This window comes from Saccopteryx bilineata, chromosome 6, assembly GCF_036850765.1.
Source record: "Saccopteryx bilineata isolate mSacBil1 chromosome 6, mSacBil1_pri_phased_curated, whole genome shotgun sequence".
In the NCBI taxonomy this organism is placed as follows: domain Eukaryota; kingdom Metazoa; phylum Chordata; class Mammalia; order Chiroptera; family Emballonuridae; genus Saccopteryx; species Saccopteryx bilineata.
Genome location: NC_089495.1, coordinates 21139291 through 21283469, shown reverse-complemented (window position 1 = coordinate 21283469; position 144179 = coordinate 21139291). Strand labels below are relative to the sequence as shown.

The window sequence follows — 144179 nt, the reverse complement described above, 5'->3', positions numbered from 1 at the left end:
ACAATCATGGTCTTAGAAACTGAAAATTGAACTGAAAGTCAAGGATCTGAGTTCTAAGAGCACCTGCTACCTAAAAACTAGGAGACCTCTAGTGATTCGCTGAGCCTCCCTGGGCCATCGTACGACTGAGCCAGTGGGCTCTGTGCCCCCCTTCCCTTCTCTGTCAGAGCCCCCACTCTCCTGTCTCTTTGCTTCTTATAAGGTCATTGTGAGGACAGACAAGATAATGTTTGCAAAATGCCTTAAAATCTCACAAAGGAGATTCATGAATTCAAAATAGCATTGCTTTTTGAGATCTTATTTTTAGTGCCCTGCTAACTCTCTTCACATATCTTTGTAGGTGAAGAGTTCTGGAAACGATGGTGGTGGCAAGAACCCAACAATGTGAATGAATACACTCAGTGCACTGACTGTACACTTCATCTCGGTTACCATGGTAAACTCCACTTATGAGGATTTTACCACAATTTTCAAAATAAATATATAAATAGTCAATGACAACAAACGTTTAGATTATTTAACTGTTTGGGGAGCTGCTTCCCGGCCTCTGTCCCCTCTGTGCTGTTTCCCCTGTCGGTCTGTCCTTCCTCTGGTCTGCTGTAGCCATCTCACAGGGAGTGGGAGGGGGCAGAGCCCAAAGGGCTGGGAAGACCGGTGGCCTGCCCCGCCCCTCCCTCCCTCTTTACAGATGAGGAATGGTGCCCGCTTGAACAAAAGGGTCAATTCCAATTTAAACTCCCTAATTCCAAGTCGGTTGTTTTTTTCTTATAGGAGAGTAGCACATCATGCTATGTATTATTAGTAGCAGTAGCCACAGTATTAATAACTATCGTAATAAAAAGCTGGAGGAAAACCCTCTACCCACCCACCCACCCTGCCGGCCCTGGGAGGAGGCCTGCAGAGTTGAGCCTGGGACCTGAGGCAGCTGCCATCTCCCTGGCTCTTCCAGGAAGGACATCCCCTCAGGCTGCTGCTCTAGGGCTGAGGACAAGGAGGGGAGGAGCATGTTCCAGAGTGTGTCTGATTTCAAGGCTCCTCGCCATCAGGTGTTAGGGGACCAGCTTTCAAGTCCTGTCACAGGCAATTGCTGACAAGGTAGCTGGAGGTTGTGTCAACCTCTCTGAGCCTCTTGATGGCACTTTATAACCCAGCTGTAAAATGTCCATTCTGTGGTGAAACTTACCTTGGCTGAGTGGAGCCATGATAATTCAACCTGGACCTTGGGGAAGTGCTTTTCCTGGAAACAGGTCTGCTGAATACAGGACGTGATTGCCAGACCAGGCTGAGTCCCAGGAAAGGGACACGGATAGCTGCATGCTCTCGGGCAGACGTTTTGAAAATGAGTGTGGGAAGGGACCTTAGCCATCTGGTCAAGGCCCCTGGTTTCGTGATAAGAAGCTGAGGACTGAGACACAAGGTGGCATAGGACCAGCAACCTGACTAAGGTCACCTGACCACTCAGCAGCCTCTAGGAGTCAAAGTCAGGCCATTTACCAACCAGGGGACCGGTGCTCTTTCTGCCACACTAGTCTACCTGCGGCCAGGGTGGCAGAGAGAGGGTGGCAGGTGGCAGAGCGTAAACTTCAGAGCCAGGGGCGGGTTGAGCTCAATGACGTGCATGAAGTGCCAGCACAGTCTCTGGCTGCGTGCCCGCCATCGGTAGCTGTGATTTATCACCATTACTTGGGCCACTACGGTTCTCTGAGCATAATGACTCCAAATGCACTGTGTGGCCTGTCTGTTGGATTAGGGCAGGTCCAGGGCACAGCGGGAGGGCTCCAGGTTGGAAAGGAGAGGTGCATGGAAGAAAGGCTGATCAAGCTAGCTGTCGTTCTAGTAGGTCTGAAGGACTCCGTGCAGCTGGCTAGCCTCTCTATCCTCGGGGTCCTGAGTTCCTTGGGATCACCTGACATCCACTATGGTAAACGATGACTCCCCCAAAATCAACAGGAACAGTAAAGAATAAAACCTTTACACTTCCAGGCTAGAAAAGGAGAGGCTGCCTTGAGACAGTGGGTAAGTTCACTTGGGAGGTGTCCCCCAAGCACAGGTAAATGAGGGTCCACAGAGCTTTGTCTCAGCCCTGGGGGGGAGGGGTACACAAGGAATGCTGAGCGGTTTAATTGGCTCAGGAGATGGTAGCCTGGGATTCACCCTGACCAATGGTCCTCAGAAGGCGGTCCCCACACCAGCTTTGTCAGTGTCACCTGGGAGCTCATTAGAAAGACAGAACTGGGCCCCTTCCTGACCTACTGAGCCAGAATCTCTGAGGACGCGCTTCAGGAAGGTTGACCAAGGACTCCAGGCGATTCTTAGGCACATACAACTTGAGACCCACGGACCTAGGCCATTCCTCCTGGTTCCCTGACGGAAAGCACAGTGGCTGTCATTCTTGGCTGCACAGAAGCTGCCCAGCGCCAAAGCTACAGCCCAAAGCAATTAAATCAGAATCTCTGGGATTGGACCCAGACAACAGCCTTTTAAAAGCTCCCCAGGTAATTTCAATGTGCAGCCAAGCTTGAGAGCCACTGGTTAGGAGCAAGAATTTGAACAAATCAGTAAGTCACTCATACTCCATGCAGGGGAGAGGCAGCGGCAGTCAGCTCAGAGTGCTGGGCGTTCCCGCTGTGTCCTTTGCTCAGGGCTTCTGTTTGTTTTTCCCACCGGGACTTCCTCAATTGTCCCCTGCCGGGTCTGTATCCCCAGGAGAAGTTCTGCACGCACTTGTCTCCTCCTCCCTTCCACCCACCCTACCACCACTATGAACAGTTCACATCACCACCCTGATGAATAGGGAACACTATTGATTTCACTGACTCGTGCTAAGAAATATCCAAGAGGAGGCTCCATTCACTCCAGGCCCTTAGGATCCAATGAAAAATTTCAAATTAAAGGCAATTATGTGTTCATCATATGTGTCTCTTTGGCAGATTCAGTCTACAGTGTTCTTATGTTATGCATTTTATTCAGCAGGCTAATAAGGCCTCGCCTGGTTTATGATCTCTGTGGCCTTGGAAACATGCAGACATCTTACCTGGTATGTATTTAACATTGGAAACAGTGGATGGTCCTCACCACAGTGTTCCCTCAGGTGGGGGAGGCGGGGCTGGGAAAGAGTCTGTTTACCATACTGCAGGAGAGCTGGTAAGTAGCCTTAAATGACACCTTCAGGCTTTGCCACAAATGCTATGTTTAAGAATGGGACAATAGTAGAATATATCCTAAAGCCTAGACTTACTTCTGCTTTTAACTTCCCATCAATTACTTGGAAGTTATAAAAACCTTGTAGGGAGCCCAATTTAGAAAGGTGTACAGTTAGTGGAGTGAACAAGTTTTGGTCTGCCGAGGTAAGTCAAATGCTCCTTCTCAGGGGATTCCCTCTAGGGCACTATCTTACACAAAGTCTCCAGGAGCTCCGAAACTACTCCATTTAGGGAGAAATGGGTGTTGAATAGACTTGGCCATGTGTCTCCACATTATTAGGGTGACCACTCATCCTGATCTCCCTGACACTTTCTCATTTTAGTACAGATAATGATTGACTTACGACCTATGCAACTTACAACCATTCGACTTTACGACCACAATCACTAGCCACGACTGCTCTGCGTCTGGCAGCGCAAGTGTTGCCCAGCTGGGTGTTAGACAATGCGGACCAGCTTCCGGCAGCACTATCATCTCCACGTGCACTATTTCAACTGTTATCTCAGACTCGGTATAGCAATTTGTGTTTTATGTCTTGGATATTTTTCATCAAACCTCTCCCAAGATGTCTATCAAGAGGAAATTGTCTTTGTCTATGCCTCAGCCTGCCAAGAAGGAAAGAAAGGCCATCAATCTTGACATTAAAATGAGCACAGGCTCATCCAACTTGAGCGTGGGTTCACCAGCTTGAGTGTGCAGGGGCGCTGGCTTGAGCGTGGGATCATAGACATGACCCCATGGTCGCTGGTTTGAGCCCAAGGTCACTGGCTTGAGCAAGGGGCCACTCACTCTGCTGTAACCCCCTGGTCAAGGCACATATGAGAAAGCAGTCAATGAACAAGTACGAAGGAAGAAAGAAAGTGAATGTGATCGCACATGTTTATGAAAAAACCAACTCCGGTAACCCCAACTGCTGCCTCAGATGACGACATCAATGATCCGCAGCTAAGCTCCAGCAGCCAATAAAATGTTTTGTACATGTTTATATATTTTGATATGTTTTGCAATTGGGAAAATGTTTCCTATGGTATTTTTTACACCTGTATTTTGTATTTTTGTATGCACCCGTATTTTGTAATTTTTTATGTTTTGCAAATATTAAACCAGTTGTACTGGTAATGCAGTATTTTACTTAAACCTGACGAATGTAAAAATAAAAAACCAAAATGGTGTAGAGATGATACAAATGGCATAAAATGAACAAAGAAAATTATGATATATAACAATAATGAAAGAAAATTATGATAAAATATGACTTAAAGATTTTTATAACATCATTTCACAGTACTGTACATATGGCCTACTCAACTTACAACCAAATTGTGTTATGACTGGTCTGTTGGAACCAATCGTGGTCATAAGTCGAGCACTAGCTGTACTCAAAGTCCCACGTCCACTTTCCATCCTGGACAAACTGGGAGAGTTAGTCATCCCATAGACTGTTCTGATCTTCTTGTGTACCATCTCTTTATAACCCCTGCTCTCTGACTCATGCACGACCTCATCTCAAACAGCCAGCACTTTTGTTCAGAGAACACACACACACACACACACCCTAAACACCCCCAGTTCCTTCCTTATAAGGCTAATGCAAATCATTCTTTTATTTTTCTTGAATTTCTACTTCTCACTTTTCTCATCGCCATCACCACCCTATCTCTCCAGAGGAATGATTCCAAAAACATCTTGTTCTGCCAGAACAAACGTGGAGAAGAAAGAAAAGTGATTCCTGTGTTTCAGAGCTGAAACAAGATGAAAGAGTCCATCATAAAAGTTAGAGTGCCTTTTTATTCAGTGAAATAAATCTTTATTGACTATCCCTTACATGCTGGATACCGTGCTGCACTGCATCCCTACTAAGACAAGTCTCTGATGTCAAGCTAAGACACGAGAGCAATGTGCTCCCTTAACTCAGTAGGGCCCACCAGCACCCTGGAGTCCCTGTTCCTTGACTTTCTATCTGGGCTGGGCAAATGCAGCTCTGGTTTTATACATTCCTTATCTTGGGCTGCTACCAGCTATTGATTGAGTCCACTGCCAATTTACGCTTCCTGACCTCAGAGCCGCTCCAAAGTTATTACAATAAACTTAATCAATTTCCGGTAGCAATTGCCAGTTCTTTCCACCCTAAGTTCCTTCACCCACCCATTGTGTGGCACATGGGCTTGTCATCGACCTTCTGCGTTCACCGTCACTCGACGGGGTTTCAGCTAGCTAGCCTCTCCTGCGTTACCTTTTCCCAGGCTCATCCTGGTCATTTTCTGTCTCCCTACTGTCTCAAATAAGAAAGCAAGCTTTCTCCTCTCCGGGCCTTCATCCATTATTCTGTTACTTCTTCTTTTCACTTGCTTCCTCAATCCTTACCCACCTGCTGCATTCTTGTTCTGCCTTTTGACTTCTCTTCAACATACAAAGGTGCTTGAGTCCCAATTTCTCTTAAGAAAAAAAGAAGTGATTTCATTCCACTGAAACTGTGGAATCCCCAACCCGTTTCCTCTTTTCATGGCTGCCCTTCCCTCTGCCCCAAGCCCACTTTTCTCACCCATTTCTGCCATTCGTTTCTGAGCCCTGTGCAGCCTGGGGTTGGCTCCTGCCAAACGGACATTTTCTCACAGAGGTTATTAGTAAACTACTTGTAAAATGGAATGCTTTTTCTAAGTTCTCGCCCAACCAAGCCTTTTTGCATCATTTGAAAGTGTCATTAGAATTATTATCTTTTGACCTTTCTTATGTTATATGTCCTGAGTCTCCTTGTCCTTCTCTCAGGGGCCACGTCGCCTCCTGTTGCCTGATTCTCTTCCTGCCCCTCCTTTGCCCCCTCCCACTCTAGGCCTCTGCCAACGTCATGGGCTTCAGCTGCAGATCCACGCTCTTGACTCCCATATCCATCACATCCGCGTCCTCACTGCAGAACTCTCTCCTGAGTCTTCTGTGCACATTTTCAAACGCCTGATGGCCAGCTTCCCACGGAAAAATCCAAAGTGCTTCAAACTCCACAAATTCCCAGTTAAGCTCATTATCTTCATCTCTTACTTGCCTCCCATGTTTTCTGTCTCAGTGACTGAATCCACTCTGCTAGGGACTCCTGCGTCACGCGCTTACCCTTTTCTCTTCTGCACACCTAGGCGTTTGGCAAATAGCATCATCATGTTATCATTATTGTTAGAACTTTTCATCACAGATGACAGAATCCCAACTCAAATTAGATGAAACAAATAAACATAAAATAAGGCATGTACTGGCTTACAGAACCAGACCACGGAAAGTATGGCTTTGCATGAAGGGAACTAGATTTCTCACTTCGTCTTTCATCACAGCTTTGGTTTTGTTTGCTCTTGCGTGTTCAGGCTCCTTCGTACGGAGGGGACCATGGCCCCTACCAGTTCTGAAGATACCCTGAGACAGCAACGAGAGGAGTCGGTTAGTATGGGCCAGGTGCGTCATAGTCTAGACCACGCAGGCAAGGAAAAGAAGAAAATACATTCTCCACTTCAAATTTAGAAAATCCATAGATGAAGTTTAAATTGGATCAGTGCGGGTCATGCTCCTACCTGAGGTAACAGTGTAGAGCCAGACGTGGATCACCCGCCCACCTCTGGACCTGGGTGTTTCCGTGGGAGGGGTCTAGTGAACCATAGCAGGTGAGAGCACGCAGGATTAGACGTTGCGGCAAGAAACGGGAATGCAGGAACTCGATGGTGCTGATCAAAGTTCCCAGGTGTTTGCATCATCTTACCAAAATGAAGGAGCCCAACAGGGAATTATATCTGAAGAGATGCCCCATTCTCTCTCTCTCTCTCTCTCTCTCTCTCTCTCTCTCTCTCACACACACACACACACACACACACACACACACATAAATACAGAAGAAAACCAAGACTTTGCTTAGAAAATAGCTTTTTGGTATACACTAAATCACAAATAAAGGAATCATCAGAGCCTCAAATTTTATGCCAATAGCTCCTAGCCGCTGAAAGTATAGACCCCCCTTTTCAAAATGAAAAAGAAAACAAAAGTTTTGGACTTCTAAACGGAGTAGTTGCAATGATACAACGCATAAAAACAAGACCCGAAGACAAGCCTTTCCATAACGTGGCCTCTCGGCGGGCAAGTGGTCTTCAGTGCGCTGGCGCTGGTGCGTTGCGGGGCTCCCGCACAGACTCCGGGGACCCACGGAGGTCTACTGTCAGGGGTGAGAGTTAGCTCTCTTTTCTCGTAGAACTTTGAAGGACTTCCACCTGGAAAACTTTCAGAAAGGGTATGTACCAGAAGGATGTCTGTTTCTCAACAATTTAACTTCCCGGTGTCCCCTTCTCAGATAAGCAGCTGCCAATTTCACCGGTAGGTGACTGACTGCTCAAGGAAGCCTGACGCGGGCCGTTGTCCTGGACGCAGAATGCTGCTCACTGACTGTTAGGGAGGCTGGAGGCGATTTTTTTGTTCTGTTTTCCTATCTATAGTCCCTGTAATCATTGACTTCTCATTCTTCAGAAGATTTGTAAACATAATGAAGCTTAAATGAAGCCTAATGGATATGAATTCCATGATATGTGTAAGTTAAGTCTCTCTTTGAAATTTGAAGGAGATATTTCTCCCAGGAGCAAATTCTGCCAACTGCCAGGTACCTTATGCAATGCTATTCTCATCTCCTTTGTCTAGGATTTAGGGTGTAACTGGAAACATTATGGGGCTAAGGCTTGGGGAATTGCCTCAAATCCTTGTTGGAAAAACCCTATTTCTATTATCATGCTCAGTGAGACTTGGGAATGAATTAAAGGAAATGTTCAAGACTGTTCTGTTTCCATGATAAGTGATATCATCTGTTATCTTTTCCTCTGATACTTAAATGTGAATAAAAGAGCTTCCAAAATGAAATTGCAGCCTTGTATGAAATCAAATTAATCTTTTATTTATAATTTATTAGAATTTATTTGTCCTAGTATTATTAGGCTGCAAAGCTATTCTACTTATATTTTTTAAAGGTTAAAAAAAAGGGGCCTGGTCAGATGGCTCAGTGGATAAAGCATGCACCCAGTGCACTGAGGTCATGGGTTTGATCCCTGGTCAGGGCACACATGAGAAGCAATCAATGAGTGCACAGCTAAATGGAACAGCTAAGTGGAACAACGGGTGGATGCTTCTCTCTCTGAATGGGAAAATTTTTATTAAAGAAAAGAAAAAGAAATAGCCACTTGAAGTCTGACGTTAAAAAGAGAAAGCTAAGCCATGTGTTCTGCATTGCAATTCTATAGGCTGTCAATAAACTGGATTTTTTTATCTATAAAGAAAGACTGGTATCCTTTCGCTTGGTTTCTCCACATCGATGCTCACTTTACCATCTCCAGGAGCTTCGTTCAGTCGAATGTGTATGAAGTCCAAAGCTTTCTAAGAAGCACCCTGCCCCAGCCAGGATCAAAGGGAAGCTTCTGAATGGAAGATCAGCAGCTCCCTTTCTTAACTGTTTTCACTGCACATTTTTTTATGGTTAGCAATGGCTGCGTTTCAGAAACAAAGCCACCTGCTATCAAATACTAATGAAGGAAGGCTGAGTCTTTGTGTGCTTGTGTATGTGTTTCCTAGTAGAAGCAGTTATTTACCTGTCTAACCTCTCTTCACACTGTTACAAAATATTCAGCAGGCTGGAACTGACTTCCGGGGGTGGTGTTAGGAGGCAACCGCCCAGTCACCTCTTGCAGGAAGGGTCAGGAGTCACGCCAGGCAGGCAATGGTGCTGACAGGCGTCTGGCTTAGCAGAGCAGGTACCGGCCTGGGGACAGGCAGGAGACCCTGGCCTTGCTTAGCTGTAAAAGTGGGGGCATGTGACATTAACTTTAGGGGCCTCTGTTTTCTAATGCATAAAATGAAAAGTCTGGACTGAGTCAGGGGTCTCCACCTCGGCCGCACAGCCAACTCACTTCATTTTCTTTTCTGTTGAGAAAAGAAATGCAAGGACCTTACCCCAGACCAGTTAAATTAAACTTCCCGGGCAGAACCCAGTCACACATATTCATTTCAAAAGCTCCCAGCTGGGTTAGGTGACCTCCAGGGTCTCACCAGCACCAGCACCAGCACCGCTGGACCTGCTCCTGTCCCGTCAGGGCCCACTGGGTCAGCTCTGTGGTCCTGAGGACACTGCCCAGCCCTTCGTTCCAAGTGCCTGAGTCAGTAGGGACACAGCATCCACACAAGATCTGCCAAAATAATCCACGCAATTAACTGGACTATCCATCCTAACAATGAAGGAGGGAGGGATGGGCCTATTGTTTAAAAGGAATCGTGGTTTCTAAGAAAATTTCAGGCAGCAAGAAAGCTGGCTCTCTTTTCTGTGGGAACTTTGCTCGGAGAGCGCAGGCCTCCTTTGCAGCCCAGGGCTGCGCTGCCGAGATAAAAGAAACTAATCAATAGCGAGAGCTGCATTTTGCTTTTGCAATCATGTCACATAATTTCCTTTTCCAGGGCAACTCCACACTTCTCTCCACCCAGTTCCCTTGTCTCTCGGAGCTTGTTTTGCTCTTCTTCCTTTTCCACCTATCCACCCTGGCTCGTGTCCCACTGTCCCCTCTCCCGCAGATCTGCCCGCTGCCATGCGCCTCCACCACCCTCGGCAGGATCAGCCTGTGGGAGTTCCCATCCCCTGCCCTTTGTACGCGCTCTCTCCCTTCCTCCAGGCCCTTCGTTTCCCAGCCGGTGTCGCTGGGCCACCGATGTCTGTGAGGATGTGAAAATCTGAGCCACGGAATGAATAATGAGTCAGGAGAGCCAGACTGAAGCCGGTGGGAACTGAGAAGACTCTTTGAGAAACGCAGCCAAATGGTTTAACAGGAGGCAGTATCAAGTTCCCGTAATCCCCAGAAGCCCAGACACACTGTTAATTATGAAAATACAGCTCTGACCGAGGAGGAGTCTGCCCTCATCCAACGGCAGGCTGAGGCTTCTCCCGCGGCTCGGCGCTGAAGCTGGGAGCTCGAGAAGGTGCAGAGACACCTGCCCGCCTGACCCCGTCGCCGGAACCAAATAGGGCAAGGCTGGCTGGATGCCTGCTTGCTTAGTCCAAGAAGATCGCTGCCACACCAGATGGACGCAACTGGACAGGGACAGTAGAGGGACTGTAAGTGGAAACTCACTCCACACAGCAGCAGGGCAGAGAGAAAGAAGTGGGGAAGGTTAGATCTTCAGGACACCAGATGGGTTACAGGCAAGAGGCCTGGAAGCCCAGGAGGATTGTCCGCTGCTCTTCTCGGTCGTTGGAAGCCAGCCTAAGTGCCAGCCCTCGGCGCAGATGTTTCTGATCTTAGACTACTCCCATTTTGGATTTCTTTTCACAAGCAAGACTTGTTAGATGGGTGTGGAAGCCCACGGTCCGATCTGGGGACTTGCTGAACTGGCTGGTGAATGAGAGGATGGCAGGACACTTGCTACCCGTTGAGTCTTCTCCCATTTGTCCCCCAAATGCTGCCAGACACATCTTTGTAATATATACACGTGGCCATGCCACTGTCTTGCCACAAACCTGTCAGTAGCTACCCCTAAGTTCCAGAATAGACACTAAATTTCTAATCATAGCATTCCAGGTCCTCTGTGACGTGGCCCAGACTTCCACCTCTCTCTCCATGTGACGACTTGGCCCGACGATCCAGAGATGCTGCATGCTTTGTTCTCTGTGCTCTCTCTCTGCATATCTTTGCTTAGGCTGTGTCCTCTGCCAGAAACTGCTTTCCCACCCATCTCTATCTGCTGAATGTGCACCTATTCATCCTCCGAACCCAGCCTAGAAGCTCTCTTTTCTAGGAATCGCTCAAGAGCCCTCTTATTGGAAAACTCTCCTTTCTTTGCACCCCTATCCTGTCTACTGCCCACTTGACACTGAAGGACATCTTTGTACACCTGGGAGGAACACTCTCGGGTCAGGGACCACATCCCATTTACCCAGTAATGTTCCCAGCATTCAAAACAATTTCTGGAATATAGAAGTCATCAAGTAATGCTTGTGTAGAGAATACTGGCTAGAACAGCAGAGGAATTCCAATCTGACAGGCATGGGTATTACCACAGTTCCTGCCTGGAACGGAAGTGCAGCGATCTGAGCATGCTCCCTTTCCGCATCCGTCCCATAGAGAGCTCCTCAGTACTTGCTCACAATCCCCTCCCCCATCACGATGAGCTTTGACGGAGGTCTCCTGGTGTCAGTGGCTCCCAAGATCCCAGTTTCTCCTCTTCTCTGTGGGGCCTTGAACGGCAAAGAAGACACGCCCTGGTGACTCATCAATTGCCAGTGGTGTACCGAACCTCTCAAGTCAAGACTAACCTAATTTTCCCCAAATGAGGGTGATGTCTGAGTCACGGAGAAAACAGGCAGAGCAGGTGTAAATCTGTCTGCAAATTCGAATGTGCAAAAATATGTATCTTGATTTTTTTCATCATTAAAAATAATTTCTATTTCAAGTCCCATTTCTTTCTAGGGTGGCAGAGTCAGCTTTCCCACCTCTCCCTTTTCCTGGTGGTGTCATCTGAGTGCTGGAGGCGTCTCTGTGGTGTCCGCTGGGGGCAGACCTAGTCTCCATCCTCAGGGTCCTCTGTTCATCCTGGCTCCTGCTGGGAGGTGCCACCACATCTAACATCTTCGTCCACTCAAGTGGTTGCTGAGACAGCCTCATTCCCATCCTCCCTGCCACCCTGAGGGTCATGAAACCATGTTGGGGCCATGAAGGGGTCTGGGGAACTCTGTAGGCTGGCTGACACCACATCTGCCAATTCACATGGTACAATCACTGATTGCTACTTCCCCAGAACCTTCAAGAAATAAGGCATGGATTCACTCTACTCTCATATCCTCTGAACTTATATGTGAGGGGTTTTTCATTGGTTGGTTGGTTGGTTTTTATTTGGTTGATTTTAGGGTACAGCATCCCTAACACTTAATGTAGAAGCCAGGGCTCATGGCTTCTTTTCTCAGAAACCTACCAGTGTCTCCACACTCAAAACTCTCAGGTAATCCTCTCCCCTTCCAGTCTGTGACACCCTGTTCTAGCCCGTGGGGGGGGGGGGGTGAGTGAGGGGTGGCTTTCTGCAGCTCATCTGACCTTTTACCTATCTATTATCTCCATCCTGTTTTAATTTATTCAGTCTTCTCTTTCGAAACTCAAAGTTCACTCACTCTTTTTTTCTTCTGGTCTTTCTTGTCACATCCCTTCCCTGTGTCAGTGACCACCTACTGCAGTCTTGTTATCGAATAGAGAGAAGGGGTCCAATGTAAGAGGGAACCGGAGGGGAAGTGCCCTTAGGAATGTTAGCAAACTCTAATGCAGCATTTACCGTGAATCAAGCCCTGTGCTAGGACTTGACATATGTTAGCTCATTAAATCACAGGGAGGCAGATACTGTTAATAATCCCTTTTTTTTAGCAGGAGGATATGAAGGTAGAGACAAATTGGAGGAGCCAAGACTTGAACCTCGGCAGTCTTGTTCCAGAGTCTGTGCTCATCGCCACTAACATGACAGCTTCCCACTAATCAGTGCCCTGTCACACATGTTAGTGTAGGAAAAAGAAAGTCTAAAATATTATGTTAAAGCTTTCTCTTTCTATTCAAAGTGCTGTGCCGGGGTTTTTTAGTATTTGATTTTTATGAGAAATCTATCACTCATTTATGTGAATGTTTAAAAAGAACAGAAGAACCTGGAGATCTTTGACAATAGACTCTCCCGCCGCCACCCCCACCAAGGCCGCTGCCTCCACCCTACTGGAAGGGCCTCATCGAGCCCTTCCGCCGCAGGCAGGGGTGGGCGGGCCTGACTTCTGAAAGGGGCGTGGATTCCACACACGTCATCCTCTGTGCTCTTGGTGCCTCCATCCAATCATAAGAAGTAACATCCTTTTTGATGAAAGGATTCCCAAGCCAAAACACTCGTGGGCTTCTAATTCCTCTAGAATAGTCATTCTTAGCATCTTGGGGAAGAGTCATGGGTCTTTATACTGTACTTCCCAAGGAGAAGCAGACACATGGATCCGCATGCGCGTACAATTTGACATGGAATTTGAGGCAGAGTACTGAGCCCTGAACTGTGTGTGAATTCTTCCTGGAAGGGAAGTGGCTCTGTTCATTTCTGCCCCTTCAGCACCTAGCAGAGAGTAGGCTGTGTTGGGCCCACCCGGCTCCCACTGTTTCCGAATCCCTGGTGTCTCTCCGTGGTACCACAGGAGAAAGAACATCCTCTCTTTCCCTCTCCCCAGGGCAGAGTCTCTGCAAACACCCAGCGTCAACGAGGACTTGGTTCTGCAGGCATCATGGGCCTGAGCATTTGCACTGAGCGACAAGCAGTTTGTGGGAACTGGGTAGAAGTGGCCACTCTGACTTCTGGACAATTTGGGGGCAGCTCCTAAAACTCTATGGGCCTCATGGGAGCCAGGTAGCAAAGCCTGAGGATCTCTTTATAAGCCCGTAGAGAACTACTTCCCACTCTTTGCTGAAGGGCAGCCCTGACTGGTTTTTCCCTTTTCAGAAGAAGATTGAACACATGAACTGTAAAATACCTTCTGGAAGAAAGCGATTCATTGGGGCTTCCCGCATTGGGGCATGTCATGGGAGTGCAGGCAGCTCAGCTTCTCAGTTCTCCCACCAAGCAGCAGAGAGAATGTTTGGGTCAAGGCCAGACATTATTCTCTCAGTGGAGGAAACACAGGAATGGTACAGGATAAACTCTGAGCAACTCAGAGCCCTCTGCAAGCAGTCACTGCACCCGACAAGTGCCAGCACTGGCATGGGGATCATTTGTGGTTAGTTGGAGTCATGCCACCAAGTTGATGATTAAGACTAAGTAGGGCAAACAAAGCCGACAGCTTAGAAATATTGTGAAATAATAACCGTCCCTTCCTCGTTCTCTCTTTTCTTTCCCCCTATTGTTGCAGTCGCATGGTTTGTCCTTCTCATTCCTTTCATCAACGTTTTCTTTTTCTTTGATGATTTGTTTTGTGAGCTACTCTTGCTATCAGGTTTTAGGATCTTAAGTGTGTTCATGAATTTCTGTACCATGAAAAAGGCCACCTTTGTTTCCTACAAGTGATCTCTCAGCCTTTTTGACGGCACAGCCTTCAGTAACCACTCCAGACATGTTCGCCTCTCTGTGCACTTATGACTATTGCGTGCCTGTAAAACTGTACTAATACCTTCCATATCTTTTTAAAACACCACAAAAATAAATAGCAAAAGCATGAGATAGGAGAATTATAACTAGGGCTGTAATATTTAGTATCTCTTCCAATAAATCGTCCATTCTCCGTTGGGATTTAAGCATCCTGCTTTGAGTCACAGGCCTAGTATGAATTCCGGCCAGTAAACATCAGAACAAAGCTCTCCCAAAGGTTTAAAACCGGCTGTCCCTGCCTCGAGTTGTAACCTGCAATACTCCCCTAGCATCTTGCATTTGTAGAAATGAATTCATAAGAGACTCTTCCTGTTATGAACTGAAAGGCTTTGTTTACCCCCTCCCCAATTTACATGTTAAAACCCTAGCCCCAGGGTGGCTATAGGTGGAGATGGGGCCTCAAAGACAGTAGCTGAGGGTAAATGAGGTCACAACAGTGGGGCGCTGATCCAATTGGATTAGATACATTTAGGGTCTTTATAAGAAGAAACTCAAGAAAAATCATGCTCTCTCTCTCTTAAGTGCATGCATAGAGGAAAGACCACAGGCACACATGCCAAGATGGTGGCCATTTGCAAGCTGGGAAGACAGCTGCCCTTAGGAACCAGCCCTGCCGGACTTCGATCTGGGACTTCCAGTCTCTGGGCCTGTAAGAAAGTAATTTTCTGTTGTTCGAGTCTGTGGTATTTTGATATGGCAGACAAAGCAGACAAAATACACTCTCTGAAAACTCACTAGATTATTCTTGCACCCTAAACTCGTGTGTGTGTGTGTGTGTGTGTAGAAAGAGAGAGAGAGAGAATTTGTTAAAAAAATTATAGATAGTATTCTATTAATAGAATTCAGATAATAGAATGCTATAAAGCCATTTAAAAATGCAGAAGCTATACATACATTTCTTTGAAATAACCTTCAAGGTAAAATAAATTATGCTTGTATTTTCATAGACTATCTCTGAAAGATATCCAGGAAATTAACAACAGTAATTGACTCTGGATTAAATTTTGAATTTTTTAGTGAATATGTATTAAAAATGAAGATTTTTAAAAACCCATAACATTTAATCGAAGGAAAAATGTACACAGAACCAAATACCCAGAGGAAGGCAGACAGACAGACAGACACACACACACACACACACACACACAAATACATGCAGGAACCCATAATAACTGTAACATCATTAAACAGTAAACCTCACTTTAATAAAAGTAAAGCACCTAGAAAAGCATTCTGACTTTCCCTTCTCTCGCATGTAATGACAAAGCACTAGTCCTTGAATTTGCTATAGGGTGTAATGTGAATATAACTCCTCTCCTTTATATCTTATTCAATTGTGTAAATATTTCTTAATGTTTAAAAACTATTATTTTATTTTATTTTTTATTGATTTCTTTTTTGAGAAAGAAGGAGAGAGAGAAAGTGAGAAAGAAAGGGACAGGCAGGAAGAGAGATAAGAAGCATAAATTCTTTGTTGCAGAACTTCAGTTGTTCATTGATTGCTTTATCATATGTGCCTTGACTTGGGGAGGGCTCCAGTCAAGCCAGTGACCCTTTGCTCAAGCCAAAGACCTTGGGCTCAAGCCAGCAACCATGAGGTCATGTCTATGATCCAACACTCAATTCAGAGACCCCATGCTCAAGCTGGTGAGCCCTTGCTTAAGCTGGATGAGTTTACCTCAAGCTTATGACCTTGGGGTTTTGAACCTGGGTCCTCTGCATCCCAGTCTAATGCATTATCCACTGTGCCACTGCCTGGTCAGGCTCATTGGTTGATTCTTGTATGTTCCCTGACCGAGGATCAATCCCACAACCTTGGCATATTGAGGCAACGCTTTAACCAACTAAGCTACCCAGCCAAGACTATTTGCTAAATGTGACACAATAGGAAAGACTTCCTTCAGGCATTTAGGAAAGCAAAATACCACAATACAAAATTCTCTTACAAACAACCATATTAACATGTTCTTAATGTCTCCGTTCCCTGTGACTTCAGCATATGGAATGCATCTTTGATTATGTTTGTATATGTCACATTCTCACACTTTGTCTGAAAAATAGAAACTCTTGGGCTGAAGTCCAGACTTGAGTACTGGATGTAAGATAAGGTCCTGGGTGTGCACCTGGAGGTAGAGTATTAACCCAGAAACCCCAGCCAACACTCACGGGGTGAGGGGGCCTGTCTTCAGGGCCCCTTGGGTTGTACGAATCAGTTGCAGCTGGAAATGTGAAATTGTGTCCTTGAGATAAATGAAGTAAATGGTTTGCTAAGTCCTGAAATTATCTGGACAAAATCACTTTCCTATGCATTCGTTTGTATTCTGCCCAGAAAGAGATCACCAGTGAGGATAAGCATGAAAAGGTCACTTTGGGATGTTTACGCTGGAGTAATTGTCTTGCTCTCTCTCTTTTTTTTCTTCCCACAGAGTTGTTTCTCCAAATGAAAGTTTAAGGGAGATTCCAATATGTAAAATAGAGGAATGTGGAATGGGTGCAGGGCCACCCCAGAATCCCAACTTCAAACTTATATCTATGACCATCTAGCCAGCAGAGGTCCTCAAACTTTCATGTGTGTAGGAAACACCTGAGAGTGTATTAAAAAAGTACAGGTTATTGGGTCCAACCCCTGGAGATCTGATCAGAAGAGCAGGTAGGATCTGAGAGTCTAAGTTTGAACAAGCGCCCCAGTAGCTGTGGAGGCTGTGGCCCATCCCATCACCTCACGATCTGTTGCCCTGTGTGGCGATGCTCAGCACAGCCCAGTGTGAAAACTACCATCAGAACAGTCCAAAGGGCTGGGTTACTCATAAAGAGACAGAGGTCTGTCCCAGCAGAGCCTGAGCTCTACGTGGATCAGGCGTCCCTGATTCGACTTCCCTGCACGGTGGGACACTCCTGCTGATCAGCAGGCTGGTAGCCTCTTCGAGACTACTTTTGAGGCAACTATGAGGATTCTACTTAACAGTGCCGAGACCGACTGCTACCGGAGGAAAGACACAATTGACACAGAAGTTAGCTGCAAGAATCACACAGGCAGTTTATTACTCACAAATCCTATTGGCATGCCTGGGTACAGCTTAAGGGGGCCCCATTGGCGGACTCCTCTTGGCTGTCCTTGGTCAGAGCAGCATAAAGACAGTCCACGTTCAACGTTGGAATCTGGGTGACTACCTCAGCAAGGGGCCCTTAGCTTTGGTACCTTTTCTGGCCAATACCTTCTAACAAGTGTCAAGCTACAAGATCATCAGCTCAAACCACCTTTTGGGGAGTTCCTCAAAGGGAGCCCTTTTATGTTAATTTACCGAAATGTCACATCAAGCCACTTTTAAGGTGTTTTTAGGGAAGCTTCTTGTTTATGTTAACCTACAGAGTTATGACATCAAGCCACTTCCTATCTATATATAACTTGGGGAGGGCTCCAGTCAAGCCAGTGACCCCTTGCTCAAGCCAGAGACCTATAACTTCACACACACACACTAACTGGGCCCTGTGCAAAAGGCAGAGTCTGTTTATCACATCTGTACACACTAGATTAATTCCTATCCAGACAGCATAACTTTATTTACTTTCCTTAATTGCTTTTGATATCATATCCTAATTATTTCTACAATATATATCTTCCATATTTTTCTATATTTTTCTATATTTAATTACTATAACATTATATTACTGCAACAGGCCCAAGATTCTCAACTCTCTCTAGTTGATTATCCCATCATTTCCTAAGCCCACCAATCCTGAGGCAACGACTAAGTTTTACCAGGCTGGTGGAAAGAATTCTAAGAACTTGTTTACAGTATTTAAAGCAGCAAATAATGAAAGGTACAGACTAAAATTCCATCCAACACTCATTTCCCAAATTATTTCAATAGAAGGAAGTGCAGCAATGTTTTAGATCATTCTAAGAACGCTAAGGACGCCAGCTGGAGCCCTAAAAATAGCTGGTCGTGTTCCGAGCCCAATCAGGGAATTCCTTCCTGACACTTGACTTCAGTGGATTGCCATGCATGCGCAGCTGCCTGGGTGATGCTCACGGTGTGGAAACAAAGGGGCTGTGATTTTAGACACGCGGGTCATTAGTGACCCTACATTGGACTGGCTGTTTACTTGTCTAAAAGATTGACATTGGATGTCCAGAGCAGGGCAGTCATGCAGAGCAGCAGGAAGAGCCTTTCTGTTTCTGTTTTGGGCGTGGTTATACATCAAATCTGGGTGCCCGCTGGCCTCTCAGATTAGACAGTAGAAAAATTACAGGGCAGGAACCAGCATATGTGTCTTTCTTTATCCAGATTCTATCACAGTGTTTGTTTATGGCTCTTGATAACACCAGGTGACTCTGTCTGGGCAGGAAAAGCCTGGGGAGATGGTTCCGAGATCCATTTTCTTTCAAGTCACGAGCACACTTAAATATGTATTGGAATCACAGTTTTATAAAGGTAACATTTGAGACTATATTTGAAAAACACCAACAATGAAGAACAACTAAACTGTGGTAAATTACATTTGGTATTTCTTTAGGATCCGAGTACCCACGTAAAGAGATAATATGTAACTTTACTCTTTTTTCATAAAGATTGTGGGAAGTTTCAGTCTAAAATTCACACAGCCCGCAACCTTTGGAACATCTGGATAAGCATCAATCTAATTTTTAAGTGAAAATACTAAACCTTTCATATTAAAATAAACATTAACCTTCAAAATAGTCACCCTAGAAGACTGTACCTATATTTTAATCTAGCCCTTACGTCTCAAAATATTTTTGGAGTCTTACCGTATTTCCCCATGTATAAGATGCTCCCATGTATAAGACGCACCTTAATTTTGGGGCCTAAGTTTTGAAAATAAATTCATTACATAAAGTTATTGAACTCAAGTTTTGTTCATCATAAAACTCATACAATACCTCATCACGGTCAAAACTCTCATCCATTAGCTTGTCCTCATCTGTGTCTGATGACGAATTACTGTCTTCAACGAGCACAGAAACAAGCTCGAAAAAGTGGGAAATGCAATTAAAAACATCTACAACCACTGTATAAGACACACCCAGTTTTTAAACCCCAAAATTTTCAAAAAGAGGTGTATCTTATACATCAGGAAATACGGTATTTGCCAACTGCTTTTAAAGTCAGGTTAGGAGCCACACACACACACAAAAAGCTTATTACAAAAATATTTTTAACCTTTTAAAACTCATACACTTTTTTGAAATGTGAAAAAAAAATTTTAAAGACCCTCAGCTGTCCTGTCCTGTACTCACATCCCTGATTAATCAAGGAAGTTTAAATTTAAAGATGAAATTTATCTTTTGTTGTTTATGTAAGGAAATCAAAACTTCCTTTCTCTATTTTCAACCTACATCACCACCTCTCTATTCCCAGAATTTTACTTGTCATGTTACCCCTGCATTATATTTTAGTAAAAGCCGGGGTTTTTTTTTAAGGTAAAATTAATTCTCAGCTTGATTATTTGATTATTTTCTTAATTCATTCTGCCTCTGAGGGAGGCTCTTTTCAAAAATCAAATCCTTTTTGAATGGAGAGAGTTTGCCACCATAAAATAAGGAGGTCACAGACTTTGAGTATAGTTTCAGATGGATTCTTAGACTTTTTATATTGATACTAAGAAAAGGGTGATATTTGTTTGTGTGCTCGAAACCCAATAGGTTGACTAAGAAAATTAATCTTAATAGCCACATCTGCTAGTAACAGTTTTTAGCCATAGGAATTGTTCTTATAACACAGGCCATTATGGACTGTAGTAATGTAGAGAGCAAAGTCTGCTCTCCGGCTCCATTAGTCATGCCATGTATTAATCTAGGGCCGTGAGAGATGAACAATGAGAGGAGACATTCGCATTTATGTAACATAACTCCATAAGCCAGAGCCAAGTGTTATTATAGAAACAAATGGTGTGTATGTTTTGGGAGGTGGAAGGGGAGGAAATGAGTTGAAGAAAGTATTATATATACTGAAACTTACTTCAAAGACTTTTGTTGAAAGCTGACCAGTTCCAAATCAACAATGAGAAGAATTTGACTGATCAAAGAGAGAAGTTTGTAAACTACCTTTGCCATTAATGCAACTTGGATATTTGTTTTTACTTACTAAAACTCCATGTCCTATCAGAGCCATGCTTAAGATACTTGAAGTTTGAGCAGGCGTGAGTAAGTATGGGATATAACCTTTTAGTGAAAGGAAAATCATAAAGGTGACATTCATACGAGGAACAGAAGGCTATACCTGTATTGTCCTAAGGAAACCTTCTGCTGAGGGTGGTGATGGTGACGACGCTGACGGTGGCGCTGCTGGTGATGTTGGCGGTGGCGATGGTGGTGTGGGCGGGGCGATGGTGGTGTGGGCGGGGCGATGGTGGTGTGGGCAGCGATAGCTGTGGTAGTTGAACTTTGGGGAGTGGGAGTGAAAGTTCAAATTTTTACTGCACCTTTTGTCCAGTCAGTTCCACAGAAATGCACACTGTGGTTTCCTGAAGTGTCATATTATATCAGAAGCAAAAATATAGATAACAGAGTGCTTATGTTTTAAAGAGTAGAAGAAAATGAACTAAAGTGAGAGGACATTATCTTTTCAGAATTAATACTATTAGTCTATAGTGAACCTGGGGCCAGACCTTAATTTCCGGACATGGCACCCAGCCCTATAAACTCGCTGTGACACTCCATGGAGTACTTATGCTTTATTTTTCTCTGGTAAAGAGCACAAAATGCGCATTTGAAGTGCTACTGTGGGCTTCTCATGAAACACATTTATTAGCAGCGATAGGATTTACAGGACCCTCCCAGAAGTCAAACAGATAAATCAGCGACAACATGGTGCTACAGAATTAAAATCTGGGGAATTTGGTTCCAACCCCAGCTTGCCCAGTTTTGTGTTGTGTGAAGTTGAACAAGTTACCCTCTCTGAGCCTCTATAAACTATTTTTACTCATAACACTGTGACACCAAATGCCAAGCAATTTATTCCCTAACTCCCTGGACACCAACTGGCGTTCTGCAGTTCAATTCGATTCTGACAGCAGCTGCCTGGAGTTTGCACCAGGCCTCACAGTGTAAGGGATCGGTCTCACAAAACTGTCTCCGCCTCAGGTGCCAATTGCCAGTCCCTGGTCTCCATACTTCTGACCAACTAGCCACAAACCAGGGATTCCCAAGACCCTTTCCTTGGGTTTCATAATTTGCTACAAGGCTCACAAAACTCAGGAAGGCACTTTACTGCCTATTTCCAGCATTATACACTATAATTTAATTTTATGTACAACTCAGGACAGACAAATGGAAGAGATGCATAGGGCAAGGTACATGGGAAGGGGCTATGGACTTCCAGGCCTTCTCCCAGCCCTTTGATGTCTTCACCAACCAGGGAACTCTGTGACCATCTCCACCCCTCCCCCTATCCCAACAGTTTAGGGATTTCTTTCATGGAGGCTTCATTATGTAGATCTGATTGACTAAATCATGGCCATTGGCGATTCCCTCCATCTCTCTCCAGGGAAGTCAGGGGTGAGACTAAAAGTCCAATCCCCTACTCACACCTGGGTCTTTCTGATGAACGGCCCCCAACTTGAAGCTGTTCAGAGGACCCTGGCCACCAGTCATCTCATTACCATACAGAAATACATTCTGATCATTCCAGAATCCCAAGGGTCTCAGCAGAGAAAGATCTGTGTCAGGGACCAGGGACTAACACCAAATATTTTAACAACAGCTGCTTTAATGACTCTCATCACAGAAAAGTAGGTTTTAGGAGCTCAGTTCCAGGAACCGAGGACAAACACCAAACAAATATTTCTTTATTACAACATCAGTTTCTTTATCTATGGAATAGTATTATAGTCAATACATCACATGGTTTTAAAAGGATTTAATCTGTCACTTGAACCACACCTGGCAAGGATGGGTTCCTTTTGTGGCAATTACCTTTTATTCCCTGTTTTGAACAAGCACATGGTAACCCCGTCCTCTGTGCCAATCTCGGAGCTGGGCCCTGTGGGAGAGGCAGAGAACGGTACAGGCCGGGGCCGGTCTGCCGGACACCTCAGCAGGTCTGCGCGGGCCCCTGAAGGGAACAGTTCTTTGCTGCAGGAGAAACTCCGTCCGCAGAGCAGCTGGGCATTTATTGTTTAAGTGTGTCAAGTAGCAGAGTGTCTCGAATGTCAATGATTAGCTAACTTCCATCCAGAGTTGAGAGACCCACTTCACGTATTTGTTTAGAGATCAAGGCTTGTGATACCAAAAAAGGAAATTGAACATAGTTCTCCCATGTGCTAAATCTAGAAAGCCTAGTCAGAGCTAATATCTGCCTGGTCTTTAAAACTGTTGTATAGATCTTTTGTTTTAAAAGAAAAGAGAAAAAGAAAGGAACTTACCTTGCGATACTGGCAAGAAAGTGTTATTCAAATGAGATCGAGTGTTTTTAAAGGGCTTTATGAATGATATGGTACCGACTTTGCAAATGTTTGGCAAGCTTCCACCTACGCATTTTATTACCTTTGTTATTTTAGCGTGGGCTATAATCAAAGGTTTTAAGATTGTAAGAACATAAGTCCGTCACCGCACTGGGGATGTTTGGGAGAGAACAGTGAATATACACCCGTGAACACGCATCAGAGAGGGTGTGTGACGAGAGGAGGGGCTGCTAGCTCCTAGAGACTGCCATTAGCATCAAATGTTTGAAAGACTATTCTATTTTTAAATGCTAGCTCTTTTTTTTTTTCAAATTAGGCACTGAGTTTGTTTTTGATGTGCAATAGAGCACTTCTCAGGATAGAAAATTTATAGAAAAGTGTTAAGAAGCTACAGAAAACTAAGTGTCACTTTGGTGCCCCTGGCATTCCAAACTGTGACCTTGAACTGGAATTAAGTTACTGTCTTTGTACCCCAAGAGATTAATGCATGAGTCCTTCCTGGTTTGGTCCTTGAGTGTGACCCCACCCCCAACAGCGACGTATACCCTTATCCTATGGCTCCCAACTGACCTGAGGGTTCTCCAGGTGTCACGATCTGCGCTTGCAGGGACAGATGTTGGGTTTGCTTATTTCTTGCTTTCTGTCCTGCAGCCTTTGCTGTTGCTGCCCCTGTAAGAGCGCAGCTCTCCGGGGTCAGGCATCGCTGTCATACGCATCTCTTTTTCCAGTTTCTGAGAAGACCCCGGTTCTTCTGAAAGAACCTCCCGCCATGTGCTCGCCCCCCCCCACACACACACACTGTATATCTACGCACAGTACATAGTTATATCTGACATCAGGCTTTTAGTAAGACTTGACAGAAGACTTGGTCCTAAGCGTAGTGAAATTCACAACTGCTTCTAGAATTGTCTGCTATTAAAATTTCAGGCTCCAACCCAACCTCTGCACATGGTCTGGGTTCCACAGGACTCCCCACACATCAGAGTCTAAGCCCAACTTAGCTCCCAGAAGAGAGAGATAAACCTTCCCTTCCTGGTCCTAAACTCAGCTTCTCTCCTCTCTCGGGACATGTGGTCCCATGCCCTCCCTTCAGGTGAAAGCTCGCCCTTCTCCCAAGCAGGTCGAGTCTGCTCCCTAGAGCGTGGGCGTGGCAATCACAGGAGTCAGGAGAACTCTCCCAATGCCTGGCATCTTCCAGCTGAAATAACCACTCGTAAGAGCAATGACAGCAGTCCAGGGGGCATGGTCCCAGCCCAGCCACTCCTTGTCTCATTTCTTCCTCCAGCCTGAAGGAAACAGCAGTTCAAGTAAGCTCGTCCTTCCTAACAGAACTGGCTCGTTCTGCCATGTTTTCAAAAGCGAATGTTTGGACAACAAAATACACATACTTTCAATGGACAAAAATAATATTCTGGAAAGTTTTAGAGAAAACCATTATCTATCTCTTTAGACATAGTTATGATACCTAATCAGCATTGCTAATTACCTGACATCTCAGCCTGAATCATCTGCTCCTGGATTCTTTCTCTGGGTTCCAAGTTTCCCTTCTACAAGAGGCGGTCAACTGTCTAGTAGCTAACATGCTAGAAAGTTCCACCAAATAGCCCTTCCTACTACAGGGGAAGCTCTACATAAATAATGCTTGCATACCCTGATGTGGCAGTGTGTGGCCCATCAAAATACACAGTTCAGTGTTGTGCTATATAAACGTTAAGATTTTAAGCATATTTTTCTTAAACTTTTCAACTCAATCACACAACTCCAGAACCCTGTGGCTACCAGGTCCTCAATCTGTATGGCAGCTATAGAAATAAATATTCTCCATTGGGGACAATCTCACACCACCATGGGTAAGTGGTCATCTGGGAGTTGTACAAGATGAAGCTGGAAAGACTTATAAAGCATGAGTATCCTTAAGGTCCACAACCTAATTGTTAAATTGTTAATTTGCTAATGCCAGTGAGTCCTCCCCCCACCCCACTGCCAGTGTTAAGAGCAATAATGATAGCCTTTTCTTCCTTATTGGCATAATTTTACATGTGTGATTTCATTGGCTGTTTAGATGATGTGATTGGTAAAACAAATAAAGCCCATAAGAAACAATACAGCAGATCCCTTGCAAGTGTGGAGCAACTTGATTGTTGTTTTCAGCAAATGCAGATTGACAAAGGGGATTATAACTTAAGTCATGCTGAAGGCATCTCTGGTAGACAATAGCTAGTACTGACTTTAGTAGTTATTATTCTCCCCTGCAGTTTTAAGTTACTTTATTATTAAGAGCAAAAGAGCAGTAAGGGGGAAAAAATTCTAACCTTATGTAAATGCAGTTCTCCAAATAGATTATTTTGCAGATTTGCCAACCACTGAGGGAGATGTGATTACATAAATGTAAAGAATCTTAGAGTTTCAAAAATGTGGCCATAAATATCCCAATCCAGTTCCTTAGCCAATGCTTAGTCAGTACATCCTACACTGCCCTGGTCACTCAGGGATATGCTGGGGATATTCCAAGGAAACTACAGTTGAAACCTTCACAGTGACAACGTGACAGGGCTTGACACAGGTAGGCACTCAGGAAATATCTGTTGAACTGCTAAATCTCTGTGATTTATTAGTTTTGCCAGATATAAACTAATTTAAAACATTATTTTAATATTCAAGCAAACCTGCACCTAGCATAAACCTATGTTCTGTTTATACAAAACAATATGTGCATCCAAATTTCAAAATATCATCTAGGGGCCCGGGAATTGCAAGAGTGGAATGCAGAATGTAATAAAATAATCTAACTTTATTGTAAATGTAAGATGCAACCTCACTGGAGGGGGCAGGAATGGTGCTGACGGTGCTTAGTAACTTTGGAAATGATTGGAATCTGTAAGACCAAAGGTTCTAGTTCATAAAGGTATTTCTCATGGGAGTACAGGTTAACAATTCAGACACTGCTATACATATATACTGGGAATAAGCAGTCACATGAAATATACAGCCAGTGGTGAGAGCCAGATATTTCACTGCTGGAATGAGACTTTACAGATAAACAGAGAGAGAAGGCTAGAACAATCCATGAGTTAACGGATTTACTTTGGGACATTATATGAACTAATGTTTAGCTTAATATAGGTATAAACTTATTTGTATGTACTTTGATTACATACAGAAACTTTTATAAACATGTGACTCTATATAAGTTAGTACATACATCCTTATACATACCTTGCTGTGTCAGCTGAGAGGATCTAGAATCAAGGGCACCAACACACTGAGCACTCAGACTTGGTTTCTTTTTTTTTTTTTTTTTTTTTTGTATTTTTCTGAAGCTGGAAACGGGATCCACCCGGCACGCCCACCAGGGGCGATGCTCTGCCCACCAGGAGGCGATGCTCTGCCTCTCCGGGGCGTCGCTCTGCCACTACCAGAGACACTCTAGTGCCTGGGGCAGAGGCCAAGGAGCCATCCCCAGCACCCGGGCCATCTTTGCTCCAATGGAGCCTTGGCTGCGGGAGGGGAAGAGAGAGACAGAGAGGAAGGGGGGGGGTGGAGAAGCAAATGGGCGCTTCTCCTACGTGCCCTGGCCGGGAATTGAACCTGGGTCCCCCGCACGCCAGGCCGACACTCTACCACTGAGCCAACCAGCCAGGGCCCAGACTTGGTTTCTAATACCATTCTCCAACAAAAGAAACAAGGACTCCTTGGAGATATGGCTGAGTCTAGCGCTGGTGTTGGGCAGATAAAATATATTATGCTCACTTTGTTAAAGATTTCACTGCCCATGTGGAAGCCCGTCGCCCAGGTGATATCACTTGCCCTTCTTGCTTGGGATGAGCGTGATTATATTAATGTGTGTTGGGAGAGGGTTTTCACACCAAAAGATTTTAAAAGGAGAGATCACATTGTTCTGGGGGAAGAGTGATTATGTTCTAGGAGGAGCCCATGCTGTAGGAGAGCAGAGTAAGGCCACATGAAGGAGGCTAGGAGAGGCAGCCAAGATGGTGGAGTGCTGAGGGAGAAGCCAGTTTGTGCAGTTTGTACAGAGAGAAGGAGATGGGGAACAGAGGTGAATAAGGCTAGTGAGCTAGAAACCTTTGATTCTAGGAAACTCGGGTAAGTCAGTAGCTTTGTGAGTGCTGAATGAGTGGGTTTTGGAGCCCAGTGTGTGTTTTTACTTGCCTGCTGGGTACAAGCTAGGATTAAAGGTAATGGCCCACCAGTTCTTGGCTCCATTGTTTCATTACCGTCTGTCCAAATCAAATGCAAACCTGCATTGACCAGGTGGCTGTGATGGTGGCTGTGGCTACTGGCTTTACAGCTGGGGTAGGAAACACACTAGATGAGCCTAGAGCCTGACGAGGCAGTGATGCAGTGGATGGAGTGTAAGACTGGGACATGAAGGACTCAGGTTCGAAACCTTGAGGTTGCTGGCTTGAGCGAAGACTCATCTGGTTTGAGAGCAAGACTTAACAGGCTGAGCCCAAGGTCGCTGGGTTGAGCAAGGGGTCACTCGGTCTGTGGCCCCCTGGTCAAGGCACATATGAGAAAGCAATCAATGACTAAGGTGCTGCAATGAAGAATTGATGCTTCTCATCTCTCTCCCTTCCTGTCTGTCTGTCCATATCTGTCCTTGTCACATGCACACACACACAAAATATATGAGCCTAGAGTATTCAGAAGTGCTGGAGAGTAAGAAAGTGCTCAACAAACCACCACAACAAACAATGATAGGGGTGTGTCAAAGGGGCACCAGAACCAACTCAAAGAGCCACAAATGGCCAGAACAACTTAAGCAACAACAACAAATAGAATTGGATTATAACCTAAAGCAAAAGTAAAAATAAATACTCATGAACTTATGTTAATATAAATAAATGATTGAATAAATAAATAAACAGGGAAGAAGAGATATATCTCTTGCACAGAAAATTATTTCTATACTCCGCCCTCCAGGATGTTGAGCATAGCCATCCACTTTTTAAGTGTGGGTTTGTGTTTAGTCACTGCCTTCCAAAGAAAGGGCGGGGGAGAGAGTAACTGCCCAGGAGGAAACTGACAAACACTACCTCAGCCAGGAGATCAAGGTCAACATCAACAGTGGTAAGTCACTTCGATACTATGTTCTCTTGATATGATGTGATGAGAAGTGTCCTTACCTTCCTCCTAAAACCCATAATCCCAGTTTAATCATAAGAAAAGCATCAGAGAAACTCAACCAAAGGCCAATTCTACAAATACCCTACCCCTAGTCCTCACACCTGTCAAAATCATCAATGACAAGGACAGTCCAAGTCGCTGTCACAACCAAGGGGAGCCTAAGAACATTTGACAACTAAACACAACATGGTATCTGGGGCTGGATTCCTGGAAGAGAAAAGGAATATTAAGAAAAAGTAAGGTAATCTGAATAAACTATGGCTTGAGTTAATAATAATGTAACAACCTTGGTTCATTCATTGAAACAAATGTACCATACTAATGTAAAATGTTAATAGTACGGGAAATTAGGTACAGGGTGTGTGGGAACGCTCCGTACTATAGTTGCAATTTTTCATAAATACAAAACTGTTCTAAATAAAAAGTTTAATTTTAAAAAATCTAAATAGATCATGGGTAAAAGACCAAGTATTGATGAATCTTTAAAGAAATGGTTTGAAGGCAGGTTGAGTAGAGACTACCCCAGAAGGTCATGGCGTGCTTTGACTCTTCTCCGCAGTCAGAGGTACCTTGGTAGCATGGTTTATGGTTACAGAACACTACATTAAACTTTGGACTTTACCTAAGATAATGCTAAGGAAACTTCAAGGATTTACAATCTTCTTGTTTAAGAAGTGGAACAAAGAGGAAAACTGGCAGTCCTCTAATGATTAACCAATATACTTACATTATGCAGGTTAAAAAAAAGAAAGAAAGAAATTCATTACAAAGAATTAAATTAACCCCTTATCAGTAAGACATACTAAAATATTTTGTTTTCATAAGTAAAGCTGCTTATTTTAGCAGTGTTTTCTTGCTCATTTTTAAAATCCTTTGGAAGCTTATATTGGTACTGTATTTATGCAAATAATTCATTTGAACTCATTTCAACAATTTTCCTTTTTTTGATTTTTATTCCTTGCAAATCTTATATCTCAAGAAATCCTTGGGGATGAAAAATCTCATCAGTTTATTTTTTAGAAAGCCTTTTAAAATATATCGTGCTTATTTTTTTATTATATAAGGCCTATAGTAACTGATAATTATAACTTGTGTTTTAATCCTAAGTAAACCATACTTGGTTATTAATGAAATGACTCCTCAAGCTAACTTCTTTGTTCAACAGCTTTGTAGGCATTGTAAAAGTAAATATTCCTTCCTTCCTTCCTTCCTTCCTTCCTTCCTTCTTTCCTCTCTCCTTTCCTTCCTTGCAAAATGCTTATTGAGCCTCTAGTCTAGCCGGGATTTAGAAATGCAATATAAATAGCATATGGTTGGTATCAAGGAGCTCACAGTCTGGTCGGAGAAGCAGATAAATGGGCAGATCATTAAACCTTATTATATGAATATTAAGCTAAAGATGTGCAGAGGATGCCTACGATGGGCACACAGGACAGAGGCCGCGACTCAGACAGAGGGGATCCTGTCTGTGCAGTCCCTTCCTTCACGCAGCATGTGGCTATCACTTTCAGAGTGCTTCCTCTGTCCTGAGGTCCATTCTGAAATCCGATCATTTTGACCAACTGACAAATGCATTAGATCTAATGGAACCAGCCAAGACTTCTTTCTTATCATGTTCTACCTTCCCTTTGTAATGACTCCTGCAAGTAAAAAAAAAAAACAAGGTGTTTGTGATAAATCTTGGAAGGAGCAGGGAAGTTTTTTCTGTCCCCTGGCCCTTTCCACACTAAATACACAAAACAGAAAGGGTTTAGAAGAGTGATTAGATTTAACTGCTTTGCATATTGTTTAACCAAATATTTGACTGGAAAGCCAGATTTCTTTAAGGGTTTAGAAAGTTAATAAAACATTTTTAAATTTTTATTTATTTGTTTGTTCATTTTAGAGAGGAAAGGCAGAGAGAGATACAGAGAGAAAGAGAGAAGGGGGGAGGAGCAGGAAGCACCAACTCCCATATGTGCCTTGACCAGGCAAGCCCAGGGTTTCAAACTGGCGACCTCAGCATTCCAGGTCGATGCTTTATCCACTGCGCCACCACAGGTCAGGCCTAAAATATTTTTTTAAATTTTCTCTGTAACTTTCTTCTCTGATAACATTGTCATTTTCTTTCTTTCTTTCTTTCTTTTTTTTTTTCCTTCCAGTTGTGAGTGGGGATGACTGGTTTTTACATCAACACAAAGTGACAATTAGCTATTAAGCCATAAGCTGATAGTGCTGGTCTCAATGGCCGTCTTAGGCAAAGAATGTCCCCATTGTGAGCCTGCAAGGGGCAAAGTGAAAGCCTGTCAGAAGGGTCTTAGTATCATACTTTTGCTCCAAAATGTGCTGAATAACATGGGCTCCTGTCATATTACTATGTGAGGTAGGGCCCATGTCACTAGACAAGGGCCACCAAATTTTAACACTGACGCTTGAGCTCTGAGACTATTAATCATCAATGTCTCCCAACAATCAAACGTAACAGTAGACTTTCTAAAGTTCTTATTCAAAGAGTGTTTAATTAAAATGCTTATCTTACTATTTAATTCAGACAAAAGAGATTTCTAAGTTTGTGAGCAGTAGCGGGAAAAATGATAAACATGTACATTATACGTGCCCACTGTACTTTATCACATGCAGTATTAAATGGGATCCTGCTTAGGCTCTGCTAACTCTGAATCTTAATCGGACATGTTTACGAAACTACCAGAGTGACAGCTGAGCTCTCCTTGCCCAAGCCAGCGATTCTGGAAAGAAAGAAGCTGTTGCGCTTACCGTGCACCGAGTACATTACCTGACTTGAATAAACTGTGGGTGCGATTCTGCATAGGCAGTCTGCGTTTGACAACAACAGTCTCTTCAAATAAGGAAAGTCCCGAAGGCAGTTCTTTGATTGAACTCCAGATCAGGCCTCTAATCTCACTCTGATAAAGAGAGTTCTGTGGAGCAGCTATAACCTGCCCCACCCAGGGCGAGCCCAACCTGGGAGGCTGCTGGGGGAGGAAGCCAAGGGGGTGTTAGACCTGCTACCAGCAACAGAAACAGAAATTCGGACTAAGCAGAGCTCAGAGGTCAGAAGGCACTTCCTCAAACAAAAGGATGGCTTCATTCGTGTCCTCCTAACAGCGTCTACAGTGTGGCAGCGGGGCAACATTGGGCAGCGGAGTGAGGCGGGCATTCAATCAAGGGAATCTTATCCAGAGCCAATGACCAAGTTCCTACCAAGGACTCCTGAGCCCTTGCACCCTCCTGCCTGAACCCATCCCTCCCCTTCCTTGCTGTTCCCCTCCACTGTCCTGAGAATAACCATTACTCAACCTTTAAGATTCTAATCAGACACCACCCCAACCGGGAAACATCCCTGGGGCAGGGTAATGAAGTGCCCCATCTTCATCTCCACGCTCCTATCACATCTTGTAGCACATACACCCTTGGATGGATGGGCGGCCCCGAATCTTCTTTGTAGTGTCATTGCTCTAGCAGTGCGTGACTGTCCCCGTCACTGCTGGAGCATTTGTTCGGGAAATAAATTTATAGGGAAGTGAGAATGGAGATTGTGAGCAGTGATGGGAACGTGCTGGGCAGGAGGGTAATTTGCAAGACTGAATGCAAACTGCTCTGAAATCACTGGTGTAGATTTCAACACGAGAGGGGTAAAGGTCTTTGATCTTAGGTCGGAAGGAAAGAAGAACACAGAGAAGACAAAGCTTATTCCGTTTCTCAGAAGCAACTGAGGAATGATAAAATAAATCTCAACAGGGAGAAGATTAGAGTGCCTAAAATGTGTGTGTGTGTGTGTGTGTGTGTGTGTACATATGTGTGGATACATAGCTATGCATACAGCCTGTAGACTGTTTTGTAAATGAGTGTACAGCCGCCGTAGACATGTTTCCTTTTGCTTTTGAAAGAAATTTTCTTGGCATGCCACGACTGGCACTAATTCAAAAGAGATCATTGCAGCAGAATCATCTATCTGGTCATTCTCAAACCCAGATAATGCTCCAAGTTTTCAAGTAATTAATTTCTATCTTTCTCTCAAAGATGGTTAGGCCATATTACTAATTCTCAAACTAATAAAAAACGAGATCTTTGAGAAGTCTGCTGCTCACAGAATTGGCACTTTTAATAAATTCAAAAGGACACTACTCAGGAATGCATTAGGATGACTAATTTCTGCTCACACATGAAGAGCTGGGTCACAGAGACCTAGAAAGATTGTCTAATGAGTCTAAAATCTTTTGAATCTAACACAGAGAGACCACTTCAAGATAGATATGGAAGAATATGGTTCTTGATTAAAAAGAACATTATCTAGTCAAATAATTTGTGAAGTATTGTTGATATATTTTGCTATAGCATAGTTCAGCGGTCAACAAACCTTTTCTAGAATGGCCAAATAGTAAATATTTCCAGTTTTACAGGCCATACCATCTCTGTCACAGCTACTCAGCTCTGTGATTGAGGCATAAAATAGCCATAGAAAAATATGTAAACAAATAGGCATGTTTTCATGCTCGTGGCTATGTCAATGAAACTTTATTTACAAAAACAGGCAAAAGATTTGCTCACCCCTGTAAATAGTGGATGACATAGCAGAAGTATAAGAGAAAGTGTATAACTCTGAGTTTTCAGATGCCTCTTATGCTTTTTCTTGGGGGGAGGGGGCATGCAATAATCTATAGTAGGTATAGGATTTTGTTCTGGATCAGACCTGGATTTGAATTTTTGTTTTGACCCTATGTCCCTGATGACACTAGCTAGAGTTTGAAGAATTGAAGTATGGCTCCCCGTTGCCTGTGGGTAGGTGTGGAAACCCATTCACAGGTGATTGTTTGCCTCACAGCCTTATTGCCAAAGGGACTGCTGGATCTCAGGCAGCTCCAGCCGCTGCCTTCTCGGTCCCTTCAGCCAGCAGCTTCTTTGCCTGTGCAGACATAGGTAAGAAGCGGTATTCCGTTCTCCATGTGGAAAATCACAAGCCTAGGATGGCAAGTGCAGAAAGAAGACTACCTATCGTCACATCTGTGACAAGTTCCCATGACCACACTGTCCTGGTAATGATCATATTTCAGAACAACTGCATCAGCTGAAAAGGCAAAGGAAACTGCTTAATATCAAGTCAAACTAAAAATAAAATTGCTAAATTGGTACATAACTAAGTTATGGTAAATTGCTAAAAAAACAAGGTGGACTTAATTTACAGAACAACCCTTTTAAGGTGAATTTTTATTCAAAATCACCAAAAACCAGAAACAAATTAAATGGTCAGCATTTGGTGAATGGGCAAACAAACTGTGGTATGTCCATATAATGGAATACGACTTAGCAATAAAAAAGAACAAGTTACTACTATGTGGAACAACTTGGATAAATTTCAGACGCATTATGCTAAGTGCAGGAAGTCAGACTGAGAATGCTACTTACTGTAGGAGTCTACTGATATGATTTTCTGGAAAGGGCAAAGCTACAGGGGCGAAAATCAGACAAGTGATTGCCAGGGACTAGAAATGGCAGCCAGGGCTTATGGACCTTGTCTATATCTTGATTGTGGTGGTGGTTATGTGACTGTATATGCTTGTTAAAATTCATAGAACTGTAACAACTAAAAAAGGTGAATTTGCTGCATATAAATTATGCCTCAATAAATACGACTTCTAAAGAAAGATGTGCAATAATGCAAATGTCAGGAGAGAGAGAGAGAGAGAGAAGGACAATGATTCCTGCGAAATGTTTTCAGAGGAAAAGCAACGGGAATTATGGAAGTCTTCCTGAGATTGCAGGCTCTGCCCGAGCTCAGCTCAGCAGCGAGGTAAGCGCGCCAGGCAAGAGCTCAGGGAGGTGAGCAGCAGACTGCAAATCATTTCCTACCCAGCTCTAAATATTTCTGTGTCAGCATTCCTGTCTATTTATTGCACACATCCACTACGTGTTTGAAGGCTGAACACGTGCAGTCATTCCAGCTCCCATTCCAGCTAGTATCATCTCCCAGAGGGCACTAAACGCATGCCAACCGAATTGGTCCCTTTTTCTTTTTCTGGGCTGCCCCTCAGGAAGGTCTAGTACCAGTGAAACAACAACAACAACAAAAAGACAAGTTTTTTAATTTGTTTTAAAGAGTTAAAAAAAAACAACACCCAAGTCAGGGAGAGAGGGTTGCCAGAAGAAGTTATCAAAGGAGATTCAGGTCAGAGATGCGTCACTCGGAGTGCCAGCCAGAGTTGCATTTGGATTCGAGGCAGGGACTCTCAGCAGAAACAGTATGATGAAATCCTAACAGTCGCAAGAAGACGAGGAGTAGTGAAGTAGGAGGCTTGACACGAGGCTTGCTGGGCGTGAAAAAGAGGAGTTGAAAAGAAAAAAGATAAGAGCAACTAGGTCTTTCTGGATGGAAGGAAACACTCCCAGTTGCATCAGTGGTGGTTAGAGCATCTGAACGACTTCCAAAGTCTAACTTAAAGATCTTCTTTCTTAGTGCCAAGCGTGCCCCTGATTGGTGGGGTTTTACTTCTGTGGGGTTTTTTTCCTCTCTACAGATCATTAATTCATGCCCTGATTACTCCTACAGGGAAGTCATTCTGGCAGCCCCGGCGCACTGCTAACTGGCACTGGCAGCGCAGTCTCTACCTGGCTCAGAGACCCGCAGACAAATACGAAGGGTCGTTACTACCAAGGCTATTTATCAGCTCAGTCTGCATTGTGTCTAAGTTGCTGATTCTGGCCTTTCCCAAGCTGTGTGTTCTTTTCTTCCCAGAGCCAGACCATTCGCTGGGCTCCCCTCTCACGCTGTGAAGCAGGCGGTGGGCATCTGAGCACTGGGCTAGGTGGGTGTTGGGCAAATGAATTGTAAAATCCGTATTTTCTGATTTTGCTCACTCTTATTGTTAAAGATGGCACTGCCCACATGAAGGGCTGTTACCTAGGCGATAATATTAATTACCTTCATGCTTGGGAAGGGGCTTGGTTATGCTAATGTGTGCTGGAGGAAGGAAGGTGTTGTCCCCCTGAAAAGTTTTAAAAGGAGGACCTAGGAAGACATTTTGGGAGGAGAGACCACGTTGTTGTAGAGAGGAGGAGACCGTGTTGTAGCCTGGCGGGGAGGCCACGTGGAAGAGCCAGCCAAAATGGAGGCATGCAGAGGGGACCGAGGGAGGCCTTTGAGTCTAGCAAAAACCAGAGAAAGTCAGTGGCTTTGGGAGCCCTGAATGGAAAGGGAAGTGTTTTCCCATTCTGTGTATTTCTTGCCTGACTGGTGCAAGCAGGAATAAAGGAAAATGGCCCACCAGTTCTTGACTCTGTTGTTTCTCTACGATCGATCCAAATTAACTGCGAACCGAAACCTACACGGGCCAGGCGGCTGTGATGGCGGCCGCGGCTACTGGCTTTACAGTGAGAAAGACAGAAAGACTACCAGAACCAGCTGCAGAGAGTAACTTTTTACAAAGACATCAATGGGAGCCAGTAAGAGTGCCAGTTACCGGCGAGTCCAGCTTCCAAGGGGCGGTCTGTTTGCCTTGCTTTTCTCTTCTACGGTGCATCCTTATTCCTTGGCTTTTCACTGATTTCATTTTCTATTAAAACTATCCCTTTGAGGAAGGTACCATCAGCACTTCCATTTGTCAGATAAGGATACAGAGACCTAAAGATGGTAATAAACTTGCTGAAGGAAACTCAGCAAATAGAGGGCAGAACCCGTCCGTGCCAGTGCGTTGCGAAAGCCGAGTTCCTACCGATTAAGAAAAAACTGCTTCATCCTTGTAAAATCAAGCCGTTTCTTTCCAAAGTAACAGGCATCTCTAAACAATGCCTTTTATGTTTCAGAAATACACATGTATATGATTAGAGCTGGCCACGGCACTCTGTGCAAAGGGCGGCGGCAGCACACGGACCCAGATTCAAGTACAAGCTCTACAACTTGACGGCTGTGTGAACCTGAGTGAGTTGCTTGCTCTCTCCAACTCTGTCAACTCTAATATTGGAACGTTAGTGCTCATTTCGTAGAATTATTTTAGCTATCAAATGTATGTTCGAAAATTACTCAATAAATGATACTTTTTCTCCAACTAATAACTCCCACAAAGTCTAATTATTTGCTACTTCTAGCCATTGCAAATTGACATAAAAGGAAAGCTGGACATGTTTATTTATTTATTTATTTATTTATTCATTTATTTGTATTTTTCTGAAGCTGGAAAGGGGAGGCAGTCAGACAGACTCCTGCATGCGCCCGACCGGGATCCACCCGGCACGCCCACGGGGGGGGGGGGGGGGGGGAGGGTGCTCTGCCCATCCGGGGCATCGCTATGTTGTGACCAGAGCCATTCCAGCGCCTGGGGCAGAGGCCAAGGAGCCATCCCCAGTGCCCGGGCCATCTTTGCTCCAATGGAGCCTCGGCTGCGGGAGGGGAAGAAAGAGACAGAGAGGAAGGAAAGGGGGAAGGGTGGAGAAGCAGATGGGCGCTTCTCCTGTGTGCCCTGGCCGGGAATCGAACCCGGGACTTCTGCACGCCAGGCCGACGCTCTACCACTGAGCCAACTGGCCAGGGCGAAAGCTGGACATGTTTAGAGCAACCAATCATTATTTTTCAAATCTCTAAATGCCTAACATGCTGGTGTGTGTATTGAATTGTACCCTGGACATGAAGGAGGGGACAGAATCAGCATTGCCTTCTGAATGACCACTATGTTTTTCAGAAAGGCCCGCGAGAACAAAGACATCAAGACTGCTTTGAACAACCTTTCTTTTCTTACACACCCTCTCTCCAAATCCTGCCCTTGCATAACATCTTGATTCATCTCTGTCTGAAGCTGGAATCCTATTTGTTTACGGGTACTACATCTCAGGAATAGCATAAGTGAATTGGAGAGCATCATAGATTAAAAGAACCTTGGAGTTACAGTGATTTGTGTATATCATTAGAGAGCAACTATTTTTAGTTTCATGCCACGCAGGAATCTCTTCCGTAGTATTATGATTAATTATCTGAATTCAAGTCCTTAACATCTTACCAGTGTTGGGAGTGTATTCATCACATGACAATGCAACTCCTTCCATTTTTAAACCTGTTGAACGTCCCTGTAATTTAACCTCACTAGTCCTAGCATTCCTACAAACAACGTTCCACTTCCTCATTACCTCCGACCTAACCCAGGGAGATGAAACTATGAACCCGCTGTTCCCTCCCTCTCTGCATCAAATTCTCTCTTCTGGGTGATTCAGCTTCCAGCCTCTTACTGCTTCTTATCAAGTGTCCGGACTATAACCTCTGCTTAGCCTTCAGCTCTGCTCAGGATGTCATCACCCTACATGGCCATGAGGCTAAGATCGTATTGACATTTTTTTGGTAATCTATCACCTTGTTAAGTTAACAATGAGTTTGTCAGGAGAGTAATTGCATAAGGAACAGATGAGGTCCCTGGCTCAAAAAGTGGTAATGAGAACTGGGATTGTGTTATAGGTTTGACCAGGGCAGAGGAACAAGATTCTATCAACACTCCGAAACACAGTCATGCTGTCTGTGGCAGGAGAAGCCGATGGGACCGACACAGTATATACAATTCAGAAGGCCAGTACATTCATTTAGAATGAATAATAACTGCTTTTGGATCCAGAAATGGCTTAAGTTCAACACAATTGATTTTTTTTTCTTCTTTCACAGGAAAATATCATGAAATTCTTAGTCAAATGCCTCCATGGGATCTGTAAATGCTACGGTGCGGTCTTCATCTCCCAGGATAATAACCCATTGAATCTCCTTTCTGATTCTTCAAATTGGAATAACCAGCTTTCCCAGTTATTTCGGGTGTTCTTGCATGCGTACATGACAACAAGAGTGATCCAGGTGGAGAATAAACTTGGCAAGAGATCAGTCTTAGAATAAAATAGTATCTTGACAAAGATTGACAAGGAAACCATCAAAGACTCCAAAGCATAGCATGTGCCTCCTCTTATCATCAAAGCTCACTCTTTCAGGTTCAGAGGAGTGTGAGTCAAGGTATCTGTCCTTTGGGCTCTTCCTGTCAAAGCAAGAGAAGAGAAAAACCTGTGAAATGGGTAAGAACAAGGAGAGCTAGCAAGCACAGAAGTAACCTAAAATGACCGATTTCAATGGTGTAGGAGTTCAGAGTGGATTGGACTAAGAGGGGAGAGACATGGTTAGGGAGGGTGGAGAATGACCTAGAGATGAACTTGGCAGATGAATAAAATTTAGATCGGGGAGGTGAGTTTTACAGGTAGGACTGATTAAATAGAAAACATGAAAGGAAACACTCCGTGGTAGGGTAAGTGCAGTCCGTCAATGATGACAGATGCAAGGAGGCATGTCTAGGATGAACTTGTGCGTTGAAAATTAGGGGAAGGCCAGGAGAGATTTGAGGAAAAGCTGCAGGTGTGGTGCAAGAATATGAACTGCTTCCCTGGAGCCCAAAGGGGAAGTGGGATTAACCTCTGGATATAGAAAATGATAACATTTGGAAAAGGTAAAACAAAGTACTGTGTTACTTTGCAAAGTATTTAAAAATTTAAAGAACATGTTAACCTTAAAAGATACTGACTATTATATACACTGCTTACAAAAATAAGGGGGTTGGGGAACGTGCAGTTACTCCAGTACTTTCAGCCTTTTGTACAGTGCATTTTCACCAATGAAATAAAAGTTGGTTTTGCATCTCATTTGCATAATCAACTTTCTCTGACTTGGCTTTTTCTTTCTGAAGTTCTTTTTATTTGTGGCAGAGACAGAGAGAGTCAGAGAGAGGAACAGATAGGGACAGACAGACAGGAATGGAGAGAGATGAGAAACATCAATTCTTTGTTGCGGCTCTTTAGTTGTTCATTGATTGATTTCTCATATGTGCTCTGACAGGGGGGGGGGGATACAGCAGACCGAGTGACCCCTTGCTCGAGCCAGCGACCTTGGGCTCAAGCTGGTGAGCCTTGCTCAAACCAGATGAGCCTGCGCTCAAACTGGCGACCTCGGGGTCTCGAACCTGGGTCCTCCACATCCCAGTCCAACGCTCTATCCACTGCACCGCCACCTGGTCAGGCCTGATGTTCTTGTTTAATAAAAAATCAAATGCTTCCTTTTTGTTACCACTTTGCATTCATTTTGAAATATCCCCTAGTTTTTGTGAGCAGTATATATAGTTAAAAGTGTGAATACAAATGCATAGTTCACATACACATCATGGATTGTTAAGAGAAACTAGACATCTGTCTGTATCCTGAACTGCCAATATCTTTTTTAAAGTAAATGGGGTTATTCTCTAATGATGAGACCCAATATATCCAGTGTTGAATTATATATGAGATGAGGGATTCCATGACACACAGATGACATTTTTTAATAGAAATGTTTTCTAATGGCTTAGGCCCCCCAAATAGGATCCCTTGCTCCTTAAAAAGTGTTCAGCTTTTTTTGAAGTAGTTCATGTGCTAATAAGAACTACTGACCTCATAATTCCACTGCACTTTCTGATCTGTTCGTGTCTAGGTATTCCCGTGGCACTCGAAAAGTCTTCAACGATGGAATTTGGGCTAAGTGTTGAGAAGATCTTTCTGTTTTCCTTTAACTTTGGTTAAAAATAGGTCTGCTACTAATGTGCTGTTTTTACAGATGATTTCTTTCTGAATATAGCGTCACAGAGAGTCATAAATTTAGTTCCTAGCTCTCTCTTTCCACACCAGAGAGCCCAGGAGCTATCGCTATTGTTAAGTTTTGATGTCATGCCTGAGTACTTTGCAGAAAAAGGAGATTCTATTTTTTTTTGTTTTTAACATTTGCTTTACAAAATAAGGAGACTTTTGGTGAGGAAGAGGTATGCATCTCTTACCGTTTTATTTTTAAAATATTTAAATTCCATTAGAACCGCAAAGCACTATGTATTTGTATATTTCCTTTCCTCTAATAGAGAAACAGAAATAAACACCTTGGGGCCTTTGATGTTATATTTAACTGGCAGCACATTTAAAGTTTTGACAAAAGTGTAAACAGAAAAAGTGTGTGTGCGTACCAGAGGAGGGTAGAGAGCAGACGTTGGCATGAAGAACCGTGTTTTTGGTCACTGTGGCTTCGAGAAGGAGGAAATGCTGAAAGGCATCGAAAACAAGCACATTCGCCTTCTACCCGGAGCAGCCAAAAAGGAAGTTTGGCTCTAGTGATAAAAAGACGAGGCATTGCCTCGACTCCAGACACTGATTCCAGCCAGGCGATCTCACCTGATGTCTCTTCTGGATGCAAAGTACATGGTTTCTCTGCTGTGTGCTATCTCTAATTTCTGAACCTATTGGCTCCAAACCATAGCCTGGAAGTGGTTAAGAGAACGAAGCTCAGCAGAGACCTCCAGCTTGGCTGCCTTCAGAGCTACGGAGGATATTATAGGAGCTGATGACTCACAACGGTTTTGAACTCTCTGAGGGATTCATGTCTCCACACCTTGCCCTGCGCTTGGCACAGTTAGTCAGGCATTGGCTGGAATCGCCATCATGATAACGCGTGGAGAAGTTCCGTATCTCTCCTAGTGACTGCCCTCACAGAGGCATGAGGCAGCACTCGCTTGGTGATCGCACTGGTGTGGATTTTGATGCTTCTAAACTGAACATATTCCAAAGTTCAAAAGTCATAGGTACAATTTAAGATAATTTTCTTTCTCTCCTTTTCTTTATTTCTGTCTCTCTGTATCTTTGTCTCTCTCCTTCCTTCCTTCCTTCTTTCCTTCCTTCCTTCCTTCCTTCCTTCCTTCCTTCCTTCCTTCCTTCCTTCCTTCTTCCCTCCCTCCCTTCCTCCCTCCTTTATTTATTTATGTTTATTTATGTTTTTCAAGGAAGCCCCATAGGGATCTTTCATAATATTGAACTTTAGACCTGGAAGGAACATTATCGGTTATTTTCTCAAATCTTTTATTTGTAGCATGGAATAAAAAGGCCTGGGATTTAGTAAGTCCCACCTCCTACTAGGTGTGTGTCTTGATTAAACACCATCCTTCTGAGCGCTCATGTTCCCCTCTGTGAAGGGAGACAGCCCCCAGGGACAGGATGCCGTTCTCCCGCCGTCAGCCCGGTGCTCCCTGTGTTTGCTCCAGGAGCCCGGTGGCACCTTCCCATTTGCCTCCAGAGTCCTCCCCCAGGTGTCCTGCTGCGGACCCTGGACCTCCCCCCGCCCTGTATCATCCGCATCCCCTGCAGACCCATCACTGTGATGCCAGAAGATAGCTACTCATGTGCCAAGAACCCCCCAAAACCACTAGAATTTAGTTCTTCTAAGTTAGCAGCAATAAATTTCCTGATTCTCCAATAGGTATTACACCAGAATAGATATCTTTCTCACTTCCTGCTCTGTCTCAGGTCCCACCTCCAAGTGGTCAACCCTTATCCTTGCAATGTCTGCAACCATGTCTGGTCATAGGGGAGACTTCTTTGAGCCCTTACATGATCGGGGAGTCCCTACTCTATGACCTTACAGAGCATTATTCCTTCAGGGGACCTTGCACAATGGCCATCAGAAATGCGTGGTCTTTTCTGGCCCTGTCACTGACACACATCCTTTTTTTATAGTGCCTGATTCAGAAAGTCAGAACATATCTCTGTTTGACTCATCACTGTATCATCAGGACATTGCTTCGAGTCTGTTTTCTATATAAAAATGTGTTGAATGAGTGAGTGAATGGATTGAACTTTCAATTTTTTGTTTTGTTTTTTTACGGAGACAGAGAGAGAGGGATAGATAGGGACAGACAGACAGAAATGGAGAGATGAGAAGCATCAATCATCAGCTTTTCGTTGTGACACCTTAGTTGTTCATTGATTGCTTTCTCATATGTGCCTTGACAGTGAGCCTTCAGCAGACTGAGTAACCCCTTGCTCAAGACAGCGGCCTTGGGTCCAAGCTGGTGAGCTTTGCTCAAACCAGATGAGCCTGCGCTCAAGCTGGCGACCTTGGACTGATGAATGTTTTAACAACACTCATCATCTATTGAGAGCATGGTCTGTGTCAGAGCTATAGATTGATTGTTTGGGTCCCCCCCAAATTTAAATATTGTAACCTAATCCCCAAGTGATGGTATTAGGATGTAGGGGGCGGGTCTTTGGGTGATTAAGTCAAGACTGTGGAGCCCCCAAGAATGGGACTGGTGCCTTTATAAAGGAATCCCACAGAGCGTCCTCGCTCCTTCCACCATGTGAGGACATAGCACAAAGACAGCCTTCTGTGAACCAGGAAGCTTACTCTGACCAGATACTGACTCTGCCAGTGTCTTGATCTTGGATTTTCTTTGCTCCTGAGCTCTGAGAAATAAATGTTTGCTGTTGATAAGCTGCCAGTCTACAGTATTTGAGTATAACAGCCAAAAGGGACTAAGGCACCTGGTTTTAAACTAGGCATTTTACATAACTTAGCTTACCCAATTTTCAAAACAACCTTCTGAAGAAGGAATCACTAGCTGTGTTTTATAGCCAAGGACATTAAAGCCAGTGAAAGCACCAAGAATGGACATTCAACTCAACTTCCAGAGTCATGAAAGGTCTTCCAAAAGGTGACAATGATGACACCCCTCTTAATTCTTTCCAAGTCCTGCTATTAATAAATTTAAGTGGCTGAAATTATCTGGCAATTTAGCATCTCAACCGGGAGCAATCACAGATAGATATCTCACATGTACGATTGCATAACTGATGTTTAGCAAGGTTCTGTTAGCTATGGGAGATACCAGTAAATATGAGGCATAACCATCTGCAGACAGACCCGGGGTAAACTGATTAACTATGGAGGGTGTGGGGATTTTTTCTTTTGCTCTCCCTTCTCTAAGCCACAAATATAACCCCTTTTAAATCAAGAACTGTCCCCTTCTGGCTCTCTTAAGCTACTAAGGCCAATCTGCCAAGCACAGTTTCAGCTGTGTTACAACCCCAAAGATGTGGGTCTCTTTATTATCTCTTCCGTCATACCACAGCATTGTGAGGCCCGTTCTTTCGCTGAATCACACACAAAGCGACACTATGCCCTGATATGAAAAGTCACATTTATCCTCATTCCGGATGCTAGCTCTGTGGGATTATGTAAGTGAATGCCGCTGTCATCCCCACTCGGGCTTAGTCAGCTGAGTTAGAAGGGATTTGTATTTGTTTTATTTTTTATTTTATTTTCCTTTTAAAGAAAAGAGATTAGTGACTATATGCCTGTTTGAAAGCAAATTCCTTTTTGAGCAAAACACCGGCTCTCTCATCATCCTGTGAGCCCCTGACCAAGGGATGAGAATACTAGATAAGAAAAGATTTATTTAATGAAGAATCAGAGATAAAACTCTACAATTCCCTCCTGTCACAAATGCACATTTTTCTTCTTCTTTCATGCTCTTGTGTTACATCTTTTTGGAAGCTGTTTTCTCATTCAAACAACCCCTACTGGGCAAGCCTGTCTGGAAGAGCTGCAGGTGTCCCCGGTCTGCTGCATACAAAGCCTACTTGTTAATCAGCCCCATCACGTGTCTTTTGACCCCCTTCCCACCCTGCACTCTCCACGGCTGTCCCAGCCAACCACCACTGCTACTTCTAAAAGCGAAAAAGCTGAACAGCCAGTTCAAAGAGCTATTATCCTAAAGACTCCTTAACAGGCCCGAGGCTTTCCAGTAAATTATTTCAAGCTCTTGCTCCCATCCCCCTTTCTAGACATGGTGCCCTTTTCCCCCATTCATTAGTCGCTACAAAGCTTGCTGACTGCTACATTCTGTGATCACTGGACAGTCTATCAAGTGTCTCTCTGCGAGCGTCTGAGCCACCACCACTGTATGTCAGAACCAGTCAGGAATGTAAACCCACAGGCAGACCACCCTGACTCCAGCAAGGGCGGCCCTGGCCAGACTGTGCACAACACCCTCTGGGAGTTTACACAGAGGGTCTGGGAGACGGATTCATCTTCTTCCCCCTCCAATCTTTTCTACTTGATTATCAACTGGCTGGACTATGCAGATCACTTTATTGAGATTTACAAGGAGGATATTAATGCTCATGACATTATAGGCTTGGGGAGAAGTCATTTGCTAAGAAAGGTCGGTGTTTGTAGAAGGCTCTGGGCTTGGCATAGATAGGTTATAGATGATCTCTGTCAATTGTGTACTGTGGACCTGAAAGTGAAGGAAGGCTGCCCGTATCTGCAGGCCCTCGATGGGAAGGTTTGTTCGTTCCCATCAGCACCCTGCCCCAACCCATGGAGAAATCAGGCGACATCTGCCCCATGGGGTCATGCTCTCAGAAACCTGAAAGGAGGAAGCAGGTTACAGTTTTTGTGGTTGTTATTTTGGGGGGTTTCAGGGGAGGGTCAGGAGGGCTTACCATGTGGTATATGTGGAGAGAAAGAAGACATTTCCCCAGAGTTACGTATGCTGTATCAAAATGGAATGTTACTCCTGGCAAGAGCCAATGCTGATTATTAGTAAAATGCTTTAAGTGTCCAAAGAGTGTCTTGAGATCCTTTCATGGTATATTTCCTTTGAGAACTGCAATAAAAATAAGCAAAAGAAAAAAAAAACCCCACCTCACTTCAAGGATGAGTAAGCAAGGGAAACACTTTGTTTTTCAACAGGTTTATAAAACTTTACAACAGATGGCCAATGACATGTTCTTTTTTTTAGATAAATAGAAACCTTTCTTTTTTTCCAGCCATTGAAGAGTCCTCAGTAAAACTTGATTTAGAACCCTGGTTTACCTTTGTGAGTAAAAGCCCCTCAGATATGGTCCATGTAATGACATTCACATGGCTGGGTTTTGGCATACGCTAACTAGGTCTCAGAGGTAACATTACTCAGAAGGCTTCCAGGAGAAGTCAACAAAACAACACAAAGGTCAGGACTCTCGGAAGCCTACTGACCTAGTAAAACCGAAACCACATTTGCTTTGAAGAAGAGGAAGGGAAAGCAACGGGACTGTTGAGCACAGCAAAGCATGTGATGTTCTCCATCCGTAATTGATCAGGCAGCAAGAGGCCTGGGGTTTCTGTGATTTTTATAGAAGTATGGATCGATGTACTTCTTACGGGGTTTAATTACGAACGGCCTTTGGAATGACTACGGCTCATTGACCCAAAGAGAACATGAGATTTCTCAGACCCGTTTTGTCTTTCAAAATAGGGGCACTTCACTTACAGAAACATAGGTGGTTTCTCTCTCTGTTTCAGTCGTGAACAAATATGTATATAACATAAAGCTACCTCTTGAAGGTTTTAAGCATATAGCTCTGTGGCACTGAGCCGCTGCGATCTTCATTCTTCTCGGAAACTTTCTTTCCAAGCTGACTCTCGGCCATTGAACACTAACTAACTCCCCATTCCCTCCTCCCCTGGGCCTTGACAACCACCATTCTACTTTCTGTCCCTATAAATTTGATTAGTTTAGGTATCTTATTTAAGAGGCATTCTACAGTATTTGTCCTTTTGTGATCGACTTATTTCTCTCAGTATAATGCCATCAACGTTCGCCTGTGTTGTAGCATGTGTCGGAATTCCTTTCCTTTTCCAGGCTGAATAGTACTCTATTTTTTAACGGACAACTTTATTGAGGCATAATTTACATTCCGTAAAGGTCAACTATTTTAAGTGTACAAGTCAATAATTTTTAGTAAATTTGTCGAGTTGCTCAATCATTGTCACAATCCAATTTTAGAACATTTTTATCATCTCAAAAAGCTCTCTTATGCTTAGTTGCAGTTCATCTTGTTCCCATACCCCGTACCCCCTCAGACCTAGGCAACCACCAGTCTACTCTCTGTCTCTAAGTGTTGCCCTGTTTGGGTATTTCATATAAATGGATTCAACACATTAAGTAGTCTTTTTGTGTCTGACTTCTTTCACTTAGCATAATATTTTGGGAATCCATCCACGTTTTCACAAGTATCAGTTTTTCAGTATCTCATTCTTTATTAATACTGATAAAATATTCCATTATATAGATGTATTAACATATTGCTTACTCATTCACCAGTTGATGGATATTTGAGTTGTTTCTACTCTTTAGCTATTATAAATAATGCTGTATGGACTTTTGTCCATAAATAATGCAAGCTTTTGTGTGGCTTCTCTTTAGGGTAACTGAACAGATCTCTCAAATGGGTTTGTTATTTCTTTGTGACCCTTCCTAATGTAAAATATTCTGCTTCTTTTCAATTCTGACCCCAGCTCAGTCAACAAGCCAAGCAGTGGGACTTATGAATTAAGTCCTCAAATATTTCTCATTTTCACATCCTTAACACACAGCTGAGTTCACTTTAAAACCAAACAACCTTGAAAGTTCAGAAGAACTGGGCTATAAAATGTCCTATGAGACTTTGGACAAGTCACATTGGTCACTTAAGGCCTCAGCGTCTGCATTTGTCAGTGAAAGAGTTGACCTAGGTGATCTCTAATGTCCACTAACGGCACCTCTGCAAATGCACGTGGGCCCAGAACGACCAGCTGATGGGCTTTGAGATACACCTTAGCTCACACAGCGTGTGTGAGGAGGTAAAGAGGCTGTTAAGTGTGCAAATGCCAGCTCAGTTAAGGAACTGGGACATCTCCCTAACCGTAGACCCCAGAAACTGGAGAAGAAAGAACTCTAGCTGAGAGAATGAGCATTCTCTTCCCAGGGCGGGTTGAAGGGACACTCTGGCCTTACAGCGAACTGTCTGCCACTCCATCCACAGTGGGCATCGACTAGCGTGTCTCCTGTATGTCACCTTCTTTTGTGTCAATTTTTGAAAAACCTTTATTTTCTGTCCAGAACCAATATATCACTCATCAGAACATTTGCATTTTAGTAACTACACCAGTTTCCTAATTATTTTATCAGCCGCCTTAACAAAGTGCCAAACACTGGATGGCTTAAAACAGCAGAAGTGTATTGTCTCACAGTTTGGACACCACAAGTCCAAAGTCAAGGCATGGGCAAGGGCCCGGCTTTCTCTGACAGCCCCAGGGAAGACTCCTTCCCCGTGTCTCCTTGCTTCTGGCGTAGTCTGACAATTCTCTGCATTCCCTGACTAGTGGATGCTTCACATCAGTCACGTGCCCCCTTCTTCATTATGTCTCCACGCTGCGTGTCCTCTGTGTATGTCTGTCTCTGGGTCCAAAGTCTCCCGCCTTTTATAATGACCAGAGTCACACACACAGTTAAAGACCACTTTAATGACCTTATTTTAATTTTACTTCTGTAAAGAGCTTTCTTCCAAATAAGGTCACATTCTGAGGTATTGAGGGTTAGGACTTCAATATAGTTTTTTTTTTGGTAGATGAAGGACACAGTTCCACCCATAACCGTAACATTTTGGGGAAAAAGAAATGAAGTTCACAATGAGGTATCTGTCACTGAATGCACATCTAACTGTAATTATATTATAAAAGGGGCAAAAACTGTTTTCCTTTCTCAACATTTGCCATCTGAGCTCTATGGCACTTGATCCCAAAGAAAGATCATACCAATCTTGAACCCTTGGCCTTCAGTCCCATGCGGTTTGAGATTCTGATATCCTGCAGTTATTTAAACAATAACTTTCAGTTTGGGGAAATAATCTATTTGGTGCTTGGAATGTGATACTGTAAATTATTTAGAATATTTCATCCTGTGGAGAACTGCCCAGGACGAAAGTCAGGGGGAATGAGATGTTGAAAACATTTTCTAAAAGTTTGGGACACAGGACAGGGATTAACCAATAAGATTACTTGAACTTCCATACAGTGGAGAAGGAAAAGATAAAGCTCTGAAGTGGCAACTAAAAGAGCTGATTTTCACTGGGGGGAGGTGGGGAGGGGGGCTGTGTATGCTTGTCAGCCCGAACTTTGCTGAGATCACCTTCTAGAAAGAACCCAGAAGGGCTTCTCACAACAAATTTTTAAAAAACCCTTTTCCACTTCTTCCCATACTCCCAATTCTCTCCATGGTGATTTCGGGGTCCCAGATGCCACCGACATGGGTCCAGCACATGCCCATGGCCTCCAGGTGTTCCATCGCCCCTCCCCCCTGGTTAAAGTCCCCTGGTCCCTACTTGCACCCCTGTCAAGCCCACCTTTCCCATTCCATCTGTCCTTCCTCTACTTTCATCCTTCCATCGGGTCCTTTGGAACCCCCTGCTGTTATAAGCAAAGTCCCTGTGAGCTTAAGCTGGTCTCAAACACTCCCCACCTCAGGCAATGAACTGCAGCCTGACTTCCCTGGACAGCGCCTCCCTGCCTAGCCTCTCCAAGACACTGTTTTTCATACTGCTCTGGATTTAAAAGTTTGGAAGAGATGGTCCACATACTCTTTTTCTTCATGGATTCCTCTAGATTCCTGTGTCCCCCAATTTTTACCTCTCCGAATCATCTTTGCTCTTTCTTCACCATACTCCTCCAACCTCTTTCCTTTCTCCTATGGCTCCAAACACCACACCTGGCAGGAGAACTTCATTGGCTGGCTGGCTCCTGCACACGGCAGACTTAGGAGACCAGACTAAACCCTCTCACTTCCTGGTTTTCCCCAATACCCCATCATTAATGCTGTCAGTCTCTGAGGTAGAGTTCTGCTGGTCACCTTTGATTCCTCCCTCTCCTGCAGTAACAGCACCTACCTCAGAGTTTCTGTGAGGTTTAAGTGAGAGGAGGCATATAAATCATTTAGCACACAAGGCTGAGACAGGGTAAGTGCTCCCTAATGTAAACTAGGATAAATGAATATCTTATTGCTCATAATGAATCAGTACGTACCCAGTCTCCATACCTCCCTCTTCACATCTTTCAAAACCAGCCCTCCAACATCTGTTCTTCCATGCCCCCTGTCACCTCTCTTATCAGGGCCTCTTACCTCCCATCTGGACCAGAGACAGAAACTCGAAGCCTGTCTCCCTGTCTCCAGTTTCTCCACCCACTTCCTAACCCATCTGAGATATAAGATCTAGATAGAGCTAATGAAAAAACCAACTTGGATAACGTCATTCGGCTGCTCAGAAATGTCAGCGCTCGCCTGTTGGCTCAGTTGGAAAGTAAGCCTGTCCAGTGTCACACTGCATTCCCAGCCTTGTCTCCAAAACCATGCGCCAGCCAGACAGACTGGTTAGCAAATCTCTGAAAAAGTCTCTGCCTCTCCCACGTCCATTCCATGGTAGATACCATTCGCTCAGTCTGGAAAGTCCCCTTTGTCCACAAATTAAAATCCTTCTCGTCTTTCTAAGTCCTTCATGAAACTACTGTTTGTCTTTCTGCCTTTTAACTCTCTTTCCTAGAGCTTATATTTGGTCTCTTACTCATGCTTTTTCTCTCCCTATAGGACCTCATCCACGGCTTCCTAAGTAGAAGGCACTCAATAAATGTTTGCTAACTAAAATTGACCACCTTTCTTAATTTAAGGTGAGAGACTCCTCTATATTTTTTGAGTACTAGGGCCCAACTGGGGACATATCATGCACGGGATCACTTTGGTTCATTCTTCACTCTGTCTAAACCTTCAAATATCCCAGCTAGCATTTTCTCAGTATAGTCATGCACCACTTCACAATGTTGACGTGTTCTGAGAAATGCGTTGTTAGGTGATTTAATCATGTGAACGCCACGGAGTGCACTTAGGCAAACCTAGATGTTACAGCCTACACACTTAGTCTACATGGTCTAGAGAGCCTACTGCTCCTTGGCTACAAGCCTGTACAGCAGGTTACTCTACCAAACAACACGAGATTAAATCAAGCTCTAGAGAAAATGATGCAATCGAGAGATCGTTTGGTAAATATGATGTGTATGAGGCATAACACAGCATACTGTTTTACAGCAAACCTTTTTTAGCAGTAGAAAGAGTACACCCTAAAACAGCAATTTCCAAGCTTTTTCTTCTCATCGCACACATACACTAATTACTAAAATCCTGCAGCCAACCAAAAATTGTATATTTTGCCAATCTGACAAAAAAAAAAATAGGTATCACATTGATTCATTGATGCCAGATGCTTATTGTTGTATTGGCTGTTGTAATTTTTTTATTCATTTAAATTTATTGTGTTCACATGGATTCAATTGTCCCACTGAATATAACACCCTCACTCCCCACCCCCATGTCCCCATTTGGCTGTTGTAATTTTTTTTATTTGACAATCTAAGGAAAAAGAAGTCAATGCCCCTGACTCAATAGTCAGGTATTGCTTGTTTTAAAAATTCCTATAGCACACCAACGTTCCTGCCTTGGCCCGCTGGTTGAAAATCACTGATCCAAAATAATGATAAATAGTATAGTATAGTAGATGTATAAATCAGCAATTTAGTTACTTATCACCATTATTAAATACTATATATGTATTGTACTTACATGTGCTATACTTTCATATCACTGGCAATACATAAGTTTGTTATGTCAGCCAGGCCACAGACACACAAGTAATGCGCTGCCCTCACATTATAATGGCTACAATGTCACTAGGCAATAGGAGTTTTTCAGCTCCCTGATCATCTTGTGGGACCACTGTCACCTTGGTGGTCTGTCCTTGACAGAACGGTGGCTGTTATACAGCACATGACTATAATTTAATGCTGTGCATTTCCTCATTCTGCTTGTTGCCTTTCTAATTCTGAACGACTTTACCTTCCCCACACCCAAGCCCCACTTGTCCCAGCCTGTGTCCTTATTTCCTGAAATGTGACTGCTCTCTTGTACGGTATGGTTGCTGCTCATGGACTAAAACCCCGAAGGGAATCAGTCTTCTTCGAGATCTGATCTGTATCAGGGTACCCACGCCCTGCAGTAAAAAGTGTCATGAAAATGGACTGATAAGCAGGTAGAAGCAAAATGCTTTGTATACACAAATTGCACTGCATTGCAGGGTGCAGTTTGGAAGTTCAAGCCAGAACTGTTTATTAAAATGCATGAGCTTACTGTCGCTTTACTGAAGAGATAACATACTTAACGGCCACTGGTGGAGGACTGCATAAAGAAATGGGCATTTTATGTGGATCTAAGGAATCCTTGGGAAGTATTTTTTTTTTCTTGAGGCAAGATAAAGCCATCCTAAGGCCACATTGCTGGCATAAAAATATGCACATTACACGTCAGCAACTACAGGATAATGCATTTATTTTGTGTGAGCACAGCAAAACACTTGAGAGCAGTTTATTTTGCAGAAAAACTGAATTAACTCTTCAACTGCTGTTCCATGTCACAAAACCACCAATCTTGTCACACTAGCAAGCTTTTGCTTCTTATGAGGACATTCTTTAGCCTGTTCATGTACGAAGGATAAATCAGGTAAAGAGAAGAAAATAAAATGGGAAGGTGAGTGCTTACTGCATGATCAACCCTGTCAGGTGGGTATTCCCATGGGGGCCTCACACAGGGAGAACTGACATCTCTATCCTGAACCATGGGAACCTGGAACTTCTCAAACATGTGGATTTGCCCTCTCACATTGCAACTGAATTGCTTGTCCAGCTGATATCATTTATTTCTCCAGCACAGGTCACTTTGTACCTACCTCTCTGCTGGGTGTTGGTAAATGAGTGGACTGGACTGAACCCTTTAGCTTGTTGGATACTGATGGAGCCTAACTAGGTCTTCTTTCATGTTTGGTCAAATGGTTTTCCTTCCAATTGGAAAGAAAGAAAAACAAGGCTGGACTCCCGGGACCTGGAGAGGGCAGTGTGGCACTGGAGCCAGGCGGCTCTGGGTTCCAATCCCAGTGCTACCACTTTTCAGCTGATGGGCTCTGATCAGCTGTGGTCCTTTGGTATTGTTTTACTTTTATAACATGGGGATGATGGCCCTCTTATGGGGTTGCTTGGCAAAGGGAAAATACTTGACAAATGTCAGTTCCACTTCCATTTCTCCACACCTTCCCCCCAAATTCTATTCATATTGGGAGAAATCAGAGACGTGGGAGCATGAGGAAGTATTCTCCCTGTTCCTTCTACCTTTCTCCTTTTTTCACAGAAACCAAATATCAAAAACATGTCTTCTCCCTCTCTCTCCTCCACCTACCCCCTCAACCCTCAAGTCCTGCTCTGTCAAACCAGGTTACCAGGAACCAGCCTTTCTTTTCTCAACAGGGTGGGGGCTCAGAGGTCATCCTGATAGGCTGATGGTCACAGGACCCTAGGTGGAATTACAATTCACTGCCTACCTGGCACAGCTCCGAAAGGAGGCTGCAGGTCTTTTTAAGGAGTCTTCTTCCCTATCCACTTCACCATATTCCCCCAACTCAAGCAGGCGAAAGGTTTGAGCCACCTTGGCGCTAGCTGCCAGCAGACACACCCAGGGTCAAGGTGTGAGCCCGTCTTAGGCAGCAACAGGAAGGGAGGGGACTGACTGGGCCAGAGTCCTGCCATAGTCACAGTGAAAAGATTTTTACCCCGAGGACTACCTAGAACTCAACTCATTCCATCTCGGTGAATGAGTCACTTGATGGTAACGGTGTAGACACAGGTGTAATACTGGCCTGCGGAAGACCTTACAGTCCCACGGTCCTGGAAGCTCAGCCATCCCCAGTCCAACCCTTACAGTCCACAGCCACAAAAGTAAAATTCAGATATTAAGCAATATGCCTGAGACCTCGAATCAGTCCTGGGACTGAGCAGAACCTGGAACCCGCCATCGGGATTCCCAGCCCTGCTCTGTCTGGCGCCACCCTCCTCCCAAGGGCAACAGTCATTGACGATCAAGGTGCCCACGCAACTTTCGGGTCCCACCTCGGATCCTGACCTCATCATTCCAGTCGCGACCCCTCGTGATTCTGGTTCCCCCCGCCCCAGAGCTGGTGTTTTACCGTCCCTGTCCCTCCCCCACACCCCCGCAGAGCCACCTGGATGAAGGAACACCTATGCACACATCAGGGAGGGCTGCGAACACCGAACCTTGGCCCTGCAGAACCACGCAGAGCCATCCAGGAGGGGTGCAGATGGGGGTTTGGCTAGGGGTCAGGCGGCGCCAGGTCTGGGGCGGAGCCTCACGGTCGGGAGCCGGAGGAGGGGCCGGGCTTGGCGAGTTAGGAGGGGTCTGCCGCGGAGCCGGAGCCCGCGGGGGAGGGAGCCGGAGGTGTGCGGGACCCAGGGGCACGCACCGGCGGGGAGCGAGGAGGTGCGGCGGGCCCGGCGCGCGGCGTCACCGGAGGCGGAGGGGGCGGAGCCGCGCTCGCAGCTGCTGCCCGGCCGCCCGGCTCCGCAGAAGACACCCGCCCGCGGCCGGGCACGCACCGCGCGCGCACTCTCTCCGAACAATGCTCCGAGGCGCCCGGCGGGGCGGCTGGCAGCTCGGCGACCGACGGCGAGGCCGCGAGAGCGCGGCCCCGAGGTGAGCCTACGACGCTTTCTCCAAACTCGGCCTCTTTTTGTCTGGCGAACGTGGCCGCAGAGGGGAGCGGGAGAGGAGCGCTGCGCTGCGGGCGCCCGGCGGGCGAGCCCGTGTCGGCGTCCCCGGGGGTGACAGGCGGCCGTTGGGGAGGGTGGAGCGCCGGGACCGCGTGCGCCCGGGGTTGTGCCCGAGGTGGAGGCGCCGATCCTGGAAGACAGGGGAGCCGGAGGGGTGTTTTCTATTCATTGGAAAATTGCGCTCACGAGAACGGGGAAACTTTCCTTGGAGTTCCGGGTGGGGAACCGACTCTTCTGCGGGTCTCGCTGGTCCCGCTGCTGTTTGGGGCACGACTGAAGAGCTTTGGGATTGCTGGTGTGGAGACTCCTTTCCGCCGCCGCAGTCTTGTCAGAGGAGTGGAGAGCGAGAGGCTGCCCGGGCTGCCTGGACCAGGACCCCGGAGGCGATGGCTTGGGGCTCCAGGGTCGTAGCTACCCCTTAAGCGGCACCGCGTTAGATGCCAGCCTCGGAGTTTCCGGGGGAACCGAGATGATGCTTTTCCCCGGAGCCATAGCTGAGCTTCGGAAAGGCATGCCATGGGCCGTTCTTAACCTTTGCGTCTGCTGACCCCTTCCCAGCCGGGACAGACACGCACAAAACAGGACCTCTCCACTTTCGGGTCCTGTGAATGGGAATGGAGGCCAGGCCAGCCAACTGTGTAACCGTATCATTCTCTCAGGTAAAGCCGAGCCAGCAAGCACATGGCTTTGCAGAGCCGATAGGATAGCAAAGCCCGAAGGTCTAGGGGAGAGGCGTTTTGCAACGAGGCTGGTCCAGAGTTAGGTTCGGGAGACCTTACTGATCACTGGCCTGAACTGATGTTAACAGCCTTTTCCTTTTTTAAAACGGAAATTGGACAGGAAGGCCTGGGGAATTCTGTAGTTATTTTCTTATTCTGGGATTTTGTGGAACTCGGAATCCTTCTCACTGGTTCAGACTGTAGGGGGTCTAACCCAGAAGAACACATTACTTCTGAGATTAGATTACATCGCAATGGATGAGGAAAGAATAAAATATGTAGAAAGTTGAGTGAATATCATGACTTGCTGTGTGTGTGTGTGTGTGTGTGTGTGTGTGTGTGTTAATTAAGGTTGTCACTTTCTCCTCTCTGCCCCGGCAGCCCCTGCCAATAGATTGTTGGAAACCAGACCCTTTCCATACATATTTTCCTCTTTATTACGTTGCATTAATTTTATTGTAACATACGTAAATTTTGTAGAGGAGTGGTTGCTGGTACTCTGTCATTCCAGGATAAGGCATAAATGATTTTTGATGCAAGTTTGAGGGGCAATATTCTGAGCCAAAATATTTAGTTTTATGACTCTGGGTCTGGCCAGCATTCTTCGTATTCTTTTTAGAAGGAGGTGGGAATGCATCTGACAGCTTCTGTCTTGCAAATTGTAGCCACAAGTCTAGTGCACAAGTTTGCAGAGGCAAAGATATTTTATCATGACTTGGATCAGAAGGAATGCTGAAATCTTTTTCTAGTCTCACACTGCTGCCTCCCACAGAAATGAGGGAATTTGCATAATTCTGGGGGCCGCCTCCCTCAGAGGTAAGGAATGTGGGCTGGGAAGGTGCCATTCCTAGGCCGTGTGGAGAGCTGGCAGGCAAGGCGTGGCTCTGGATTTGTGAGTGCCACTTGAATCTTTCACCGTCCTTTACTTACAACAAATGGAGATCCTTCCAGGCCCTCTCTAGACAGATAGAACTGGAAAAGAATCTTTTCTAGCTTGACCTGGTAGATTGTTTGCTGCAACTGAGAAACAAGTTTTTAAGAAGGTTCAGTGAGTCAGGGATGGTGAAAAGCCCCAGGCCTTGTTAACCTCTGCGTCTCTGAGTGGGTGTGTTGGTGACAGTTGTGGCCATTGACAGGAATTTCAGAACCTTGGATTGGAGCAAAGAGAGTGCTCATAAACTGAGGGGTTCTGAAGGGAGCTTCCCCCATGTTGGTAATCCAGAACCAGCCAGAAGTCCCAGGGCTGCAGTGGGCCACGGTCTACAAAGGACAGAGACCTCTGGCAGCAAACAACCGTGACAAGTGTGTGCTCTCGGTTGCCTATTGAGGAAAGAGATGTGGCCGCCTCAGACTGCTTCTTTGTAGACCTGTGGTAGCTCTGACAAAGCAGGTAGGAGTCCATGAGGCTGAGAGGCTGCAGGAATGTGAGGAGCCCGCACAGAGCTGGGTTCCGAGCTCTCCTCCTCCAGCCCACTGAGGGGTTCCGGAGCCTCGGCCTGCGGTTCGGGGCCTTCCCTTTGAGGCAGGCTTCATCAGCGCCCGAGAAAGAACCTGCTCCCCACCTTGGGACAGCACTGTGGACACGTGCCCTACCGAACACCACAATGCTTCCTCCGCTTCTCTCCTCTTCCAGAACTTAGTGGCAGACCTCAGGCTCTCCGCAACCTGAGATTATAGGAGAAAGCCAAATCCGTGCTATCCTCCTCTGCTTGTTGAAGCTTAGTGACCTCTTCTGGGCAAGTTGACAAGGGATGAACCTGTTGCTTGGGCGTACTTGGGGAGAAGAGCCTAGCCTGCAATCGTCTCAAAGGGCGGGATGCCTGCGATCCTGACAACGGTTGCTGAAAGGCAAATATTTGTCTTTGATTTCAGACTGTTCATCTAGCGGAGAGATGCAGTGGCTTCAAGGTCAGCTTTGAAAGGGGGGAAATTTAGCTTCAGCACTTGTTGAATAAGCCCTCCTGTCTGTGAATGTGGGAGATCAGAGTGCTAGCACTTTCCACAAAGATTCTGGAATGATCTTTGGGATAGCTGGTTCATTCTACCTGCTTAGTCCTGTGGATAGTTTAGAGAGCATCAGCCTCAAAGCCAATTCTCATGGGAAGAAAATGGTGAGCAAACCCTAGGGCAAAACCCTCCCTATTTGATGAGAATCTGTTCACTTGAGGTTCTTAAAGACTGTTTTCTCATGAACAGTCTCCTTAACAGGGAAGTCAGTTTATTTAAACGAGGAAAAAAGAGCTTTCAGTCTAACCCAGTGATTTTCAGCCTTTTTTATCTCACGGCACACATAAACTAATTACTAAAATACTGCAGTACCCCCCCAAAAATTTTTTTAAAAGGTATAATTTTGATTAATTCACACCAGACAGCTACTGTTGTGTTGACTGTTGTCATTTCCCCCCTCAGTCTAAGGGAAAAAGAGATCAATGCCCTGACTAGTCAGGTATTGCATATTTTTTAAATTCTTGTGGCATACCTGTATGCCTGTCACAGCAAAGCCGTCAGACAATGCCGGTCCAGCCGTGAAACGGTGAGATGATGAGCTACCTGTAAAGTTGGCTTCTCTTTCCAGAACCACCAGACTCTCTGTGTCTATAGACAGGTCTTAGCTTCCGTGGTTGCCATTGTTTTCCCATCTACGGAAAGGGGATGAAGCTGCCAGGCTGGGTGTCATTCAGGTTAACTGGTTAATGACCCTTAGAGCTCCACCCCAGGGATGAGTTTACTAGGTTCTGTGGCACAGACTCTCTGCTTTCCGTTTTACTGTCAGAGGCAGCTAGCTTGCAGCCTGAGGACTGCCTTACCTCCAGGGCTATCACTGGGAAAGTTATTGTGTGAGCCTCTCCTCCCTCGCCCGTACCCGCTCCTGCCACCCGGCGAGCACAGCACTGTGGGACTTCTGCGTTTCTGTCTGTCCTCCCCTTGGCTGCAGCTGCAGCTGACCTCACTGAGCAGCTGACTGAGTGATGTATACGACGCAGGGGGAGGGAGGTCAATTCCCAGGATGCCAGACCTGCCGACCAGGGTCCCCGTGGGTCTCTCCCCTTTCTCACCCCCTCCGCCTCTGCCTGGTCTCAAGTAGGGATGGCAGCGCTGGTTTCGGGGCCCAGGCTTGCCTCCCCACTCACAGAATTCTTGGTTCAAGATGAGAGCTTATCCTCCAGAAGCCACCGTTTTTATTAGCTGTCTACTCCTTCGTTATTGCTGCTGTGGGGCAGTGTCCCAGGCTCTAGAGCCCCAGTGGCACGGTTTGCATGGAGGAGATAACAGGCTTCTCATCTGTATGATTTCCTCCTGTCAACCGCCCCCGAACCTCCCAGGATTTTCAGACACTGAAATGTCCTTTATGCTCTCTATTTGCGTAATAGAGTTGTGTTTAGTTTTTATAGCTTCTGATAAGGCCCACCATGAGAGAGTGATTAAGAGCCTTATGGGCAATGGGTGTGGGCCTAGGAATAAACAGAATGCTAATTTTTTTTCTCCTCCTAACCCCTGTTCACTTCTCCCCAAACAATCGGACCCTAAAGTGACAATGCACTTGTCCTCCGGTGGGAAGATCTCTGATCAGGCCAGTGTTCCTCCTTTCCAGGAAGCCGCTCTGTGACCCACATCTGCCTCCCACCAGGCCAGGCCGGAGAGCCCAGTGCAGGATGCGTGAGCGCGCTGACCACCCAAGATGCACCAGACCATCCGACTGAACCCCGAGAACCTGAAAATGTCTGCGTGCACTGACTTTGTGGAGCACATCTGGAAGCCCGGGTCCTGCAAGAACTGCTTCTGCCTGCGGAGTGACCACCCGCTGTCGCCCGGCTGTCCCCAGCCCAGAGCAGGCAGCCTGCCCCCTCCTCCTCGCCTGCCCCCCAGGCCTGAGTACTGTCGCCTGGAAGATGAGGGTGTGAACGGCTCGCCCTACTCCAAGCCCACCATCGCCGTGAAGCCCACCATGCTGAACTCCGATGCCTCTGACGCGTGGACAGAGGCAAACCTGAGTGCTGACATGTCGCAGGTGAGCCCGACTCACCCCTGTGGTATTTTTACAGGGGCTGCTCCTGTTGTAACGCTTGGGGACTGGCTGGCAGCCAGGAGGGCCTATTAGAGCAAGACTCCCACAGGGTGGCTGCCTGTCAGCTTGCCCCAAGCCCGCTCCTTCCTGACTGTCGCCATCCTTTCTATCTGTTCCTTTAGACCGAGGACCATTAATCCACTCCCTCAAAGTTTGTCTGGGGACTGTATTCATTATTTATTTGGATAAATATCACGGCACACAAAATGAATCTTTTTTTAAAAGTTTTTTAAGTTTTCTAATCAATACTTTTTTTTTTTCCAGACACAGAAAGAGAGTCAGAGAGAGAGGGACAGACAGACAGGGACGGAGAGAGAGATGAGAAGCATCAATCATTAGTTTTTCTTTGCGACACCTTAGTTGTTCATTGATTGCTTTCTCGTATGTGCCTTGACTGTGGGGCTACAGCAGACCGAGTAACCCCTTATTCGAGCCAGCGACCTTGGGTCCAAGCTGATGAGCCTTGCTTAAACCAGATAAGCCCGCGCTCAAGCTGGTGACCTCGGGGTCTCGAACCTAGGTCCTCCACATCCCAATCCAACGCTCCATCCACTGCGCCACCGCCTGGTCAGGCTAATCAATACTTTTAAATACATATACAAGTAGCAATATTGTGGGATGAACTCCATGTATCCACCATGCTTTAGCATGTGTCAACAACCTACTCATGACCAGTCATGTTAATCTCTGCTCCCCTCCCCCACCACTCTCCCTTTCCCCAGATTTTAAAGCAAACCCAGTTATTTCATTATTTTGGTACATCTTTAAAAAAAATAATAAAGTCTTTTTAAAAATTTATTATTTTTTTTGATAACCACAGTACCATTATTGCACTTACCTGTATTATCAGTAGTTCCTTAATATCATCCCATTCCTGGCCAGTGTTCATATTTCCCATTGTGAAGCCTGGGTTTTATCAGCTTTGACTTAGGATCGCTAACTGGAACAGTTACATCTCTAGAGAGTAGACCAGGGGTCCCCAAACTTTTTACACAGGGGGCCAGTTCACTGTCCCTCAGACCATTGGAGGGCCAGACTATAAAAAAAACTATGAACAAATCCCTATGCACACTGCACATATCTTATTTTAAAGTAAAAAACAAAACGGGAACAAATACAATATTTAAAATAAAGAACAAGTAAATTTAAATCAACCAACTGACCAGTATTTCAATGGGAACTATGCTCCTCTCACTGACCACCAATGAAAGAAGTGCCCCTTCCAGAAGTGCAACGGGGGCCGGATAAATGGCCTCAGGGGGCCACATGCAGCCCATGGGCTGTAGTTTGGGGACCCCTGGAGTAGACCATTCCGCTCATCCCACAGGTAACGCTCGCAAAGGCGTAACTATTCAGAGCGCACTGAGAGCCTGCTGCCTCCAGACGTATCTCGGGCCTGTACGTCTGGGACACAGTCTGAGAACTGCTTGCGACCTCTTGGACCTGTTTGCCTGTGCTAGTTTTCCCAGACCATCACAGTGAGTGGGTCAGGAAGGGTGTGCGAGCTTATGTGAAATCAGAGGTCAGTGTTATGTTAGGGGAGGCTCAGTTGAGAAGAGGCATCTCCTAGGGTTGCCCTAAGCTCCAGGTCCGCTCAGGGCTGCTCCGTTTTCTGGTAAGCTGGTTACATCCACTCAGCGCTCACTGGTCAGTCTTCACAGACATAAGCCAGGGACGCTTTCTGTTCAGCATCATCTTGGACGGGAGCCCCATCAGGGCCTACTTTGATGCTGCTGCTGAAAGTGGGGGTCGGGGGAAGTTTAGAAGGGGAGAAGGAACGGACAGGGACTTCAGTGAGGAGAACGGCCACTTCACGTCTCTTGTTTCGTGGCCCCTCTGCTCCAGCCTCTTATGCAGGCCCAGGCTGAGGTCACCGCTGATAACAGGAGGAAGACCAGCTCTTGGGCCGTGTCCAGCCCCAAACCAGCCCTCACCCTCCTGCCCGGCCCACCATTCTCCCAAGGTGTTTGTAAAAGCCTATGATTTTTGTTGCTTCTAGAATGTACCATGACACGGTTATCAAAAGACTAACAAACCCAAAACAAAAATTAAACAAAACCCCAAACTCTATTTTCAAAGCCCATAGAAGAAAGGAGAAGGCAGTTTCAAGGGAGAAGGCAAAATGTTCTTTTTTAGAGTGATTTTCCCCCTACTTCACAGACCTCAGCCGAAAGAATGACAGAGGAGGGTGGCAGGGGCAGGTCCCGTCTGGGACAAGGCTGCAGGTGATCAGAGGGCAGGGCGCTGCCCAGCCTTCGCCTTGCAGCACGGGGACAGTTTGTGTTGTCATGGTGCTTCCCTCTCACTTTTCCTCTCTCCCTTTTTTTCCCTGACAAGGTCTAATGTAAATCTTTTCACCTTGGGGCTGTGTAGGTCATGTGGAGACGGCCCCCCAGCAAGCTGCCCCTCCCGAAGCAGGAAGACCTGCCGATGGTTTATCTGAGCAGCTTCCGTGGCGTCCCAAAGCCCGCCGGGCCCCCTGTCCCAGGCCCCGCAGACGGCCACCCTCGCTGCGCCCTGGTGGGCCTGCACAGCCCCGAGGCGCGCGGGGACCAGGGCAGCGCCGTCCACCTGCTGAGCCTCCCCCAAGAGAAGGCTGGGCGAGAAGACAGGTCCAAGCTTCCCTACCAAGAGCCGACCACCACTCAGGAGAGCTTCCGCCAGAAGCTAGCTGCCTTCGGAGGGATGACAGCTGGCTGTCACAGGGGCCCTGGGCTCTACCCCTCCCCACAGCCCCTGCGGGAGTCTCTGCCCTCGGAGGATGACAGCGATCAAAGGTGCTCACCGTCCGGGGACAGTGAAGGGGGAGAGTATTGCTCCATCCTGGACTGTTGCCCCGGGAGCCCCGCTGCCAAGGACGCCGCGCAGGCCAAGGGCCCCCCGCTCAGGTCTGGCGGAGGCTACTGCTCCCCGACGTGCTGGGAGCCGGGAGTGTGTGGGGGGCCGGCCGAGGGCTTCCGCAGGGAGGGCTGCGGCCAGGGCCCCGCAGAGGTCCTGCCCAGCCTGGGCCCCCAGAAGCTGTCTCTTCCGGCGGAGGCCGCCAGCTCCTCCGAGGGCCTCTCCTGCGACAGTGCCAGCAGCAGTGCCAGCAGCCCCTTCGCCCCGGCCCCGGAGAACGACTACTGCGCCCTCGCGAAGGAGCCCGGGCCTGCAAAGCCACAGGACTCCGGCTGCCAGGTGGGGGCCGCTAGCCGGTGCCTGGGGCCCCCTGGGGAGCCCCAGCCCCCAGCCCACCCCAGGGAGGCGGTGCAGCCTGAACCCATCTATGCCGAGAGCACCAAGAGGAAGAAAGTGGTTCCAGTGCCTTCCAGGCCACAGGCCAAGGCAGAGCAGGCGGCAGCGGCCCCCGGCCAGGGCCAGGGCCACGGCCACGGCCAGGTACGGACCGCTAACACCTGGGCTCAGAAAGCCGCACCCGGCTGGGGCCGGGACAGGGAAGGCCCAGACATGGCCCCCCAGGTGGCGGCCACTATCACGGTCATGGCAGCCCACCCAAAAGAGGACCACCGGACGATTTACCTGAGCAGCCCGGACTCCGCCGTGGGCGTGCAGTGGCCACGCCAGCCTGTGAGCCAGAACGCGGACGCGGGTGCCCAGGAGACTGCAGCCGGGCCAGGGCCGAGCTCCAGGGAAGGCGGTCGTCACACTGCCAGTGAGAGCGGCCCCCACGGGAGGCCTGCCATCCCTCCCAAGCTGTCCAGGAGTAGCCCGGGAGGGTCCCCGGTGTCCCCGTCCGCCTCCACACTGTCCGACCTCAGCGAAGGGAGCTCGGGGGGTGGCCCTGGGCCCCAGCCTCCAGCCAGGTGCCCCCCTGACCCAGCCTCTTCCTGCCGGGCCAACGGGGTCGCCCACCGGGACTCTGCCAAGTGTCCCCCATCTGCCACCACTGCCTCAGCCTTGGACCAGCGGCGGCCCCGGTACCAGACTGGGGCCTGGAGCCATCAGTGCCCGATCGAGGAGGAGGTGGAGCAGGACTTTCTGAGTCAAGGCTGGGGACGAGAGACAGAACATGGCCCCACGGACTCCCCCGGCTCCTCCACCTGGCACCGTCTCTGCCCGGCCGACGGCTCCTCTGGGCAGAGCGACAAAGCTGGGGCCGGGATGAGCAAATCGGCCTCTTTTGCCTTCGAGTTCCCCAAGGACAGAAATGGGATTGAGGCCTTCTCTCCTCCTCCGCCACCTCCAAAGTCAAGGTGAGTACGAATGTCTGCGTGTGTCTCGGGGCTCGCCCGGCAGGACGGAGGGCTCTTCCCCCCGACACCTTTCCCACCTGCCCTGACGGCCCCCGGCCCGGGCTCTGCACCCTGCACGCAGGACCAGTGTCTGCCCGGCCCTCGGGTCTCTCTGGGAGCTGCGGCTCCTGTTTGTGGGCACCAGACAGACCGACCAGCAGTGCCCTGCTTGGGGTTGGCCCTTTGGAGTGAATTTTTCCGAGAAGCACTGCCAAGCTGTCACTCTTTCCTGGTGCCCGTCATTTTCTTCTCTGGTCTTCTTTTCTTCCCTATCTCTCTGAAACACCTTCACCAGGCTTTTTCAAGAGCCTGAAATTCTTTGTTTAGTGAAGCATGCAAAGAAGGCGGCTATGCTCCAGAATTTGGAGAAGGCCAAGGAGCAGTGCCTGCCGCCTGGGCGCGGCAGGAATGCTCACCCCGGTGGGGGTGAGGTCTGGGGGCCAAAAGCAGAAGTCTAGGAGGCTCTGCACATGGGTAGTAGCCCTCAGATGTGGTTTTTTAAAGAAAAAACAAGATGTAGTTTTGTTTTTGGCGTGCTGAAACTCACAGCTTTCTCCGTGGCTTCGCTGTTAGCTCCTGCCACTTCAAAGTACCTTCCCAAGGCCCAAGACAAATAAATGCGTTTTGTAAGGTCCTGAGTTGTTCACGGAATTTAAATTCCGGGGGAAATAACATCCCTTCTATGAAAGCAAATCCGATTCCTCTCAGGAAAAGGAGAAAGCTGCTGTGTCTCCGTTTAGAAGGACAGCCTTTAGAGAGAGCCTTCCTGCACGTTCCCCAGCCCTGTCATTGCCAGGGGGTCTGTTTCAGCCCACGTGCCTCCGGGTTGGTGTCAGAGGCAGGGGCTTGACCGCAGAGAGAAGCTGCTGTGACACCTGACTTAGAACAAGAAGGTATCAGAGGCTGGGAGGCGCTCTACCGTGGACTTTTTTCGCGACCGCTGCTCTGTTCTGCTGTTGTTGCCTTGGCCACCCGCCATGCGAGGTAGACATCCTCCAGGTCCTCAGGGGATCAGTGACTCTCTTTGGTTTCAGTTTTAACTCCCTAAATGAATGAGGGGTTCAGCAGCTAAGAGGAGCTCCCAAGTCCGTGGCACTCTCTGGGGTCTGGGAGTTGATGTATTAACTCATTTGATCCTCAGAACAGCCCTAGGAGGTAGGAATTACCACCCGATTTACAGATGACAAAACAGATAGAGCTGAGGTAAGATGCCCAGGTCACGCAGCTGTCCCGGGCAGTCCGGCTCCAGAGTCGGTTCCGAAACACGGAGGGCACACTAGCAGGCAGAGGGAGCGAGAGTAAAACATGGGTGTAACCTGTCTGCCTCAGCCCCGGGCAGGGGAGAAGCACAGGCTGTCGCATCAGCAATCAAGTTCATATTGCATTTATCTCCACCACAGGCTGAAGGATCTTGAACAAGCCACTCGCCATGACTGAGCCTCCAAGTAACTGTTCTCTAAAACAGGGCGACAGTAATAATACTATTCTAACACCACTAATTGAAAGGCTCACGTGAGATGAGCAGGCTTCGATGCAGAGGTTACTTACTATGTGGGCAGAAGCTGCTGCCTGTGGCCGGGACACCCACACCTCTAGAGAACCAGCCTCGCCCAGTCCCAGAAACACCACTGGAGCTTTGGAGAAGGAACTAAAAGGTTCTCGTTTAAGAATCAAAGGGTTTGCCTGACCAGGTGGTGGCGCAGTGGATAGAGCGTCAGACTGGGATGCAGAGGACCCAGGTTCAAGACCCCGAGGTCACCAGCTTAAGTGCTGGCTCATCTGGTTTGAGCAAAGCTCGCCAGCTTGGACCCAAGGTCGCTGGCTCGAGCAAGGGGTCACTCGGTCTGCTGAAGGCCCACGGTCAAGGCACATATGAGAAAGCAATCAATAAACTAAGGTGTCACAACGAAAAACTAATGACTGATGCTTCTCATCTCTCTCCGTTCCTGTCTGTCCGTCTGTCCCTCTCTCTCTGACTCTTTCTGTCTCTGTAAAAAAAAAAAAAAAAAAAAAAAGAATTGAAGAGCTTGACAAAACCCCTGTCACCATTGCAATGTGTTAAAGAACAAAAATTGAGCCAAGTAAAGTTAACGATCTAATGGGCTTTATGAAATAATTCATGAATCAGGCAGCATCCCACCTAACAAACAGGTGCTCCAAGGAATGGTATCAATGGAATGCCTTTATAGGCAGAAACAGGCTGAGACAAAGGAGTTAAAAGATCAGGCAAAATCACCCTTCCTTGGGGGAGGCAGATTGCCTCACTAAGGTTGACCACAAATGCCAAATTGATTCTTGGGAGAGGCTAAACTTACAATTAAATTAGGTATTAAGTCTTGGTGGGTCTTACCAAAAATGACTCCATTTTGGACCTTTTTTTTTTTTTTTTTTAACAATTCCTCCCTTTTGACCAAATTCTCAGTGTGAGAGATGTGATAAAAACTTAAGGCATCAACGCCTCTCAAAGCTACTACTCTGTAGTAGTTCTCGAAACTTTCGTTGATCTTTTTCGTTTCTTTCTTTATTTATTTTTGCTGAATCTCTCTGGTATTCACAGGTTACAACTTCAGGCTCACATGTTCTTAAGGTAAGCCCTGTCGGGCACAAACCACTTCCACCGAGGTGGCATTGTTAATGAATTCATTCGCAGGAATTGTTGCATTTGCCCGTTCATGCCAGGAGTCAGGTAGGTTTCTCCTAGCCTGAAGTAAGTGTTTTTCTGAGTTCCAGAGGTTATCCACCTCAGCAGTGGTCTGGGAAATACAGGTGATGGCACTATCTTCCACTTTGGCCAGTGCCAGAGTAAAGAAAAGACAGAAAAGAAGGAAGGGTTTCATTTCTAGCTAAACAGGAAGGTTTGATCCGGCCCCTTGGGCGAAGCAGTCCTCAACAGTGGCAGCCCCTTCTCTTTTCAGTGCAGCATTTGGATAAAATTCAGTTCCATGTCATCTTGCTTTTTTTGAATCCCGGTTTTATTTTTATCTTTATATTTTTTATTATTTATCTTTTTAGTGAGAGACAGACAGGAAGGGAGAGAGATGAGAAGCATCAACCCATAGTTGCAGCACCTTCGTTGTTCATTGATTGCTTTTCATATGTGCCTTGATGGGGTGGAGGGGGTTCTTCAGCTGAGCCAGTGACCCCTTGCTCAAGCCAGCGACCTTGGGCTTCATGCTAGCAACCTGTGGGCTCAAGCCAGCAACCATGTCTATGATCTCACACTCAAGCTGGCGACCTCAGGGTTTCGAACCTGAGTCCTCAGCATCCCTGGCCGACACTCTATCCACTGTGCCACCACCTGGTCAGGCCTGGTGTTTATTTTCTTTTTTTAAATTCTGGAAATTTTAACCCAGCTCTGCTCCGTGATTTCAAAGTCATTAGAAATCTGCACTTGTCATAAGTCCCTTCTATGAATCTCCTTGAAAATAAAGCACTTTTTAGGAACACTTCAGTAAACCACCAGAGTAAAAACATGACTATAAGTGACAAAAGATTTGAAAATACCCACTGTTAAAGATCTGATATGAGTTTATTATAATAGACTTGACAAGGAAATTTGATCATTCCTATAGTGTGTAACATTTTATAATATTATACCAGAACATACTACACTTTAGGAATTTCATACAATTTCTTATACTTATCCTAATACAACATAAAGAAAGTTGAGTATTACTTTTTATTTGACAATACTTCCCGTGTACTTTAACATATCAGATAAGCCTAATGACTTTAACATTTTCCTTTTTACGATGAGAGAGAAAAAAATCTTTTGAGATATTCCAGGAGCCTTCTAGAAAATCCCAAGTTATTCAAGGTCAGAAAGACTTCATTTGGAATTTGTTTGGGGGAAGTTTGTTAAAAATAGCAAAAGGTTTTTAAAACATTTAGTCAAGTAAGATCAGAGGTTAATGTGAATAATACTCAGTTATTCATTCAACACCAAAGTGACAGTTAAAATTTTACAGGCAAATATAAAAGCTTACATAGTTCTGAGCAAATCTAGCTCTTTTATTATCAAGAAGAATAGGTTTACCAAAAACCCGTATCTTACTTCCCTGCATACAGAATTGTCTTCCTATTTATTCCTAGTAGTTTTAATTACATATATACAAATTCTTTATCCTCAAAAACCTTTCATTTCTAGTGAAAACTAAGAAGTAAATTATTGTAAACTTTTTTTTACATTAGCATTCTGTGGCTCAGTAGACTTACAAATACTTTTTTATAATTTTTAGAAACATACGCTTTCTCATAGAAAATTTCTCAGCGTGGCACAAAATATGTTTACTAATAATAGGTCCAAATAGCTTTAGTTCCTCTGTAAAAGGAAGCCACAGTGGAAACCTTATGTTCAGTAATTAATGACTCATTATTTCAATCATCTAGATATTTAATAAATTTCTGTTATTTAGCTTAACCTTAGCAAAACTTTAAAGTTTCAACTTACCAAAAGATTTTGGGGGGACTATTTAAAAAGTTCACCTAAAAACTTTTTAATTCAACTTACAATTACTTAATTTACTTGTCTTTATGTTTAGATTACTTATGAAAGTTTTCCAAGGTGGAAAAATGTTGGAAGGTCTTCGGACAACACATAAGGTTAACTTCACATCTTCACTTGGGCCATCTGTTAAATGGGTTCTGTTTCTAAGCATCAGCTTCCCCTGCGACAAAGCTAGTGAATCTCCTGATGTGTATTATGGTCACTCAGAGCTCTGGGGAAAGGGGTTGTTTGATGCAGGGCAGAGTTACTTACACTTACTGAGATCCAACTGCTATCTAGGGCCATTATGAAAGAACAGAGAATGATTTGGGGTTTGCCTGTGGTCCTGTTCTACAAAACTGACTCTGATTTCAAAGAAAAAAAAAGGTGATGTTGAGAACAACTTGGCTTTCCTGTGGTCTTGTTTTGAATGTTTGGCAGTCGCTTATCTGTCTGTCTGAGATACTGTCCTCAGTAAACTCCCACTGGGGTCCTGAGGAACCTCTTACTGTAATGCCATGGAAGACAAAGGCTTTCAACGCCCATTGGATGTGCTAACAGTGCCTTAGTTTTAGAAGCGTTGAAGCCTGTGCCCAGCCTGGCTCCTGGGCAGGTGAGGGAGAGCCTGGGTCCTTCCTTCCATGCTGCTTGCCAGGCCACCTCCTGCAGACATGGGCTCGTACCTCCTCAGAATGAAGGACCCCACCGAGTCTCTGGGTCTCCCCGTCCCAATTTCAGGCAGAGTTAGAAGGTGCGGAGAGACAAGTACTGCTGGTTAGGAAACCAGAACGCACAGGAAAGAAGTGTGGACTTGTTAGTTTAAATGTCACGTTCAAGACGTAAGGCAATTTAATGAGAGCAGGAGAGCCGAGGAAATAATTAAAATGCAAAAGAATCAAGTTTATTTCTGCCTTTTATTCTTCGCAGAGGCCAACCTGTTTCTAAATGACTTATGGCTTTTGAGCGACAAGGTCAGTTGCAGGAGAATCGTCTGATTAGCGCAAACAGCTCACTAAGAAACCCCAAATCAGGAAGGTAGGCCCGACCTCGGAGGGGGAACTACTGGGGACAGGTGAATGAGAAATGAGACAAGGCCGCATGGCTGTGGTTTCCTGACAGTCCGGCCCCGTGAGGCCGAGCCAAAGAAAGAAGAGTTTGACCAGGAAAGCGAGGGATGACTTTGCTTTGCGGTTGTCACTCGTGTGAATTATCACGTTCGCCCACGGCTCACCTACGCTCTCCCTCTCTGTGGGATTCTGCACAGCAGAGACGGAATCTGCCCTTGGGCTTTGGGTCCCTCTTAATTTCCCTCTCTCCCTTCCACATTGCTTCTCAACAGACAGGTGGTGGCAGTGTCCCAGCTGCAGCTGCTTTCTGTCCCCGGAAGTGGCCCCTGTGCGGACCAACCCGGTATGGTGTCTCACTGACATGGCCTCCCTGTGTGAGCCCTGGCAGGAAACAGAGTGACTGAGATGGGCGTTGGCCTTCAAGACCCTGTGTCCAATCTGATTAAAGCTCCCAATGCTTCTTTTTTTTCCCCTCTCAACTCTGTGGCTCCTTTTGTGGCAGTGCATGGATGACAGGGGGCCTGCGGCAGTTTACAAGGAAACCTCATAGTCTTGATGCACAATGGGATTTTTCTTGTGGCGGTCTGAAAATCACGCTTCGCATTAGAAAGCCCTCCCTGACGACGCTTAACTTTTTTGACAGAACTGAATTTAGTCGGAGGAGGCCGAGTTGGTCCAGGAGAGAATGAATACTGTGCGTGCTTCAGGGGCATAATTCTCCCCCTTCCCCTTTCACGGAGTTTGGCAAACAGAACAAAGCGCATGTATCAGCAATGCAAGTTTATGTTCTGTTCTACGCCAGGGGCAAATTAATACTTGGCCTCTTCCCATGGGCTTGTGGAAAGAGTCTAAAACCCCTGGACATCTGATGATGCCATAGTGCTGAGAATTAAAATTGATTCCTATCTTTCTAGTCTGTCATTTTTTTTAAAAAAAAATCAGAGTTGACTAGTAGTATCTATAAACTATACATGGCATTCTCCCCATTTTTGAGCATGCATCCGTGGCTAAGGCTACAGATTAGAGCTTCTTTAATTCATCAACTTCTTTACCTCACTTTCTACTAATTCCTCACTTTCTTTTATGCCTTGCGCAGGGTGTTAAAAACAAACAAACCAGTGACTTCCCTTTAAGGCCCGATAGGGCTGCGCTGACATGATTAGATCAGCAGGTGTGCGATATGAGCGCCCGGAGCTCACCCCTGCTCGGCTTCCCTGTGGGGAGACTATCTCAGAGCATCTGGATTGTCACCACATGCTGTGTTCTTCTGATCAGTAGTGCAGGGTAAACTCAGCCTGGTGCCCAGGAGGAGTCCTTCCTTTAACTGTCTGCCTACTGACCTGATCCGAGATCGAGATCAAGCTTAGTACAAGCATACAAATAACCATGGATTAAAGAAAAAAAAAATGCCAGATGCTCCTTAAAGATAAAGAGCATGCTTAGTCATCTGTAAGTCTATAATATCTATCTTGTTTGGTGCCTGGCACAAAATAGATGTTCAAGGAATATTGGCTAAAGGGTAGTTGTAGGCAGAGACCGCTCCCTGTTCATCTCAGTTCCTCCAAAAGCACCCAGTGCTGTGCTTTGCACATCAAGGAATGCTGGAGAAAGGAGCAGTTACTTTAAGCACTCGGATGAGAGTATCTCTCTGAAACCCAGCCTCCTGACGGTGCGGGCGCTGTGTTCCGGCCTCTGTTCTGGCAGGGAACCCAGCGTGCCTTGCACCGTGTGAAACTGGATCCACGTCTGTGTCTCCTAAAGCGTTTGTAAATCCCTTGGTGAGCAGGGACCATGTCTCATACTTTTCTTACTTTCCTACAGGATACCTTAGTACAGTGTCTGGGATACAGTAGGTATTTAATGAAGGATTGTTACATTAGAAAAAAAGAGGTCAGCGTGAACTACAAATTTTTTACTGGACACCCCATTATAATTATGTTGCTAGACTTGCTCAAAAGAACATTGTCACCTTCAGTGACAGAAACCAAGGTTAATAATTATTAATGCTTCAAGGTGGGTAAAACGCCTTGTGGGCACAATGCATCCTTTCATGGATTAATTACTCCCCAATGATCGTACATTTCACCTTTGTTGCTGGGCTCTCTTTCTTGGCTCTCTCTCACTCTCTCATTTTTTTTTTTTTTTTAAGCTGAGCAGGTGAGTGGAGCCAGCCCTTTCTTGCCACAGAATGTTCCTTTCAGGTATAATCACCTAAGGACTTTTCCCCCCTACCAGTGAATTGCAAGAAATTCCAGGGTGTGGTTTTGCTTCTCTGAAAGTAGATTTTCTGTGCTTTCTGAGGCAGGTTGTAAAACACACACCTGGGCCATATGATCAAGCCCCTTTTGTCCTCAAGTGATCAGAGGGACTTTGTTCCTGGAATGGCAAGCCTACTTTTTGGGTGTGGAACTCACCAACTGGTAAAAAATTTGCTTCGTGTCACTAAAGATTTGTTGCGGTTTTGGAATCTGTAACGCGCTCATGAAAGGATTTGCATTTCTTTCTATCAGGGTTGATAGGCCAACTACAAAGAATAGTCAGCAGCCCTTTCTGCAGGTGGTGACGTTTAGAGTTTAAAACCAGAAGTCTTCATCCTCTGGGCTGAAATTACTCCGTATGTCTTTATTGACTTTTGGACAGGTCCTTGGAAATGTTGGACATTAAGGGTGTCCGTGCTGTTTCCATACAACTCGGTAAAATTCCCGGCTCCAGTTAGCTTCTCTCTGATGCCCTGGAAAGCTCATTCTCTATGCTTCTCTAACGGGCGGACTCACGTTCTTCTTTGGGGGAGAAGGGGAACTTGCTGATCAAAGAGTACTTGAGGAAAAATCCTTCCCTTTTTACTCAGATATTTTACTCTCCGGTTAATTTTAGTATCTATCACTATCAAATGACCTCCCTGACTTCCTGGTAGTTTGGTTCTTAGTCATTTTGTGCCCACTAACGCACGTTCTATATAAAAACTAAGGCCTGACACCCAGGCAGGTAACTGGCTGCGTTGCCATTGTACGGGCCTGAGCTCTAGAAAGCCCTGCAGAATGGCGCCTGCTCCTCAGAAGCTCCATACAACAGTCAGACGAATAAAAATACAACTACATTGGGTAAATGCAAGAATAGCTGAGACAAATTGACATGTTAATAAGTAACGAGACTTTAAAGAAAGAAGGGGTTTCGGAATTTTAAAATTAGTCATAGTGGGTGGCCCCTTAAATCGTTCTGATTCGTACGTGCAGGTGGAAGCAGGATTTTGCGATTGCTCGTTTTTGAACCGTGAGGGCAGTTAGGTGGCATCCTCCACACCAAGTCCGAGCAGTTGGAGTGGCAGTCTGGGGCTCCACGTGGAGCACAAGGAGGCCATGTGTCCACCCTGCAGGAAAGCTTGTAGTCAACCAGCAGTCTTCAGGTTATGCGAGAAGGGAGTGCAGATGTGTGCTGGCTATTTGCCAACCCAGGTTTAAACTCTGAAATTTACCATCTATAAGGCAGAATCATTGGTGCTCAGTAACTGCGCCCTATACTTATTTAAGAGCTCCATACCTGGTTGGGGTGGCCTGGCCAGGTGGCCCTAAACCAAGTGTTTGGCAGAAGGTGTTCATTCTTTTTGATTACAGCTTCAGATTTCAGACTATAATGCCAAAATGTTTCCTCTTAATGAGTAATTATGAATACTTCATGAATTTTAATGGGTGATTATGACTAGCTCATGAAGTTTTAGAATTCAGTATTTTAGTAAATAACAGTGACCATGAAATCTATCATCCATTATTTTAAGTCTTATTTCTCTTTACTTTTATTGACTTAAATGTACTTTTTCAGTCCTTAAATCTTGTTAAATAATGTGTGTTCACTTAGCCTTACTGACTTTGGCTTGTACCACTGACTTTCTATGTCCTGGATTGGAGGGTGAGGAGGTAGGGGCTGGAGGTTTGTCAGAATCTTTTAGAGTAGTAGTTTGATAATAGAAATTACGTATTATAATATAAATTTTAAAAATAAAAACGAAACTACTGGCCCTGGCCGGTTGGCTCAGCGGTAGAGCGTCGGCCTAGCGTGCGGAGGACCCGGGTTCAATTCCCGGCCAGGGCACACAGGAGAAGCGCTCATTTGCTTCTCCACCCCTCCGCCGCGCTTTCCTCTCTGTCTCTTCCTTCCCCTCCCACAGCCAAGGCTCCATTGGAGCAAAGATGGCCCGGGCGCTGGGGATGGCTCTGTGGCCTCTGCCTCAGGCGCTAGAGTGGCTCTGGTCGCAACATGGCGACGCCCAGGATGGGCAGAGCATCGCCCCCTGGTGGGCAGAGCATCGCCCCTGGTGGGCGTGCCGGGTGGATCCCGGTCGGGCGCATGCGGGAGTCTGTCTGACTGTCTCTCCCTGTTTCCAGCTTCAGAAAAATGAAAAAAAAAACAAAAAAAAACAAACAAACTACTATTTTTATAATACGTAGTACAGAGGTCAGGAACCAATGGCTTGCGAGCCTGATGTGGCTCTTTTGATGGCTGCATCTGGCTCGCAGACAAATCTTTAATAAAAAATAATAATAACGTTAAAAATATGAAACATTCTCACGTATTACAATCCATTTATTTCCTAGTGCTCATGTTCATGGTCGCAGGTGGCTGGAGCCAATCACAGCTGTCCTCCGGGACAACACCAAATTTTTACTGGATAATGTGTAACGTACACAGGTCGTTATATGGCTCTCACGGAATTACATTTTAAGATATGTGGCGTTCATGGCTCTCTCAGCCCAAAAGGTTCCCAACCCCTGACCTAGTATGTCTTGACCGGTGAAGTTAGACCATTATTTTTATAGCCTTGGGGACAAAGCGGGTCTTCCTAGGAGAAAGTAGGAAACCAAGTTTTTATGATGTGTTATGTTTACCTGGTGACCTCCCTCCCAAACCTCTCAAAATGCCTTCTCTGTATTCATGTCCTCTCCAAAACTCGAAGCAGAGGAATTATCTGTAGAGTGACTTCTGAATCCAGCCTTTGAACCTTCTGCTTCCTATTTTACTTTCAGTGCTAGTCCATGTTTCCTATAACAGCAGACAAAAGCAGTGAAAGACATTCTTCGCACAGTTCAGAGCCTAAAACTTTCTTGGTCTTGGCAGTCATTTAATCACTGAGGATTTAGTGTAGGCGGAGCCAATATAAATTGCCAAGTAAAATTAGGTATTAGACTACACTGTGCCCCACAATCTTTATTCCTGACTGTAAGCCTCAGAGAAACACACACACAGGTCAAGAAGGGGACACATACGATGAAGATTATTACAACACTGTTTGAAGCGGGTACCTGGGGCAAACCCAGGTGTCCATCTCTAGGGAAACAGAAAAGTAAAAGATAGTGAATATAAAATGAAATACTTAATAGCCATCAGGAACTATGGACTAGATGCACATGCAGAAACAACATGGGCCTTAAACTGGTATTGCGTGAAATAAACTAAGAAACAGAACAAGATCTGTAACACAGTGTAATAATCAATATAAATTTAAAACACACATACTAACACTACATACTTTTGAAAGATAGCTCCAAGGAGTGTCTTCAAGGAAATATAGTGTGAGCGCCTGGGAGCGGGAAGTGGGCCGAGTCAAGGATTGGAGGTGGGGAGGAAGAGAAAAATTTTAAAAATGCAAGTTAACCTGAAAGTGTGTAGGTAATTGGGACACATGGTTATCTCACCTCTCTGCACTCAAAGTAAAGAATATGAAGAGAGACTGTGAAAATGGAGAGTTAGAGGATTTTCTTGAGAGGCAAGAATTAAGAACTTCAAGAAAAGTGATGGCTGTTTGGAATAGCGGCTTTGGAAAATGGCAGGTCAAGTGCATGCGTGGCCAGGGAGCCCCGAGAGCTACCTGAAGAGGGGAAGCGTGATTAACTGTGGGCAGGTCAAGTGCAAGGGAGGCCAGGGAGCCCGAGAGCTACCTGAAGAGGGGAAGCCTGATTAACCGTGGGCAGGTCAAGTGCAAGGGAGGCCAGGGAGCCCGAGAGCTACCTGAAGAGGGGAAGCCTGATTAACCGTGGGTAGGTCAAGTGCAAGGGAGGCCAGGGAGCCCGAGAGCTACCTGAAGAGGGGAAGTGTGACTAACCGTGGCCCCAGGCTGCATGGCTGGGTCCTTTCCTAGAGAAGCTCTGCACTGCCTGCTGTAAGAGTGAAGATGGAAGGTGTGTGGAGGTACCAGGGTGATACTGTGCTTTATAATAAGAAATACATAGTCGGTCTTCCTCCCTAGTTCTAGCACAGAAATCCTAAAACGATTAGAATTTCCTAAGTGCTGAATTTCCCAAGAGCCAGGAAGATGTCTTTTATTATGCTCAGGAGGTGATTTTGGGAACCCACCTGAAAAAGGAACGGGTTGCTAGGGGAAGCAGCCACTGTGATGAGAGGTGGACTTTCAGTCCCCCCCACGCCCCTCCTGGAGGGGAGAGGACACTTTCAGGCCACCCCACGCCCCTCCTGGAGGGGAGAGGACACTTTCAGGCCACCCCACGCCCCTCCTGGAGGGGAGGAGGACACTTTCAGGCCACCCCACGCCCCTCCTGGAGGGGAGGACACTTTCAGGCCACCCCACGCCCCTCCTGGAGGGGAGGACACTTTCAGGCCACCCCACGCCCCTCCTGGAGGGGAGGAGGACACTTTCAGGCCACCCCACGCCCCTCCTGGAGGGGAGGAGGACACTTTCAGGCCACCCCACGCCCCTCCTGGAGGGGAGGACACTTTCAGGCCACCCCACGCCCCTCCTGGAGGGGAGGACACTTTCAGGCCACCCCACGCCCCTCCTGGAGGGGAGGACACTTTCAGGCCACCCCACGCCCCTCCTGGAGGGGAGAGGACACTTTCAGTCCCCCCCACGCCCCTCCTGGAGGGGAGGAGGACTAGGGGCCAAGGCCTTTGCCAGTGGTCGATGATTACTCAGCCATGCCTGTGTGACGGAGACCCCCTGTGGACCCGAAAGGCCAGGGTTGGGAGAGCTTCCAGGTTGGTGAACAGGTGGCAGTACAGGGAGAGGGCAAGGGAGGCCCGCACCCTGCCCCCATGCCTTGCCCTCTGCCCTCTGCCCTCTTCCATCGGGCTGTTCCTGAGATATATCCTCCTAAGAAACTTGTTTCTCTGAGTTCTGAAAGCCACTCTAGCACAGTAATTGAACTCAAGGAGGGGCTTTTGGAACCTCCAGCCTATAGAGTTGATCAACCAGAAGCACAGGTGACAACCTGGACTTGAGTTTGGCATCCGCAGTAGAGGGCAGTCTTGGGGGACTAAGGCCCGCACCTGTGGGATCTAATGCTGTCCCTGCATAGATAGCGTCAGAACGGGGGTGAATGGTAAGACACCCAGCTGGTGTGGAAGAATCGGTGGTGTGGGAACACCCGCCCATGTTGGATTTGGGTGACCAGAGCCCTTGCGTAGGGAGGGGAGGTTTCAACCAAGACTCAGGAGAGGGAGAGGCAGCTGCTGAGGAGCAGGGAGGACGGCGCTGGAAAACTGACCGGGGAGTGGGGAGGGGACCTCAGTGTTACTGGGCAACAGGCGGGACCAGAGCGGGAGTGGAGAAGTAGATCATACTAGTAACTTTGTCACAACTAGCCTGGATCTCCCAGGCTGGGAGGGTGGAAATGAAGTATAATGTAAGTAAGCACGTGTTTCTGAAGCCAAATAGTTGTGCTCAAGATCTGGGTCAACAAGGTGAGCTTGAAGCATTTGCTGAATCAAGAGAAGGAGAGAGAGATGATTCCCAAAGCGCGGTTGCCAAAACCAATAGCCTGAAAACAAAAAGATGTGGTAAGGCACAGATCATCTTGGTGGATGGATTCCAACAAGAATAGGTCAGGACTAGAACAGCAGCACGTCCCCGGTGGTGAAGAGCAACTCCACTGTTTCGGTCTACTCAGGACTAGAACAGCAGCACGTCCCCCGGTGGTGAAGAGCAACTCCACTGTTTCGGTCTGCTCAGGACTAGAACAGCAGCACGTCCCCCGGTGGTGAAGAGCAACTCCACTGTTTCGGTCTACTCAGGACTAGAACAGCAGCACGTCCCCCGGTGGTGAAGAGCAACTCCACTGTTTCGGTCTGCTCTAGTCAGTCACCAGAGGCCTCTGTGTGTCGGCAGAGAGGGTGGGGGCTGGAGCAGCTGTCACAACTCAGAGAATCATGGGAGGCTCTTTTTATGTGGGGGGAGGCAAGCCAATATAAAAGAGGTTCTCCTGTTTCTAAATTGTTATATACTGGATCTAAGCAACCTGGTCATCTGAGGAGTGTATCAGCCCCTGAATCTGGGGCTGCACGGAAAATTATCAAGTTCTTGTATCTGTAGCTTCAAAGTGCAGTCTGGTTGAGAGACATATCAACTCTTCCTAGTTATTTTAGAATAATGCATGTGATCAAAGCATCGCCTTGGTTAACATTTTCTTTGAGTTGCTTTAAAGATATCATGAAAGTAGAGGTATCAGGAAAAGATGGAATCTCTAGCCCATCTACTATTTTGTGCTTCTATCCAGGTAGCAAGAAAATTATAGGTTTATTGGAAGCTGCAGAAGTCTTCTCTCTGTCTCTGCCTTTCTATGGCTCTGTTTCTGTTTATCTCTCTCTCCATTTGACCAACCATCCGTTCATCCATCCACCCATCCATCCATCCATCCATCCATCCATCCATCCATCTATCCATCCACCCACGCACCCACCCGTCCACCCATCCTCATTTATTTTTCTATATAACTTAACACTATCTATGTACCTGGTGCTGTTTGTAACGCTTGTTAAATATTAAGTCAACGAACTTTTCTATCAGCCTTATGAGATAAGTGTTATTGTTGTCCACATTTGATAGACAGGAAGCTGAAGCACAGAGAGGTTAAGAGCCTTTTCCAAGGCACACAGCCGGTTCAAGCAGTGGAGCCAGGGCCCACACCCTGGCAGCGCCTCAGTGCTCACACTGTTAACCAGCACATCCGTGGGCTTCCTAGGTGACTTGAAATCCATCTGGGATGTTATTCAAGTGCTTGCATGGCTGTTCTTCGGAGGGGCCTCCCACACAGGATTGGCCCTGGGCTAGGCAGCTAGCAGGAGGTGCCCCTCTGTGGACTGCAGCTGCTCTGTCTTTACCTCCGTTTGTGATTCATCTCTTTCTTTTCATCTCTTCCCATCTGCCCCTTGTGTGAACAGATGAAAGAGCTTCCTCGACTTTACAGGCCAGGAGTTGGGAACTCACGTTTCTTAAGCGATTGTGCTGGAGATGTGAGTGTAGTGGATGGGGTGATGGGAGCCAGCTGCCGGGTGTTCTGCACTGTCTTACCGACTCCTCAGCAGCTGGCTCTCCCTGTCCTCAGCCTTAGCTGAAACTGCTCCTTGCCAGGTAACCCTGACCATCTGCTGTCCACTCTCCTGCCCTGGGCAACCCAGAGCTGCTTAAGGAAAGAACATAACCATGCAGGCTGGGGCCACAAATGAGCAACGCTGATTTTCTGAGACCAGAAAGGTCATTGTTTAAAAATGGTATTTCTCAATACCAAAGTATATCTGTCAGGCATATGACTGCAAATTTCCATTTGACTAATATAAGCATTTTTATCTTTGACCAAAACCAACTAGTAACCTAAATATGTGTGCATCTTTCTATCTTCAAAAATAAGTATGGCTGTAGTCCTGTTTTTAAATGGTTTCCACTGAATGCAGAGTGTATTCATCTTCAGGCTGAGCCAAAGGGCTCTTCAGCTTTACAGCGCTGCAGTCACTAGTGCATTAACTGAAAATGCAAATTGATAGGCCTGCACCCTGTAGGTCAGATGACCAACGATGAAACCGACTTCCTATCTTTGCACATGCTGATAGATCAGTGGGGAAAGCATGCCCCCAGAGCAGACCTGACTCATTAGTCCTTTCAGGTGGCACTTAGACACTTGCTAAATAATTCCCTTAGCATTTTCATCCAAGAGCACCAAAGATAAAAGCAATGAAAACCTTCCCAGCTTAGTGAGCTGCCTTCTTCATCCCCTGTCCCAGAAAACAACAACAATGCAATAGCTACGAGCTTTGTGCAAATTCAGGATATTCTGGGACTATTGTATGTTATAGATATGAGAAAGGTCCAGCTATTGAATCCAGCCTTCCTGAGGGTTGTGGTTTTCTCAGTGTTCCTACCTTTTGCAAGTTCTGCTGGGCAAGTATAATTTTTTTCTTAAAGGAAACATTTGTCCTCCCGGATGCCACTGAGTTATTGAAACAGAGGCAGATAAACTTAAGAAGCATTTAATAATGACTCTGTGTTCCAGCATGCCCTGACCGTGACACAGCTCCTCAGACAGTGTATATAATTCCACATGAGACAATTAGCATCATCTGCCCAGGATTATAACCAAATGCTCAGAGATGTGCATCGGGCTCCGTTCGGTAGTCAGACGGCTGAAAAGGTTTGGGAGGGATACTGGGGCTGGGTCTTGAGAATGGAAGTGGTTTGAAGGGGAGAGAGAAATGTTTCCTTTGAGTCAGCTTGGGGACGGGAGAGGGACCCAGCGTGCTTTAGGGGCAATGAGAGACTCCCCCTATTGGAGTGAAGAATTTACGAGGGAGAGTAGTAGCATATTAACCAAACTGGGCATCATTTTTTGCCAAACAAGAAATCTAGGCATGTGTTCTAATGTATAAACCGTGGGGGAGGGGGCGGTACTGAAAGCGAGATTGTCAAAGGAAATCTGGACTGTGTGTTTCTGTCACCTCCACATACCTGAGTTGATCCAGGACGGTGGCCTGGATCAGGAGTTCTGTGTGGGAGTCCTCACAGTCGGCCGTCATCGTGAGAGCAGAGTTTTAGAAAGGTTTTGCATCAGGATGTTGTTCCGAGGCTGCAACCCTTTTCTGAAGCTGTGGATTGAATCCTCTGTATACTTTTCCAGGTGCTTGACAAGTAAGAGGGGATGCTGTCGGCTCCACCCACTTCACATCCCTGGCACTTAACACTGGTGCTCAGCACACAGTGGGTAGCCAGTATTTCTTTGTTGAAAAACTTGGAAATGGTATTCAGGATGGGACAGGATGCGGGACACACTATGGGTAATACAGCCATAAGTTTAAAACAGGTGCTCTTATTCACCAAGCAAACCTGGGGTTCAGCTTGAATAGTTTAGGAATTTTGACTTGAGGACGTGGCTAAATCGTAGAGAGTAAGTGGGGGAAACTTAGTGTGTTTTTGAGAGTGTTTGAATTGCCTCTAAAGACGGAGCCCAGTAAGACAATTGCAGTGGTGCAGCGGGTCCCAGAGGCTGAGCCTTCCCTGCTTCCCTGCGCCGGGGCAGGAAGTGCAGTTCATAGAAAAGTCAGAGAGGAACCAAGCGGGTGGTTCACAGCGGGCTGACAAGGCACTGCGGGCTGCCTCGCCTCGGAAGCTGGCCCCTCATCCTCGGGGCTGCCACATAGGACCCTGCGGGCCCTGCCCGGCCCGTCACCGGGCTCGGGGAGGTCAGGCTGATGAGGACAGCACCACGGGCTGGAGTCTAGGATGGTAAGACGTTCTCATTCTTTGACTTAGACATGACTTGATTTATTTAAATCTAAACCCGTTCTGTGTTCTTCTTGGTAATTTTTTAAATGTCTATAGCCTTTTCCAACCTGCGTGACTAGCCTTAGCAGTGAATTTGACCATCTAAAGACTTGGTGGTGGGAATGTGTACGGAGTCTGGAGAGCTAGTCTAAAACTGCACGCTAGCATTCTTTGAGTGTTCATATACTTTGCTCCAGAGTCAAAAGGTGCTCAATGACATGTTTGTGGACTGAACCCAAGCGAGGGCCTTGGAAACGAACATTTGCCTCCGTCACACTTGAAATTGGGCTCTTGAGTGAGGATTCTAGCAGCCGTGGAAAGTTTGACATCTAGTCTCCGCCGCACGCTGGGGCCCAGCGTCTATTAAGAATTTCGGACACGATGAAAGCTCACGGGTATTTTTAGAAGAGGCTTGTTCCTACAAATGAGGAAGTCTGGCAGATGGCTCTTCCGCCTGGATTATTTTTTCTAGTTTTCTACCGTTAGGGTAGGGAGAAAACTCCAGCCAGGTTTCTTTCTCTAAGGACAATGAGGGGGAAAAGCCATTCTAAAAACACCAGGCGGCAGCTGCGGGGCTCAGTCTCCAAGGACGCTGTGCCACTGGCCGTGTGTGTCACCCTCCCGTCCTGTGACTGTGTCTAATCAACGGGGGGGGGGGGGGGGGAGGCAGGGAAGGAAGTCTGAGCAAGAACGAGTCATTTATCACACTGCGTGAGCAAAGACATCTGTGCAGGGCTGTTTTCTCCCTGCCCCGATAAGAGTGTTATTCACCACCCAAAGAGGAAAGACGAGGCTGTGCGGTGTTAGCCTACTGAAACCACTTCCTTAAAGGACGTGACATCAGGTTTCATCTTATAGATGGTTTGCGCCAGTTTTATGAAAGACAGACCATCATTAATGAGGGAAAAGTGCCCTTAAAGAAGTAAGCAGGGTCTTCTTATGTGTTGTTCCACGTATTGGGATTGCCGTTTGGCCTTAAGGCTGACAGAGGAATCTATGAGGACCCGGAAGAGTCACCTTTGGAATATTAAACCCTTTCCTGGGATTTTTAAGAAATCTGGGCCGTGGCCGGTTCGCTCAGTGGTGGAGCGTCAGCCTGGCGTGCAGAAGTCCCAGGTTCGATTCCCGGCCAGGGCACACAGGAGAAGCGCCCATCTGCTTCTCCACCCCTCCCCCTCTCCTTCCTCTCTGTCTCTCTCTTCCCCTCCCGCGGCCGAGGCTCCATTGGAGCAAAGATGCCCGTGCGCTGGGGATGGCTCCTTGGCCTCTGCCCCAGGCGCTAGAGTGGCTCTGGTCGCGGCAGAGCGACGCCCCGGAGGGGCAGAGCATCGCCCCCTGGTGGGCAGAGCGTCGCCCCTGGTGGGCAGAGCGTTGCCCCTGGTGGGTGTGCCGGGTGGATCCCGGTCAGGTGCATGCGGGAGTCTGTCTGACTGTCTCTCCCCGTTTCCAGCTTCAGAAAAATACCAAAAAAAAAAAAAAAATCTGTTGCACGCACACAGACTGAAGATCATCACAGAAACGACGTGATGATCAGTCTTGACCGTGGTGGCAGCTTCTCCCTGCATGTTTAAATCTCCTGCGGGCTTGCTCATTCTCTAATTAAAGTGGCTGTTGTCGAAGAGTGCAGTTCACACAGGTTTCCAGGGCGGAAGATTCCTGACACCTTGCGTACAAGAGTCATCACCCCAAGGTTTTACTTTTAAGAGAAAGGGTCACATTGTTCCCTCCCCATTTACACCTGAGCATTCCAAATGCCTATTGGGTTTTAGTTACCCGATGGGAACTTGGGCTTCTTGAGCCTTTCTTAGTAGAGAAACAGCAGTAATGTTGCTAGAAACCATGACAACATGAAATTGTGGCTTAGATACTAAGATTTACCAATGTGTGCTATAAGAGGATCCCTACTTCCCTACAGACTCCACACACACACACACACACACACACACACACACACACACACATTCCGCAGAGAATTTATCCTGCTGTCATAGGAATACTCTGATCTTGTCTACATTCACTTAGTAAGTGTTCAAAACTGTGACTTTTGCCTCACAGTCACTAGATGCAGAAGAATTAACCCCGAGTCTTAGAATAGTTGTCAGGTCCAAGAAATAGCTTGTTCATCCACAAGGCTGTCCCGTGGTAGAATGAACCCTCACTTAGCCTGCCTGTCCCACTGTGGGGCCTCATGGAAATCCCACTGGATCATGCCTTGTGGTCCAAGCCTGTCGGAGGCTCACCAGCTGGTCAACAGAGTAGGCATCCCCGGGCTCATTCAGACCCTAGTGATTTTCATTCCTTCTAGAAATCTTCATTTTCAGTTTGCCCAATATTTTGAGCATACAATAAAGTTCAAAAATAATTGAACTGACTTTCATGTAACTCCCTAAGATTTTTCAAGTATTAACATTTTGCCATTTTTTTTTAGATTTCTAAGATAAAATATTACAGGTACAGTGGAGGATCCCTCCTTATCTAATTTCCATTTCAATTTCCCATTGCTACCCAGAGTAATTACTATCTTGAAGTTGATGGGTATTATTTCCACTTTATTACCTATATGCGATAATACAAACAATAATAACACTGTTGTTTTAAATATATATATAATATGGTATATGTACTTAATACCACTTTTATGCTGTACTTGAGTCTTTTTGAAAGCTACTCATAATATTCATTTTAAGAATCATTTTCATATTGGTACATTAAAATTGAAGTTCATTTATTTTTTAAATGCTATGTAATATTCCATTATAATATTATACCGCAATATATCCATTTCTTTATAATGGACACTAGACTGCTTACAGTTTTGTTTGTGCTAGTAACACTGTGAGAGCTTCCCTAGGTCTGCTCGGTATAGTAAGGTAGCCACTGCTGTAAAATGTAGCTTGTCTAAACTGCACTGTGCTATAAATGTAAAATACATGGTGGATTTGGAAGACTTAGAATGAAGATGTAGAATATATTATTAATAACATATTCATTACATGTTGAAATGGTAATATTTTTATATATTTTGTTACCTAAAATATATTCTTTAAATAATTTCACCTATAATTTTTCAACTAAAAAATTTTAAACTATAGCTATTACTTGCATTATATTTCCATTAGACAAGACCGTTCTAGATCAAGAATTGGTAATCTACCACCCACGGGCCAGCCATCTGTGTTCATGAGTAAAGTTTTATTGGAAAACATGCCCACATATTATCTATGGCTGCTCTCCTGCTACAACAGCAAGGCTGAGGAGTTACATCAGAGATTATATGACCCATGAGCCTAACATATTTACCATCCAGCCCATTAAGGAAAAGTTTGTTGAACCCTATTCTACTGTGCATCCCAGTCCGACGCTCTATCCACTGCGCCACCACCTGGTCCGAACCCTATTCTAGAGCAATGATTTTTAACCTTTTAAAACCAGGACTCACAAAAGAAATAAATATATTGAATACTATAATCTATCAGACTTACTCTTGAAACTAAAGTTATATAGAACAAAGTTTCACAAATTCTTACTATATATTTTTATATTTTCTGGTCTGTTCTATTTTTTTTTTTAAATAAATTACTGGTCAATAAACTTTCGTAACTCACTAAATTCACTTAGACAATTCATTTACCACTAGTCATTTGAATATCATTGCTCAAAGATGTATACCTAAAAATAAAATTACTTCATTATAGGAATATTCCTAATCAATTTTACAAGATTCATCAAAGTATTATTCAGAGTATCTGTGTATGTGTGTAACAGTCTTCACTTCCACAAAGAGTACAAGAAAGTTCCCATTTTCTCTCATCTTTAACAGTATCTGATGTCTCCAGACTGATCTGATAAGTGTGAAATGCAATCTACTTTTATTTATAATCTGATTACTAGTAAGTTTGATCATCTATTCATCTGTCATGAAAAGTTAATTAACTTTTCATGTTTTTTTTTCATTTTTAAATTTCTTTCCACATTCATTGCCCTTTTATTTAATAAAGGTCATTTGTTTGTCTCTCACATTCTTCGTATATTCTGGATACCAACACTTGATCAGTTGTATAGATTTCATATGTGTGTTGCCTACTCCTAGGTTCAGTTTTTTCACTTTCTTTATAGAATCTTATTTTATCAGACAGAAGTTTTAAATTTAAGCAATAAAATTTGTCTATCTTTTTTCTGTGGTTCTATTTTATTTTTCCATCTCATTTAAGAGATCCTCCCCTCTCTGGTATTTTCTTATAGCAGATTTTAAGTCTTGGGGTGTTTTTCCGTCAAAACTTCATATTTGTACATGGTATAAGATATAGCTACACTTTTTTTCTTTTCTTGTCCTGTTTAAAGTTGGCATATGCGTACCATGAACTGACTTGTTCACCTACTTGTCACTGATGCACACTGTGTTTTGCACATAGCCAATTCCTATAGACAAAGATCTCTCTTTCGGATCTCTCTCCACATAATTATGGTCCCAGATAGATGAAAACAAATCTTTACTGATCTCACTTGTACTATAACCAGATCTAGATGGTTTTACAGACAAGTTTTATTAATCTTTCAAAGAACACGTAATCTCTATCATATACAAACTACATAAAATCATTGAAAAAGAGAAAAAGTTACCCAACTCATTTTATGACTCTGATTTAACCTTTATTCCAAAACTAGACAAGAACAGGACAAGGAAGAAAAATTACAGGCTAATGTAGTTTCACGTCACATTTAAATGTAAATATAAAAATCCAAAGTTAAATATTAGTGAAGCTGAATCCAGCCATGTGTAGTAAATTAAGTTCATGCCAAGTGTGCAAGTTATTAATGTAACCCATCACATTCACAGAAGGCGGAAAACAGTGATTTTTGTGTAGATGTAGAAAAACCATTTGATACAATTCAGTAACAATAAATGACTTAAGAGTAAAACACTTAGAAAACTTGAAATAGAACAAACACTTCCTTAACCTGATAAAGAGAACACCTACCAAACCCCACAGCCAGCGTGCACTTGGTGTTGAAGCTTACCTAATTGTCACGCTCTGGCATCGAGCGCCCTCTTTCTGGCGCCTGAGAGCTTTTCTTTCTTTCCGTGTTCTGTTACTTTAAGTAACTGTATGTGTGTGTGTGTGTGAGTGTGTACTCATCCACACATTTGTGTACTTTTTAGTTTTATCTGTTTATACACATGTCATCAAGTGTTTCTCTAAGTTTGCAGCACGGGGAGCCGTGCCAGCCAAGCAGCTCCGGTGCTGGAATTTCTCCCTTGGCAATTTTCTGCTCCCGAAGACCCGAGGGACAGCAGAGCCCACTCTAGAGGGGGCGGAGCAGTTGGATTGCCATAGCGCTGGCTCCTCTCCTAGACTGAGGAGTTGTCGCTATGCACAACTTCAGATTTTTGGCTTCATCTGAGAAGCATTCCTGATGGGTCTCTGATGAGAATAAGAATATTTTTATGAAACTTCTATGGTTATATTTTGCCATAGCCCTTCCTAAGGATTTGATGTTTCTAAGATCCTTACAGTGACTTTGAAATATAAAAACACTACTATCGTAATATCGCCATCCCTGTTACACTTCCACTGAACGGCTTAAACCATTTTTCATGGTGGTTTAAGGGTTGGAGATGTATAGAGATGTTTCTAGAAAGCACTTTTCGTGGTAGCAAACTTTCTCTCAACTTTTGTGTTAATGAACAAGAGATTCCAGTGACTGTGAATACCAGTACAGGGCCTGCCATGCTGAGCACAGAGAACAATCAATGCCTTCTCGACGCTAAGGTCATGTGCATTAAATAAGGCAGTTCTGATGCCAAATCAATACTGTATTGTATATTTCCTACAGCGGACACCGAGATATATAGATCTGCTGTCGGGGGAACAGGAATGTCATCAGGAAATAATCAGTCTAGACAAATCTGGGTTACCACCAACAGGGAAGGAGCTGGATTGATTGTGGTTGGTTTCAGTTTGTGGTGAAAATATCAGGTCCGAGTGAATATTCATGTAGTCTCTTGGAAAAGGAGAAGGAGAAATCAATAAGCTTAAACACTCTGCCTAATAATGGAACTGTTTTCTCCAAGACTGACTTCTTTGTTCTGGAACTTGGTACACTTGTCCCTGATTGGTGGCGGTGCTGTCTTAGAGATGCAACACAAAGACTTCATAGAAAGCCTGAGGGCAGGTTTATTCCATGGTTCTGGAATAAGGGTTATGTTAACATGATTCTGTCTGGGTGTTGTACTGGAAGTCTGGTTAAAATTTAAATAAAGTTTCCCCTAATTCCAAAGAACAACCTAGACCAGTGGTTTTCAACCGCCGGTCCCGGGACACCAGAAATTTCACAGACTGGCACAAAATTTCTGACGGATCAGCACCAGTTCGTGGACCGGCGGTTGAAAACCACTGACCTAGACTCTTTGAAGTTATGACGAGAGAGTAGCAAGTGAAAAAAAAAAATCCTGTGTGTTTAGTCTTGATTTGTAATTCACTTGTTTTGTGATCTGGTAAAAACTATCCAGTCTCTGTATATCTCTATACATTGGATTGTGGGATAATATTCAGTGTTTCTTTGTAGAGATGTTATACAGGATGTAATAGATGACACAAATGTTTTAACAGGCGGGATCAGAATATGAAGGCAGTTGTTCCCAAATGATGGTTTTGGCATTTGTATAAATTTAATAGACTCGCTTCTCTTAGCCACACTCAGGAAATCTTCTACTTTACTATTTATGTGCCTAAGTTTTCAAAAGAGCCCCTGTTCTCTCTTCCCAAAAGCATTTTTTTCAAAACCTGCTGGCATGGGTCGGGTTTTAAGAGCATAGTAGGTTCATGGTCAACCGGCCTGGTGTTTGACTAGAAACCAAATTAATCCCTTTCATTCTTTGTTCCAAAATTTTCAGGCACCTTTTAAAAATGAACAAGAGCAGCTCTGATTTGGAAAAAGTGAGCCAGGGCTCCGCAGAGAGTCTCAGCCCGTCCTTCAGAAGCGCCCACGTGAGCTTCACCACGGGCTCCACCGACAGCCTGGCCTCGGACTCCAGGACCGGCAGCGATGGAGGTAACGGACGTGGCCTGGGCAGGGAGGCGTGGGTTCTCCTGAGTCTGCAAGGCCAGTCCTGGGTTACTACCAGGATTCAGAAGGGCGGAGGCACACCTGCTCTCCAGGCCCTGCTCCCCACGTGAAGTAGACGCCGCGGAGGAGCAGGAGACGCTAACTCCCTGGTGACGCTACGGCAGGGTGCCGCGTCCCATACTGCGCTCTCTGGTTACACACGGGGCATTGGCATGGCAACAGGGCGGGGGGAGGCGGAGGTTGAAAGCGTGTTGAAAGGCTCCTGATTCCTTGGGTAGTGAGCCATCTATGTGCGGGTCTGCTCTCCATTCTGTCCTCGGGGTTAGTCCTCAGGGGACTGGGCACGTGCCAACCACAAGTTCTCACCGTTGCTCACTCCCTCCCTCCCCATGTTCTCTCATGTGCATGCATGTATACACACATGTGTACACATGCACACAGTTGGACACAGCCAGTGTTTACATAAAAGTTTATTGAATGAAAAGCATGCATGCTAGCTTCATTAGGCCACCATCCATCCCACTATGCATGAAGCTGTAAGGCATAATATGTGGGTGTGTCCTATTGGGTATAGTCCTGAAAAGGAAGTCATGGTTTTTTTTAGAGTTGTGACGGCTAGTATTAAATCCTCTCACCCTTTCAGCATCCGTGTGTGTGTGTCTCCTGCGTTTCTCTTGGACTTGGCTGTAGCATGTTAGCTTGCGACGTGTGCTAACATGACTTCCTGTCTCCTGTGGAAGTCGTTCTTCTCAGGAGGCAATTGCAGAGTAGAGGGTTCCATTGGAAATTTACTGTCACCAACATTCTTCCATCTAAAAGATGAGTACCGCTAAGACAAAAACATATGTTCTAAGTCAGTCTGTGGTGTGTTCTGATGGGAAACTTCTGATAGCTGTAACTGAAAAACAGGAAATATCTTAGCCTTGATTCGGGTGGGATGTGGCCAAAGAGGATTTTTTTTTTTTTTTTTGCAGATCTTCCTGGGCTTCTATCTTTTTCCTTTTCCCATCCCATTGTGCAAACATTCCACAAGACAAATTATTCCGTAGAGGGCCGGGCCCGGCCCGTGAACCGTTAGTCCCTGCGCTCGTCAGCCCTGGCCCGCTCTCTTGGGATTGTGGCCGATTCGGAGGGAGCAGTCTACGGTGGGGCCTCCGTCGGCCACCGGCCAGCTGGCGTTGACCACAGCTGAACTTAAATGCCTCAGCACTTTTCTTCTCTGAACCAGCAAATCATGGTGTCTGCTCTCAGAGCTCGTAAAGTCTATCTAGGAAGACAAGGGTAAAACACGTGACACACAGGGGAAGGAATAAACTAGGAAATTGGGTGGCCCGGGACATGAGTGCTTATAAAAGCTTCCGGAAGAAGGAGAAATCAATGGCAGCTGAAGGAGGGTCAGGGAGAAGACAGGAGTTCAGCTCCTGTCTGAAGTGTGGTTGGAATGGAGGAGGAACGGGCTCTACAGGCTACGGAGACACTAAAGGGGAACAGAGGCTCCGGGTTAGTGCACACTGGGAAGGGGAAAGGCCAGCCTGCCACACCTCCCTGGGAGCAGGGCAGAGAGGGGCGTCGGGTGGGTGGGAAGCGGCGGCTGGGTTGTACAAGGCCCCAGAGACCGATTTGTGGAGGTAGGGACAGGAAGTCTCTGGGGGCTGATGAGTATAATGATGACACCTAACCTAGACATTTTTGAACTACATGTTGCATTTTGATGGTTATTTCTTTATCATGGCCTAGTTATTCAGTGGAAATGCATGTCAAAATTTGGGTTCCCAGATGCACAAGAAGGTATAGAACCTGTTTCAGACTCGGAATCCTTAGAGCAAACTGTTTCTAACTATTGCTCCTTTGTACACTCTATACCCAGAACCATGCTTTAAAACTCTCAAGAGACCAAAGAGGGCTTTCACTCTCTCCCCTCCCCCCCTCTTTAACATCTCTTAAACATTAATCTAGAGAATACCTGGAGCCACTGGCCATCAAATGTGAGAAACCCTTCATTCAGCTTCTCATCATGAACCCAGGCCGCTTGTTACAGATCAGTTATTGAATAATTATCTTCCAGTCCCATGAATCTTGACTCACTTTTACTGTGTAGCCAAAATATCACCCTTCCTGCCTTCTGTTACTGTTTGTCACCCAGTAGTGAAGCCGAGAGAAGGGCGCAGAATAAGGGAGGTAGAATTAGCTCAAGCTGAAGCTCCTTGAAACCAGAATGTAGTATCTACCTCTAATATTACATAGGGACGTAATACACCTGTACACTCGGCGCTTACTTTGCGAGCAGGGATTCGGCAGTGAGAACGATGCGTTGACTTGTTGCACCCGCGGCGTAGCCTGGCCACAGTGAGGTGAGGACAGCAGCCTTCCAGGGCGTATCCTAATAGGAGCTTGTGTAAACTTCTTGGAAACTCATCAGGATTCATGGTTAAAGTTAGGTCTCTCCTATTGTGTGGTTTTATGACAAAAAGAAAAGGACAAATTCATAAGAAAAAGAAACATAATTGTAATCGATAACTTTGTTGCTTTTTTAAGAACAAGTTTGTCTAAAGTTTATGTTTACAAGATATCATTTTTGTATCTATTACTTTTATGTTTTTATGCTTGTATCCCATTTCCTGCTCCTCAAAGCACATCTGTTATCCCATTTGTCCATGTGGGCAGTTCAATTGAACAGTGAGTCAACTCAGTGAAAGGAAGAATGTGTCTAAGCAGTTGTTTCAGCTTGGTGTGGGAGGGACGAAGTGCATGTGTCCGGACAGGTCTGTGACTGCTGCCAGGGACAAGCTTATCTGCAGCGAGTAGATGGATGGATGCGAGGGGACGTGATCATGGGCCGAATGGAATAATCGTCAGAAGACTCTCGCGCTTTAAATGGTTACTTTTCAATATACAAACCTCTTGTCCTTTTATGATGATTTTTACCTTTTGGTTTAGCATAACAAAAATCAGATCAGCAGTTTAAAAAGCCTCTATGGATACCAGGTCCCCATAGGACAGGAGATTAAAACGTGCTTCATTGAGCTGAAGCTGTTGGCTCAAACACTAGATTAGAGGTCTAAGTACACAGTGATCATAGGTATTCATCATATGAAGATATGTACTAAGAATACAGAAAGTTAATTAAATATCTTGATAGTAGTCAGCTTGTTTTTCTCAATAATAATGCCAGATTGGTTTCTAAAATAGATACATTCATTCAATCGTTGACTTGCTAAATTTTTGTTGAATGTAAACTACATGCTGGGTACAATCCCAAAGGTTGAAGATACAACAGTGACAAAAAAAGAAAAAAATGCCCAGTCCCTTCTTTTGTGGAGCTCGCATTCTAGTGGGGAGAGGTGGACAGTGAGGAAGATAAAAGAGTGAAGTAGCCATGTGTCAGACGGCAGTAGGTGCTACAGGGAAAATCAGCCGGGGAGATGGCGGGGGTGGGGGGAGGGGGGAGGACCTGTCAAGAGGAGAGACAGTAAGTCCACAGAGATCAGACAGCAGTCAGAATAAGTGACAGCCTGACCTTCACGGAGCCTTTGCTCCCCCACTCAGCCTGTTACCTGACACTCTGTAAGAAGAAATAGTACTTTTTTAAAGACAGTCTTGAAAAGGGCATCTGAAACTCCCTACCTGAAAATAGTGTGTTTTTCTGACTATTCAATAGGCTGGGTGAGGCACTTGATCCAAAATGGATGGGTTCGGTCTAATATACTGCTCACAAAATGAAGATGAAACGATTAAAAAGCCCTCACTTCTGTGAGCAGTGTCTGTTGCATTGAGTCGTGGGTTCTATTCTGGGAGGGCTGTTACTGAAGGATGAAGACGATAGAGGAAAAAATACCAGTTTTTAATATTGTCTGTGGCCTGAGTCCTCACAACAAGATCACTACAGTGAAGCTTCAACTTTGTTGAAACTATTTTCATTCAAAAAATACATACAATTACTCTTGGTAAAGTAATTATATGTATGTTCCCACAGCTAGGGTAAAGAAAAAGAAATTCAAACAATGGAGAAAGGTATGGAAAGGAAAGTCATAGTCTCCAGACACCCGCATCACGGTTCTTACCACCACTCGGAACATTTTTTTTTTCTGTATTATCTCAGAAATTTATATCCATAGTTTAAATAACAGAAATTTTATTTCTATGCATTTTTATTCTTGATATACCTTGAAATCTTTTGAATCACACCCTCTAGATCTGCCTCATTTTTCTAACGCTGCCTAGTTTTTCATTGTGTCCGTTGGTTAAACCCTTCTCCTACCAGTGCGTGTTTCCGTTATTTCCCTTACAAGTCTCCAGTAAGATCCCGTGACATACAGTGAAGTCATCTTGTGGGCATCTCTGTAAGAGACATTCATTCTTAGAAGTGGAAATTGATGTGTCAGAATCTATGTGTGTGTGTTTTAAATGCATGATACCAAACTATCCTGAGATATCAATTTATGCCTCCATCAAAGTAGCATGTAAAAGTGCTTTGAGCTAACTTTGCACTTGACTGTTAATTTGAAAGAAAACCCGTAATGATGGTGTTAGAAGAGGGAATTGGAAGGTCACGATTCCTGAAGTGCACTTGGGCTGTAGGCACGGAATGTTTTCCACAAGTCTTTTTTCCAAACTGAGACATTGTGTCTCTTTTGCATGTAAATCGCATTCATGTCTTGATTATTGTTTCTCTGGATGATTAAGTGGTCCAGAGGGACTCCTCACCAATGCCACATTTTCCATCCAGTTGTAAAATGCTAATAACATGCTTCCATTTTCAGACCACATTTACCTTCTTGAAAAACAAGAATTCCTTTTGAAGGAATGCTTTGTTGCTTTTTTTTTTTTTTTTCAAGTGCTCAGCGTTGACTGTTCAGACAGACTGTGGGACCAAACAAGAGATTGCACAATTTTCCTTTGGAGGAAAAAGTTACACGTGAGGCTAGAACATTACCTTGCCCCAACCCTTCACATCTTCTGGGGGCGGGGAAAAGGGTTTGGCAGAAACCTGCAAGACTGCTACTTCCTGTGGGAAACTGGCAAGGTGCCTGTGCAGATGGCTTTAGTTTTCACACCTTTAACAGGAGGGGATTGAAGGAGCCGCAGGGCCTGGGCGAGGTTTTCTCCATCTGCTTTGTTCCCAGTGCCTTTCATTTAGTAGGTGCTCAAGAAATACTGACTGAATGAATGGATAAATCAATACAGCCATTTCCAGTTATACAATCTATTATCATAAAGAGAGAGAGGGAGGGAAGGAGGGAGGGAGGGAGAGAGGGAAGTCTAAGTTTTTTAAGCGAAAGAAAATTACATTTGCTTTACTTTATTGGAAGTTAGAGAATAGTCCGTCACAAAAGCTAGTTTGGGGCTTGGGGGCTCTTGGCTGGGACTCTGCCCTGTGAGTCCACACTTGCTGTGGCCCAGCTGTTACCAGAAGGCAGAGCTGTGGGCCCAAGGAGCCTGACAGTGTTCATTCATACGGCTCAAAACTGGACTGACCACTTCCTCCTCGAGCTTAGCTCTCATTTTGTCTGCAGAGAACAATGAAAGTGCCTATTAAAGCCCAGCAAGAAAAGGACTCTATAATAAGGCAAACCTCACAAAACTACTGGGTTTGAACGTTTGGCCTGTGTTTCTGCACAGGGGTTAAGCTCTTTTTCCTGATCGTTGAAACCCTGACTTCTCTTCTCTCTAAATCCCATAGAACTGACTGGTGTCCCCTCCATTGGGTCCTTTTAAAATCCCACCCAGCACACCATGTGTGATGTGGAGTTTCCCACTGGAAGCACTCCCGGGAAGCACACGCCCTCAAGCTGCACAGGTGTTGTTCTCTGTTGTCACTACTGGCTTGACATGCAGAACTGGGAATTCGGAGGAAAACTTAGGAGCTGGGATTTGGAGCTCTGGCCCAATTAGCATGCAGAATCATTTTTTAAAACCTGCAGTGGTGTAACTGTGGTGTAGGCAGACTTCCCAGAAAAGTATTTTCCATTCTTACCCCTTGTATACCTTAATTATAAGTCAGGGTTTGGAAACGGAGTGATCTCACGCCAGCAGAATACCGCTGGGATGTAGACAGACAGCATTTCACTTTATTGTGCTTCAAGATGTTGTGTTTTTTACAAAGGGAAGGCCAGACCCTCCACCTGCACAAAGATGACAGCTCCCTCTGTTGCCATTCTCGCTGCATCGCGGTGGTCTGGGGCCGAACCGCAGCCTCTGGAGGTACACCTGTTTGAATTCATCTCCTGGGCCACTGGACTGAGTCCGTCGAATATGGGCTGTTGACCCAAGTTGCTCAGGATGTCTTTAGGCACAGTTCTCTGAACCAGTGGTTTGCCTGCGAACTCTAAAGCTATTTTGAGTGTCAAAGCATATGTGTTCCCTCTGCTTTTTGGCTCTTCTAAGTGCAGAGTATAGCAGCTGCTGCAAATAGTAAGGACCTAGCTGCCGCAATTGGGAGGCGGCTGCCCACGTCAGAGTGAGAAAATGACAGTCAGCGTGGGTCTGTTGGGGCGCCCCGATCCCAGAGAAGACAGCTCCTGCTTGACTTGTGATGGAGAGATCAGTTTCATCGAGAAAGGCCACATGTTGGCACCTGTTTCAGAGTAGCCCTAAGAATATTCACAGCTGAAGTGTCATACGGTCCTAAGGTGACTGCGGGCTGTCAGAGCATTCTGCTCTTCTGCCCACTCTGGTTCCACATTCTGGAGAACAGCTTCAAGGACCCACAGGTTCTGAGGGATGCCTCAGGTCGGAAGGTGGTGTGCCTGTTAGAGAACTAGGCAGGGTTTTCTTTCCGGCTACACAAAGCACAATCTGCCTACGGAATGCCCCGTTGGACGGGTCAAGTGCACACTTCACAGGAGCTGTGAGCACTTCACCCTGTGAGGTCCCTGTAAGTAGTGCTTGACACCTGCTGGGGAAGTGCGTGGTGGAGGAGAGTCCTTCTGCAGTGCCTCTTCTGAGTAGTATGGGCTTCATGCTGGGATTGTTGGGTGATAAACACATACATCTAAGAAATAAAGGAAAACAAACCAACCCATGCTCTGATCCTTGAGGCCATGCCTCCTAATACCCAGGACTCCTTGCAAGAGGTTATGGGATATGGGTCTGACCAAAGCCACTGACCAGCACAGTCCCCACTGTCCCCAGGAAAGCTGAGAAAGTCATTTCCTTCCCACTGCCTGAACACACGGGTCATCTTCTCATACTAAAGCAGAACCGCTCGATTTTCTTTGGTAGTCTGTGGGATAAAAGTGCACAGATTTTTATTCTAAGGTTCTTGCTGTCATTATGGATTGGGAAGTTCACCATCGGCAGCTGTGGGAAGAGCTAGGGGGTGTGAAAAGGTTGGAGCAGCATAACCGTCTGCCGAGAGGTATTTTATTTCAGGAGCAGCTTTGAGATGAAATCCATGTTTGGAGAAGTCGAAAATGGAGGGAGTGGCTGAAATTATAGACTATTAGTGCTGGGAGGGGCATGAACCGTGATGCCCTCTGGTCAGTTTTTAAACAAGGAAACTTGACCGGGGAGGTCGACCGCTGGTTATGGGTTCATCCCTCAGAGCAGAGCAGAGAGGGATGTGTTGGAGGCATTGGGGGGAACCTTACAAGGAAGGCAAAGCGGTAAAACTGATATGGATTGGGAGAAAAAATAAGCACAAGGCTCACAGAGGGTCAGTAACTGCTTTGTCAGAACGTCCCCAGCCTCTGGACTGGGAAGCGGAGGTCCTGACCAGAGGCAGCTGTCCCTGTCGCTGGGAGCTCTGATTCATGCATTTATCAGGGATGCTCATCACACCCCACTCTCTCTCCTTGTCCCCCATCTTCCGCGTCTCGATAATAAATAAACAGAGAGGCCACAGCCCAGTGGGGCCGGCTTCTGCTCTCTGGAATGCAGAAAGGCAGGGCCGCCCGCACGTTTGCCACCTGGGTGCTTGGCAGCATAGGCTTCTTCGTGTCCTTGGAGAGGTCTTGCTCCTCCCTTTTGTAGCCTAGGAGCTTGTAAGTGATCCTCCCCCTCTCTCAGCCTGTGCTTCGAGGAGGAGGAAGGAAGTGACTCACCACCCAGCCTTCATCTGTTCCCATTGCTGACCAAGCCTTTTGGGGAAGAAAAGCTTCTTCCTGGGAAGCCTGACACCCTATATAGCCTCCGGGCGTCAGCCTGCTCGATCCGCCAGGATAGGCCCCCCACCCCCACCCCCAGGAAGCTGGCTGTCTTCGTGTGCCCCCATTCTGACCACGGCGGGGAGGAGACGCATAGGACTGCCCTCTGCGCCCCTGCTGCTTGACTTATAATGAACCCGGGCCTCTGGGAAGGGCTAGACATCCCACTGCCTCGGCCTTGCTGCAGGTGCCCCGCCCACTAGTAGCCTGTGGGGCCAGGTAGGTAGGGGAACTTCCTGCGATCTGGATAAGCCACCAGGAAGCAGGAGTGGCAGCCTCCTGCAGGTGTGGGAGCGGGTGAAGCGTCACGCTTCCTCCTGAGGCTGCAGGCGGGTGGCAGGGCCCGGGACGGCACCATGAGAGTGGGTCCTGCCGGCCACCTCCACTGCACGGGGCTTCTCCGTGCACAGACCTGTCGGTTCCCAGCCCTCGCTGTTCTACACGCTGGGTGTGCTGGCTGTGTCCTCCTGTGAGCTTGGCATTCTGGGTGTACTGAGCAGGAGGCCCCCGCTGTCACACACCCTTAGTGTATGTCCAGTGGCCGTGCGGCTGGGGCATAGATGTCAGCACCCACCGTGCCCCAGGCAAGGTAAGTGTTGGGCAGATAAGATATATTATGCTCACTTTGTTAAAGATGGCACTGCCCACGTGCATATTAATGTGTGTTGGGTACGGGCTGTGGGCAGGCAGGATCCTTGTAGCCTGGGGTTTGGTTTTGGGACTAAGCCTTTCCCACCCTTTTTGATGTGGGGTGGTACAATCCCATCATGCCTCAGATAAGTGACTTTGTATCAGAGACTTCCTTGTTTGTATATTGGATTAAAGGTTTGGATTTCTAACTGTAAAGTGGGGCAGACTGGGAGCTTGTTCTCTCGGTTCCTGAGATTAGCATTAGAGAAGAGAGCAGAGAAAGGCCACATAGAGGAGACCAGGAGAAGCAGCCAAGATGGCGGAGTGTTGAAGAAGAAGCCAGTTTGTGCAGAGAGAAGGAGATGGGGAACAGAGGTAAATAAGGCTGGTGAGGTAGAAACCTTTGATTCTAGGAAACTCGGATAAGTCAGTAGCTTTGTGAGTGCTGAATGAGTGGGTTTTGGAGCCCAGTGTGTGTTTTTACTTGCCCACTGGGTGCAAGCTAGGATTAAAGGTAATGGCCCACCAGTTCTTGGCTCCATTGTTTCATTACCATCTGTCTGAATCTAATGCGCTCCTGCATGGGCCAGGCGGCTGTGATGGTGGCCGTGGATACTGGCATTACAGTGAGCACTAAGGATGTGGTCATTCATCTAAGAGGGTCCTTCCTCTGTAGGGAGCATCCCAAGTGAGGAGGCCCAGTGTTGGTCTGAGGGGCTTGATGCCCGCACTTGTCCTTTGGGGCCCATTCAGTCCCCGATTGGGTTGGAGAAAGCAGACAGGGACTCCATCTGGGCATGCAGGGTTATTAACGCTTCAGGAGCAGCTCTAAGAGGCCATGTACCTCTGAGTGAGGTGACACAAAACAGACAGTTTGCTTCCTTGAGGGCCTCTCACCACGCGCCGCGGGCCTATGTGTCTGTTGTACCTCCTCTCTAGCCGTTCCGCTGAGGCACGAGTGGAGCAGCACCACATGCCATGCCCTGCCCTGCCCTGCAGGGGCCGAAATGACAGGTGCGTCACAGAAGTACCGATTCCCTCGCATCTAAGACCCATGCTTCTTTCACAGTTTAACCTTCAGGGTTATAGGATACATTTCCAACCTATGAATACAGTCAATGTTTTTCCTATATCCTAACAGCTGTTATTAAAATAATAGGGACATCTTCCAGTCAGTTCTTAGAATGAAAGAAATGAGTATTTCAATTTGCCCTTTCCTGTTTCCAATACCCATAACTTTTTCTTACCTATTTTATTACCTGACTTCTTGTTTTCCTTTAAAACCTCCGTTTTATACACTGATACAGAGAGTAAAGTGCGGTCTCCGTCCTGTTTAGATTAGCTCTTCCCCTCACCATCTGGGAACGTTTCTGAATGTCCCCATGCTCTGTGGAGACCTGTCACCACGGGGAACCTTCCCCGATCAGAATCGGTGTCCATGGGCCCATTCTGGGACGGCTGGGCTCAGGAAAGACTCGCTTTCCCTGAAGATCTGTTTTTTCTTTAATAAAATCAATACAGTGTTTGTCAAAACTCATTGAACTACACAGTAAAGGAGAATTTTTCTGCAGGTGCCCTCTCTAAACTTGACTTATTAACAAAACCAGCCAAACTACACACGTTCCGGTTTGTGGTTGCTGTTGCAACGTTGTTTGCAAAATATTGGCAGCAACCTCAGTGTCCACCAAGAGGGGACTGGAAAAATGAATTATGGTATTTTCATATTTTGATATATAATGGGATAGCTGTGAAAGGAACCAGATAGGTCTGTGCACCTGCTGTGAAATATCTCCAACACGTCACATCAGGTGAAGAAAAGCAATATTCCAGACAGTGAGCAAGCTTGCTCTCCTTCGTGTGGACGTGTCCGTGGCACAGGCTGGTTTGTTCAGAGTATCTCTAGGAGGATGGGTGAGCAGCTGCCGCTGTGGCTTCCTAAATGAGAGGGCGTGGGCACTGAGGGCCAGGGTAGAAGGAAGGCTTTGTCGGCACTGTACACCATTTTGCACTTAAACTTTTTTCATTGTGCATATATTGTCACTTCAAGAGATAAATAAAAATAAAATGAATTGCTTTGGAATGGATGGATGAATAGATAGATAGATATATAGATTCATGATAGATAGGTAGGTGCAAGCCCACGGGGGCCCTGGAACTGAAGAGCGTTGACCACCAGCCTGATTGGTTCTGTTTCTCATTTTCAGGCCCATCATCCGAGCCGACTCACTCGCCGACCAATAGCGGGAAGAAGCTCTTTGCTCCCGTTCCGTTCCCTTTGGGCTCCACGGAGGACGTGTCCCACGGCGGCTCCCTACAGCCCCCGCCCCTCCCCCAGAAGAAGTTAGTGAGCCGGGCGGCCTCTTCACCAGATGGCTTCTTCTGGACCCAGGGCTCCCCCAAGCCGAGGACAGCAAGCCCCAAGCTGAACCTTAGCCACTCGGAAGTTAACATCAGTGCGCACGAGGAGTCCCACTTCAGCTTCTCCTCGAGCCCCGGGAGCCGCCCCCATCATGCCTTCTCTTCCGAGCCTCTGGAGAAGACTTTCAAAGGCAACGGCTCGTGGGTCCCCGCGCGAGGGTTGGCAGGCGGCAGGAGCAGCAGCCCCCAGGGCAAAGGGGTGCCCTCGGCCTCCTCCTCCCAGCTGAGCGTGGCCAGCCAGGCCTCCACCGGCAGCACCCAGCTGCAGCTCCACAGCCTCCTGAGCAGCATCGGCAGCAAGGAGGGCACCCACACCAAGCTGGTGGGGCTCTACGCCCAGTCCCTGGTCCGCCTCGTGGCCAAGTGTGAGGACCTCTTCATGGGTGGCCAGAAGAAGGAGATGCACTTCAATGAGAACAACTGGTCGCTCTTCAAGCTGACCTGCAACAGGCCTTGTTGTGACTCGGGAGATGCCATTTACTACTGTGCCACCTGCTCCGAGGACCCGGGCAGCACCTACGCTGTGAAAGTAGGTACCACCCCTCCTATTCTGTAGCACAACCAGCTGGCCCCGGCTTTGACAGAATTGTGACTTGAGCAATTCCAGGAGGAGGGCTGAGTCCTAAGGTTCCTTTTAACACTTATTGCTCAGTGATCTTCCTCTCGACCTGGCACGGGACATGGTGCAATGAGATTTGCATCATGAATAGATGATTCACTCTGGGCTTTGAGGCAGGAACTTATGTGATCTTAGTTGGATCAAGAAAACAGTTGCCTTTTTTTTTTTTGTATTTTTCTGAAGCTGGAAACGGGGAGAGACAGTCAGATAGACTCCCGCATGCGCCCGACCGGGATCCACCCGGCACGCCCACCAGGGGCGATGCTCTGCCCACCAGGGGGCGATGCTCTGCCCCTCCGGGGCATCACTCTGCCACGACCAGAGCCACTCTAGCGCCTGGGGCAGAGGCCAAGGAGCCATCCCCAGCGCTCGAGCCATTTTTGCTCCAATGGAGCCTTGGCTGCAGGAGGGGAATAGAGAGACAGAGAGGAAGGAGGGGAGGGGTGGAGGAGCAAATGGGCACTTCTCCTATGTGCCCTGGCCGAGAATCGAACCCAGGTCCCCCGCACGCCAGGCCAACGCTCTACCACTGAGCCAACCGGCCAGGGCCAACAGTTGCCTTTTTAAGGCCACAGAGAGTTCCTTCATTTATTCTGTGGGTTTTTACTGAGCTCCTACTGTATGCCAGGTGTTTTGACCAAGTCTGAGAATAGAGAGGTGAACACAGTTCCTGTGGAGCTTATACTCTAGTGCAGAAGATGGACAGTTAGGGTGTTGTTCTTCAGATAGAGCCAGAAGGACAGGTAGAACTTGGCATCGTCTTGAACAGTAAGGGTAAGAGCATTGATTGAGCATAGATGACTATTAACGACATGACCTTGAATCCTCACAGGATAGATAGGTTTTACAGATGAGGAACCTGAAGCTCAAACGATTAAGAAATTTGTCCATAGCTAGCTGGTGGCTGAAACGGATTTGTTGAACCCTGCTTTGTCTTGTCTCCAAAACCTATGCTACCATCATGCCAATTACAAAAAATAAAGTTCAGGGAAGTTAAGTGATTAGTCCAAGGTAACACAGTCCTTTAGTCTTTGCCTCGGGACCAGGGCTGTGGCTACCGCACCCCACTGCTCTCTCAGGGTGTGGTTCTGAGCCCCTTGGTCGAACATCTACACACGTCTGGCCACTCTGATCTTGGCCACTGTCTCAAGTCTTTCCATGTGACCCTTGAATATCTGATGGGTCTGTGGCCCTTCTATAAATGCAGGCTTTTGTTGGGTATGAGGAGGGGAGCCCCGAACTCCCTTTTGCCGTCATCTATCCCAAGAGACTGTATTTTCAGTTAGAAAAAGTGTAAATAGTGTGGGAAGCAGTAAAAGTGTACATAGTAATGGGAAACGGCCTTGGTGGAGTAGCCTTCTACTTATTAATGAAATTATTCCTTTTAAGACTTCAACTATATTTACCGAGGAAAATTGCAATGAATTTTGCTTTGAGATTTTTTTTTTCTTTTAAGAAATTGGTGACACCACCATAAAATATAGATTGGGAACCGCTGATTTCTATGTTTAAGGAACTATTTATAATTACTTGCTGCCTTGCGGTTAAAAAACTAGGGAGAGGGTGGCTACTAGGAGGATCCTGTTGTACGGAAATCAAGGCCCCGAAACACTTGGGTATGACCAAGACGGCAGGCCCTAGTCGGAAAAAAACACAAACACCCAGAACGAGAGTCTGTGGACTTCCCGAACTTCGTCGCCTCTTTATATCTAAACCCAGCAGAGACTATGGTCAAGTCCCTTCCCTTCCACTCCCCCAACTGTGATTTAAAAAAGGAAAGGAACAATCCCAGCATTCGCCTTCCCATTAGGTGGCGCTGTATCCAGCGGAGGAAGAAGTGTGTGGACCCTCCAGGGAGCTGAACCTGATTAGCCCATTATCACTCGCAGCCCAGAACCAGGGCTCTGTATCCATCCGATGAAAGGAACATAGAGTTGAGATCCTTGAAAGCCAAGGGGATGGAGGCACCTTACGAAGTTGATTTTTTGTCAGTCCCAGTGAATCTGAGAAAGGGAGCTGTCAGTCATCCCTCTGCATCTGCCCTCCCGTGTTCGAGTGCATCGGTCAGGTCATTCTCACTCCTCTTGTCCCAGACCTCGGGCTCATTCAGTGTCAGGAGCCTGTTGACGTCTCCATTTTGAGGGGGAAAGAGCTGGTAGAACAGGCTTAGTCCCTCTTTCCTGTAGGGTGGGGACCCTACTGCAAAGAACCAGGGGGTCACCCGGCACACGATCTGCCCGGGTCTGGGGTTGTATACACATGAGTGATTGTGATGTGCCGCCTGCCTTTTAGAAGCTTCTATGATAATGAAGAATCAGCTACGTCCTCTGAAGAACAATGCAGAAAATTCAGCTTTGCCAGAGGATGTTAAAAGCAAGCATGCTTCTTATTTCAGTAGCAATGTAAACCATAGGGAGACTGGAAGATAAACCTTGGTCCGCGGAGGAAAAGGGGCCCAGGGCGCTCCCATCTGGTCTGGCCAGACACGTGGCCGCTCAAGGATTATCCCTGTGCCGTTGAAGAGGAAATGGGGAGAAGAGATTGAAATGTTTAGAGTCTGGGAAACAACACTATCAACTTGCACATGTGCCGGGCCTGGTAATGGGGGACCGGAGCGGAGCGTGGGGCATCCTTTCGCACGTGCAGCTGTTCCACTTCATTAGCTTCGCAGTCTAGACGGAGTACAGTCATCTGGAATCCGAGGAGGGGGAGCAGGTCTCCCTTCCGAAGCCTGTCTGTCGCCGAGCAAGCTCGTTTCATCTGTGCCTGGGAAGCAGGAGCCCTGGTTGCGAGTCGCGTGAACAAAGGCGGGCTCGCACCTGCTCCCACTGATGCGAGGGTCCTGGCTCTTGGGCTGGGCTCGGCACCCGCAGCAGCCGGGGTGGGGGGGGAGAGAGAGAGAGAGAGAGAGAGAGAGAGAGAGCCGGGGCTGTAGCTGGCTTCACGAGTCCATGGCAGGAAAAAAATCAGCAGCTGCGTGTGAAGTTTCGAAATCTGTATCATTCCTCAGTCAACTAGCGCTCCAGTTGAGTAATTAGGGACCTGTGTTGAGCCGGCTGGACTTTTTTTATTTAAGAGACATGACTTTGCCCTGATATTCAACTGTGAATAAGACCCAGGCTACAAAGTTTAAAGTGAGACTTGGCTCCACAGAACGTTTAAAACTGGAGCTGAATCGAAGGTTTGTTGTGAGGGTCTTGAGCCAAAGCCCAAATGCAGACCCCCTGAAAATGAAATGAGGGGGTAGAGGGAGGTGGGGATAGAAGGGAAGCCTCCTGTCCCCCACTTCCTATCTGTCCCCGTCCCTCCCCTCCATCCAGCTATTCGTGCAGCCGGGGACCAGCTCGCTGATTCTGAACCACATGCAGCCCAGCTGCCATTTATTCCGCTCCTTCATTTGCATCTCTGTGCATACGGCAGCGGCTCCCCGGGAGTGTCTGCTGGGCCCAGGCCTGGATACCCTTGAGAAAAGGCATCCTTGGAAACCCGTCCCAGGCCCCGGGCAGCCACTCTCTCCGGGTGGGTACAATAACCTCCGAGCCAGCTCTGGAACTGCACTGAGCATGGCATAGCCAAGCCTGCCAGAGCAGTCACCATAGCAACCTTTCTCGGTGACAGCTCACCTGAGCTAGGCGCTGTGCTGGAAGCCACACCTGTGTTGGGTCGTTTAATGCTCCCGGTGGCCTTCTGGGGAAGGAGCGACAGCTGCTCTTGATACACAGAGGAGAAAGCAGACTTAGAGATAAATACAGCCAATCCTCATTATTTGTGGATTCCGTGCCAGGAATTCACTGCTAATATTTACTTGTAACCAAAATCAATACTAGTGGCATTTTTTTGTGGTCATTTCTGACATGCATGGGGGGAGAGGTGGGGGGGTTGAGTCAGCCAACATACAAATTCCCAGGTGAGGCAGCACAAGGGGGCGCTCTGCCTGCTTCAGCTCCCACTGTCAACAGTGTCCCTTCTGTGGTCTAGTTAGTGCCTCATTCTTCACATTTTTGTGCTTAGTGATGATGAGTTTACTGTTTAAGTGGCCAAGCCGAGCGCTGAGGTCCTGTCTGGTGTTCCTAAGTGCAGGGAGGCTGCGGTGTGCCTTTGGGAGACTATTCCGTCAGCTTCGTTAGGCATGAGCTACAGCGGTGGCGGCCATGAGTTCCTGTTAATGAATCAACAGTATCTGTTAATGAGGCATCTTTAAACAGAAACCCACATAAAGCAAGGTTATATATTGCCCAGGTGATGAAAACGCTGTAACCCAAGGCTTGCAAGAACTTCCCACTGCCTCTCCCCTGGGAGCAGTGGTTCATGTGCACTAATGCAGTTCTGTGGCTATTCCACGGAACACAACTACCGCAGCTAACCACACTGGATTGTAACTAGTCAGTATTCGCAGTGTTTATATTTAAACCAAGGTCTTTTGCACTCCAAAGCCCATGCTTTGACTCCTCAAATACTTCCGGGTTGGAAGATCCTGAGCAAAGACTTTAACCCCTTGGACCAGGGGTCCCCAAACTTTTTACACAGGGGGCCAGTTCACTGTCCCTCAGACCGTTGGAGGGCCGGACTATAAAAAAAACTATGAAATATCCCTATGCACACTGCACATATCTTATTTTAAAGTAAAAAAACAAAACGGGAACAAATACAATATTTAAAGTAAAGAACAAGTAAATTTAAATCAACAAACTGACCAGTATTTCAATAGGAACTTTAGGCCTGCTTTTGGCTAATGAGATGGTCAATGTCTGGTTCCATATTTGTCACTGCTAGCCGTAACAAGTGATATGAAACGCTTCTGGAGCCCTAACGCGTCTGTCCCGCGTCACTGGAAGTAGTACTGTACGTGAGTGACACTGTGCTTTGTGGCGCCGCCACATACAGTACACTGACCACCAATGAAAGAGGTGCCCTTCTGAAAGTGCGGTGGGGGCCGGATAAATGGCCTCAGGGGGCTGCATGCGGCCCGTGGGCCGTAGTTTGGGGACCCCTGCCTTGGACCATCAGTTTCCTCTGTAATCCCATCTACTTGTTCCGGTGCTGTGAGATTTAATGAGACACTGTGAATGCGGAGTGGGCACAGCGCCGCACAAGCGCAAGAGTTCCGTAGGTGTCTGTGGGGGGGGGGGGAGCCTCCCTGGAGGGGTGTGACCCCGACACCAACACTGCTTTCCCACATACCCACCGATGATGGCACAGCAGACGGGGCCGAACACAGTGGACCATCTGTGCAGCCCTCCCTGAAAAAATGTCCTTTAGTTCAGCAGTGTTCCAGGAGCTGGCCGTTTAAAAGATAAAGACAGTTGCGTGGGCTAGAATAAGAAAGAGCTGTCAACAATGCCCTTTAGATATATATTCCAAAATCATGTTTGCTGGTGTAATCAGAACCGAGGTCTAGGACATATGCACTTCCCTTTTATTTCTATTCTACTTCTATAATAGAGAGATTGCTAGATTAACGTGTTATCTCCCCCACCATCCAATTACCTTGCTAAGAGGCTGAACTCTTTTATCCCAGGTTTCGTGCTGGGAAGGTTTGTATAGCTGCAGTATAAATAAATCTCTGTGAAAAGGTGCTTGCGATGGCACTTCTAAAAACAGCACCTGTGAGCATTGTGGTGCGTCAGGACCGCTGCTGTAGCCATCTGAGTGCTGCGCACAGCAGCCCGGAGGGTTATTTTGGGATTGTTTGCAGGATGATGTTTCCTAGGTAGGTGCGAGATGCCTTTCTTCCTGGGATTACACGTTGATCCTTCCTTTCTATAATGCATGGCTGCGGCTGCATGGCCTTTGAGAGAGGAGACCACAGACCATCCTCAGTCCCTTCCAGTGTAATTAAAGGGACTTTGAGGCCCACGGTGTCTGGCTGAGGACTCCCGTTCTGTGGTGCCCAGTGAGGATTAGTGCCGCTGAAGAGCTCTGGTGGCTGGCGCTGTAGTTAGTCCAAGAAGATGTTTAGGAGGCGGGAAGGAGCGGGGTGTGGGAATTCCCCAGAGGAGCATGAGATCACCTGTTTGTTTATTCCTTCTTGCGGCTCAGAGGGTGCCTTTGCCCTTGGCTTCCCTGACCCTGGAGAGCTTTCTGTTTCCTTTCAGTGTTCTGACTCACATAGCAGTTTCCACATCACAGTTTCAGTAAAAGCAGCTGTACAGGTGATGCCAGCTAGTAGGCATTGCATATTTACCTGGATCTAGAAACTAGGGCAACCTCAGAGAACGTGGCCAAGGCCTAGAGGCTTAGGGCCTGCATCTGTCCCTAAGGCTTCCCCAGAAGTCAAGCACATCTCCTGTCAGGTAGCAGCCGATTCAGATGTGAGACGTGGGCAGCGAGGCGACTGCCTGTGTCAGCTCTGATCGGGCTGACTGAGACTTTGTCCAGGGCACACTATGGGCAGAGTGAGGTCTTCCTGCCAATAGAAGGAGGCCATGCTGTGTGCTGTTGTTCAGGGACCCCAGTCTTGCTGGGTTGTGTGATAATTCTATGTTTTAACTTTTTAAGGAATTGCTAAACCGTGTTCCAAAATGACTGTACCGCTTTACAAACCACCAGCCGCACGGGAGTGTTCCCATTTCTCCACACGCTCACAGATGCTTCTGTTGCCGTGTTTCTTGTAGCCATGCAGTGGGCGGCAGCTAGTGTTTTGTTGTGGGTTTGGTTTGCATTTTCCTAATGATTCATGATCTTCAACATCTTTTCATGTGCACACGTCATTTACATATTTTTTTGGTGAAATGCCTATTAACCTTTGCCTCACTTTTTGATTGGCAACTTTATCCTATTACTGAGTTGCAAGGGTTTTTCTCGTGAACTCTGGCTGGCTAGAAATCACTTATCAGGTATGTATTTGACACATATTTTCCCCCAGTCTATTATTACTTGCCTTCCTATTTTCTTAAAAGTATATTTTGAAGCACAAAAGTTTTGAATTTTGATGGGGTCAAGTTTATGAAATGCTTTATTTAAGGACCATGCTTTTGATGTGGTGTCAGAAATCTTTGTTCAACCCAAAAACTCAGAGATTCTCGCCTCTGTTTTCTTCTGGAATTTGTCTGTTTGGGCTCTCACACCTAAGTCTACGTGATTCCTGTTGAGTTCATTTGTGAGTATGGTGTGTGGAAAGGGTTGCAGTTCACCTTTTCGCATGTTGAACGGAATGGTGGACCCCACTCACTACCTCACTTCTCCTTTTCCCCACAGATCTGCAAAACGCCTGAGCCCAAAATGGCCTCGTACTGCAGCCCTTCGGTGCCCGTGCACTTCAACATCCAGCAGGACTGTGGCCACTTTGTGGCGTCGGTGCCCTCCAGCATGCTAGCCTCTCCTGAGGTGCCCAAGGGCCCTCTGCCTGCCCCGCCGCCTAACCCCCCTGCCCAGGAGCAGGACTGCGTGGTGGTCATCACCCGCGAGGTGCCCCACCAGACTGCCGCTGACTTTGTGCGGGACTCGGCCAGCAGCCATCAGTCCGAGCCCGAGGCTTACGAGCGACGCGTGTGCTTCCTGCTGCTGCAGCTCTGCAACGGGCTGGAGCACCTGAAGGAGCATCGTGTCATCCACCGAGACCTGTGCCTGGAGAACCTGCTGCTGGTGCACTGCGCCCCCCAGGCCGCCCCCGGCCCTTCCTCCACCACCCCCGCGCCCCCTGGCTCCTCTGCAGCCGCGGGCGCCCCTCCCTCCACCACGGCCTCTGCCCCTGCTGCTACGCCCTCTCCCTGTCCCTCTGCCACCCTACCAGCCAGTGTCACCCCCAGCCCCCTGATGGCCCCCGCCTGTCAAGGGGTGCCCAGGGAGAAGCACCTACCCCGGCTCATTATCAGCAACTTCCTGAAGGCCAAGCAGAAGCCGGGCGGCACCACCAACCTGCAGCAGAAGAAGAGCCGGGCCCGGCTGGCCCCCGAGATCGTGTCTGCCTCCCAGTACAGCAAGTTCGACGAGTTCCAGACAGGCATCCTCATCTACGAGCTCCTGCACCAGCCCAACCCGTTCGAGGAGCGGGCCCAGCAGTGGGAGCCGGGCTACCGGCAGGAAGACCTGCCGCCGCTGCCCGCGCTGTCGCTCTACTCCCCGGGCCTGCAGCAGCTGGCGCACCTGCTGCTGGAGGCCGACCCCGTGCGGCGCATCCGCATCGGCGAGGCCAAGCGCGTGCTGCAGTGCCTGCTGTGGGGGCCGCGGCGGGAGCTGGTGCAGCAGCAGGGCGGCTCGGAGGAGGCGCTGTGCGGCACGCTGCACAACTGGATCGACATGAAGCGCGCCCTGATGATGATGAAGTTCGCCGAGAAGGCGGTGGACCGCAGGCGCGGGGTGGAGCTGGAGGACTGGCTCTGCTGCCAGTACCTGGCCGCTGCGGAGCCCCGGGCCCTCTTACAGTCGCTCAAGCTCCTGCGGCTTCTGTGACGCAGCGCCCAGCCCTGCACTTTAGCTGCCCCCATCCCCTGCCTGCCTCGGAAACATTCGTGTCTCCCTGGGAAATGGTACAAATGACTGACAGACTTGGATGTAATATATATACATATATATATAAAGTATATAAATATAAACGGCTGAGGATGCCACTGCCCACTCAGGTCTCCTCCGCGCCCCGGGTTCTCCCAGTTCTCCCGCAATTATGCACACTTCTAGCTCAGAGCAAGGTCCTGAGGACAGTCCCGCCAACAGAAGGCAGCCTGGATTCCGGCCTCACTGCCCACCATGTGATCTCTTCACCTTCCTCTCAAATGGTTATTAATAAAAAAATAAAAATAAGTCATCTAAAAAAATGTTGATTGAGTCATGAGCAAAGCTCTTTTATTCCCAAATGCCCAAGTACATTAGTCTCTTTGGTGGGTAATATTGCGGATATAAGCTTCTGAAGCAGTGGCTGGACCGCGCCACGTGTCCTTGGTTTTACAGGTCTTATGAAAGAACAGCAGGTCCCTAGAGCCCACCTTGCCCGTGCCCGTTAATCTTCCCTGCTTCTCTGCCCACCTGGAAGTCTCGGAAAGAATCCAGACCCGCTGGTGTGGTCCTGCAGGTTGGGAATTCAGTCTTGCTCCAAACCATTTCCAGTGTGTTAATGCTGGTTACCATTTGTGTCAGTCCCAGACTGGCTGAACGTGAAATCCACCGCAGATGGTTCAAATGTAAAACCTTAACAGGAGAACCACTTAGGAAAGTGTGGGCGGGGTTAAGAGAAAAAGCAAGGATGAGGCAAAAGCAAAGGCTGGCATGGGACAATCACTTGTTCACGTTGTTTTCCATGTGTCATCTCCAGGCCAAGACCAATGAAACACCTGCCCTGGGCAGGATCAGCCTCCAGGAGCAGAAAAAGGGGAGGAATGGATGGGGTCCCGGTGGTCAAACAGCGCACTCACTTGCCGGGGTCCAGCCCCGGGGCGGGGGGGGGGGGGGGGGGGGGGAATCCAGGGGTCCCACAGGAGGAGACCGCGTCGGCGAAAATGGAGTGAGAGAGCCGAATTCTTTTCTTTCTCTTTATTCTCCGGTTAGCATTTACTGCCAGGCATCTCTACCAAATGCTAGTATAGCTCCCTTTTTATACACGCACACCGAGTTACAATCACATGGTGTTAGTTATTACTTTTGTTTCACTATGTTTGCATGTTTCCGGATAACAGTTAATTTACATCTATGAGTCACAAATCAGGTAGCAAATCATTCAAAATACAAAATAACTTGAATAGCGATAACAACATCAGTAAAAGCTTTTAGAGTATTAGTTCTAAAAGGCTTGCCTCTAAAGAAATTAACATAACATCAAGAATAGCTTTCACCCAAAGATATGCAGAGTGCACTTGCAAGATAGCCCAGCAGCAACACAAGACATTCCATGGATTTCCCTACATTTTTAAATCTCATGAGAACATCTCATTGAGAAAGCCTAGCAATTGCCTTTAGTCAAAAGACAATTCTCTTAGTAAAACATTCTTTTCTTGCTGACTACGCTCTCATTCTAGGCCACACAATGGGCCATCCTACTATACCTTACCTAAGATACTATTGTCTAATCAAATATTACTTATTTATTATATTTAAACACTAGTTAAGTTCTGACTCTATTCTTCTCAGAATATACCACTATTTGCAGATCAAAGAAGCAGGAAGGAATGTTTCTCTACTTATCACATGAAAAGGCTAGGGAGGAAAAAATGTTAAGTGAAGGCCAAAGGGTGCTCTGTGCACAGCCATTGCCTCCTAACCATTCACAAGTCACAATCTATTCTTTTTAACATGATTAAGAAGGAATTCTCCTACAGACTTAACCCTTTACGAGGGATATCATAGCCAGCCTCTTATGTCTATGAGCCCAGTTCAAGGGGCTTGCAGGCTTTTCTGTGGAACTCACACCCTCTGTCTCATTTCCAAAGAAATCACTACGAATCTACAGGGAAAGCACGGTACTATTATCCCTGTGCCACAAATAATAGCACACACCCAGAAAAGGGGGGATATAAGGCCAGATTAATTCAAAAAGTCAAAGGGGGGGGAGTATCGTTGTGCCTATCCTTTGTGGTGACTTTGTCACCCCACAGCCATTGGTCTTCACTGCAGTGACTTTGTCACTCCGCAGCCATTGGTCTTCTCTGCTGTGACTTTGTCAATCAGCAGTTTTTGATCTTCTTCTGCTGTGACCTTGTCAGCCAGCAGTTGTGGGTCTTCTTCTGCTGTGACCTTGTCAGCCAGCAGTTGTGGGTCTTCTCCTGCTGTGACCTTGTCAGCCAGCAGTTGTGGATCGGCTCCCGACACTCACTGTTCCTGCACTCGACAGCGCAGGGCAGAAATAGAACTCGGCCATTCCCCAGCCCCAACCAGTACTCTCGTTCTAAACTCCTGGTTTCCTGTTGTAAAACTTCGTACATTTAACAGACTTGTTGGCCCTGCTCTCTCCCACAGCTGATGTTTGTTGCCACGCCTGTAAGGTGCACAAAGAATGAGGAAGATAGCCCTGGCCAGTTGGCTCAGTGGTAGAGCGTCGGCCTGGCGTGCAGAAGTCCCTGGTTTGATTCCCAGCCAGGGCACACAGGAGAAGCGCCCATCTGCTTCTCCACCCCTCCCCCTCTCCTTCCTTTCTGTTTCTCTCCTCCCCTCCTGCAGCGAGGCTCCATTGGAGCAAAGATGGCCCAGGCGCTGGGGATGGCTCCTTGGCTTTTGCCCCAGGCGCTAGAGTGGCTGTGGTTGCTACAGAGCGACCCCCCCCAGGGGCAGAGCATTGCCCCCTGGTGGGCAGAGCGTTGCCCCCTGGTGGGCGTGCCGGGTGGATCCCGGTCAGGCGCATGCGGGAGTCTGTCTGACTGTCTCTCCCCGTTTCCAGCTTCAGAGGAATACAAAAAAAAAAGAATAAGGAAGCAGCAGAGCATTCCTCCTCAAAACAACACGCACGCACAAAGTCAACAATTGCTCGTTTAAAGGGAAACAGCCCCCAAGACCCTTGTATTTTTATCTAAAGGATAATCTTCCAGTTTGTGAGCTAATTCATTTCTAACACTCTGTTGATAATTATGGACAATTTGAAACACGTACAAAGATGTTACTGGCTGTCCTAGAAATCTGGGAATGTGGTTAGTAACCAGGCAGGGTGAGGAAATGTCCTGGGTCACCTTCTGCATGTTCTGCATGTTAATGTCAGAGTTTTTACAAGCTCTGCCTGCCTGCTTGGGACCATACGTACAAATGCACGTTTCCATGCATCCTGGGTGAAGAATGGGCCTGTGGGGTACAGGGCTTATTTCCATTGTAAATTGAGCATTCAGAAAAGAGCTGGCTAAAACCAGCTTCCAACCACGTACAAGAGAGAGTCTTTGAACACTGAAATCATAATTCTCCACAGTACCTATCGGAGTTTCAGAGGGTGCTATTTTTGTCAGTTGCTTGTTCCTGAGAGTTTTCCAGGCAAACCCTCCACCTTGGATTTGCTGTCTTGCTTTCTTGACATTCTCACTTCAGGTACATAAACAACGCAGAGGGAGGAAACAAATACTCTGCCAAGAGACTGCGGTGCCATTTGGAAACTTGTCTCAAGAGGCTCATTTTAAATCTCTGAATTAATTGCGTCTTTTTATATGCTACCCACTTCAGGGGGAAAAATCAGATTGTAGAAAATGTTTTTTTGTTGTTGTTGTTTTGTGGCAGAGACAAAGAGAGTCAGAGAGAGGGACAGATAGGGACAGACAGGAAGGGAGAGAGACCAGAAACATCAACTCTTTGTTACAGTTCCCTAGTTGTTCATTGATTGATTTCTCACAGGTGCCTTGACCGGGGGCTATAGCAGACCAGGTAACCCCTTGCTGGAGCCAGCGACATTGGGCTCAAGCTGGTGAGCCTCGCTCAAACAAGATGAGCCCACGCTCAAGCTGGTGACCTCGGGGTCTCAAAACTGGGTCCTCCGCATCCCAGTCCAATGCACTATCCACTGCGCCACCGCCTGGTTAGGCTAGAAAATGTTTTGAAGAACAAAAATGAACCAAAAAGTAAAAGTAGGGGGGGAAACCCAATAGCAATAAATTCTGATTGAAAAGAATGATAGCAATCAAACATAAAACATACCTCTGAGCTTTCCACCAACCTGGAAAATGTAGAAAAATGGCTGGTTACAGAATTCTTTGTGTAATATTAGGAAACAGTTCAGTTCATCAGGGGAAAGAAACCTATTTCCAATGCTTTGTTCTAAAGGGAATTTGTCAAGGAGTTCTTCATTTAAACACATTTTTTTAGGTAACACCATTTTTTTCTTTTTCTTTCTTTCTATCTTTAACTTTTACTGATTTTTCAAGAGAGTGGAAGGGAGAGAGAAAGAGAGGGAAACACCATTTGCTGTTCCACTTATTTATGGACTCACTGGTAGACTCTCGTATGTGCCCTGACCAGGAATCAATCCCACAACCTTGACATAGTGGGATGACACTACAACCAGCTGAGTTGCCCAGCCAGGGCAGTAGAGCCATTTCTTACATCCATCATTGGTGAAATCCAAGTGGGTAGCATTCACACTGGTTCCATCAAGGAGATTCTATATCAGAGGTAATCAACCTTTTTATACCTACCACCCACTTTTGTATCTCTGTTAGTAGTAAAATTTTCTTACCGCCCACTGGTTCCACATTAATGGTGATTTATAAAGTAGGGAAGTAACTTTACTTTATAAAATTTATAAAGCAGAGTTACAACAAGTTAAAGCATATAATAATAATTACTTACCAAGTACTTTATGTTGGATTTTCACTAAGTTTGGCAGAATAAATCTTTATAAAACAACTTACTCTAGTTAAATCTATCTTTTTATTTATACTTCGGTTGCTCTGCTATCACCCACCATGAAAGCTGGAACACCCACTAGTGGGCAGTAGGGACCAGGTTGACCACCACTGTTCTATATGGTAATTGCCAGCCATTCATCTCCATGGGTTGGCTTTGCCCATAAACGGTAAGTCATGGGGCTCATGAGGCTACAAATAGTAGGTTTGGCAAAAAGCTTCACTCACACTAAATTCAGGGGCTCACTATAACTTTTTGTAACCCCAAAATACACCTGGGATGCATGGTTTTGTCTCACGGAAAGCTCAGCACTAAGTAAATTAAGTCCAAAAACAATAGATTAGTTCACAAGACTGAGGTTCAGAAAGAAGCAGGGACTTTCATATGATGACAGTCTCATAACATCTGGTTATTTAATACTCCTGGTATCTGTGAGTTCATCTCCATTTTCCTTGGCTTCTGACCAAACTACTGGTATTGAAATCTCTAGTTTTTTTTTTCTAGTCTGTTCTGAGTCAGGTCGTCCCATATCCTCTCCGCATTTGTAATTTCTGTTGTTAATGTGCCTTTCCCTTCTTCATGCCAAGATATGGATTCTTTTTTTTCTCCTCCTAAATTCTTTCCTGTAGGCGTTATGAAACTGTACCTCTGTATTGTTATATCCATGCCAGAAGCAAGATAAGCACTTCAGAGATTGTTTATTTATCATAACACATGGCTCAGATCTAAAAGAACAGGACTCTGGGGAGCTGTAGTTACTGCTATGTGTAATACTTCCTGGTTTTCAAGAATTCAGGGCCAGAGAAAGCTCTTCTGTGATGTCCACATGCACACCAAACAGTTAGGGTTTTGAAGAGAAAAGACACATGTTACTTGAATTACTTCTCCAAAATTTGTTCTTTAAATATATCGCCAAATAAATGAGGCAGCCTTTTCCCACTCTTGCATGTCTATAAATCCTTCAAGATCTAAGGATAAGTTTACTAAATCTTATTAAAAAGCAGTAGCTTCATAATGTGAAATCTGCTTGGCATATTTAATAGAGGGTGATGCAAATGGAATTGAATCATTAAAAATCCAAATCTAACCCAATTGATGTCATTGCTAAAAATAAAAGACAAGAAGAAAATGTTTGGGGGAAGTTTCATGGGGTGAATGTCTTGACAAATTACTCTTGCTCTTTTTCAATGTTAATTAATGAGGGTAAAGGACAGCCGAGGAGAACTATTCCTGGTAGGAGATGTCTTAGGAGGACTTGTGTCCTGGGAAGGAGGTTATGAGGTAGCCTAAGAAGCCCCAAATTAACCTAAACATGATATCATTGATTTAGGGGAAGCTGGGGTTGGGCCAGAACTGCCATGATCAGTTTGGATCCTTATTGGCTCCTGGACACCCAGTCTTCTCTGCATTTTTTGTTGTAGGATTTGACTACATCCATCCCAAGTTTCTGGAGTGGAAGAAGCAAAGTCAAGTTTACTCAGGATTTTTCTGCGTGCCAAAAAGCCAGCTTGGTATTGGACTACCTTAGTGAGGATTTGAACATATACGCTTATCACATATTCTGAATTCTGGACTCAAATATTTCTGGATCCTTTACCATATATGATTACAACTATTTCCTATATAAACACTGTACTGAACATTGGATGCACTAAGACAACCAAAACTCTTATGTATGGTATTAGGACTTAAAGGTTATGCTACAGACTCCTGACTTAAGGCATTATTGAGGATAATCAGATCAGGCATGGAGATAGGTTGAGAGAACTAAGTGTGGTAATTTAAGAGGAGGAAAAAAGAGAAGAAATGAGAAAGTAAGATTCAGAGACAAACCACTTACATTACCATATGCCTGGATTCAGTCCTGACAAATTCCCACAACCTCCAAAAGGTTATTCATGGGTCCTGACTCAGCCATGCTGCTATAACAAAATATCGTAGACTGAGTAGCTTATAAACCACAGAAATTTGTTTCTCACAGTTCTGGAAGCTGAGAAGTCCAAGATCAAGGAGTCAACAGATTATTAGGTTCTAGGGAGAGCCCACCTCCTAGTTAATCAACAGCCATATTTTTGCTGTTTCCTCACACAGCAGAAAAAACAAGGGATCTCTCAAGGGTCCCCTTTATAAGGACATCAATTCCACTGATGAGGGCTCCACCTTCATGGCCTAAATGCCCTTCAAAGACCCACCACCTAATACCATCACATTGGGGATTATGTTTCAACACACAAACTTTGAGGGGGACACAAACATTCCATCTATAGTGTCACACTTGTCAGCCCTTTATTGGGATCATGCAAATGCTTGTATGTTTATTCTAATCTCAAAGATTTCCAGGGATGTGAAAGCTGCGGAACTCTACATTGTGTAGATTTCCATTTCAGAGCTTATATCAGATTCCTTAAAATTCAGAAAGACTTTAAAATGTGTGCCCTTTATTTATGTCCTTTATTTACTGACCATTTCCATCATCATGATGATGGAGACAATTTTCAGTTTTCCTAAATGAGTAACAGAGACTTCTTCTCCCTTACCCCTCAGCCTTACTGGTTTTATTTTGAAATTGTAAAATGTAACGACACTAAATGTCAAAATTATCTTTAAAAAACTAGAGAAGTTTCAGGCCCTGGCCGGTTGGCTCAGCGGTAGAGTGTTGGCCTGGCGTGCGGGGGACCCAGGTTCGATTCCCGGCCAGGGCACACAGGAGAGGCGCCCATTTGCTTCTCCACCCCCCCCTCCTTCCTCTCTGTCTCTCTCTTCCCCTCCCGCAGTCAAGGCTCCATTAGAGCAAAGATGGCCCGGACGCTGGGGATGGCTCCTTGGCCTCTGCCCCAGGTGCTAGAGTGGCTCTGGTCACGGCAGAGCGATGCCCCGGAGGGGCAGAGCATCGCCCCCTGGTGGGCAGAGCGTCACCCCCTCGTGGGCGTGCCGGGTGGATCCTGGTCAGGCGCATGCGGGAGTCTGTCCGACTGTCTCTCCCTGTTTCCAGCTTCAGAAAAATACAAAAAAAAAAAAAAACTAGAGAAGCTTCACCCTCCCATCCCCTGTCCCCAGTCTTCCCTCCTGTCCACGCTGCTTCCACCCTGACTTCACCAATTCGTCCAGATCTTTTATGATCTCTCACTGTGATTGTTCCTTGGTTCTTAGACCAACATATTTTATTTTCATTGGGAGATATGGACTGTTTTTCCTCCCAGATGGAAACCCTGAGGCTTGCCCCCAAACCACAGTGAGCATTGGCAGCAGACCCCTGAGTTAAACGGAGAAATTCATCCTCGGGCCCTGGTTCATTTCTGGAGTGAGGCTGCTAGTCCTTGCCCTTGGAACCCAGCGCTCCTTCTATAAACTGTACATTGATCCCGCAGAGCAAACCCAACCTGGCGACTACGGCTGGGTCCCAAAGGAAAATACTTCCGGATGATCTTCCAGAAAGAGTGTTTAAGAAAGAAAGAATTGTGCTACTCTGTGGCTTGGCTTTTCTGTGGCTCCAGTGTGGTCATTTCTTTCCCTGACTTTAGAGAGCTGCCCTGTAAGGACTTCGCTCATTGGAATCATTTATGGAACTTATAGTTAACTCTTCAACAAAAGAAGCCTGATGGCTGTTGGTCTTGGCTGAGTCCAACATGAGTCATCTGCTGTTTCAAGTACCTGATTGAATATGGAGAGAATGGAGGGGCTCGCTGGGTGTTCTGTCCCGTGGAACAGTTCCTTGCGAGACAAGGGCTGGCAGGAGAGGAGGGGGCGGAGCTATGCTGCCAGCCCAGAAGGCACATGGGGCACAGAGCATAGAGTGCCATGGGGCCAAGCCAGCCTGCAGCTGGGGTTGGCAGCCTTCTCCCAGCTATGAGTCACACATCGATCGCAGCCCTCCCCCTGCAGACAGGCCTGGCCTGCACCAGCTGCTGGGCCCTTGCTTATCACTGGACAGCCCTCTTTGTTTCAATGCTGAAAAGGCAACTGCCCATCAGAGAAAGCTTTGGGAGAAAGAAAACTTAAGGGCATTGTTACAAGGGGGTTGTGGCTGTGCTGTCCATTTGTAAACAGCACCCAGCTCACAAATGTTGCCACAAAAGGGCTTTCATGAGGGTGCACGGGCCTCCGGGAGCTGCTCTGTGGGGCAGTGGGTTGGAGCGGTGGGGTTATCACCTTCCAGTGTGCATGCCCGCGAAGGTCTGGAATTCCTCCTCTGTGGTACGTCCAAAGCTACCATGAAGTGAAGGGAAGGATGTAGGAGAGAACAATATTCCTTGAGTGGTGTTGCTACAGCATGCCACAGCCCTGGAAAGGACTGCAGTTTGGTTCTCTTTGGTGTCTGCGTGACATTTAGCAAACAGAAACTGGCCATATAATCCAGGACCTTTGTCTAGTTTTTATTCACATACCCCTGTGTTCCGAGCACCAAGAAAGGGATTCCTTCATATGAGTAAATCTTTCAAGCATTGACTCCCTGGGTTGTATAAACAGAAGTTTTTCATTTGGTGTCTAATGAGAACATTGAAAAACCATGAATGACATAATAATCGTCTCTTTATTTACCTGACTTCTCTGTTCTAAAGACTTAAAGTCCTGGTATTTAAAATATCATTTTACCTTCTTACCGTATTTTCCTGATAGATGTAAGAACCAGGATAGGTGCTTTATATTTTAAGAGAAACTTGATAAGGTTTATAGAATGTATTCTAGAATTGTACACCTGAAGCCTGAATATTTCCATTAATCAATGTCACGCCCAATAAATTTAATTAAAAAGAGACAGAGAGAACACAGGTCCGCAGAGGTGAGTAGAGAGGTGAAGTGTAAACCCAGGACCCGCCTTCAGGCTGCACGCTTCTCCTCTCCAGCGAGCACCCCTGCACTCTGTGTGGTCTAATGTCTACTGGGGACCCGACAACATCCTGGCTGTCCTTCAACATTCAGCTTCAGTTGTACCCTACCCATAAAAGCTAGCGTCCCTTTCTCTGCGCTCACTCACTCTTGGGTCGTTCTTGACCCAGTACTCTTGACTCACTATTGGGTCACTGTTGGAGAGGCAGGCACTGTTTTTTATTTTATTATAATGAGTGGTGATGTAGCATGTTTTTTCTCCCTAACTAGACAGTGAGCCCCTTGAGGTCAATGGCCATATTTGAAACTACTTTGTTGCCCTATTTCCTAGCCCCCCGTGTTGTATACAGTCAGTGATGAATAAAAGCATTGATGCCATTTAGGATGATGCTTGGTTTTACAGTTGATGATGACAACCACTGCTTAGGAGAAATGATGCCTCAGAAATCAGACAGGGCTTTACAGTTGACAAAGCACTGTCACAGGCTTTATCCCACACCGGCCCCCTAAGGTCATACCACATCCCCCACTACAGAGCATGACCATGAGCCTCAGTCTGTGGCTTGCCAGACAGCCCTTATGACTGGTGAGTACCAGGACTCAGACTGGAACCAAGTCATCTGTGTCCAAAGCCAGCGGCGTCTCCTCTGCAGCACAACCAGCACCATTGTCTCTGAAGAACGGCGCACTCGCCTTCACACCGAGCTCCCCAGGACCTCTCTGTTTTGCACACCAGAGCTGCTACGTGTGGAGTGGCTTCCATTGGAATAGTGACTTCATAGTGCTCCATTATAAAATCGAAGACATGTTTTATGTTTTCTTCCATATGTCATGCAAACACCATATCTCTGAAAATGTGCAGTGATGAGGCGGGTAGTAACAGAGGCACACAAACTTTATTAGCATCATTTGCAATTGAATTATTCAAAATGCACTCCCACGGTGACCACATGCCCTGTGGTGCCCCAAAGCAAGAACAACCTCTCTTGGATTATCTGGTCAACCCAGGCCAGTGCTCTTCCAAGCCGCCGGCCCCACTCTGCTGGTGCTCAATCCCACGCAGGATAGCTGGATGGAGACAGCAGTATAGTTTCTTCAGCAGATCTTGCTTTAAGACCCAATTCCCACTTTCTGCACCAAGCCGAGGCAACCTGGGCACAAAAGGAGCGAAGATCTTCAACTTCCCAAGATCTTCCGTCGGTATTGTGAGATTTTTCTCCTTCAGGCTGGCCTGAATATTATTAAGATGCCAGCTTGGGCCCTGGCCGGTTGGCTCAGCGGTAGAGCGTCGGCCTGGCGTGCGGGGGACCCGGGTTCGATTCCCGACCAGGGCACATAGGAGAAGCGCCCATCTGCTTCTCCACCCCCCCCCCTTCCTCTCTGTCTCTCTCTTCCCCTCCCGCAGCGAGGCTCCATTGGAGCAAAGATGGCCCGGGCGCTGGGGATGGCTCCTTGGCCTCTGCCCCAGGCGCTAGAGTGGCTCTGGTCGCGGCAGAGCGATGCCCCGGAGGGGCAGAGCATCGCCCCCTGGTGGGCAGAGCGTTGCCCCTGGTGGGCGTGCCCGGTGGATCCCGGTCGGGTGCAGGCGGGAGTCTGTCTGTCTCTCCCCGTTTCCAGCTTCAGAAAAAATACAAAAAAAAAAAAAAAAGATGCCAGCTTGTTGGGACACCTGAGATGTAGAATGAGACTGCCTTAATACTCCCAGCAACTGAGCCTCTGAAACGGGGCTCAGTGTAGCGGACTCGGCGCCGAAAAGGCATTCTGGATGCACTGGGACTCGGTGGGTCTGCAGACAGTACGTTGACAAGAGATTTGCGTGTCATTTTTTTCTTCAGTATTTAAGTAAAATGTAGGATGAAATTTGGTGAGAACTACCTGAATCCATGAGTGTATATAAGCTGACAAAACATTGAAATGTTTATCCATGATTTTCAAGAAATACTGTCGATTGAAAATTTTCATTATGTTGTAGGGTTCTGCTCTGGGGTTCCCCATATTTGGATCGGCTTTCAGACACACTTCTCTTTTTTGGCAGTGACCCAACCATGCCTTGCTTTTGAGCTGCCTCTCAGTGTTAAGTTTTTTGGGTTTTGTTTTTGTTTTTTATTGATTTGAGAGAGGGGGAAGGGAGAAAGTGAGATAGGCACATCAATCTGCTCCTGTATGTGCCCCGACCGGGGATTGAACTGGCAACCTCTGTGCTTCATGATGATGCTCTAACCAACCAAGCTATCTGGCCAAGGCTCCGTGTTGCTTTTACATCAGGAATTCAATTTTCCAAAATAATTTTTCAGTCTTTCAGGGATAAAGGATCCGGAAACCTCAGGAACCCTGACAGTGACACTTTGGGGGAGCTCAGACCTCTGCCTGGTTTCTCTCCATTTCCAGTTAAGAAGAGTCTCTGAAAGCGAGCTAAATCCTCAGCAGATTATCTCACCAGTTCTAATAAAGGCATGTCAGGGCTCTGCCAACAAGAATCTGGTTTCAGGAGCCACGTCCCTTCTAAGGACCAGCGTAATCGCTCCTACCCAAACCCCGAGGGTCGCATTGCAGGAAGTAAAAATATGATAGCACGGCATCTTGGCGGACGAGCTCCTTCCCTCACCCTCTCAGCTTCCAAAGAAATGGCTCTCTGGGGGAGTGATGTCTACATCAAAAGCTGCTTGTCACTCAGTGGGCCTTCCAGATGGGGAAGTGTTTGCTTTGGCTGAAAACGAGTGTATTCTCTGCATCCGGAGCCAGCGGCTGACTGCTCTGGACACTTTCTGGCTGCAGTAGGGCGGATTAGTGGGCGCCATGCTTTTCCCAGCTCCCAGCACCCAGAAAGGTTGGAGGAAGGTTAGACAATACAAGAACTAAAGGTCTCCAGTTGAGGCTGCTAGGTGAGCCAGGGATGTTATAAAAGCTCTTAAGCTTCTGAGTTGATAGCATCCAGCTCTTGGTAAAATCAAAACATATAACAGATAGAAATAATGTAAATCTTCCTGTTTAACTCATGTTTGCATCAATAGATCTTAGGCAAGTTGGCTGCATTCAAACATCAATGAAAACAAGTGACTTACCAGCATGCTGGGGTGAGAAATTGTTTTTTCTCTGTCAATCACTGAGCGGTAATAGCATCACTGTTTGATGTCCTGAGACCTAAATTATTTCCTCAGTCATTGCTTTTATGATTGATAGAAATTTGTAGCATCGTTCAGCTACTATAAGCTATAACAATCTCAGAAAGCTTTCCTAAGTAGCTTTTATGCTCAGGTAAAACCCTCACTCTCAGGTGAGAACCACTGGTCCAGCATTCTTAGTAAAGAATGGGCAACCATGTAGGAAAATAAAACAACCAAGAACAAAGTCACAATCATGTCCTATGACTTTTATGCACGAAAACAATAGAAGCAAAGGAGAGACTATTGGCTTAAGATAGGGATAGTCAGGAAACAGTGGCCAAAATAAATTAATATTAATTCAGGTCTTGGAAAAAGTTATGATCATTTTCTTGGAGAGGTCTAAGTGCTGGGACTTGAATAAGCCTCATAAGATTGTATAACACTTAATATTTGCACACACACCTTTCTCAAACGCATCTTCATAAAGCGTATTTTCTGGGTGCTTTGTCTTATCAACTTCCGTACCATTTCTTCAAGAAAGAAAGCCTCTATTCTTACATCTTTTACATCCTGCCAAACGTCACGCAAAGACAGAACCATCTGCTGGAAGTTCATGGAATATGCAGAGTCCCAGGCCTCACACAGGACCTGCCAAATCAACATCTGCATTTTAACAAGACCCCTGGGGCTTTTGTGTTTAAAGTTTGAGGTTTGAGACCACCAATCTCTCCTCTTAATTACTCCATTATAATATAAACGCTTTTTTCTTTTACTTCACTGAGATACAATTTTCATACTATACAACTCAACTCTTTATAACGCATAAGTCAGTGGCTTTCAGTACAGAGTTTTGCATCGATTACCTTCCAACGCTTTATTCCTCCCAAACCCTAGCTAATCTTCATTCACTTTCTGTCTTTATATCTTTGCTTATTGTAGACATTTCATATAAATGGAACCACACAACGTACGTTCTTTGTGACCGTCTCGTTCACTAAGGATACTACTTTCAAGGTTCATCCGTGTCATAACTTGTATCAGTACTTCATTTCCTTTTATTTCTTAATAATTTTCCGTTGTGTGGGTGTACATTTTATTTGTTCTCTCATCAGCCAGTGCACATTTGGGCTGCTTCTACTCTTGGGCTATGATGAACAAAGCTCCAGTGAACACTCACGTGCAAGTGTTTGTGCAGACGTGTGTTTCCACCTCCTTTAGTTATACGAGTGGGAGGAGAACTGCTGGGTTGTGCTTTATGTTTTTAAAGCATTTTCATGTGTTTCAGAGAAAGCAAGTCCTGCTATCCCAGTTAAAACACGAGGAAACTGAAGTCCTGGAGGCCGTGGACCTGTAGACTGGCTCAGATCTGTCTTTTGACTTTAAACCAATTGGGTTGGTAAAGGTATAACTAAAAGAGACAGGTTAATTGGGGGTTTTCCCCCCCAAGATCACTCAAATGATTTGGTTTAAGGGTGATTTTAGATTGACAATCTTCCTTCTCCAAGTCCATGATAGTAAATGGGAGCCTAATTCTCTTTCTCTACCATTTAGACTGGACTCAGATTTAAAAATAAAGTTCTTTATAACTTGTCTTCTAATTAATGTTTTACTCATACCAGGCAGTCTTTATCATCCTAACAAATACGTCATCTTATTGACCTTTACCTCTTAAAATCCTCCTTCCTGTACAAATTCTTCCGTGTACCACTCTTCCAGTGGGCTAGTGTGTGTGGAGAAGGGTCGTTGGGGTATATATATGTATATTATCATTGACCTTCCTGTGGCTCTCACATCTCTGGGTCCCTCAGAGGTCAGTCAAGACTCCAGAGCAGAAGGTAGGAGGCACTCGTGAGGACAAGAGCCAGGACAGGCAGACCGGAGCCAGAGTGGAAGGTTATTGTTATGAGTGTCTCAACCACCAGCTGTGTTTTTGCTTAAGTATAAGGACTTCCTTGGAGTTCCTTTAACCTTGGTTAAAAGAACTGCTTTTCTTTTTCTGTCTTTCAAAGCACCACCTCACTACTTGTATCACTCATAAATATGTTTATTTGTTCTCATCCGTCCATCTAAAATCTTTTTTGGAAAACATTAGCCCAGGGGTTACCTTGGAGGATAATCTGCGATGTGTTTTCCAGTTTTGCGGTTCTCCGGAGGCTATTTCCCTTTAGAAAAACAAATCGATGCTGCTTCGGCCCTGTGAGCCGTGGAGGTTTCCGTCCTCTCACAGACGTTGGAGAACTTGATCGTTGCTGCAGCCCCGGCACCTTACTTCTACCTTTCACCTGGCAGTTGAGGAATTTATTTCTCCTGTCAAGTTTTAAGCCACTATGATTCTTCATATGAATAGTCTGGAGGTATGTTGAGGTTTGTCTCCTTAGACAAGTGACTCATTCCAATTTACAAAGGGACTGGACATGACGATTCTGTTAAACACTAGCCAGACCCAGTTGAAAGCCCTCTACAAAGGACCAGGGCTTCCTGGCTCAGAGGGCGACTCTAATCAGAGGGAAACTGATGAGTTAGAATTAATTAGCCCTGGCCGGTTAGCTCAGCAGTAGAGCGTCGGCCTGGCATGTGGGGGACCCGGGTTTGATTCCTGGCCAGCACATAGGAGAAGCGCCCATTTGCTTCTCCACACCCCCTCTCCTTCCTCTCTCTCTCTTCCCCTCCCGCAGCCAAGGCTCCATTGGAGCAAAGATGGCCCTGGCGCTGGGGATGGCTCCTTGGCCTCTGCCCCAGGCGCTAGAGTGGCTCTGGTTGCGGCAGAGCGATGCCCCAGAGGGGCAGAGCGTCGCCCCCTGGTGGGCAGAGCGTAGTCCCTGGTGGGCGTGCCGGGTGGATCCCGGTCGGTCGCATGCGGGAGTCTGTCTGACTGTCTCTCCCCGTTTCCAGCTTCAGAAAAGTACAAAAAAAAAAAGGAATTAATTAGAATTAGGTCCCCTTTGTCTGGATCTGGAGCCCTCCATGTGGTGGGTGGCCTTGCAGTAGCACCTGAGGTGTCTGTCCTTTACTGTGTGCTCTGTAGGTATTCTGAGGGCCCCAGCTCGGGGAGCATGGGGAGGTACCAGATAAACTCTTAACGACAGGATGCAACCAATCTTTTAATTTATGGTTAAAGTTATTTAAATAAATGAACGGTTAAGATCCTTACAGTCACTATTGGAAACTCGGGTCACTAAAGAAGGGTCCCCATTGCATCCTCTTTCTTGCCACCATTCCTCTGGAATAACCATCGTAGTCTTTGTGCTTAGCGGAAGCATTTCTCCAAGATGAGAAGGCTTTCTCAAGAAGGCCCAGTAGCTCACTGTAGCAGAAACTGTCCTGAATGTTAACCTTAGTTTTCTCTTGACAATGAGTCTCCCTACACTAGACACGTATTCTTTTTCTTTTCCTCTTCTCACATCATCATTCCCTCTCCTCTCCTTGGTTTTCTCTTCATTTCCACCTTCCATCAGCGCAGAGACATTCCCCTGTTAAAGCACCACCCTGAGAGCCACCCCACACTAAGGAACAGGCCAGCGGCCGATCAGCTTCCTTTCAAAGTGTTATCTGAATCAGTAGACCTCCTAACATCCTTTGAACCAATCTAATATTTTCCATTGCTCTGTTTTCACACCTGCACTGGGACGTTTCGCATGGACTCGTGAAGACAGAAAAGACATCCTCCAGATCTGTCTCCTCCCCGCGTCCAACCCTTGCCTTTCTGGTGTTCTCCCTAGCACCTCTTCCTGGTCCTGGGTGAAGGGGAATGTGCCTTAGCCACCTGTGTTTATCACACAGGTCCCTGTGACTAAGACTATGTCCTATTGTTCCACAAAGGACCCCACCTGTGGAGCAGAACCTTCCAAGCCCTGCTCTGGTGACCCCCTCTTCCTGGTCCAGGGAGTCCTCAGAGAAATGGTGCCACTGGCTGCTCTGCAGAAGCCTCCCTCGGCGTGCTCACAGAGCATCCTTACATGCTTGGACCCAGCTCCACTCTGACATGGTGTCACTAGCCAAGTTCCCGATTCAGTTGCCTATTCACAGAAAGAGGGTGTCCAGGGAGGCGGGACGCCACTGCGGTCATGAACCGGTGCCCCGGGTGTCCGTGCAGACCAGGGCGAGGTCAGGGCTGGCTGCTGAACTCAGCCGGCTGGAATGCTTCTGGTAACACCCTCCCTGTCGGGGGCGGTGAGTCACCGGGGAGGGGAGCCCTACCTAGACACGAGCAGAACTGCACACCGGGGTGGAAAAAGGGTGAAAAGCCGATTGGCCTTCCAATTTGATGACAAATCACTGTCTTCATATATTGTCTCGTCCTCAGTTCCGTCGATGGCGTTTGAAATGCCACAACCACTGTATAAGATGCACCCAGTTTTTAGACCCGAAAGTTTTCTAAAACGGGTGCATCTTATACATGAGAGCAGGAGGTTAGTCACTATCCCCTGCTAGGGCACCCATCTATTGGGTCCCAAACTTTCTCTTTTTCTAGCAAATCAAATTTTTTGGTTGCTCCTCAGATAGATGGGCTCTCCGAACTCCTAGGCATGAGTGAGGGAAAGCCCCTCACCTTCACAGGCTCTCTATCAGGAAGAAGAGTCCGTTCAGTTGAGGACAAGGTGAGGTAGTGTCTTGCCCCCGGCACACGGTAGGGAATTGGCAAACAGCGACTCACTGAGCTGACAAGTTGGGAGGGCCACACAGACACCACCTTCCAGAACTCTCTCCCTCAACTCCCAGAGTCACGTATTATCAGCAGAATGGATGGAGACTCAGATCAAGTCACTGATCAGAAATGGCACGGGTGGCTCAGCACTTCCAGAGATGGGACCTGGCCGCTGGGAGAAGATTATTGTGGCCATGATGTGTAGTGCAACCTGTGACTTTTGTAAATGTACCGTATTTCCCGTGTATAGGACGCTCCCATGTATAAGATGCACCTTAATTTGGGGGCCTAACGTTAGGAAAAAAATGCATTACATAAAGTTATTGGACTCAAGTTTTATTCATCATAAAATTCATACAACTCCGCATCACTGTCAAAACTCCCATCCATTAGCTTGTCTTCATCTGTGTCTGATGACGAGTCACTGTCTTCATATATTGTCTCGTCCTCAGTTCCATTTATGGCGTTTGAAATGCCACCACCACTGTATAAGACGCACCCAGTTTTAGACCCAAAAGTTTTCTAAAAAGCGTGCATCTTATACATGGGGAAATACGGTAGTTTCCACAGAGGTGCCACAGGTCTTACTGAGACAAGGCAACCACCATGGCCTTGAGTCCTTGGGCTCAAGGCCTCTGTTAGGGTAAGTGGGCTGCTTGGAGCCTTGAGCCGATGCCGTGGGTCCTGCAGGGCTGTGACGGCCACTGCTGAGAGCAAGGCAGAGCAGGAGGACAGGTCCGGGGGGGCGGGGCAGGAAGCCCTAGGCGGCTGGGACGGCTGGTGGTCCTGGGCTGATCCTCATAGAGCATCCTTACATGCTTGGACCCAGCTCCACTCTCAGCGGTTCTCACCCTCCTGAGAGTGGCCAACTGCACGGTCAAGGAAGGGTGAGTAGAGAGCTGTGAACTTGGCCTCAGCCATGCTGAGCCACGGGAGTTGAGTGTAGGAGGCCCAGCGAGCCAGCCAGCCAGAGGGAGGCTCTCAGGGTGAGGCCCAGGCCAGTGTGCATGCACTGACTCGTTCCTAAGAGTGCCCTCCTTCCGCTGTCCCCGCTCACTTCCCACGGCGGGGAGGTGGGGTCTCACCTCACTAGCCTGGACTGGCAGGGGGCTCTGCCTCCAGCAGCCCTCACTCTTTACACTTGGACAAGCTCACCTCTCCCAACTCATCCCACTTGTCCTCCCTCTCTGTCATTCATTCATGCTGTCCTATCATCACCACCAAGCACTTATTCTATGCCCGCCCACTAATAAGCCCAGGGACACAAAGTCCCAACCCGCCAAGGGCTCACGCTGGACTTAGACAAATCAGCCCAAATCAAAACGAGGGCCTCCAGGAAGTTCTGTGCTGGTGGTGAGAGGAAGGAACCGTGGAGACAAAGAGCAAGGCCCTGTCAGGGGGCTGCCGTAAGGTCTTGAACAGTAGAACGTGATTTTCTCAAAAAGAGAAGTGGTGTTCATTCCAGGAGGAAGGAGGGGTGCGCACAGGCCCCGGGTCTGAGAAGCAGGGCGCGTGGGGAGGACAGAGCCCATGGCGCCTGAGTTTGCTGAAGCCACGGGGGTGCAGACTGAGTAGGGGCGAGGCTAGGACTTCCATTTCCTGACTCTCCATCAGGGCTCCCCCCGTCCCTGAACTTGGAGGAGGCTGTGGTAAGCGCAGAACACTTCCTTTTCGGCCCTCACCTCCTCTCCACCTCTGGGATGATTTATTAATACAACCCTGTCACCTGCATCCGGCCTCCCTTGTCACAAACCCTGCTTGTCCCTGATCTGACCGGTAAGCACCACCTGCTCTCTCATTTTGCCAAGGTTGGAAAAGAACAACTGAATGAGACTAGCAAGTAAATGAATGAGAAGGCAGCCACATCAGGGAAAAGTGTTCAACAAAAGCAGGAAGACGGTTTCAAAGGAAAAGCCTCAGGCAGGAAGTAGGGAGACAAGAATAAAAAAGAGAAAGGGAAAAACAAACTTAGGTCACCTATGAAAACCACTAAGTTAGCTAATGAAATAGAGGATATGATGAAAGGAATTAGAAAAAGTTAAGAAAAATAATAATAGCTAGCACTAAAATAGCAGTCACGATATAAGCCCACTGCTAAGTGTGAAACATTTATGAACTCACTGAAGTTTCATGGGAGCCCTGTGAGTTGAATACTATTGTGATCCTCACTTTACAGATGGGGAGACTGAGGCACAGAGAAGCAAAGGAAATAAAGAAGTAAAAAATGGCTATGTGCAAGCTAAGAATTAATAGTCTGCATGTACTATAAGAGAACGTCACAAAAAATAAGTTTACGTAAGGAGTTTGGGGACAGTCTCTGCATTCCCTTTCTGTTCCCATCAAGGAGGGTTGCATTATATGGAGTGTCGTGTCAGTTTAAGCTTGAAGTACCTCACACTTTGGGACTCAAACCTGGCCTGGGCAAGTAGCAGTCTATTTACATGAAAACTAAAATGATTCCTGGGGAAGAAAAACACACCCAAACACAAAACTGATCCCAAAGGGAGAGAGGGGCAGGCAGACCTGCTTCTCACAAGACTGGAGGTGAAGTGATCCAGGCAAAGATGACCGAGTTTATTGTCCACATCTGCCTCCTTGTCTCACCCTTGGACGCATGCCTGACTCTTATTTTCAACAGAATCTAAGTAGAGTGACATTATAAGAAAAGTGAATAGAGTATAGTTGCTTTACAAAACGCTTGGGTAGAAACGCATAATTGCTGGACCAGTTTAAGGGTCTATAACATTAAAAAGGAGACAAGAACACTCTTCCACTTTTCCAAGGAGCATAACGGACTGAGCACCCCCCTCCCCTCCCTAACCGGAGGTGTCAATACCTCAGGATCTTCTCTATGTCAGAAGAGGAACGAGGCCACAGGAGGGCAGAGGTATAGCTCCCAGCAGCCTGGCAGTGCTCAGCGGTGTGGCTTTGCACCCAGTACATACAGAGTGGGACCCAGGAGACGCAGTATGCCCAGACCAGAACCCTGGTACCGAATAAAAGCTCTGTAGAACCTGAAGTGATGGTGGGACCTAGTCATTACTTAGGCAGAACAATGTCCAAAAAGAAGCAATGAGGAAAAAAAGAAATAATTTTATGCACAGATAAACAAAAGAACAAACCCCCAAGAATTCCTAACAAAAAAATTGTGGCAAGAGCAATAATCACAAGTGATTGCTGTAAACGTAACCTTCAATTAAAAAAAATAGCCTTACAGACAAATATTTGAGTTGTTTTTATTTTAACTTCAATTTTTGGCAAAATCTGCATTTTAAAAGACAAATATATTCACCAATAATAATTTTCCCAAAGCAAAAGAATGTATTTTAGGTTATCACAATATCAACCCAAAGGAGAGTTAGTGTTTGAAAAAAAAGCAGTTTCTTGGGAATTTGTGTTTATTTTTGTTTCCTGAAGTTTTGCTAATTACTGATGAATCTTTTCTATTTCCTATTGTTTGAATAGTATGTTTCTGTAGACAAAATGCAAGACCTCAAGAACACAGAAAGAAAGTTCATGGCATTTAGGTCCAGATTTGCAACTCACCTCTTTTTTTTTGTCCCCTGATTTTGCTTTACTGTATTGTGGTCTTGGAGGCATGACCGTATTTGTCAGTCTGAATGACATTCTGGTTTTTCAAACAGCAATTCCCTGAATGGAAAATAATAAAATAAAAGTACTTAATCTCTTTAGTCCACCTGTGCATCTAGATCATTTTATTTTAGAGGTTAATAGTTGTAAATAGTGCACTCTATTGACCCTCATAGGAATCACCCTGTCTATACTTAAAGCAACAAATACTATTTAACTTCAACAAAATAAGGATTGTATCTGTCGGGCTTGTTCTTAATTCTTCCCTAAGGGTCTATTTGGTTTAGCATCAAATATAAGATTAAGACACTCTAAACTTCAGCTAAACAGCCATTCAAGAGATTTAGAGATGATCTCTTTACACAACAGAGTTAGCAGACATCTGACGTCCCTGCAGAGAACACAGGTTTATACACAGACTAAACCTGTTATTCCTAATGTTGTTTGTTTATTTGAGACTTGTTTGGAGGTTGTAGCAGGGGAGCGCAGCTACTCGTATACCCTTGACCCAAGAACAGTCCTCTCCTCTATCCGGGAAGGTCAGCCTCTTCGACCGAGCATGCAGCTTCAGGAGGGATGCACATGGAGCAGTGAGGGAGGATGGAAATACCCGCCTAGCCAGCCAGATCAGCCAGATCAGCCTGAGGTCAATGGGGTGACAGATGTCGCAGCCAGGTCGCCCTCACAACCTGGTTTATTTGAAATCAAAATGAAAAATAATGTTACTATACCCTCAAAAAAAAATAAACTCTAGCTGTATAAAATTTGGGGCAAGACAGATGTCTATCAATTTATACTGCAAAAGGAAATAATGAAGGTCATAGCGATCCAATTACATAAAAACATGTGCATCTACGTATGTGTGGGAATCTACGTGTGTATTTGCACATATCTTAAATTTACATAGTACAAACGAAATGGGAAAGTCCAACCTGGTAACAGCTCAACCTGAATTTAAACTCGGGTCTTCGAAGACCGATTCCGGGGTTGCTTGCATCAACCTGTGCAGCAGCCCAAATGGGGGTGGAAGCTCGCCCAGCAGAGGAGGAAGCAACGCAGGGAAGTATTGCTCAGTCCAACCAGCTGGCTGATGAGGACGTATTTTTGCCTTAGTAGTGAAACATAACACACATTTTTCTCATGTACTTAGACTTAATAAAATTGTTCCAATAGTTTTTAAAGAGGTAACAAGGGTAGAGAAACAGGGAAGGAGAAAGAGATAGATGTAATGAAGATAGCACGAAGGGAATCTCTCTTAATCCCTCTCTCTCTCTCTCTTTTTCTCTCTCTGTATTTCTTTAGAGCTGCTTTTCTCCAAAGAGGTGGTGGAACTATATAAAGAGCTGAAACATTCCAAAGTGTATCCCTATGAAGTTACAAAATGGATCAACAGGCTCGGACATAGGATTGGGATGGAGGGATGGAACAGGGAAGTTTTCGGGAAGGCAGAGGTGCCTAAGCAACAGCACACCCGCTGGCCAGACCTGGCTCAGCTGGAAATGTTTTCATGTCAGGATGCACCAGCAGAAGGAAGTCACTCTCCTAGTTTATTTGCAAATGAGAGATAATACATATTTTAATATTTGTATTGTTTTTACAAGATGATTACAAATATTTGTGTAAAAACACATTTAAAGGACAGAGCTTGATTGTTACAGTTTTCTAAGATTAATTATCTGCAGGCTCAGAACGCTTGAGTGCCTAGCGAATTGTTGGGTGGAGAGCGCAGCTGTCCTAACCAACCTCTTCCCTGCAGAGGAGGGGATGGATTTGGAGATCACATATGGTTTGCATATGCATGGCTTATGTAAAGTTATATTTTTAAATGTGAGGGCGTTAACTAAGCATTCTGAACCGTTTATTTAAACTCTCTTGGCTTTTTCTTTGATTCTCCAAAGTCCTAGGTTTTCTCCAGTGGAATTCATTTCTACACAAATGTCAGCTCCTCCACTCAGCAGACCTCTTGCCCTGGAAAGAAACGCTGATGACATGGCAACAGCAACCAAATAAAAGATTAGGTGCTGTTGCGGAAAGAGTATTACTCATAACTTGGTATACATCCTGTCAATTATCATGCCGTGATGAATACTGTGTGACAGGAAACCGGGAAGTGATAAAAGACCTACCAACCCCATCTCTTTGACGGGGAAGGTGGAGCGTTGAGTGATTGCATACCAGGCACCTTGCCACACACACCACAGGGCAGGGGCTGGGTTCATTCATCACCCAGACTGCTGTAGACAGCCTCTGCTCTGTTATAAAGTGTAGGTATAAAAGACTTTGACATCCAGGTCTAAGTAGATAAGCTGGTAGTATCAGAGTCCAAAATGAATATCCTCTCCCAAACCAAAATATTAGTTAAGAGTAGAATAATCATGTGAGCAAAATGGGTAGCTTTGCTTCAAAAATACATCATTTGTCCATTGTCTTTTTCCAGTTTATAAATAACATGACCTAATCAATATGCCATGATTGATTAAAACTTTTTTTCACATCTCCATGTCAATGCATAGTAAGTACAGTAACAATTTTAGAACAACAGACCCAGAATCGTGGGTATCTTGGTGGCCTGGACACGAAAGTCCTCACCCAGTGAAGAGAGTCCCTTCTCTAACACCCTGGTGGCTTGGCACCAGTATTGCGGGCCAAGTCATGACCTAACCAGGCATGTCATTCTACTTTCAAACAGTTCTAATTATTACAGATTCCTATGTGCTAGGATGAGGCTGAATTTTGGATACTTCTAAAAGTTTGCATGTGCCTCACCAAGTAGCTTGTGCATGCGGTAATATGATTATGAGCTTTGTTTGCCCAAAAGAAGGAGGTAGAGAGGGAAGACAAAGAGGATAGAGACCATGAAGAGTTTCCATTCTAGCCCATTGGTGTGATTGAAGCCTTGGGAAAAAAAATAAGGAGTAAGAGCCGGAAAATGACACTCTAAGCCCAAGTATGCTACCAACTGTGGTCAGCAGAGAGCCTTTCCCTGCAGTTGTCCCCAGAGCCCAGCTCTGCTGTGACTCTTTGTGACATCCCACTTGGGAAGCATGGATTAAGGTCCTCTTCGCACAGACACTGGGCCTTATCTGTGACCCAGTCAATCCTCTGTAGCAAGAATGTGGCTCCTTCGAGTGCCTCTGCGAGGCAGCTGACATGGACAAGGGACACAGACTAGGAAATGAAGGCAGCAGATGTCCTGGGGGAGCTGGGCATCTGGAAAGTCCCAGAAATATTTTGGGTGGGAGGCAGCGGGCCCGAGGTCTCGGTGCAGAAAAGTGCCTGTGAGGAGCAGTGTGAGCAGGACAGACTCCAGGGGTCACCAGCGTTTCAGCGTCCCCAGGCCGGCCAGCGAGAGCAACTGTTGGGCGGCATTTATGAAGAATCACAGTTGCCTCCTTTGCAACTGAAGCTAATTAAATTGTTACTCATTTATAGAGACGCCGAGGGTCAAATGTGTGATTAACTCTGAACAGTTGTCTTTTAAGTCATGGAGTGCTTTTGTCAATAGAAATAATTAAGGGCTTCTATTTTTTTTTTCATAATATAAAACATAGCTTTAATCTTAGACAACATGAGCAATGAGAAGCAATAAAGTTAAAAGCTGGCAGTTAAATGAAGAATGATCATATAATGTATCATCTAAACCAGGATACTTTTGAGAGTGAAAGAGGCTGTTGTTTATTATGCTGGGACAAGAAATCATAATATCAATAGAAACTGTTCTGGGTAAACTGGGCCACAAGGTTACCCTACATGTGAGTGTTTTGTGTTTGGTAAGACATGCGTGGGTGGTGAAATCAAGTGGCAGTTCCTGTATTTATTCAACAGCCTGGAATGCAGCCTGAATATACCTGGGCCATCTCGAAGCCCTCCTCTGCCAGCTGATGCCAGCCTTCTCCACCAACCACACAAAGAAAAGGGAGGGGAGCAGACTATTTTAGATACCTCAAAGAGTAATATAGATATTTCTTTTTTTTTCCTTTCTTTCAATTTTACTTTGTACTGGTTTCAGGTGTACAGCTTAGTGGTTGGACAATCTTCTACTTTACAAAGTGTTCCCCCTGATATTTCCAGTGCCCGCCTGGCACCATACATAGGTATTACAGTATCACTGACTAAATTCCATGTAGATATTTCTTACAGGTTTTCTTGAAAGGAGGGTTTGGGTCTTTAAGTGAGAGCATTGTGCACACATCCAACCTATCCCACAGTTGCACCCATTTCAAATCCCAATTGTGTGTCCAGGTTTGTCGGGCAAATGAGTTTGTACAATTTGTATTTTCTGAGTTGCTCACTTTTATTGTTAAAAATGGCCACTGCCCACGTGAATGATGCTGCACAGGTGAAACTGCTATTACCTTCCTGCTTAGAAAGGGCCATTGTTATGTTAATGTTGCCAGAGGAGGGGTTTTTGCACCAAGAAAAGTTTGTGAAGAAGAAGGAAGAGGAAAGAGGCCATGTTTTTGCAGAGTGAGAGCAGGGAGGAAGAGTGCCAGAAGAAGGAAGCCATTTTTTTGCAGAGAAGGCAGCCACGATGGCAGGGTGCTGAAGGAGAAGCCAGTTTGTGCAGAGAGGAGAAGGGAGAAGGTGTGCAGATGGGGAACCAGAGGTGACTGAGACTGCTGGGGGCCTTTGATTCTAGGAAAAACTCGAATGTGTCAATAGCTGTGTGAGCTCTGAATGAGTGGGTTTTGGAGCCCTGTGTGTTTTGACTCACCTGCTGGGTCAAATACAAAATAATAAGCACATTAAATATAAATGGACTAATTACTATCTCCAGTTCAAAAACAAAGATAGACTGGATCTTTTTAGAAATCCAGCTACATCCTGTTTACAAGAACTAAACTTAACACTTTAGAACATAGAAAGGTTGATACAAAAAAAAAAAAAAAGATAGGCCCTAGCCGGTTGGGTCAGTGGTAGAGCATTGGCCTGGCGTGTGGGAGTCCCGGGTTCGATTCCTGGCCCAGGCACACAGGAGAAGCGCCCATCTGCTTCTCCACCCCTCCCCCTCTCCTTCCTCTCTGTCTCTCTCTTCCCCTCCCACAGCCAAGGCTCCATTGGAGCCAAGTTGGCCCAGGCACTGAGGATAGCTCCATGGCCTCTGCCTCAGGTGCTAGAATGGCTCTGGTTGCAGCAGAGTGACGCCCCAGATGGGCAGAGCATCGCCCCCTGGTGGGCATGCCGGGTGGATCCCGGTCGGGTGCATGCAGTGTCAGTCTGACTGCCTCCCCGTTTCCAGCTGCGGAAAAATACAAAAAAAAAAAAAAAAAAAAAGATAAAAAAAAATATGCCAAGCAAATCTTACAAAAATGAAAATAAGATAGCTATTTAAATACAGATGAAAGAAACTTTAGAGCTGAAAGCACCAATGACAATGAAGAAGGTCAAGATACCAATAAAAATTTCAGCTCACCAGGAAGCTATATCAATTCTAAATTTATATAGCTTTAATAGCATAGCTTCAAAACATATAAAGCAAATTTTGGAAGAATACCAAATTATAAATCAATCACAACAGTGGCAGATTCCAATATACCTCTTTAGCAACTAACAGCTCAAACAGGCAGGAAGAAGTAAGCTTGATCGAAAGGTCATATATTGACCCTGGCTGGTTGGCTAAGCAGTAAATTTTCGACCTGGCTGTGGAAGTTCTAGCTTCAATCCCGGGTCAGGGCACACAGCGCCGGCAACCATCTGCTTCTTTCCCTCCCTCCACTTCCCCCTTCCGTCTATCTTTCTCCCTCTTCCCCTCCCACAGCCATGGCTCGATTGATTTGAGCACATCACCTGGGTGCTGAGGATAGCTCCATTGAACCTCCACCTCAGGTGCTAAAAATAGCTCAGTTGGGAGTGGAACCAGCCCCAGATGGGCAGAGCATTGGCCCCAGTTGGGGGTTGTCAAGTGGATCCCAGTCAGGGCACATACAAGAGCCTGTCTCTGTATCTCTCTTACTCTCACTTAAAAAAAAAAAGAAAAGAAAATAATATTGAAAAACCTAATTTTGGGCCATAAAGCAAGCTAACAAATATTTTTAAAAAATCTATTTCCTGGCCCTGGCCAGTTGGCTCAGCGGTAGAGCATCAGCCTGGTGTGTAGAAGTCCTGGGTTCGATTCCCGGCCAGGGCACACAGGAGAAGCACCCATTTGCTTCTCCACTCCTCCCCCTCCTTCCTCTCTGTCTCTCTCTTCCCCTCCCGCAGCTGAGGCTCCATTGGAGCAAAGATGGCCCGAGCGCTGGGGATGGCTCCTTGGCCTCTGCCCCAGGCGCTAGAGTGGCTCTGGTCGCAACAGAGCGATGCCCTGGAGGGGCAGAGCATCACCCCCTGGTGGGCAGAGCCTCGCCCCTGGTGGACGTGCCAGGTGGATCCCAGTTGGGTGCATGCGGGAGTGTCTGACTGTCTCTCCCTGTTTCCAGCTTCAGAAAAATACAATAAATAAATAAATAAATAAATTAATTAATTAAAAAAATCTATTTCCTATAGACAATCTCTGACCACAGCACAATTAAATTAGACACCAGTACTGAAAAATTAATCCCACCCTGAACCTCTCAAAAACCACAGTTTAAGGAATTAAAAATAAATAATCCATGGGTTTAAAGAAGTCTCAATTTAGAAAATACATAGAATTACAAAGTAAGGAAAATGCTACATAACAACAGTTTGTGTATTGCAGTTAAAGCTCTACTTAGCAAACAAGATTCTTACTTATAGTTTTAAAAAAGATAAAAATATATGAGCTAACTATTCCTTCCCTGTTACTTTATGGTTATTACTGAACATTGTTGTTCTTTTTTAATTTTTGTTGGTCTGATCACGTTGCTAAGCACTTCATATTCATCTTGTTAATTTAGAAGTTCTGCCATCGTATTTCATTCAATTAAAACCTGGCTTTTTTCTGCTCTCTAGGTCAGACCAAATGACTCTAGAGTCCTAGCGTTCTGAAGCTCCTTCTCCCACTGAGATCCACCTTTTCCTTACTGATTTCCTTCTCTTGATTTCTCCACATGTTGCTCACAACCTAAAGGCATGAAATCTTGAGAATTCTTTCATTTTTCCCCTTTCTATCTTCCTCCCAAGCATCCCTCCTCCCTTCATTAAACTCTAAAAGGTTTTTTATTTCCCTTTGCACTCCTAATTCGAAGGTTTCACTGAAATAATTGAACACAAAATTCCACTTTTGTTGGTGTGTTTGTTGTTCGTTTTCAGGGTGCACAAGCGAGACTTCCATCATGCGTTCTACCCCCTCCATTAACATTTACTGGCATAGTTCTAAAGTCAATGCATTATTCATCTCCAATTCTTTCCCACGTTATCTCCCCATCTTGAAGTCTCTGTTTTAGTTCACTGGGTCTTTGGAAAGGTCTTTCTTAAGTATTTACCTCAAATGGGGTGTACAGTGACTTCGTTTCTGATTAGGACTTATCTTCCACTATGTTTCTTTCACTTGAACCAGTTAAGCAGCTGTAAATGCCTAGCATAGAATTCTTAGGGTGCTTTTCAATCACCTGAAAATAAGAGTCCACTGTCCTCTATTCCTGTGTGGAAGATGAGGAACCCAATGACAATCAAAGAAGGAAAAGCCTGGAAACTTCTTTTACTAGGACGCATTTGTCTCATCCATCAATATTTCTGAGCTTTTTTAATTAAACTTTTTTTTTTGTATTTATTTTCTGAAGTGAGAAGCAGGGAGGCAGAGAGACAGACTCCCACATGCGCTCGACCAGGATCCATCTGGCACGCCCACTAAGGGGCGAAGCTCAGCCCATCTGGGCTGTTGCTCTGTTGCAACTGGTACCATTCTAGTGCCTGAGGCAGTGGCCATGGAGCCATCTTCAGCATCTGGGCCAACTTTGCTCCAATGGAGCCTTGGCTGTGGGAGGGGAAGAGAGAGATAGAGAGAAAGGAGAGGGGGGAGAGTGGAGAAGCAGATGGACGCTTCTCCTGTGTGCCCTGGCCGGGAATCGAACCCGGGACTCCTGCACGCCAGGCCAATGCTCTACCACTGAGCAAACCATCCAGGGCCTAAAAGTTTTTTTTTTAAGATTTTATTTTTCATTTTTGAGAGAAGGAGAGAGAGAGAGAGAGAGAGAGAAGGGGGAAGCAGGAAGCATCAACTCCCATATGTGCCTTGACCAGGCAAGCTCAGGGTTTCAAACTGGCAACCTCAGCATTGCAGGCCGTTGCTTTATCCACTGCACCACCACACGCCTTTTTTTTTTTTTTTTACTCTGAAAGCTCACTCCTTTCTTTGGCTTAGAAAATTTTCTCCTAAGTTGTTTAAAATCAGTTCCACTTTATGTGTCCCTTCCTCTTCTTTTAGAATGCATTTGTCTACACAACTGACCCCTTACACCCACTTCCAAGTCTCTGCCCTCTTCCCTTGTGGTGTCCATCTCTGTGTGTTTTGCTCTGTGACTTGTGATACTGACGGCTGCTCATCGTCCAGCCACTAACGTGGTTCTCATCTGTCACCACCCACCCTCTTGATTCACCTATTGAATTAGTCAGGTTTTTTAAAAGTCTTTTTCTTTAATTTGTGGTTTTGTAGTTTTGTCCTTAAGTGCTCTTTATAATTTTTTATTTAAGAACCCATTGGTCTGCTCCAGCAGGTCTGTTACGTGGGGCATGTGATCTGATTCCTGTATTTATTTGTCCTCTCTTTGGCTTCTGGACACCTTTGAATAGATGATTCTTTTTCTCTGTTGACCAATTACACTTCTTTTTTGATAGTACTCTAAAAATCAGGAAACTCTCAGGCCAAGGGGTCGCCTCTCTGTGAGCCTATTATAGAGGCTGACTATCCCCTCTGGGCCACCTACAGGAAACAACCTTGCTCTCAGGTCACTCGGGGCTCTCTCAGCACCCATGGCAGAAAAGATTTGTCCAAACCCTTATGTCTCTTAAGGAATTCTAAAGCACTCAAACAGGACACAGTGTTACCCCCAGGGATCTGCACATCTTGACTGACAAACCTTGTCCCTTTCCCAGAACTCACCTAGCTAAGTACCACTTCTTCTGCAAAAAGAAAAAAGAAGAAGGAGAAGAAGAAGAAGAGGGGAAAAAAAGAAGGAGGAGAAAGAGAAATAAAGGAGAAGGAGAAGGAGAAGGAGGAGGAGGAGAAGGAGGAGGAGAAGGAGAAGGAGAAGGAGAGGAGGAAGAGGAGGAGGAGGAGGAGAAGGAGAAGGAGAAGAAGGAGGAGGAGGAAGAGGAGGAGGAGGAGGAGAAGAAGAGAAAGAAGAAGAAAAAGAAGAAAAGGAAGAAGGAGAAGGAAGAAAGAAAGAAAAGGGTGAGATGGGAGAATCTTTACTGAGAACCCATGGCCTTGTTCACACTCACTGTAGGACCCTCTCTTGGATTTGGGACTGAAGGGGACTCTCATTCAGATCCCCCTGTTCTGAAAATTTCCTGACCAGGGATCTCTTGTGTAAAAGGAAATAATTTATACAAGTGTTATATAATACTTAAGGGCTTTTTTAACTCCAATATAATATTTGTAAATCAGATACTAAATAAAAAAAGGCTTTATGATTATGATCATTTATGGGATTAAAGAGTGCTACAAAAGGAGCACCTTAGGACAAGGATTTGAGAGAAGAGACTAATTTTCTCATTGCAATGCCTTTATGAAAAACCAACTAATCTGGAGTCAGGAAATTAAGCTTGAAACAGAATGGCAAAATCCTCTGAGTTTTCTAATTTCTTAATCCTGATCACTTACAAAGCATGCAGTATTTGTTCTCAGAACTTAGAACAATGGCTCTCAAACTTACTGTACATACAAATCACCCAGAGATGTTACAATGCAGGTTCAGATGCAACAGGTCTGGGCGAGAGTGCTGAAGATTTCCCCATTTCCCCCCAGAGAGGATGCCCACGCTGCTTGCCTGTGGCTTCCGGTCCAGCAGTGAGGCTTGGAGTATTTGTAGTGGTGAGTAGACCTCTGGCGGCCAGAGCAGAAATGTACAATCATTTTTGCGTTAAAGCTATATACATTCTTTTTCTAAGAATGTTAAAAAACCCCCAAAACATATCCTCAAAGCCAGCAACTGATACATCTCTTACTGACACGATACAGGCAAAACCAACATAGTTTATTAATTTGAATTCTATCAGTGTGGGATTTTGGCACCCTTCCAGACAGACCACACTGCCAGTGATAGAGGGAGTATGCTTAGCCTATGTAAGTGCTAAGGCAAATGCACTTAAAAAAAAAAAAAATTGAAAACCAACTTAGTAGTGCCCTTTATATTCAAATAATAAGTTATAGATGAATTAGTCTCTAGTTTAAATTTTGTTTTCTTTTCTAAGGCTTTTTATTTGATTCTCCTGTCCCCTTTAAGGGCTGCCATAAATTGTGTTTCTTATGAAGTGGCCTCTGACTCAGGCCCTGTCCTGAATCAGACAAGCCTACTCTGTAATTAGGAAGAAGGACGGCCGAGTCATAGTAGCTTTAAGTTTCTCTGTCTTCCGGCTCCTCTCCGTCTGGGCTTCTCCACAGAAAATGCAGAGCGCTGGGCTGACGGACAACTGTTGTCAGTGGCTCAGATTAAACAAAGAAGCTAGGAACCTTGGGAAGACAGTCAGTTTGGGAAGCTCTTTTTTTTTTCTATTGTTATTTCTCTAGCTACAAGTATGTTTCTTATTTTGAATGTCAGTAAGCATATTTCCTGGCTTTGCTATGGTAAACAAATATGTGTTCCAAAAATCATCCTTTTTTAAATTTTTGAGATGAAAAAAAAATTAGTAACACTCTAGGAAGATAAACATCCTATACAAAAATGCGGTTATTTTCAAACTTGAAGCCAATTTGATTGAAACAAACTTGCAAATTGATATCAACATGAAGTTGGTATTTTTATATCAACTGCAGCCTCAGGAACCACTCACTGTCACTAGCCCCGTGCCATTACTGAAAATGATTCTTTGGCTAATGAAAATTTCCATGCGTTTGTCTGTTTTCCTTGTTGGTTTCCATGGTATCATCATATTCACTTATTTATAAAAGTTATACAAATCTTCCACATTGTAGGAAGTTAGATATGTTTACTCAACCCTTTCATGAATAAGCTTTATAAAAATGTCAGGCGTTATTAATACTAATGATTTGGACTTGACTGCTACTGACACAACTATCTGCATAGGTCATTGAAAAGGCCCCTGTTCTGGGGTTCAAGGGTAGGGAATGCTTTCTCAGTAAAGGTCTGGGGCGCAGTGCAGGTACCTGGTTAATTACAGATATTTCTGTATTCTTAGAGTCTCCAAACCTACACAGAATTTCACAGGCCTCTCTGACTGAGGGACTGACGTGTGTTTCATCTGTATAACCACACATCACCTGGCGACAGCCCCAATAACCATTAGTTTACCGAAGGAAAAACACGATTCTTCTGCTCTCTATGCACAACACTTTGACAGCAGATGTGTGGGGTTTCCTCCACGTTGACCAATTCTCTGACACCAGCTGGGTGACCAACAATTCCAATCCGCCCTGAGACTATCTTTCTGGAGTTAACGTCGGATCCCACAGGCTGAAGACTCAGTTCCCCCAGGGCTGCCCCACCACAGTGGCCAACTCCCCAGGTTACCCAAGCTTCTGTTGACATGGCTACAAAGTGGGGGTTCCAATGACCCTTTCCCAGGTTCATTAACTTGCTATGACATGTCACAGAACGCAAGGAAACACATTTACCACTTTATCATATAATAAGGACTGTGATGAAGATATGTATGCAAATGAGCAGCCAGATGACCATTAGTCATCATTAGAAGAGATGCATAGAGCAAGGTCCAGGGGGTTCCAAGCACAGAGTGTGTCTCCGTGGAATCGGGGTGTGCCACTCTCCTAGGACGCAGGTGTGTTTACAAACTTGAAAGCTTTTGAACACTGTCAAAGAGGGAATTTTAAGGAGGTTTCATCACATAGACAGGATTAATTATTAACTCAATTTCTGGCCCCACTCCCCTGCTTGGCGAATGGAGAGTGGAAATGAAAGTTCCACGTCTTTCTGGTGAGCACCCCCCATCCTGAAGCTATCCAGGAGCACACCAAGAGTCACCGCCAAGGAAAGACCCTCCTATCACCTAAGGATTGAGGAGCTCTCTGCCAGACTCTGGGGTCAAAGGACAAACAGTAGAACAAAAGATGCTCCTGGCAACTTTACCACTTACAAAGATTCTGCAAGCTCTGGCCAGGAGCTGGGGACAAAGAGGAAAATACATATTATGTATTGGCTAGTGTGACACAATATCACACTAACCTTAGTAGTTCCATTACATTTTAAAATAACTGCCGTAGAGGTTAAGCCAGTGAATGTTAACCAGCAGGTTTTGTTCATCTGCAGTTTACAGAACTTCATTACAATAAGGTATAAGGAAGAAAAAGAATCTCAACTGATATCTACTAAATTCAAGGCACTGATTATTTTGCATTTTAAAACCCGATTTATTCCTTTCTTAAGCTTAATTTGTTCTCCTTTTTGTCTTTCAGACTGTGGAGCTGTTTTCTAACGAGTGAGGCAGAAAACACGAAGGTAATCATTGGAGCACCCATTCAAGCTGGAATGGGAAACATCATCTGCGTATCAGCCCTCGGCAGCATCCAGAAGGAAAAGTGAAAGAATTCACACTGGTTAAAGGGCTCTGTGATTTCAGAAGTAGGGAAAGAGTGGAGATAAAAAATAATAACTGGTCCTGGCTGGTTGGCTCAGTGGTAAAGCGTTGGCTCGGTGTGTGGATGTCCCAGGTTTAATTCCCAGTTAGAGCACACAGGAGAAGTGCCCATCTGCTTCTCCACTATCTCCATCTTGCTCTTCTCTCTCTCTCTTCTCCTCCTGCAACCATGACTCGATTGGAGTGAGTTGGCCCCAGGGACTGAGGATGGGTCTGTGACCCCCACCTCAGGTGCTAAGAAGAGCTCAGTTGCTGAGTAACAGAATAACACTCCAGATGGGAAAAAGAAAAGAACAAAGGAAAAAAAATAATAGGCAGCTCAGGGGACACTTGGAGACTCCACATTCCAGGAGGGAGCAACTTACACCATCTTAAGACTTCTTGGATCCCAAATACTGACCATTTCACTTTGTATTGTGATGTGTATATACTTCTAGAAACTAGAAATGCATTTAAGATATACATTCAGTCTTAAATGGGCATAATTAATTCACACATGAGATGGAATCAATTCAATCAGATGGCTTTCTTCCTGCCTCTTCAGAATAGCCATGTCCAGGGGACAGAGGAAAGAAAGATGATTTTTAATTACAGAGTTTCCTTCTGCAATTGCCCTCCTGGGTTGGGGGCCCTAAGGGGGCCCCTCAGTCTATGGGTTGGGATAGGTCAGAGGAATGAAGCCTCTGTTGCTGAAAGTTGTGCAAGGTTCAGACAGGTAATTCTGAGAGTCAAGTCCCCAAAAGAATGCAAAGTCGGAGCCAAAGCAAACATTCTAAACTGGGTCAGCAACCCCAGAGGCCAAATCATGAGTGGCAACTAAGATAAGATGCCAAATGGGTTAAAAAAACAAAACAAAGAGGAGAGCTGAGAAGTGGAAGGAGCAGGCAGGACCCACAGAGGCAGCTCTCTGAGGTCAGGCTGATCTAACACCCTCTCCGCGGCCACCACCACCTGGCTTCCTCCTACGGGCTTTCCCTAGATTTGCCTGGTCGAAGGCTCCAAAGAAGTCTGGAGCTCGCATTTTCGAGCTGAGGGAGCTTCCCATTGTCAGGGTGGATAACTTACTGGAGCTCTCGTTGGGATCTAATGTTCAGGGCCAGTTTCTGGAGGTGGGTTGGGCGTAGCAGGAATATATGGAGCACGGTGGGGATGCCTGCAGAAGACGAAAGCTAGAGACAGAGAGTCATGGGCATGGTGGCCTCTGACAGCTTGAAGGCCCCAAGTGGACCGCCAGTTTCTGAAGTGTCAGGTCTGCAAGATTCCGGAGGACACCCAGGCAGCTTCCACTGAGCTGCCCTCCTTCAGGGATGGACAGCTATCATTTTATGACCTATTTTGACCCTGTGCATACTACAGGGTTTCCCTGAGGCTTTTCTAGGTGTCACAGCCCCTCCCACCCCAGGAACCTTTTGTGATAGAATGGGATATTCTTGGGGGAGGGGTACAGTGGATTGTTACAGCAGATGCCCTTGAGTTGCAATGGGTGCACTAGTTATTTGGTGTCTGTAGAACTACAGACACTTCATGTATTCCCTTTTACCAAATAATGTTGATTCTTTCTTTCTTTCTCTCTTTCTCTCTTTCTCTCTTTCTTTCTCTCTCTCTCTCTCTCTCTCTCTCTTTCTTTCTTTCTTTCTCTTTTTTTCCCCTGAAGCTGGAAACGGGGATAGTCAGACTCCCGCATGCGCCCGACCGGGATCCACCCGGCACGCCCACCAGGGGCGACACTCTGCCCACCAGGGGGCGATGCTCTGCCCCTCCGGGGCATCGCTCTGTCGCGACCAGAGCCACTCCAGTGCCTGGGGCAGAGGCCAAGGAGCCATCCCCAGTGCCCGGGCCATCTTTGCTCCAATGGAGCCTCGGCTGTGGGAGGGGAAGAGAGAGACAGAGAGGAAGGAGAGGGGGAGGGGTGGAGAAGCAAATGGGTGCTTCTCCTGTGTGACCTGGCCAGGAATCGAACCCGGGACTTCTGCACGCCAGGCCGACACTCTATCACTGAGCCAACCGGCCAGGGCCTATCTTTCTTTCTTTCTTTCTTTCTTTCTTTCTTTCTTTCTTTCTTTCTTTCTTTCTTTATTTTTTAAGTGAGAGGAGAGGAGATAGTGAGACAGACTCCCACATGCACCTGCCTGGGATCTACAGGCAACCCCATGAGGGACGATGCTCGAGTACCAAGCTATTTTTAGTGCCTAAGGCTAATACACTCAGACCAAGCGAGCTATTCTCAGTGCCCAGGGCCATGCTCAAACCAATTGAGCTACCGGCTACAGGAGGAGAAAAGGGAGAGAAGGAGGAGAGAAGCAGATGGTCACTTCTCCTGTGTGCCCTGACCGGGAATCAAACCCACAACTTCCATACACCCAGTCAATGCTCTATCCACTGAGCCACTGGCCAGGGCTGATTAATTATTTCTATTCCAAGCACAGTAATAAGCGCTTCACATGTTGTGCTCACTGACCCTCCCCAACATTCCTGACCCCTCCTTCTCTTCCCCAGAGTCCTAAGTCTGTTACGCTATCCAATCCGCCTCCTCCAGCCATGAGCCCCAGGAGTAGTCACCTCTTGCTCTCAGCACTTGGGTGGCCCTGATTTGTAAGGGTGCTCCCAATCCTGTCACCAGTTTCTGCTTTAGGAGTGAACATATGACCACACTTTGGCCAACTAGACTTGTGTAAAAGCTTCTGGAAACTGTCCTCTCACTCCCGAGAGAGCCAGGGGGTGGGAGGAGTTTCTGTCCCTTCTCTCTTCTACGGTGAACTGCATCCTGGAATCCTGCTATTTGCCTGAGGTTGGAGCCTACACACAGGGAGGGCAGTGGGTAGATTGTGATCGTCACAGAGAAATGCAGCCCGAGTTCTGACAGAATGCCCTTGGAGCAGGCTGCTTTTACCATGAGATAACGAATCTCATTGTTCAAACCGGTTCATCAGGCCTTTCCACTGATTGCCGTCAAATCATCCTATGGATACAATAATATAAGGAGATATTTTATTTTCCTCCCTCTTCTACAAATGAGGAATTGAGGCTTAACATTAAGCAATGCTTTTAAGGTGAGTCAGCTCCTTAGATAGGGTCAGGATTTGAACCCAGTGTGACCCAACTTTTAAGCCCGTTTTCCTAACACACAACTCAGAGCCCCTGGTTGGCATGGTTAATCTGACTCTTGGTTTGAAGGTCAGAGGCCATGGACATTATTACAGCTTGTCAGGGTGCTGCTGGTTGTATGCAAATATGACCTCTCAGAATTCCCTCTTCGCTGCTTCTCCCAGTACGAAAGCTGAGTCTGGGCCTGACCTGTGGTGGCGCAGTGGATAAAGCGTCGACCTGGAATGCTGAGGTCGCCAGTTCGAAACCCAGGGCTTGCCTGGTCAAGGCACACATGGGAGTTGATGCTTCCTAGTCCTCTCTCCCTCTCTCCTCTCTAAAGAAATAAAATAAAATAAAGTAAAATAGCCTAGTCTGTTTCCCCTGCCCCTGAATCTGGTCTGGCATTGTAACTTGCTTTTGCTTTAACTTGTGTCCCTATCAGAATTCAGCAGAAATAACATTCTGGGACTTCTGAGCCTGGGATTTAAGAGACCCGCAAGTTCTTCTTCTTTCTCCCCCTTGGAAGCCACGTAACAAGTCCAGCTACACCGAGAGGCACACGCGGCGAAGCGCCAAGTGAGGGCCCGGAATGGCCGTGGGGGGAGAACTGAGGCAGTGCCACCCGCCAGCCAGTGAATGCCGCCGCCCGGATGGCCCAGGCGGGGCTCCCAGTGATGAGGACACCTCCCCCCTGACCAGGTCCCAGTCTGGTTTTCTTCGTTCATTTGCTTAGTTCTGGAACTAGTTAAGGGAACATGTGCCTCCTTATGTTCTCAGACCGAGGAACGCCCCGCCTCTCTCC

The 144179-nt window shown here is 46.2% G+C and overlaps 1 protein-coding gene and 1 long non-coding RNA gene across 5 annotated transcripts; both read left to right on the top strand.

Annotated features, from left to right (window-relative positions):
* The first annotated feature begins 35738 nt into the window (after positions 1-35738).
* LOC136309091 (uncharacterized) lies at positions 35739-38585 on the top strand. The gene is made up of 3 exons (XR_010726225.1): positions 35739-35827; positions 37349-37456; positions 37550-38585. It is a non-coding gene; the product is annotated as an uncharacterized lncRNA (long non-coding RNA).
* Positions 38586-52887: 14302 nt separating this feature from the next.
* Positions 52888-106948, top strand: PRAG1 (PEAK1 related, kinase-activating pseudokinase 1). 4 transcript variants are annotated; one of them, XM_066235355.1, is made up of 6 exons: positions 52888-53147; positions 57572-57952; positions 60383-62202; positions 86226-86383; positions 97377-98119; positions 105407-106948. In XM_066235355.1, exons 2-6 carry the CDS (start codon positions 57623-57625, stop codon positions 106598-106600), a joined length of 4245 nt encoding a protein of 1414 aa, XP_066091452.1. In that variant the 5' UTR covers positions 52888-53147; positions 57572-57622; the 3' UTR covers positions 106601-106948. The 4 variants fall into 4 exon arrangements, with proteins under 4 accessions (XP_066091452.1, XP_066091449.1, XP_066091450.1 ...); XM_066235352.1 differs by having other exon boundaries at positions 57536-57952; XM_066235353.1 differs by having other exon boundaries at positions 57474-57952.
* Positions 106949-144179: the final 37231 nt, after the last annotated feature.

Bases quoted from the DNA above. Each gene is read 5' to 3' on its own strand.
- PRAG1 (XM_066235355.1), top strand. From the start codon at position 57,623: ATGCACCAGACCATCCGACTGAACCCCGAGAACCTGAAAATGTCTGCG. The intron at 86,384-97,376 runs GTAACGGACGTG...TCTCATTTTCAG, and splicing joins CAGGACCGGCAGCGATGGAG to GCCCATCATCCGAGCCGACT. The intron at 98,120-105,406 runs GTAGGTACCACC...TTTTCCCCACAG, and splicing joins GCAGCACCTACGCTGTGAAA to ATCTGCAAAACGCCTGAGCC.